The sequence below is a fragment of the Notolepis coatsorum genome (genome assembly GCF_963971535.1).
Source record: "Notolepis coatsorum genome assembly, chromosome: 1".
Classification (NCBI taxonomy): domain Eukaryota; kingdom Metazoa; phylum Chordata; class Actinopteri; order Aulopiformes; family Paralepididae; genus Notolepis; species Notolepis coatsorum.
The window spans coordinates 78,507,270-78,651,448 of record NC_140165.1 but is presented as its reverse complement, the minus strand read 5'-3'; the positions used below and the strand labels follow the sequence as shown (position 1 = coordinate 78,651,448).

The window sequence follows — 144,179 nt, the reverse complement described above, 5'->3', positions numbered from 1 at the left end:
GATACTGGTTCAGATATCGGTCCCAGACCAGGCAACAGGGTATCAGGGGTCTGCATCCCCTTAACAATTGTGTGTATTGAGCCGTACTGTATTGTACCCATTCTGCAATCTGTTAAATAAAGTTTTCATTCATTCAGTTATCAAATATCAGTAATCAAAAGGAAAAAGAATAAAAACCAAACACTACAAAATATACAATATACAAAACTATAGTACAAAATGCAAAAATGAGGTAGAGATGTAGTGAAAATATTTGAGTAATAAATAGATAAAAAAGTGTCAAGTGAATGTTAAGGTGAATGTTTGTCATTGAGCATCCTGATGTCCTGGGGAAAGAAGCTATTTTTGAGTCTCTCTGTACTGGCCACGAGACTCCAGTAGCACTTGCCTGACCGCAGCAGTTCAAAGAGGCAGTTGTTTGGGTGGCTAGAGTCTTTGACTATTCTTAGCCTTGGCCCTGCAACGCCTGGTGTAAATGTGGGAAGCCCATAGGGCTGGGCGATATGGCCTAAATATGATATCACGATATTTTCTGACCTTTTGGCGATACACGATACACATCACGATGTTTTTCTTTTTTACCCCAAACAATTCATTATGAGGCTTACCAAGACAGTATTTGATTTTGCAAGCTAACATTAAAGACAAAATAAAATACCCATGCATTTAGCATTTTTATATTATATATTAGATTTAGATTATTAGATTATATATTGCATATATTTAGCAATGAGATATTATATGATTTAGATATGAAATATGATGAATTGAAAATGGGGGACCCTGATGTAAACAAGACTAAAGTCTTTCTCTGGTCTGCATCCCCTTAACAATTGTATGTATTGAGCTGTACTGTACCCATTCTGCAATATGTTAATAAAGTTTTAAATCAATCAATCAATCAATCAATCAATAGCATTTTAATGAAACTACTGTATATATGTATGTCTCTAAATGTTTTGATGAATTGAAAATGGAGGACCCTTATGTAAAAAAGTCGAAAGTCTTTTTCTGGTCTTCATCCTCCTGTACTGTATTGTACCCATTCTGCAACCCTTTAACAAAGTCTTCACTCATTAATTCTGACGGAAACATATAATTTTGATTGACAGTCGAGTCTGCCAATTACGTCACAGCGCTTGCACCCGCCCTGCTGTTCTTAGCACCAATCGGCAAGCTCCTAGTTTTTTACTTCCTGAATGTCCTGTGGCTGAACAACGTCAACAAAGCTACTAACGTTAGCTCCCCGCGGCCGTCGAGTAGGAGACCAGTGCTCAACAGGATGACTAAATGAGGCATAATGATTTTACTACAACGAATGTTATAATAAAAGCCTTTCCATACATCTGTCTGATTGAAAACTTTATTAACAGACCGCGGAATGGGCATATCTCAGCACGGGCTGAGATATGAAAGAGTAACGTGTGGACAGATTGACGCGACACAATCCTCTTGGGCAAAACATCACGATATCCACGATACGTTGAAAAAGTGTATCGTTAATGAACTGTACCCGATATTTATATAATATCGTCATATCGCCCAGCCCTAGAAGCCCACCTCCAATTGTGCGTGTGGCTGATTGGGCCACTCTCTGCAGTCTGCATGAGTCTTCCGGCTTTCGACATGGACAGTCGCATTATTCTCAGCTCCCAACAACGACGTCAAAGTAAATCAACAACAAGGTTTACTATACACTTTCTACTCACCCTACTTTGGATTACGGATCAGTACCTTAATTCAACATGGAAATGCCACCAGACAGGAGTGGATAAGGTAAAAAAAGAGTCCCATTGCGACTTTTACCTTCTAAATGGCTCGGAGAGGAAACATCCATCCATGGGGACTGCAGCAATACACAGCGTGTTAACGTCGAATCCGGGACGAAAGAGTTTACCCCCATCGGGCAGGTTTGATAGAAGATCAATGATCTTCTTATACCTGCTTCTTTCGGGAGACATTCCGCAGAACCCAGGTCCAGTTATCACTCGGTACCAAGCGAGACAACTCGGACTACAGACGCAAACAGCGACGACCACCGTTGCGACCAATGCATCATCCAACATCAACAACCCTCCACCGCCCACTACTGGATCACCGGCGCAACTACAACGGAACGCCCGAGGGACCAGAACTAGACGGGATGAACCAGAGGCTACAACACCGGTGCAAATCACAAGAAATCCAACCGGCAACCCCACGGACAAATCGCCTGATAAATTAGCCAACCTAGCCAGGCTGGCTATGTTTACCAGCCCAGGAGAACAAAGGGTTGCCGCCAGAAAAGACAGGACAAAGGATCCCCCCTCCCCACACACCAGCACACAGACCTCACGGAGACAACAACAAAGCCCCCCCCCTCCCTCCCCCACAGCAGCACCAGAAAACCAATTACCTGGAACTTGAAGACATCAATAACACAGCTAATAAAAACGGACTACACATCTTTCACCTTAATGTGAACAGCATTAAGCATAAGCTGGACGAAATAAGAAACCTGTTTATGAGCGGTAAGGTAGACTTATTATGCTTTACTGAAACTAAACTTGATCCATCTGTAACAGACCCTGAAATAGAAATAGAGAACTATACTATAGTCCGTAATGACAGAAACCAGTATGGAGGTGGTGTTTGTATGTACATACATAAGGACACCAAATTCATTACCCGTACTGACCTTCATCATGAGACAATTGAAACCGTATGGGTGGAAATTTTATTTGAAAGGGCAAAATCTGTTCTAGTCGGCACAATATACAGACCGCCAGATCAAACTGGCTTTTATGATACTATGGATGTGTGCTTAGCTGGAGCTGAGGATGCAGAAAAAATTCTTATTGGGGATTGGAACACGGATATGCAACAAAAAGATGCACCCGTCTTCAAATCCTTCAATAGGTTTTGTGATCTGCACGGCCTCAGCCAACTAATCACCCAACCCACAAGGATATGTGAATCAACTCAGACTACCATTGACCTCATACTGACCTCTGACAAGTCCAAGATATCCAATAAAGGGGTTATAGCATGCGGGTTAAGTGATCATTATATGATATTCTGTACCCGCAAAAAGCTAAAACTAAAGGCTGGCTGTCACAAAACAGTCACATCTAGAGACCTCAAAACCTACTCTAGCGAGGCCTTTAACCTTGAACTGGAGAGTCTGGACTGGTCAGATGAACTCAATGGTACACTGGTTGAAGAAACTTGGCTTGGCTTCAAAACCAAATTTTCATCAATACTAAACAACATGGCCCCCCTAAGAACCACCAGGGTAAAAAATCGCGCTGAGCCATGGATGCACACTGAAATACTGACCGCTATGAAAGCCAGAGACAAAAAATGCTCTGAGTTTCGTAAAAGTCAGTCAAAGCTTACCAAAAGCACGAGCAGTGAACTCCAAGACCACGTGACTGAACTCAAACTAGAAAGAAACAGACTAAGAAATGACGTAAACTCCATGATCAAAACTGCTAAAAAAAATTTCATCAATGACAAAACCGAGGAAAACAAAAATAAACCACGTGAACTTTGGAAATTACTCAACAATCAACTAGGCTGCAGTAAAAAACTCAAAACCAGGTTCTCAAACATAAACATAAAGACGGACAACACGCTCATCACAGACAAGCTGGATGTAGCCAATTACTTAAACACTTTCTTCACAAACATAGCCACAACACTGGTAAACAAACTACCCTCCCACTCAGGGCAGTATGGGGTAGAACACATAGTAGCATACTACAAGAACCTAGGCGTCCACAAAGACTACTTCAAACTGGAAATAGTAACTACAGATGAGGTACTCAAAAAACTGAGCGCCCTCCAACCAAACAAGGCCACTGGCCATGACAACATCCCCTCCAAATTCCTCAGAGACTCAGCAGCAGCCATCACCCCAGTCATCACACACATAATAAACCTCTCCATAAAACAGGGACACGTCCCCAAGGACTTCAAAATTGCGAGAGTAACACCCCTGCACAAAAAGGGCAGCAAATTAGACCCGGGTAACTACCGCCCTGTTTCTATCCTTACATCCATCTCGAAAGTCATGGAAAAAATAGTATACGAACAGATCGAAAAGTACCTCGCGGAAAAAAATCTAATCTACGAATTCCAATCTGGCTTCAGAACATCCCACTCCACTGACACATGCCTTCTCTACTTGAACGGCCACATCAAACAAGAGGTGGACGCGGGCAAATACTGCGGCATGGTCATGCTGGACCTACAAAAGGCCTTCGACACTGTCAATCACCATTCTGATTGACAAGCTAAAAGCAATTGGTTTTGATAGTTTATCAGTGAGCTGGATACAATCCTACCTGGAGGGGAGGGAACAGATGGTGGAAGTAAACGGTACACTATCCCCCCCCCTCACAGTGAGCTGTGGTGTTCCACAAGGAAGCATACTAGGACCGCTACTATTCCTAATTTATGCAAATGACATGTCGTCAGCTTGTGACTGCAACTTGTTCCTGTTTGCGGACGACTCAGCCCTGCTGGTCTCTGACAAGAACAAGTTACAGGTTGAAAAAGCCCTCGGCTCGGAACTAGGCAAAATCTGCATATGGCTCGCCGACAACAAACTATCATTACACATGGGCAAAACAGAGTCCATTCTCTTCGGTTCAAATAACAAACTCAGCAAGACCGACGGCTTCTCGGTTACAGTGGGTGACAATATTATCACAAGGAAAGATGAAATTACCTACCTGGGTTCCATCCTAGAGGCTAATCTTTCCTGTGACAAAATGGCATCCAATGTAATAAAAAAAGTCAACCAACGAACGCGATTCTTGTACCGGATCTCCTCTCTGGTAAACAAGAATACCCTGAAGACTCTAGCAGGAGCACTCATTCAAGGGTACTACGACTATGCTTGCACCTCATGGTACCAAAGCACCTCAAAGGCACTAAAAAACAAATTACAAACATCTCAAAACAAGCTAGTCAGACTACTACTTGACCTGACTCCTAGAACCCACCTCACCCCTGCCCACTTTGACAACCTAGGATGGCTTAGAGTAGACGACAGAGTACAGCAACTTGCAATGGGCCTGGTCTACAAGATACACTACGCGACCAAGGTACCCATGTACATGTCAAAATACTTCCCAAAGGTCAGTGAATACCACGATCACAACACCAGAGGGAGCTCCACAAATCATGTAAAACCCAGATTCGGATCAAACAAGGGACTAAACACGTTTCGCAATTATGCCACATCAATGTGGAACGCCCTGCCTAAAGCTGTAAAGGAATGTGAATCACTACCCACCTTCAAAAACACTCTCAAAAAACACCTACGTGAGACTGCAATTCGAAACTGGCCCCTACAAATGTCCTAACCTAGTTGTACAGTAAATGACCAAGTAAGGCTTTGTCAATATTCCAATGTACAGTGTAAAATGTGTGTGTGTCCCCTTCCCAACCCCCCTTCAATTCATATTGACATTCATGACATACTCAACATACATGACATTTATGGCATAGGGACATACAGGTATTTAGTACTGATACATTTGTGACATATACGGTATTCAAATATACAGTACTGTTACCCATAGATCCTGACAGTATATACATATGATGATGGGGAGGGGACTGTACATTAGGAGGGGGTGGGTGGGTGGGTGGGAGAGAAATATACATAGGGTGGGGAGGAGACTGTACATTAGGAGGGGGTGGGAGAGAAATATACATACGGTGGGGAGGAGACTGTACATTTGGAGGGGGTGGGGGTTTCAGTTGTTCAAATCAGTCAATGTCACCAGTCAGATTGACTCTTTTATTTCTCTCTCTTAGCCAATGAGGTGTCAGGCTCCCAGCCAACAGGAAGGTCATCCAGATCTAGCCCCTCCCCCACCAGCCCTGGACCACGACACAGCCTCAAGGTGAGACGATGTCAGTGGCTGTGTTTACAATCAGATTGGAATCATCATTCAGATTTGAATGATTCAGATCGAAATCATTCAGATCGGAATCGTTCAAATTGAAATCATTCAGATTAGAATAATTCAGATCCAAATTGCAGCGTGCGTGCGCCTTTTGGAGAACTATTTCAGTACCACAACCCAGAGAACGCGCTGCTTCTTATATCTGCCTACGACTTTGGAACACAGCGTTCTGTCTAAACGCACACGCGGTGGCGGCATTGTACCGTCTCTGCTTTGTTTCGGTGTGAAGAAGCCGGCAGAAGGAAGGTTGAACATTTAAAATCAAACGTACATGTTACTAAATAAAGTGAACCATGTTTAAAGCATGTAATCAGAACCCAGAAGGGCCAGGCGGTCAGGTGGCGTAGCGGAGATTGCGCTCGTCACCAATGCAAGAGGCTGCGGTTTCGACTCCCGGAGTCAGCATTGCCTTGGCTTGGGCTGATCGCTATACTAACTCGTTTGGCTGGGTTAGGGGGAGGGAAGCCGTGGGTGGGAAATTGGCGTTGTGGACAGCGACGCCTACAGGTCAGGTCTGGGCGCCTGCTGAGCGAAAGGCAGGACTTGAGAAAGGCAGCGTGACCTCCCACGCGTTACACTTCACCAATGAGAGCCCTCGCTGCCAGGTGAGAAGAGAGCCACTGGCTGTCGCCGCACGTGTCGGAGGAAGCGTGCGGATACTTGGTTCCCTTGTACCGACCAGTAGGAGAACATGCGCACAACAAGCAGGTAGGGGAGGGGGGGGGGGGAATTGGCACAACGACTAAATTGGGACGGGGAGAAAACAGAAAAATCGGAGAAAGAGAGATACAAAAAAAATTATAATAATAACCCAGAAGGGCCCTGCCTACACTCTTCTTTAATTCATATTTAATATATATTTAATTCATAATTCACCACCTACATTTTGCTGCTTCTTAATAAGAAAGCACAGCAGAAACTAAATATAGTCTGTTTCGTTAACATTTTTGTCTTGTCTTAGTCATAGGAAAAGATGTATGATGAATCGATGATGATGATGCATATTTTTCATCAACATTTTTATTATTCGTTTGAAATGAACACTGATGTGCAACAGCTACAATGGAACATGTGATTGTGATCTAGTGAATTCATTAACTGTGTCAAGTTACTCATCTCCCCTTTCTATTTATGCTGATCACTGTTAATCCTGCTCCCCCTCTCTCTCGCTCTCGCTCTCTCTCTCTCCCCAGATCTCTCTCCACCAGTCCTCAGATGTCAACGGAGCGCCAGACAAGCCTGATGACACCAGCCCTGAAGGTAGAGAGAGAGAGACATAGTGAGAAAGAGAGAGATTTTGTTTGTGATAACAGCTGGCATGATCACACCACCCAGCATGCTGGAGGGTGTGTGTGTGTGTGTGAGAGTGAATGTCTGTCTGTCTGTCTGTCTGTCTGTGTCTGTCTGTCTGTGTATTCTTTTTTTGTCTGTCTGCTGTGTGTATGCTAGATAAGATAATATATTCCTTTAGTGATCCCCTTGGGGAAATTCAGGCATCATAGCAGCATGGTGGGGATGAATGAATGAATGAATGAATGAAAACTTTATTTAACAGATTGCAGAATGGGTACAATACAGTACGGCTCAATACACACAATTGTTAAGAGAGCTGTTCAGTGGGGTGAGTGTTGCTTAGCTGTTCAGAGGGTGAGTGTTGCTTTAAGAGAGCTGTTCAGGGGGTGAGTGTTGCTTTAAGAGAGCTGTTCAGGGGGTGAGTGTTGCTTTAAGAGAGCTGTTCAGGGGGTGAGTGTTGCTTTAAGAGAGCTGTTCAGGGGTGAGTGTTGCTTTAAGAGAGCTGTTCAGGGGGTGAGTGTTGCTTTAAGAGAGCTGTTCAGGGGGTGAGTGTTGCTTTAAGAGAGCTGTTCAGGGGGTGAGTGTTGCTTTAAGAGAGCTGTTCAGGGGGTGAGTGTTGCTTTAAGAGAGCTGTTCAGGGGGTGAGTGTTGCTTTAAGAGAGCTGTTCAGGGGGTGAGTGTTGCTTTAAGAGAGCTGTTCAGGGGGTGAGTGTTGCTTTAAGAGAGCTGTTCAGGGGGTGAGTGTTGCTTTAAGAGAGCTGTACAGGGGGGGGTGAGTGTTGCTTTAAGAGAGCTGTTCAGGGGTGAGTGTTGCTTTAAGAGAGCTGTTCAGGGGTGAGTGTTGCTTTAAGAGAGCTGTTCAGGGGGTGAGTGTTGCTTTAAGAGAGCTGTTCAGGGGGGGGGGTGAGTGTTGCTTTAAGAGAGCTGTTCAGGGGGTGAGTGTTGCTTTAAGAGAGCTGTTCAGAGGGTGAGTGTTGCTTTAAGAGAGCTGTTCAGGGGGTGAGTGTTGCTTTAAGAGAGCTGTTCAGAGGGTGAGTGTTGCTTTAAGAGAGCTGTTCAGGGGGTGAGTGTTGCTTTAAGAGAGCTGTTCAGGGGGTGAGTGTTGCTTTAAGAGAGCTGTTCAGGGGGGGGGGGTGAGTGTTGCTTTAAGAGAGCTGTTCAGGGGGTGAGTGTTGCTTTAAGAGAGCTGTTCAGGGGTGAGTGTTGCTTTAAAGAGCTGTTCAGGGGGTGAGTGTTGCTTTAAGAGAGCTGTTCAGGGGGTGAGTGTTGCTTTAAGAGAGCTGTTCAGAGGGTGAGTGTTGCTTTAAGAGAGCTGTTCAGAGGGTGAGTGTTGCTTTAAGAGAGCTGTTCAGGGGGTGAGTGTTGCTTTAAGAGAGCTGTTCAGGGGTGAGTGTTGCTTTAAGAGAGCTGTTCAGGGGGTGAGTGTTGCTTTAAGAGAGCTGTTCAGGGGGTGAGTGTTGCTTTAAGAGAGCTGTTCAGGGGGTGAGTGTTGCTTTAAGAGAGCTGTTCAAGGGTGAGTGTTGCTTTAAGAGAGCTGTTCAGGGGTGAGTGTTGCTTTAAGAGAGCTGTTCAGGGGGTGAGTGTTGCTTTAAGAGAGCTGTTCAGGGGGTGAGTGTTGCTTTAAGAGAGCTGTTCAGGGGGTGAGTGTTGCTTTAAGAGAGCTGTTCAGGGGGTGAGTGTTGCTTTAAGAGAGCTGTTCAGAGGGTGAGTGTTGCTTTAAGAGAGCTGTTCAGGGGGTGAGTGTTGTTTTAAAGAGCTGTTCAGGGGGTGAGTGTTGCTTTAAGAGAGCTGTTCAGAGGGTGAGTGTTGCTTTAAGAGAGCTGTTCAGGGGGTGAGTGTTGTTTTAAAGAGCTGTTCAGGGGTGAGTGTTGCTTTAAGAGAGCTGTTCAGGGGTGAGTGTTGCTTTAAAGAGCTGTTCAGGGGTGAGTGTTACTTTAAAGAGCTGTTCAGGGGGTGAGTGTTGCTTTAAGAGAGCTGTTCAGGGGGTGAATGTTGTTTTAAAGAGCTGTTCAGGGGTGAGTGTTGTTTTAAAGAGCTGTTCAGGGGTGAGTGTTGCTTTAAGAGAGCTGTTCAGGGGGTGAGTGTTGCTTTAAAGAGCTGTTCAGGGGTGAGTTGCTTTAAGAGAGCTGTTCAGAGGGTGAGTGTTGCTTTAAGAGAGCTGTTCAGGGGGTGAGTGTTGCTTTAAGAGAGCTGTTCAGGGGGTGAGTGTTGCTTTAAGAGAGCTGTTCAGGGGTGAGTGTTGCTTTAAGAGAGCTGTTCAGGGGTGAGTGTTGTTTTAAAGAGCTGTTCAGGGGTGAGTGTTGCTTTAAGAGAGCTGTTCAGGGGGTGAGTGTTGCTTTAATAGAGCTGTTCAGGGGTGAGTGTTGCTTTAAGAGAGCTGTTCAGGGGGTGAGTGTTGCTTTAAGAGAGCTGTTCAGGGGGTGAGTGTTGCTTTAAAGAGCTGTTCAGGGGGTGAGTGTTGCTTTAAGAGAGCTGTTCAGGGGGTGAGTGTTGCTTTAAAGGATAACTCCACTATTTTGGGAAATTAGCTTATTTAACATCTTCCCTGGAGTTAGACAAGAAGATGCATACCTTTTTTGTCTCTGTGCGTGCATTTTAGCTTTGGGAATAGATGCTCCGTTAGCATAGCTTAGCTTCATCACTGGAAGTGGGGGAGGACAGTAGCCTTACAGTGCCTTACAGTGTATTGCAAGGTCTGACATTGACCAAACTTGATATGCATGACCTTGGTGGGCTCTAGGTCAACTCCTGAAAAGGGGGTCAATGTCAGACCTTGCAATCAAAAGTTAGGGGCGCACTGAAATTATGGCAAGGGTTATTAGCCCCCTAACTTTTGATTGCAAAGTCTGACATTGACCCCCTTTTCAGGAGTTGACCTAGAGCCCACCAAGGTCATGCATATCAAGTTTGGTCAATGTCAGACCTTGCAATACACTGTAAGGCACTGTAAGGCTACTGTCCTCCCCCACTTCCAGTGATGAAGCTAAGCTATGCTAACGGAGCATCTATTCCCAAAGCTAAAATGCACGCACAGAGACAAAAAAGGTATGCATCTTCTTGTCTAACTCCAGGGAAGATGTTAAATAAGCTAATTTCCCAAAATAGTGGAGTTATCCTTTAAGAGAGCTGTTCAGGGGGTGAGTGTTGCTTTAAGAGAGCTGTTCAGGGGGTGAGTGTTGCTTTAAGAGAGCTGTTCAGGGGTGAGTGTTTGGGTCTCACACTGGAGGGTTGTTAGTTCTGGAGTAACGGGAGAGAGAAGGAGAGCTAGTTTCCTACATTGAAGTTTTGGCGTTTAAGGACATCATCACCCGGCCACTCGCAGTTGTAATCGTGCATCGCATGGAGGAATAAATACCCACAACAAAGTTCTAAAGATCTGCCTCTGGCTTTCTGTAGCTCCGCTAAGCTACTCAGGAGTAGAGAACCAGTGTGGTTACTGGTTATAGTGAGTAGAGAACCAGTGTGGTTACTGGTTATAGTGAGTAGAGAACCAGTGTGGTTACTGGTTATAGTGAGTAGAGAACCAGTGTGGTTACTGGTTATAGTGAGTAGAGAACCAGTGTGGTTACTGGTTATAGTGAGTAGAGAACCAGTGTGGTTACTGGTTATAGTGAGTAGAGAACCAGTGTGGTTACATTCAATCCAATCCAAAGGGTGCATTACCATCCGGCAGACGATAGGGGGCGGTATTTTCCCTGTTCAAACTCAGACAGAGTCCCAGTGGGTAACGTGGAGGCTAGATTGATGAAAAATGAATGGAAATCGATGGGATTTCGATGGGTGGGATAAAATATACACATACGGTGGGGAGGAGACTGTCTATTAGGAGGGGGTGGGGGGGGGGGGTTGGACATTTACGGTGGCCAGTTTCGGGGGAAATTGTTAAAGTGGGGGAGGGGAGGTACAGGTACATGTGATAGTAGAAGACATGATACAGGTCATAAAATGATAGTACAATGGATAAGTAACAATAAACATTTATTTAAAATAGGGAGTGTAAACAATATATAATATAATAATATAAAGTTTGTGTATGTGTAGGCTAGTTGTAAGAGGCAGACCTTGTTTACCCTAACCCACCGAACCACAGCAGATCTCCAGAGATTACCTTATAGCGTTCCACTTGAACCCTTACACTACCATACTACCAAATGGTTAACCCTTTTTATTTATTTATTTTTACTTACATTTTTATTGACATTTATAGACATACAACACTTAGACAATACTTAAAATGACATCAAATACATAACAATACACTGACATGGGTCCTTTGAATTCCTATGATATATGGCTACGTTCAGCAACCCAGACCCCCATAAGAGGGACCCCCCCCCCGCCATCCACCCCGAGAAATAGGACTCCCTCACATCCCAGGTCCGCCCCACGCGGGGCCGAGCACCCAGCGACACGGGTCCCTTGAATTAAATTGGGCTAGGTTCAGTAGAGGAGAGAGGGGAGGGTACTCCCCCCCCCCACCTAGCCAAGCCCGCTACCTCCCATGTCACCAAGAACCCCACCCCACGTACATCGACCCCACAACATATAAGACTCCACTCTCCCGGGCCGAGCCGCGGAAACGATGCCCCCCCACTGAGCTAAGCCCGTAGGACTCCCCCATATCCCAGGTCCGCTACGCGCGGGGCTGAGTGCCCAGCGACACGGGTCCCTTGAATTAAATTGGGCCAGGCCCAGTAGAGGAGAGGAGAGGTCACTCCTCCCCACCGAGCCAAGCCCACTACCTCCCATGTCACAGAGAACCCCACCCCACGCACACCGACCCCACAACACACAAGACCCCACTGGGCAAAGCTCAGCCACTCTGATCCCCATAAGAGAAACCCCTCTTTCCCGCCATCCTCCCCGAGAGACAGAACACCCCCATATCCCAGGTCCACCATGCGCGGAGCCGAGCACCCAGAGCCCCCACCCACCCCCGCCCAACCGCCAGGCCCCCGGGAACCCCAAGCCCAGGCCTGCAGAAGGCCAGAGCACCACGCCTCAATGGCCTCCCGCGACCCCCCAAGCCCGGTGTCCCCCCGGCCCGGCGACCAGACCGCCCAGAGGGCCTGAAGGACCCCCCCCCCCCCCCCGTACAGACCTTACAACACGCAAGGCCCCCCCCTCCCGGGTCGAACCGCCGGAGCGATGGCCCCTCCCCCCGACATTCCCCCCCACTGAACAAAGCCTGCCCACTTCTGTACGTCCCATGTCACTGATATCACCATGTACATTTATAGCAAACGCTATTCTAACATGACTTACAAAATAAAACTGAAAACAAAATAGGCCATATAATTAGCACTTCCCAGTTTTTGCCCCTGTTGGCGGGTTGGAGGGGAATCTGCTCTCCTGGGGAGAGGCCCCCCCCTAGTGACAGAGTTATCCCCAATGGAGATTCTCCCAAGTCCCTATTATTGTCTTTTTTTTTTTTTTTTTTCCTTCACAGATGATCATGTGCACATTCAAAGCAACTGCTATTCTAACATAACTCAAAGAAAAAAGACAACATTTGGTGCTCCCATGGTGTTAGAGGATCTTAATCGTATCCCTCTGTTCCCTGTTGGAAGGGTGAGGAGTAATGGCTCTCCTAGTGAGAGGGCTCCCCTTAGTGGCGAAGTGCACACTATATAAGTCCAACATTTGTTCTGTGAACGGCCTCAGAGCTCCCGGTCAATGCTCTGAATTTGTTGTGTTCATTTGTATTGTGTGTCACGTGTAATCCTGTAGTTCCTTCATACCAGTCCATCGTGTATTATTCCCCAATATGTTTCCTAATCAGCGTGTCCCTTTTTAAAAAAATTATCAAATCGTTTGTCTATAACGTGTGTATTGTAAATCATAGTGTTAATTATTCTAAATTCTGGTGCTATAGTTTTCTTATACTTCTTGGGGTAACTGTTCAATTATCTTTCCTCTGTTGCATCTATTCTCATGCCCAGGTTCCCCATGTGTATGTTTGTATTGGGTACTCTTCCACGTTGATTTTGTCTTGTATCCTTCCTTGGATCACCGTGGCCCTTCACTTCTCTTCTCCTCCATGTCCCTTTCTCGTGTCCTTTTGTCGTTCTTCATAGTTGATCTGCTTGGAATCGGTTCAGGTCCCCTCTTTTCCTCTTTCCGTCCTCCTCTCCTCATCCTCGTCTCTTGGTTCTGGTCTACCTGCACACTCTCTCCATCCTCTGCGTCAGCGTAGGCCTCTCTCCTTCCCCTCCCGGCACCTTCCATCCTCTCCGCGCCATGTCCCTCGCCGCCTCCTGCACGTTGTTCTGGTTCCTTTCTTTTTCTGAATTTTCTTTATTTCTACATAGCTTCGACGCCTCATTGCCACCCCCGTTGGATTTTCAGTGTTACATTGAATGCTCCGCATTGCTCCTAATCCAATCTGCGTGGTGGCCTGGTTAGCCTCTATGTTAGCTTGTAAGCTAGTTTGAATGTTAGCCTGTAGCTTCTCTGCACTGACATTCAGCGTCCCGCTAGCTTGTTCTACCTGTTGCATCATTGCCTCATGTTGAGTCTTTTCCGTCTGTGTATTTACTTCATCTGGGGTTGCCTTTCTTTCATTTGTCCTCGTGTTCATTCTTCCTTCTTTCTTTTGTCCTCGAATCTTCACTTTTTATTTAGTTTTGAATTGTTTTACTTCCTTTTTTTGATATTCATTGACCGGGAGCTCTTTCATGTGGCTGCTCACCAGAACGTCGCAAACCGGAAGTTCTGTTAACCCTTTCACTGTGACAATACAGAAGGTTAACCCTTTCACTGCCACATGACAAAGGGTTAACCCTTTCACAGCCACACTACAGAAGGTTAACCTTCTGTAGTGTGGTAGTGAAAGGGTGTAAAGTCTTAACAAAAACTAGACAATTCCGCAGGGGAAATTGTGAAAGTGTGGGTGACGCCTGTGCCCCGCCGGCCAAATGGGGAGGATCTTCCAGCAGAGTCCGATGACCCCTCTCGCGAATCTCTACGACAAACGGTTCAAAAGATACACAAAATGGCAGGGCCTAATAATCGTGGATGTGGCAAACATAGACCAATGAAAGAGGATATCCCCACTGAGTCCAATGGCAAGTCTCTATGACAAACGGTTCACGAGATATGCAAAGGGTTAGGGGCATGGCTTTACAATGGGGGTGTGGTTTCAGAAAAGGGGCGTGGTTATAGACCAATGAATGTAGAAGTATGTAATGAGTTGATTGACACCTGCCTTAAGTCTCTACGACAAGCGGTTCTTGAGGTATGAAAGGAGTGAGGCATATGCATTGGGGGCGTGGCTTAAGAAAGGGCGTGGTTAACATAGACCAATGAATGTAGAAGTCTGTACTGTGTTGATTGACACCTTCCATAAGCGTGTGTGTGTAGGGCTGTCGCGGTATGACATTTTCTCACCGCGGTTGTGTGTGTGGCTAATCACCAATTTTTTTTTTTAATTATTATTATAATTTTTTTTATACCTGTATATATATTTTTTTATTATTAACACATTCCCTGCCACGCAATTTGAGCATCTTATACCACTCTCTGCCAGCACTGTAAGCCTATGGAGATGTTCACCTTCTTTGCAGGGCTATAACTTTTTAAATTGTATTGCTAGATTGACATTACTATGGCCCATTCAACATCGATTATCTATCGTTCAGGATGTAGGAACGTTTTACTTTTTCATTCATAGATTCATACGAAAATACCGTCTAGAATATAAATGTTTTTATCGTTTTCTGCAGTAATTCCTAGAACGTGAGATATAGGCATAAACGCATATATAGATTATCAAATGGCGTTTGTTGGCGATACACGCTATATTAAAAATGTCAACTGTACATGATCCTAAACGTTATGACTGATTATGCGCGGATGAACGGGGGGGGGTCGTTTATAATTGCGTGATCGTGAGTAAATGCTTTATGTAGTATGGGTGATATATTGATCAGAGCAGTTTGCATGGATAATAATAAACAAACGCGCTGAAAATGACGTCAGTGTCCTCTTACCGTTCGACGCTGAGACTGGAGGAAAAAGATCCCACTTATTTGACGGCGATCTCCTAAATCCATTTCCGGTTTGTATAATCATAATAAACGGCCAAATCGTATCGATTATTGCGTTATGGCAGCGATCGCTACACACGGACGTGTGTATACAGTCCCGCAACAATATGCAAGTGCCGGACGCATTTCCCAGACGCACCGAGATTGACTCGTCCATTTCCGGTTTGGCAACTCGCCGATCATCCACCAGGCGGCAGTATTGAAGCGTTGCAGAGTTGTGCATGCTCCCACTGCATCAGACGAGGCTCCGTGAGGGAATTATGAATAACATGGCGAAAAAATGAAATATGATCTCAATAACTTCGTACGCCGTGGATTGGCAGAATTCGCATGAACTTGAAACACGTCGTAAGCCGTTTCCGGCGTGGGATGTGTTAAGACATGCGAGTTTACCCGCGATCGTGATTAGAAAAAAGTTCTAAGGTCGTAGGAGTCCCGAAACAATTTTTTATTTTAATTTTTTTAATCTTTTCCCCCCTCCTTTTTCCTCAGTTTTTCTCCCATCCCAATGTTAGTCGTTATGCCAATTCCCAATCCCCTTCCTGGTCGCTGCGCACCTACCCCCCTACAGTCGGTCTGGGAGAGTGGAGGCTATCACATGCTTCCTCCGACACATGTGTAGCCAATCAACTGCTTCTTTTCACCTGGCAGCGCGGACTCTCACTGAGAGGGTGTAACGTGTGAAAGGATCACACTAGATCCTTTCCTTGCTGAGCAGGCGCCCCGACCGAACTGTAGGAGTCGCTGTTTACAACGACCAGGACCCACCCACCGGCTTTCGCACCCTCTAACACTGCCAATTGTGTTAGTACGACGGCCGGCCAAGCCGGAAGCAACGCCGAGAGCTGGGCTCAATACCAGTATCTCCTGCGTTGGTGGCGAGCACCTTGCCCACTGCGCCACCTGGCCCCCCGTCCCGAAAGCGTCTATTCGAATACCAACCGGTTTGTGCGTTTTGCAAATCTGATTGGCCACTGACGTTTCTGGTCATGTGACATGTGCGCCCAATCGTGTGACGCGCCCATTTCCCCCCCCCGACCAGCACGCCTAGTTTATCACTGGTTAAGCTTAGGCGACTCTTTCGAAGTTGGTTAAAGTTAGAGTTTGAAATCAGGGCTGGCGTTCTATCGTCCTGCTCTAAGACAAACTCTAACCTTAACCAACTTCGAAAGAGCGCCTAAGCTTAACTGACGAAAGAACTTGCCGTCACACGATTGGTGCAATGTCACATGACCAGAAACGTCAGTGGCCAATCAGATTCGCAAAACGCACAAAACGGTTGGTATTCGAATAGATGCGTCCCGAAACTATTTTAAACATGTTTGATTAGGGCTGGGCGATATGGAAAAAAATCATATCGCGATAACGATATGATAATGTTATCATATTTCTCGATATCGATAATTATCGAAATTGTTATAAGTATAAAAAAAATTCAAAAAAACAATTTTTTTAAACTTTAATTATTATTATTAATTTTTTTTTAAACAACAGATGTATGTTTATTTTGCAGCAATTCTTTGTCGTTGCCGCCATCTTTAGTGTTACATCCCCTCACACTCCAGTTCTCAGGCTGCAGCTGGTTTAAAAGCTAAAGTAAACCGGCTTCTCTGCTGGCTGTGGCTCCAGGGGAGTTGAACAGTTCTGGCTCTACTAGTTTATTTTCTATCTTTTGGCGCTTTTTTGGTGGACAAACCACTGCACATGTCCACTGTGACTCGTGACTGGAGTCTAGTTCTGCTAGCACACATAGCCTACTGTGTACAGACGGTTTCAAACTGTATTTTAAATTAGAAAGCAAACAAAATAAATGGACAAGAGAAAAATAAATCTCAATTTGGTCAGTATTGTCATTTGGACAAGCAAAGCCATTACTTTAAGTTGCAGGCAAGAAAGACAAGTCTGTCCACTGTATCTGCCCTGTTTCAGGTCTATATGAATTGAAAATGGGGGACCCTGATGGAAACAAGACAAACGTCTTTCTCAGGTCTGCATCCCCTTAACAATTGTATGTATTGAGCCATACTGTATTGTACCCATTCTGCAATCTGTTAAATAAAGTTTTCATTCATTCATTCATTCACAAAAAAAAAAAAATATATATATATATATATATATATATATATATAAAAAAAAAAAACGATTATTAAAATATATCGCAATATTTATCGTTATCGTTATATCGCCCAGCCCTATGTTTGATAATCTATCCATTTGTCCCTCAACGTTCTGAAATGTGATACAAGTAGTAGGGTGTTGCCTGCTCCTTTAAGAGCGATGCGTTGTGGGATATATGCCCTTACTTAAAACTAACGTTATTTGAGCGAACATTTAACGTTAATATAACACTATTTTAACGTTAGTGAATGTGAATGCACATACATAGCTAGTTAAATATCACAACTTGTGTCATCATTGTTCATCATTGGGGGAAACTAAGTGCTGCCTCTCTCCGCCGTCCCCGCTACACTCGGGACAACACTAACGTTATAGATAGCTAACGTTAGCCTATAGCTAACGTCATAGATAGCTAACATTAGCCTATAGCTAACGTCATAGATGGCGAACATAAACTTACGTTTGCAAACAAAGCTAACGTTATCCAGTTGATATTACAGATCATAATAGCTATAATAACGTTAACGAAGTGAGTGTAGGGGTTATTCAGCTCAGTGCATTTCAATGAGGCGGCGCTTCTGTCACCTAGACGACAATTAATGCAAAACCATAAGAGATAAAGCTTAGATATTTTAATATGAGAACATCAGGGAGTTGATGAAGTTTTTTTTTTTTTATCCACTTTCTCTCCCATTTTCTATATTTTCTCCCATCCCAATTTCGTATCATCCAATTCAACCCTCCCCTGTCACGGACGCTGTTTCTTGCCTCCCACAAGCCGGCTGCAATGTGGACTAAGTCATACATAGCACAAGTCCCCTCCGGTACTTGAGGTAACAGCAGTCGCATCTTTTCACCTGCGCAGCTCGATCTCTCAGTGGCGAGGAGTAACGCGTGGGAGGCTCACGCTGCCCCCGACACTTCCTGATTCTACTGCGCAGGCGCACCAACCGACCTGTAGGAGTCGCTGTCCACAACGCCCGATCCCCACCCATCAGTTTCCCACCCCCTAATATGGCCAATGTGTATTAGTACGGACGACCAGCTAAACTGAAAGCAAATGTGGAGCGCTGGGCTCGAACTGACGAGCCCAGCGTCTCCAGCATTTCGTGGCGAGCGCCTTGCCCAATACGCCACGTAGCCGCCCTGGGAGTTGATGAAGGGTTATGTGCGATTACGTATAATTCAGTTGACAATTATGGCCCGTGTGGCGATCGGAAGACGAGCAAAGAAACAGTGAAATCACAAATTTCAGCAAGAGTGGAGAGTCCATTAGTGTGTATGTGGAGTGTGACTGTCAAATAAATAGCCATAAGTTGAGATAGAAATGTCCAATTCCATTTTTTTTATTGAGACCACTGTGATGGTGATGGTAAAACAGAAAAATGCAGCTTCTACACTAGTTTTGAACATTCCTCCATTCATTCCTATGGATGAAAATAGCCCGTTTAGAGTCGTAATTTGTACCCAAACTGAGGGGTGTAACTTTCCAAAAAGTAATAGCAACTCGAGTTGGACCAAGCCGGTCGTTTTGATACCTTACCCACATTGACTTTGCATTGGTTTGTGGCTAAATATCAGGAGCTAGTATGAGGAGTGTTTTTTCTCCTTTTCTGTGTTTTATTTCAAAGTAGGTCTACACATGGTATTCTTTTTTCAAAGTGGACTACTTTCTATTTTATAAATGTTCCACAAATAAGGGAAGGACTCAATTATACCTGAATAGTTCAGGGTTTTATTTCAAAGTCGGTCTACAGACACCAGTGTTTTGTCTCCTCTTCTGTGTTTTATTAAAAAATAGGTCTACACAGCCAGTATTTTTTCTCCTCTTCATAAGAGTTTGAGGTTTTCCTTTGTTATAACAGGTAGAAACAGCAATTAAAAAGTCAAAATTTTTCTTTTTGTTGCTTTATAATATAATTGTGTGTGTGTGTGTGTGTGTGTGTGTGTGTGTGTGTGTGTGTGTGTGTGTGTGTGTGTGTGTGTGTGTGTGTGTGTGTGTGTGTGTGTGTGTGTGTGTGTGTGTGTGTGTGTGTGTGTGTGTGTGTGTGTGTGTGTGTGTGTGTGTGTGTGTGTGTGTGTGTGTGTGTGTGTGTGTGTGTGTGTGTGTGTGTGTGTGTGTGTGTGTGTAGTGAATGGTAACAGATGTGTGTCATCGTCCAACATCAATGACAAGTACATGGTGGGGAAGGTGATCGGAGACGGAAACTTTGCTGTTGTCAAGGAGTGTGTGGAGAGGTAACACACAAACACACACATATATACACACACACATACACATGTCTCACTGACTTTAATAATGCACGTTTAAAATTCACACTGAAAAATTATAGATTTCAAGAAGATTTCAGTTCCACTACATTTCAGTTAAAAAAAATTATATATACAGGTATTGTAGGCATACAATTAACTTAATCTCAAAATACACTGTAAATAAAATGCTGTGTTTGATGCATATAATAAATACGTAGGCCTATCAAAAACAAATAATCTGATATGTACTCGTATTACAACGGAAATATGTAAGTCCTTTACATATATTACTGTTGCACTTTACTGTTACATTTGCACTCTGGTTGGATGCCAAATGTCTTTACGTTGTACTGTACTTGTGCTGTATAATGACAATCTAAATCTAAATTTAAATCTAAATGATTTGACTACTGATAACGAAACGAGGGGTGTTCCATTTCCTAGGTAAAGATTTCAACCCCTACCCCTTGTAGCTTTGCTTTGAAGAGCCACTACCCAGCCGAGGGCGCTCCAAAACGAGGCCAAGGGAAGGGAATTGGGCCTAACACACTTGATTGCTTCACTTAGACTTTGATTGATTGATTGAAAACTTTATTAACAGATTGCAGAACAATACAGTACGGCTCAATACAAAACTGCTAAGAGGATGCAGACCAGAAAAAGACTTTCGGTCCCCCATTTTCAATTCATCATGACATTTATGACATACACGACAAACAGATATACAGAACTGTGTAGTAAAAAGAGATCATAAAAAATATATACATCCGAAGGGGAAGAAAATGTACATTGGGGGGGGACGGGACGTTGTAAGCATAGACGATAAGAAACTAACACATGCAAAGCCACATCCTGTACTGCAATGAGTTGTGTCGGAGATGGTGATGATGGTAATGATGATGATCATCATAGTGGCTATGACTAAGACTATGATTCTACTTGATTGACAGGTCAACAGGTCAGGAGTATGCTCTGAAGATCATAGACAAGGCACGCTGCTGTGGCAAGGTATTCTACCGGCTCCTCCTCTTTCTTTCTTTCTTTCTTTTTTGGGGGGCATCTGATAAAATATAGCAATTTGATCATAACAAATGGGATACAAAAATCCTTTTTATTTAGTAGATCTTATTTTAAATCAACAAACGTTAGACACAAAAGAATGTTGTGTCAATCAACCATGAGGGCGTGGTTATTGATCATTATTATTAAAAAAAATTCAGATATATGCCTGATTTAATCGGTCTACCACTACAGTTTAATGTGACAGCTGCACCTGTTAGAGAATGAGGTTGATAAGATAAGATCAACTATTCCTTTATTGATCCCCGCTGAGGAGCGGAAGAGCTGAGGAGAGTGAACTGAATAATCCCAGTATTATTCATTATTCAACCTAGTGATTTAAAGTGTGTGTGTTTGAACAGGAACACCTGATAGAGAACGAGGTTGCGGTGCTGAGGAGAGTGAGACACCCCAGTATCATCCAGCTGATAGAGGTGGACGACACGCCCACTCAGCTGTTCCTGGTGATGGAGCTGGTCAAGGTACCGTTTCACCCTTTCACTACCACACTACCAAAGGGTTAACCCTTGCACTACCACACTACCAAAGGGTTAACCCTTTCACTACCACACTACCAAAGGGTTAACCCTTTCACTACCACATTACCAAAGGGTTAACCCTTTCACTACCAAAGTGTAACTGAGGGGTACAATTCCCTGACTGTATTGATAAGTATGGTATCATTAAACCACTACCGATTATGTACTTTAACTACTGGCCACACAGTACATGATATAGATATGATGAACACTTTCCCACCTGATGAAACGAAGTCCACACAAATGTATAAATCGAATATTTTATATAGCAAAGGGTATATACAACGTTCACTTAATGACATTTATGATTTGAATGCACTTGTAAGGCAAATGAGTATTCGTAGGCAAATCAACATTGAATGTCCAATCTCTGGTTACGCAGGGAGCAAGTATACAACCTGGTTCTTTAGGGAACTATAGCGATGGTACTTAAATGATTATAGCTGGATACACTAAAGGGGGGTCCCGCTGGTTGTAAGTCAGTAAGGGGGGGGGGTTAGGAGAGCCGCCGGCGATATCCCATCTGGCCAACGATTTCTTGGGAGAATTCAGAGTGCTGAACACGGTGCCCACAGAACCTCGGTCCACAGATGAATACAGCTGGGCCCTCTTGTAGACGGTAGCTGCCGGTCCACAACGAAGAGACGTGAGGCGACCTCACTCGGGGTAGAGCGCCGTCTCACCTGGACTCCTCTCGGGGGGTAGTTCCAACACTCAGCAGTGTTGGCTGTTATCCATGGCATAATCAAAGCACCCAAAGCAAGTAGATAATCCAAGCCGTGTAGGGCTCGCCGTCGTCCGGGTAAAGTAATCCAATGTGCAGGTCCACTCGTCCTGGCCCAGAACTCCTCGGATGAAAGCACCACACGTGGTCTGCCCAGCCTGGTTAAGACTCTAGATAAAGCCAGGAACGATGGGGGTACTGCTCACTTTATAACTCTAACCGAACGATGCACCATACATAATAGACTATTATTAACTTAATAGAAATACGTCCCACTCGACGGTATAGTGCCAAACTATGACAATTCAACTATTAATCCACACGATGTCTCAATGCCTATTCTGAGGCCAAGTAGGCCATACTGCACCACACGTGGGTCGTGGGTGAGGCTTCACGTCTGTTACTAGGTTGGAGGGTAAAGGACTAATGGACTAAAAGAAAGTTCTACTTTACTTGCGCCATATATATATATGCGCTGTGAACAAATAGTACCATTCGTATTTCGCCAGACGTATTCCTACGCGGAACCGGGCTTGTAACGACATGTTCGTCGGCACGATTGAACCTGAACCAAGGGGCCTGGCTGCTGGCGCCAGGCTCCTGTCCAATGGTAGAATGAAACTATTATGGGCTGTTAGTAGACTAAAGGGATATTCAGTGTATATGTACAAGGAATATACAAGGGATATCAAACGATATACAAATACTATTAAATATATATCCATAAATAAATATATATATTCGGTTTAATCTGATCCTTCACAACACAAAGGGTTAATCCTTTCACTACCACACTACCAAAGGGTTAACCCTTTCACTACCACACTACCAAAGGGTTAACCCTTTCACTACCACATTACCAAAGGGTTAACCCTTTCACTACCACACTACCAAAGGGTTAATCCTTTCACTGTGACAGTACAGAAGGTCAACTCTTTCACTGTCACACTACCAAAGGGTTAACCCTTTCACAACCACACTACCAAAGGGTTAACCCTTTCACTACCACACTACCAAAGGGTTAACCCTTTCACTACCACACTACCAAAGGGTTAACCCTTTCACTGTGACAATACAGAGGGTCAACTCTTTCACTGTCACACTACCAAAGGGTTAACCCTTTCACAACCACACTACCAAAGGGTTAACCCTTTCACTGTGACAATACAGAAGGTCAACTCTTTCACTGTCACACTACCAAAGGGTTAACCCTTTCACTGTGACACTACAGAAGGTCAACTCTTTCACTGTCACACGACCAAAGGGTTAACCCTTTCACAACCACACTACCAAAGGGTTAACCCTTTCACTACCACACTACCAAAGGGTTAACCCTTTCACTGTGACAATACAGAAGGTCAACTCTTTCACTGTCACACTACCAACGGATTAACCCTTTCACTGTGACAATACAGAAGGTCAACTCTTTCACTGTCACACGACCAAAGGGTTAACCCTTTCACAACCACACTACAGAAGGGTAACCTTTCACCACCACACTACAGACAGGTTACCGTCTGTAGTGTGGTAGTGAAAGGTTAACCTTTTGTAGTGTGGTAGCAAAAGGGTTAACCTCTTAAGCCCTAGCCATATTTTCAGAAGATTCGCCTAAAAGTACATACCCAAGTAAATGGAAGATTCTACAAGGTCCATTAGCATGTTCTTGGTATCTAGGGACATCTATGGACCTCAGGGAATGTATTCCTGTGTATATTGTTACTATGCTTGGGTAAATTGTCATTTCCATCTTTGACTGTGACGTGAAAAAATTGCCACTGATTTTACTCTGTCTATTCTATTCTATTCTATTCTATTCTATTCTATTCTATTCTATTTTTAACATTCTATTTTTACCCCTTTACTACTTTTATTACAGGTTTTAAACTAAAGACTGTAAACAGTCATTCAGAACTGCACTATTGCATTATTTTACTCTGTCGATTCTATTTTACTAACTGTTTTATTGCACTGCACTATTGCACTATTTTGCTCTTTTATTACTGTCTATTTTTAAATGGATCAAACCGTAAACAAAGAGGCCTATTGGGATGTTAGAACCTAATGTTCTATTTTGATGCTCGTTTTATACTTATTTTATATCTGCACTTTATGCATTGCTCTTGATCTGCCAATTTTGTGCTCATTCTATCATTCTATGTCTGTCTTTCTTTGCTACTGTAAAGCACTTTGAGCTGCAATTCTTGTATGAAAGGTGCTATACAAATAAGTGTATTATTATTATAACCTAGATTTAGTGATGCACGATATATCGGCCGCTGATATAATATCGGCCGATATGGCAGTTTTTTACACATCGGTATCGGTCCGATATCAAGATAGGGCCGATATTAAAAAAATTATAATATATATATATATATATATATATATATATATATATATATATATATATATATATATATATATATTTTTACATGTTTTGGCCTTAATAGTTTCAAAATATCAGTAATTTCTGAAAATAAGTTACAAAAGTAAAAAGAAATTGCTCTTTATTTGATTATCATAAAGTGTTTTCTATACAGAGATATCGACATCGGTAAATATCGGTATCGGCCAGAACAGCAATATTAATATCGGTTATCGGTATCGGCCACAATTTTCACATCGGTGCATCACTACCTAGATTGTTACTGTGATGCTTCAACCTCTCCTGCACAAAGTGACATACTGACTATGACCTGTAGGGGACGACAAAAACCAAGGAAACTAAGCTTTTGTGAAACAGGAATGGGCTTGAAATATTGTCTTGCATTAGCACTTCTGCCTCACAGCAAGAAGGTCCCGGGTTCGAACACCAGCAGGGGGCCTTTCTGTGTGGAGTTTGCATGTTCTCCCTGTGTCCGCCTGGGTTTCCTCTGGGTACTCCAGTTTCCTCCCACACCATAAAGACATGCAGGCAGGGACTACAGAGGGAAAGCTCAAATCTGGCACATTTACATTGATGTGGAAACTGAAGATGTTCATTAATGTGCACTGTCCCTGGGTAAAAAAATAAATAAACAAACTAAACTTAAACTTAAAGAACCGCCCCCCCCCCCTCTCTCCTCTCCTCTCTCTCACTCCTCTCTCTCTCATCTCTCTCCTCTCTCTAGGGAGGTGATCTGTTTGATGCAATAACGTTGTCTACTAAATACACAGAGAGGGATGCCAGTGCTATGGTTTACAACCTGTCTGGAGCCATTAAATACCTTCACAGGATGAACATAGTCCACAGAGACATCAAACCTGAGAATCTACTGGTATACACACACACACACACACACACACACACACACACACACACACACACACACACACACACACACACCAATAGATACCAATTTCCTCTTTGTTAACCCTTTCACTGCCACACGACAAAGGGTTAACCCTTTCACGATCACACTACAGAAGATTAACCTTTCACTACCACGTGGTATTGAAAGGGTTAACCTTCTGTAGTGTGGTTAGAATGTTCATTAGAATCTTGATTTTGGCATCAAATACCATGGCAGAAATTCAAGTTCAGCCAAAGTTCAGCTAGAGTCTTAAGCAAGGCTAGCTGGTCCGTATCCGCTTCCATTCATTTGTGCTAAGCTAGGTTACCTTGCAGCTATTTTCTACCAGTATTTTTACCACTCCAGAAATATGCCTACTTAAGCATAACAAATAACGTACAGAAATAATAATTCAGCATTCACTTTGAAACCAGTTCTTCTCAAACAAGGACATTAAGTCATGGGAACTTTCAGAAAACATGTCTACCAAATGGCTCTATTTACAGTATCTGCCACATTAAAACTTTGTGCAATGTGAGTCAGTGTGTCCATGTTGAGATCTAACAAAGACATCTTACACATTGTAGCTTTAAACTATACTATATGGTGTTTAAACTCTATGTGTGTGTTGTAGGTGTGTATACTATGTGTGTGTTGTAGGTGTGTAAACTGTGTGTGTTGTAGGTAGGGCTGGGCGATATGACGATATTATATAAATATCGGGTACAGTTCATTAACGATACACTTTTTAAACGTATCGTGGATATCGTGATGTTTTGCCCAAGAGGATTGTGTCGCGTCAATCTGGTCCACACGTTCAAACTTTTGAACAACGCTGCCCCCACACACTACTGCATCAAAGTTACTACTTATGATTAACAAATGCATTCGTTTTGTGGCATTAACGTTATATAGTTACACGTTCAATAACATCAGCGTATTTACCCGAACATATTAGCAACGTCCGAGGTCGACCTAGATAGATAGCAAAAGCATTACTCGTTCATATCTCAGCCCGTGCGCCGCTGAGTTGTGCCCATTCTGCGGTCTGTTAATAAAGTTTTCAATCAGACAGATGTATGGAAAGGCTTTTATTATAACATTCGTTGCAGTAAAATCATTATGCCTCGTTTAGTCATCCTGCGGAGCTAAAAGCTAAACGTCAACCGCGGGGAGCTACCGTTGTTGTTGTCGTTGAGCTCTCGTCAAAATCAATGGCGGATATAGCGGAAGTAAAAAAAATGCATACGCGCTTGCCGATTGGTGCTAAGAACAGCAGGGCGGGTGCAAGCGGTGTGACGTAATTGGCAGACTCGACTGTCAATCAAAATTATTCTGTTTGCCGTCTGAATGAATGAAAACTTTATTAACAGATTGCAGATTGGGTACAGTACAGTACAGCTCAATACAATAACAGTGGACTGGAGGATGAAGACCAGAAAAAGACTTTTGGCTTTTTTACATAAGGGTCCTCCATTTTCAATTCATCAAAACATTTAGAGACATACAAATATACAGTAGTTTCATAAAAATGCTAAAATGCTATTTATTGATTGATTGATTGATTGATTGATTGATTGATTGATTGATTGATTGATTGATTTAAAACTTTATTAACATATTGCAGAATGGGTACAGTACAGCTCAATACATACAATAGACCTATCTCAAACCCTGCCCTTTGAGATAGGGTTTGAGATAGGTCCATTGTTAAGGGGATACAGACCAGAGAAAGACTTTCGTCTTGTTTACATCAGGGTCCCCCATTTTCAATTCATCATATTTCATATCTAAATCATATAATATCTCATTGCTAAATATATGCAATATATAATCTAATAATCTAAATCTAATATATAATATAAAAATATTAAATGCATGGGTATTTTATTTTGTCTTTAATGTTAAATTGCAAACTCAAATACTGTCTTGGTAAGCCTCATAATGAATTGTTTGGGGAAAAAAAGAAAAACATTGTGATGTGTATCGTGTATCGCCGAAAGGTCAGAAAATATCGTGATATCATATTTAGGCCATATCGCCCAGCCCTAGTTGTAGGTGTGTATACTATGTGTGTGTTGTAGGTGTGTAAACTATGTGTGTGTGTTGTAGGTGTGTAAAATATGTGTGTGTTGTAGGTGTGTAAACTATGTGTGTGTTGTAGGTGTGTAAACTATGTGTGTGTGTTGTAGGTCTTTATACTATGTGTGTGTGTTGTAGGTGTGTATACTATATGTGTGTGTTGTAGGTGTGTAAACTATGTGTGTGTGTTCCAGGTGTGTGAGTACCCAGACGGCACCAAGTCGCTGAAGCTCGGAGACTTTGGCCTGGCCACTGTGGTGGAGGGGCCTCTGTTCACGGTGTGTGGGACTCCTACATATGTGGCACCTGAGATCATAGCTGAGACTGGGTAGGTGTACAGTATTTGTGTATCCACATATATATATATATATGTGTGTGTGTGTATGTGGAAGGAAGGGTGTGTGTGAACAGAAATAAGACGATAGAAACAGAACAACACTGCAGCATAAAGACTGATAACTATAATCATGTGTGTGTGTGTGTGTGTGTGTGTGTGTGTGTGTGTGTGTGTGTGTGTGTGTGTGTGTGTGTGTGTGTGTGTGTGTGTGTGTGTGTGTGTGTGTGTGTGTGTGTGTGTGTGTGTGTGTGTGTGTGTGTGTGTGTGTGTGTAGCTATGGTCTGAAGGTCGACATCTGGGCAGCAGGAGTCATCACCTACATTCTTCTCTGTGGATTCCCCCCCTTCAGAAGGTCAGTTGGTATGACCCCCCCCCCTTCAGAAGGTCAGTTGGTATGATTCCCCCCCCCCCCCCTTCAGAAGGTCAGTTGGTATGATCCCCCCCCCCTTCAGAAGGTCAGTTGGTATGACCCACAGTGGAAACATCTCATGACACTGTAGGGGTGCGTTTGTATAACAGACGTGGCACAGGAAGATGAAACATGTCGATATGTCAGTTACACGTTTAAGGTCCTAATCCCTCCTGTAATCATGTCAATAAAAAAGCTGTGACAAGTTGGGATCTGACAAAGACTTATTTTCACTGTTGCTGAGTGACAGCTAGCATGCTAACAAGTATAGCCAGTTAGCTTGATACTATTAACATACTGTTGTAAACATTAGAACAATCCACTGGTCCTACTGGTCGGCCAGAGTGGCTGTAGTGTCTCTGAGAGGATGATGCTCTGACTGAGAGGATGATGCTCTGAGAGGATGATGCTCTGACTGAGAGGATGATGCTCTGAGAGGATGATGCTCTGACTGAGAGGATGATGCTCTGACTGAGAGGATGATGCTCTGACTGAGAGGATGATGCTCTGACTGAGAGGATGATGCTCTGAGAGGATGATGCTCTGACTGAGAGGATGATGCTCTGACTGAGAGGATTATGCTCTGACTGAGAGGATGATGCTCTGAGAGGATGATGCTCTGACTGAGAGGATGATGCTCTGAGAGGATGATGCTCTGACTGAGAGGATGATGCTCTGAGAGGATGATGCTCTGACTGAGAGGATAATGCTCTGAGAGGATGATGCTCTGACTGAGAGGATGATGCTCTGAGAGGATGATGCTCTGAGAGGATGATGCTCTGAGAGGATGATGTTCTGAGAGGAGCAGGCTACCTGCGGATCTGAGGGTGCGGGTGAAGGATTGTGGAGTGATGAGTTCCTGAAGGTAGAGGGAGATCGTCACATCCGGACCGGGAAAGTCTGACAGCTGTCAGAGGGCGAGTGACAGTGACAGGGGCAACTTGAATTTGGAAAAATGCCTCCTAAAAAAAACATGGGGGACGACATAGAGGAACTCAAATACACTCTCGAATTCCTCGCAAAAGACATTGCCGAAATTAAGCAACAGCAGAAAGAAATCCTGGGTTTGGTCGAGGAAAAAGATAAAGTAATCGACCAGCTGGAAAACCGAGTTGCCGGCCTCGAGCAATACTCGAGAATGAATGACATCATTATCTCCGGCCTGGACATTAAACCCTGGTCGTACTCACAGGCGGTGAAAGGTAGGGAAGGAGGGGAACACAGCACTCAGGAGTACGTTTCTGCAGAGGAACAGGTGGCGGAATTCTTCCTAACTAAAGGAATCACTCTGGATACCAATAGTGTGGAGGCTTGCCACCCATTACCTCGTGTGACGGATCATATTGGTCTGCGTTGTGTTGATGTTAAATGTTAATGTCCCGAGGGGGAGTCGAACAGGGGGCTCCCGCGCCGCGGGCGACGACACAGGCTGCTGCACTAAGAAGTGAATTCACTCCTAACTACCGTACCTATGTGTCTGTTAACCCTGTTATGAGGAAGTGAGTTTAATTTACCAGCCCGCACTGCCACAGTCACTCGTCAACACACCTGTTTCCGTGACTGTGGACATACCCACGGGCTTCCCCGTTACACTCACCTCCCTAAACTCACGCCCCTCAGGACATCCGGGTCACGGCACCACTGTGACGGATCATATTGGTCTGTGTTGATGTTAAATGTTAATGTCCTGAGGGGGAGTCGAACAGGGGGCTCCCGCGCCGCGGGCGACGACACAGGCCGCTGCACTAAGAAGTGAATTCACTCCTAACTACCGTACCTATGCGTCTGTTAACCCTGTTATGAGGAAGTGAGTTTAATTTACCAGCCCGCACTGCCACAGTCACTCGTCAACACACCTGTTTCCGTGACTGTGGACATACCCACGGGCTTCCCCGTTACACTTGCAGCCTCAAAACGAATACACCTGCAGTAATGATCCGTTTCATCAACCGAAAAGCTAAAATAGCCCTGCTAAAACAAGGACGCAAACTACAGGGAACGAGCGTGTATCTAAACGAACACTTCACAAAAAAGAATGGTGACATCGCAAGAAAGGCCCGTCTACTCCGCTACCAAAAGAAGATTCAATCAACGTGGACCTCAAACTGCAAGATCTTCATCAAATTAAACGGCACGCCAGACAACGCAAAAGTTTTGGTCATCAGAAATGTGGAAGAGCTTGACAAGTTCCAATGACACCATACAACCGTGAAAATGGTAGGATCAACGTCCTTATTTTCTCTGAAATGACTAAAATGTTTCTTGCGTGCTGCAGACTTGACTTTCTCAACGTCCTTCTATTCTCTGAAATGACTAAAATGTTTCTTGCATACTGCAGACTTGATTTTCTCAACGTCCTTCTTTTCTCTGAAATAACCAAAATGTCTCTTGCGTGGAATCTTGACTTTTTTATGGAAAAGAGGAACATTATACCATCACTTGGGCACCGCGAAAGGGCGACTGGATGCGGGAGGGAGAGCATGAGTGCGCGACAGGGACGAATATTCGTGTGTTACATTTATAGAACGCCTGGTTCTTATACTGTTACATTTCTAAATACCATAGGTCATTTTTACTCAATGATATGTGAAAAGAATTTCCCTTATTATGGGCTTCTTTGGCTTGAGTGATGATGATGGAGATCATGTCCATCGCTGCTGTCTTGATGGTGGAAATATCACCTGCAAGCAATATGACCCTGAGCATCTCGATTGTTTCAATACCGAAAACACCCTTTCACTATTGCACCTCAATATTAGAAGCCTCTGTAAACACCATACTGACCTTGTATCATTACTTTCTATTTCTGGCTGTAAATTTGATATAGTTGGTTGCAGTGAAACTTGGCTAAATGACAGGTTGTTCACCGATATTCTCAATCTTGATGGCTATAATTTCTTCCATAAAAACAGAATTGGGAAAATAGGTGGAGGAGTGTGTCTTTACGTGAATACTATTAAAGACTCCAGTCACCCGAACAACTGCCTCTTTGAACTGCTGCGGTCAGGCAAGCGATACAGGAGTCTCAAGGCGAGCACAGAAAGACTCAGAAGAAGCTTCTATCCCCAGGCCATCAGGCTGCTAAACGAACAATGAATGAACACTACACAACAACAACCACCAAACGCACATAGCACACACATCCACACGCACACACTCACTTTAAACAAACACACTGTAGCACCCACTCCACACACTTATAGCACACACCCACTTTAAACAAACACACTGTAGCACCCACTCCCCACACTTTATATTTATGGATGAAGGATTGCACTACAACTCGTACACCTTACTGTAAATTGTACCTAAAATTGTACCTCATCCCATTTCTGCTTTGCACTAGATAGTACTGTACATTAGTACACTGCATAGTATTGTGTATTGTATATTATATGGTAACTCAGAACATTGTACATATGTCTATACCGAACACTGTGACCTCATTTTCTTCTTCTAAATTCATGCTATATTATGTTATTATGTTATTTGATACTATCTTGTCTAGCACAGTCTCTGGAGCGTAACAGTAAGAAGCATTTTGTATGAAAGTATTCTGTACTTCTGTATGACAACTATTAAAGAACTTGAACTTGAAGCAAATGTTTGTGACATGGTTGACTTTGATGACGGCTCTGATTCTCTCTTCATTGATATAAATGGAAAAAATGGAAAAAACTTCACCGTCTGAGTAATATATCGCCCCCCAGACACAAACTTGGATGTCTTTAGGAACAAGTTAGAGGAAACCCTTCATTCATTAAACATAAAAAACAACAACTGTATTCACATGGTAGATTTTAACATAGACATCTCCAAGGATGATTCTATAAAAAATTATTTCATTAATACACTGCACTCTTCCTCCTTCTTCACAACTATAAACATCTTCACTAGAATAACACACTCATCCAAGTCTACCATTGACAACATCATCACCAACATCCAAAACACCAAGCTGGAGTCGGGAGTGATCCTAACTGACATAACTGATCACTTCCCTGTCATGTTGTCTCTAAATCTTGCCAGTGAACTTGCACCCCCTCCTTGTAAGACAACAATTAAAGTAATAAATGACAGAACCCTGCAGCAACTATATGGAAGCCTGGAGACCAAAGGGTGGAAAAATGTATATGATGCCTGTGATCCTGATACTGCATATGATAGTCTGATATTGGAAATAACAGACTCCATCCATAACACCATTCCTGAGAAGACTGTCATGAGCAGTAAAAATGACCAGAACCCCTGGCTTACAAAGGGCATCTTAACATCCATTAAACACAAAAATAAACTCTACAAACATTATCTTAACTCTTTCAATGCCATGCCTGGTTTTCCGTTTTACCGCTTGAATGCCACCATCCGCGCCAATGTTAACGTTAATATCGCCTAATCTATGTTTTAAATTATGGCTATGTGTCTAATCTGCCCATCGCATTATCAAATACTATTTTCCAGTCAGTGCTGTGAAGGCAGATTCTTTTTTTATCGCGTCGTTTCCGTTTCAGAGCAGTTAGAAAAGCCCCCGTTTTGATATAAAAAACAGCTCATTCTGGAGCATTCTATGAAAATCGTCTTTTAGTGGAATATTCCACAACGTTGATATTCGTCTGCCTTTTTATGAATCGTTTTCAAATAAACGCTAGATGATCAATATTATACGTGCACGCACGCACATTACGGCCGCGCACTGATAATCGCCCCGTTGATTTCCTCTCGGACTTTTACAATGAAACCGAAAGAAGACATTTCACAAAACAGCTTATAACTTCATCAAACTTACTCCGATTATCCTACCACTGATAACACAGAGTCCTTACCTGACATCAGATGGTATCCAACTGGTATATTCCAATTCCTGATCACCATTCGAAAAAATCGATAAGTGTATGGATCCAACGCGACACAGTAGATCTCTATGATCCGCGGGGATCTGAGGCTCCAGAATGAACTGTGGTAACCCCGGCTGGATCAGTGAACTGGAAAATGTGGAGTACCGGATTTTTTTCCCCATTCATTTTCATTGAGTCCATTCCAAAATCACTTATGTCATCTGGGAGACGACAGGGGGCGCTTTTTTCCACAGTGATCGTCGGCTATACTCGGGTAGGCTCGGGTGATGCAATAATTTTTCAGATCGCAAAAAAAATTAAAAATCCGAGAAATCTCGTGAGTGGCTAGCAACCACCTATAAAAAAAACACGAGAAATCTCGTGAGTGGCACTGAAAGAGTTACGAAGCCTAGTATAAATAATAGAAACAAATACAATCTATATAGAAATAAACTCACTTATCTAATAAGGAAAAGCAAATGTGATCATTATACTGATCAGGTAATAGCATCTCAGGGTGATTAAAAAAGGACATGGTCAGTTCTAAATAAAGTACTAAACGGGGACAAAAAAGCATCAGTGCTCCCTGACCCTGCAAACATGTCTCAGCAGGATCTCTCTGATAAATTCAATACCTACTTTGCATCCATTGGTGAAGACCTGGCGAATAAAATTAGCCATCCCGGGGGGGTGTTTTTTAAACAGTATTTATCAGGTAACTATATTACGGTAACTCTTTTTTCATGAAACCAACTGACCATGATGAACTATTCAACATTATCATGAAGATGAAGGACACTCGCACAGCCGGTGCTGATGGAATATGCAGCAAAATCCTAATAGCCATAGCCAATATTATAGTCAGACCACTCGCTCACTGTATTAATTTGTCCTTACTACATGGTGTGGTGCCAAAAAACATCAAAATTGGGAGAATAATACCCATATATAAATCAGGTGACAAAAATAGTATTAATAATTACCGTCCAATATCCGTGTTACCAGCTCTATCCAAAGTTTATGAGTGAGTTGTGTACAATAGATTAAGCGAATACACCACCAAGCTAAATATACTCACCAATTCACAATACGGCTTCAGGAAAAAGAGAACAACAAACATGGCAATATTAGACCTCATTGAAAAAATACATGATGCCATTGATCAGGGTGATTGTGGGGTGGGCGTTTTCTTGGATTTATCAAAGGCCTTTGACACCATTGACTTCACTATTCTACTTGGGAAACTACACCATTATGGCATAAGGGGTCTGGCTCTCAACTGGTTCAGTAGCTATTTACATGGTAGGCAACAGTACGTCGATATAAACAATCACAAATCAATAAAAATGGACATCAAATATGGGGTCCCCCAGGGGTCAATTCTAGGGCCTTTACTATTTATTCTCTATATAAATGACTTTGTCAACTCATCTGAACTTCTGCACAAAGTAATATTCGCTGATGACACTAATTTGTTTCTGTCACATAAAAATCCACTCGAGCTTCAAGATCTACTCAACACAGAACTACAAAAAGTGGACACCTGGTTTAAATGCAACAAATTATCACTTAATCTCAGCAAAACAAACTTTATTGTCTTCCACTCAAATTGGATGCGCACACATCACATGTGCATACAAATAAATGGAAAAGAGCTGTCAAGAGTGGTGTCCACAAAATTCCTGGGGGTCGTCATCGATGAGTCACTCAACTTCAAATGCCACATAAAATATCTACAAACAAAACTGTCCAAATATGTTGGCTTATTCTGCAAAATACGCCATTTTCTTCCCTTGCCTGCCCTTCTCACTTTATACAAAACTTTGTATGAACCCCTCATTAATTACTGTAATGTCATATGGTGCAACACATACCCCAGCCATCTCAAGAAACTAGAAAGCTTACAAAAGAGGGTACTACGAGTGCTGTCATGGTCCGGGTATAGAGCGCCCTCAAAGCCTCTGTTCCATCGCTTTGGTCTCCTGAGGCTCGCTGAATTTAACATTCATCAAAACGCATCAATTATGTATCAAGTTGTCAACAACATGAATCACAGACTGTCTGAGCTTGTCCCAGTCTGCCAACCACTGCATATCCACAACACAAGAAATAAGCATCTTATATTTGGCAAGAGGAGAAGGCTCAATTGTGCTAGCCTAAGCATAGCATGCAGGGGTCCACAGATCTGGAACAAGCTTGACGAAAATCTGAAAATGACTAAAACCTTTAAAACATTTAAAAAATCACTGAAAGAGGAACTGCTTAAATCATATCTCTAATTAAAATTATAACTTAGGAATACAATTGTCTGTATTATTATCTCTGTTATATGTCAGTTAGTAGGTAGGTGTGTAAACCTACCCACGTTGTATTGTTTTGTTTTGTTTTTTGTTTATTGTTTTGTTGTTTATATTCTGTTTGTATCTGTGTTCAGGCTCCCTCCAAAAGCTTTAAATAGCTTCATGGGAGACCTGGCACATGCACACAATTTGCGACATTGTTATATCACATGAGGATACTTACATGTAATGTATCGTGTGTGTGTGTGTGTGTGTGTGTGTGTGTGTGAATAAATTCATTCATTCATTCATGATGTTCTGAGAGGATGATGCTCTGAGAGGATGATGCTCTGACTGAGAGGATGATGCTCTGACTGAGAGGATGATGCTCTGACTGAGAGGATGATGCTCTGACTGAGAGGATGATGCTCTGAGAGGATGATGTTCTGACTGAGAGGATGATGCTCTGACTGAGAGGATGATGTTCTGAGAGGATGATGTTCTGAGAGGATGATGCTCTGAGAGGATGATGCTCTGAGAGGATGATGTTCTGAGAGGATGATGCTCTGAGAGGATGATGCTCTGAGAGGATGATGCTCTGACTGAGAGGATGATGCTCTGAGAGGATGATGTTCTGAGAGGATGATGTTCTGAGAGGATGATGCTCTGACTGAGAGGATGATGCTCTGACTGAGGATGATGCTCTGAGAGGATGATGTTATGAGAGGATGATGCTCTGAGAGGATGATGTTCTGAGAGGATGATGCTCTGACTGAGAGGATGATGCTCTGACTGAGAGGATGATGCTCTGAGAGGATGATGCTCTGACTGAGAGGATGATGTTCTGAGAGGAAGATTTCTGATGATGCTCTGAATTTAGGGTCCAGTTTGAGTGTGTTCCGGCTCCAATTTACGGCACTCTTACTCTGTCAAAATGATTGCAAATGAAAAAATATAATTAAGTTGTTAGTTAATCGTAAAACCAGTATTTCAATATTTCATCAGTTTAAATATTTAATTGTAAATTCAATTACAAAATGTTCTCTCTTCTGTTCTCATTGTTTCTTCACTTCACTTCTCTCTTCTTTTCTTCTCTCTTCTCATCTCTTTTCTTCTCCTCATCTCTTCTCTCCCCCTCTCTTCCCTTCTCCACAGTGAGAATAATGTGCAGGAGGAGTTATTTGATCAGATATTAAGAGGGAAGTTGGAGTTTCCTTCTCCAGACTGGGACAGCATCACGCTGCCTGCTAAGGTACCATAGTTTCCTTCTCCAGACTGGGATAGCATCACGCTGCCTGCTAAGGTACCATAGTTTCCTTCTCCAGACTGGGACAGCATCACGCTGCCTGCTAAGGTACCATAGTTTCCTTCTCCAGACTGGGACAGCATCACGCTGCCTGCTAAGGTACCATTATGTGACCAGGCACAGGCATTAGGGTCTTGTTGAGCCATCTTCAAATGTATTTATTTTTACATGATATGAAAGCACAGGTTCATACCTTCAAAATAAGCCATCACTTGTACAAATCGGGATTGGATACTTTTCAATGTATGTCTTATGAACCATGATGATGCCACAATAGCTTGTGTTGAGACCTTCAAAGCTTGAAGCTGTTTCTGTTAACACTTTGAGTGCCAGCCACGAGAAATCTTGTTAGTTCATGCCATGCGTTGAGTGCCAAGAACGAGAAATCTCGTTATTTAATCGTTATTTCTTTTATTAGCGATTTCCATTCATTTTTCATCAATCTAGCCTCACGTTACCATTGGGAATGTCTCTGAGCTCGAACAGGGAAAATACCGCCCCCTATCGTCTCTCGGATGGTAATGCACGCATTGGATTGGACTGAATGAAAATGCATGGGAAAAGAAAAATCCGGAATCCACATTTTACTTCTCAGGCATGTAACCCGAGCCTACTGCAGTCATCGCCGACCCTCAGAACAGCGTGGATTATGCGTTTCGAGTACCCAGCGTTTGATCAAAAAACGCAATCGATATTTGGAATGGCGATCAGGAATTGGAAGAATCTTTTTGCAGAACATCTGATGAGTGAGTGAGTGAGGTGAGTGAGGTGAGTGAGGTGAGTGAGGTGAGTGAGGTGAGTGAGGTGAGTGAGAGAGAGAATCTAGCGTTTATTTGAAAACTATTCATACTAAATGGTATAAAACGGAAATGTACAGATGAAAAAACTATCCGTTTCGTACATGTTGACTGCAAGCAAGTCATTGATAAGCGGCGGGCGTATTAGACACATAGCCATAATATAGAATATAGAAATAGCTCCATGAAAATCATGAAATATCGGAAAATCAGTCTAAAAAGGCTGGCATTCAAGCGCTAATTCTGGCGCCCCCTGCTGGCACTCAATGTGTTAATGATACATGCATGAACTACTTTACCCAGGGGCCATTGCAATATACACAACCCCTCCCCCACCTGACACCTTCCAGGTGCACTGCAGGAGAGCAGACATTTGGCTTCATTATTATGATGTAATGATGAGAAAGATATCTCTTATTGTCATCTTATAACCAAACTACAGGATAAAGGAAAATAGAAAAGTAGTCAAGATTCAAGATTTTATTATCATTTAAAATAAAGTACAAAATAGAGCTGGCTTATATTATAACAAATGTGACTCAGCACAGACTTTAGGTGCTTTTGAGGGATCTTCCATTTTTTTGATGATATGAAAGTACAGGTTCATACCTTCAAAATAAGCCACCACTTGTACAAATCAGGTGGATACTTGAAGGAAAATACAAAAGTAAGTCAAGATTCAAGATTTTATTATCATTTAACATCAAAATAACATATAACATAAAAACAAATCTGACCTGTATTAACACATTCAGCGGCAATCACGACTATAGTCGGGTTATCGCGCCAGCAGTTGAGCGCCAGAACCCGACTATACTCGGGTTTTCATAGTTTTTTCTCGTTTTTTCTTTTATTCGCTTTTAATATTCTATACAGTCTCACGGACCTCGGTGTATCATTGGGACTCATTCTGAGACCTTGAGATTGCAATGCCGGCCGAATCCTGCTGGGTGGCAGTATCGCCTACCCTTTGAAACCTTATTTCACACTGTGTGTTACATTTTATATGGTCCGGGCGGAGAAATGGGAGTCTCTGGAACACATATAACCAAACCCAGAGTCGATCAGAGCTTCCTTCGCTGAGATATGGTCACTTTTCCGCACCTACCCCTACCGGTGAATGCCTCATGCCTCCACGGATTCCCGGAGGTATTATGCGGTACAGTAGGTGCGCAAAAGTTACCATAGCTCAGCGCAGGAAGCTCTGATCGACTCAGGGTTTGTCTCTACGTAAAATATTTGTGAGCTTTTACACCCATATTATATATTCTGAAGTAGAATGAATGAACCACATTTGGTTATAAGAAGTCATACAATGTTTACCTTTGATACTACTTGTTAACCTCCTAACCTTCTCGTTGACCCGTTTCTTAGATGCTGATTGGCCAGATGTTGCAGGTGAATGTGGACGCTCGATACACTGCCGATGAAGTCCTCGCACACCCCTGGGTGACAGTGAGTGATCACACACACACACACACAGACACACCCCTGGGTGACAGTGAGCACACACATATACACACACAAATACACACACAGACACACCCCTGGGTGACAGTGAACACACACACACACACACACACACTCTAGAATGAAAGCCTGCAAACAAACACATACTGTAACTACAGTACTGCACACAGCATATACACCAAGTCAAACAGTATGATTGTACACTAACCTACACATCAGACCAAGACAAAACATGTAAACAAAACACAACACCAAGCAGTTTGACAGAATTACACACTCTAATGTGCATGTGTGTGTGTGTGTGTGTGTGTGTGTTTGTGTGTGTCCTCGCAGGATGAGGCTCCAGTGGATGGTACCAGTACTACTGACACAGAGAACCAGCCCAGCAGAACCACCCTGGAACCTGAACCTGAACCAGAACCGGAACCGGAACCGCTTCTACTGGACACCAAACAGATCCCCTCTCCACTGGTCTGATGGGACACATCCCATTTCTACTACTGGATACCAAACAGATCCCTTGTCCACTAGTCTGATGGGACTCATCCCATGTCTACTACTGGACACCCAACAGATCCCTTGTCCACTAGTCTGAAGGACATGTTCCAATTCATCTTCTGATCACTAAACAAGTCCCCTTACTCTCTAGGACACGTTCCATTTATTGTCCTCCCACCCCTCAGAATCTCCTAATACGTGGACACCAAACTTTTTCTCTCCTCTTTAATCTGAAGGGTACGTACCATTTCACCTCATACCTATGTCCTCTTCACCTCCTTAACCCCTGTGTCCTGGTCTTTAGACACGTTGCATTTCTACTACTACAGTCTACACCAAACGGGTCCCTTCTCCCCTGGTCTCAAGGATACGTCGTTTTTTTCTTACTCGGACTCGTTCCATATCACCGTAGCGGTAAATTCAGGCCACTCACCCAGGGGACATTGTTGAAATGATACAATGTGTCAAAACTTCAACGGAGAGTCCGTTCGCTTTCCTGACACCGACGTGTCGAATCGAACGCGACTTTGAGTGAAAATAACAATTGGAATGTTTTTTAATCGAGACGTCAAGCATCCATATTTTTATTCATCACCATGGGGACAGGATCTCCTGCATGTGACCCGTCCTGACCACTCAGGAGCAGACGGCTCCAGTTTTAACCCTTTCACCACCACACTACCAAAGGGTTAACCCTTTCACTGCGACAATACAGAAAGTTAACCCTTTCACTGCCATGCGACAACGGGTTAACCCTTTCACTACCACACTACAGAAGGTTAACCCTTTCACTACCACACTACAGACGGTTAACCCTTTCACTACCACACTACAGACGGTTAACCCTTTCACTACCACACTACAGACGGTTAACCTTTCACTACCACACTACAGACGGTTAACCCTTTCACTACCACACTACAGATGGTTAACCCTTTCACTACCACACTACAGACGGTTAACCCTTTCACTACCACACTACAGACGGTTAACCGTGTGGTAGTGAAAGGTTAACCTTCTGTAGTGTGGTAGTGAAAGGGTTTTTAATGTTAGTACCTCGGTCGAGATAACGGAAGGAGACCAACACAACCACAGGGTCAAACTCCACACAGAAAGAGGCATAAGAGCACAGAGTCCCGGGGGTTCAATTCCCGGGGTGTCGGCGGTACCTCCGGCTTTGGTCAGTCGTCCCTATGAACACAGTGTACAAGCGTGGGAAGCCGGTGGGGGCGTGAATCCTGGTCGTTGCAACAGTGACTCCTACTGGTCGGTCGGGTGCCTGTTCAGCAGGGAGGGGATCTGGGGGAGATGGCATGTTGCACGTTACGCTCTCCCAGTGAAACTCCTCGCTGTCGGGTGAAAAGAAGCGGATGGCGACTCCACATACATCAGTCTACAACCTCCCCAGACCGACAGTAGGGTAGTCTACAGCCCTCCCCAGACCGACAGTAGGGTAGTCTACAACCTCCCCAGACCGACAGTAGGGTAGTCTACAACCTCCCCAGACCGACAGTAGGGTAGTCTACACCCTCCCCAGACTGACAGTAGGGTAGTCTACACCCTCCCCAGACTGACAGTAGGGTAGTCTACACCCTCCCCAGACTGACAGTAGGGTAGTCTACACCCTCCCCAGACAGACAGTAGGGTAGTCTACACCCTCCCCAGACTGACAGTAGGATAGTCTACACCCTCCCCAGACCGACAGTAGGATAGTCTACACCCTCCCCAGACCGACAGTAGGGTAGTCTACACCCTCCCCAGACCGACAGTAGGATAGTCTACACCCTCCCCAGACCGACAGTAGGGCAGCGCAACGACCAGGAAGGGAATTGGTATAACGACAAAATTGGGGGATGGGAGAAAAGGATAGAAAGGCAAAAAAAAAAACGGAAAGAAGAAAAAAGCCCCCATCAGGTTCAAACAAGACCTTGCTGCTGTGGGGCAACAGTGCTGATGACCATCATTTCTATGACTGGATAGAACTATATTGTATTGTCCTGTATATCTTATCCTGAAGGATACGTCCCAATCCACCTCTTTAGGTCCCTGTGTCTACCTGCAGTATGCCACTTTGAGCCGAGGACACATTCCAATTGGCTCCCTAGCCCCTTGAGTATCGTCTCTAATCCGCGGTATCGGTCGGCTGAACTGAGGGACGCCTGCTATTAACCCATCACATTAACCCTTTCACTACCACACTACAGAAGGTTAACCCTTTCACTAGTGTAGTGAAAGGGTTAACCTTCTGTAGTGTGGTAGTGAAAGGGTTAACCTTCTGTAGTGGTAGTGAAAGGTTAACCGTCTGTAGTGTGGTAGTGAAAGGGTTAACCTTCTGTAGTGTGGTAGTGAAAGGGTTAACCTTCTGTAGTGTGGTAGTTAAAGGGTTAACCGTCTGTAGTGTGGTAGTGTCAGGGTTAACCTTCTGTAGTGTGGTTGTGAAAGGGTTAAACCCTTGTTGCGTGGCAGTGAGCGGGTTAACCTTCTGTATTGTCGCAGTGAAAGGGTTAACCCTTTGGTGGTGTGGCAGTGAACGGGTTAAGTGTGCGTCTCCGCCCAGTCGAAGGGCACATTCCAATACATACCATGCGTCATTTTCTGAGACTTCTACCCAGTATGTCCTGAGGACACGTTCCAAACCAACTTCTCTGTCCTCGTCTCCCATCTGCAGCGCTGGGGGACACATTTCAAGCCTCCTCCTCCTAGCTCCTCGTCTCAAACTAAAGGATAGGTTCCAAACCACCACCTCCGTCCTTGCACCTACTGTATGCCTCTCCAATGAACTGTGGGACACGTTCCAATGCAAGCTACTAGTTCCCTTTATCTCCTTGAAAGGACATTATTCCAATCCACCTCCTAGGTCCTAGTTTCTATCTACAGAGCCGAGGGACATGTTCCGATCCACCTCCTACTGTAGCTCCTTGCCTCTCCTCCTGCCTAGATAAAGGGGGAAATATGTGTTGTAAATCCTGTACATATTAACTGTGTCTGTCTGTGTCCGTCTGTTGTGCAGTAGGGAAACGGTAGTAGCAGTCTGAAAATAATAAAATAAATAAAATGAAAAATAGGGATTCACCGATACTGGTATGGGATATGGGTCTGATACCAGGCCAACACTGATACTGGTATGGGATATCGGTCTGATACCAGGCCAACACTGATACTGGTATGGGATATCAGTCTGATACCAGGCTAAAACAGGGTATCGGTATCTAATAATTTCCCCGTTACTAAAATCTGATACCAAGAACCATGTATAACATGTCAGATATCAAAGCAAAGTGACTTATTTTGCTGCATTTCTGACACATAGAAGAACGTCAGATCTCTCGAATGGAGATAATTTGATTACCGGTAATATATCTCAATAATCTTTGTCCAACGACCCCAAACCAGTGGTCTCTAAGTCTCTACTGTTCAGGTCCTCTGTATCGGCCAATAACTGAAGGTTTAGTCTTCGGACTCTATCGGCTGATAACTGAAGGTTTTGTCTTCTGACTATCAGCTGATAACTGAAGGTTTAGTCTTCCGACGCTGTATCGGCTGTGAGAAAATGGTATCGGTGCGTCGCAAGTTAAAAATACAATCATCTCTTCACACTCTGACATCAAGGAAGAGTTCTGTCACTCATAACATTCAGGATTCTGTGATCACGTCTTTTTTCTACTTTAAATGAATGAATGAATGAATGAAAATGAATGAATGAATGAATGAATGAATGAATGAATGAAAACTTTATTTAACAGATTGCAGAATGGGTACAATACAGTACGGCTCAATACATACAATTGTTAAGGGGATGCAGACCTGAGAAAGACGTTTGTCTTGTTTCCATCAGGGTCCCCCAAATGGTGGTCTTTAAATGTCTTTCACGTCTTTAAATGTTGGTCTATTCCTCTATTGGTCTATTCTCTGTCTCTATTTGTGACACAACCCTCGCGTCACTTTTTCTAAATCAAAGGGATTGTTATTTTCGCCAATGACCCCAAGTTTATACAGTTAAGAGTATAAAGAAAGTATAACACTGTTTGTACCATGTGATGATAAGGCCTTGGTGTGACCTCACTCCTGCAGTGAAATATACCCACCTGGTCGTCTGAACGTGACTGTTTTCAGGTGGCGGTTTGAACTGAAAGCGCTGACAAATCTGCAAGTTGCTTCACAATGTAACCGTTTCACTGAAGAACCATATAACTCGTGTATTTGCAGTTGTAAAGTCAATCCATATCACTTGAAGTGTGAATGTGCTTTATTGCAAGAAAGTACTCAACCTCTTTAACTATGAATAAACACAACACTCTTAACTTACCATCTTTAGATAATAATGTTTGAAATCATTGTTCCTTTGAAAACTTAAAACTGAGTTATATGGTTCTTCGCCCGAGGTACCATTACATGTTTGGTTAACCCTTTCACTGCCGCACTACCAAATGGTTAACCCTTTCACTGCGACAACACAGAAGGTTGATCCTTTCACTGCCACACGACAAACTTTCACTACCACACTACAGAAGGTTAACCCTTTACTATCACACTACAGACGGGTGTGATAGTAAACTAGGGTTAACCTTCTGACGTGTGGCAGTGAAAGGGTTAAAGCAATCATAGAAAGGGGCTGATTGGGAGTGTCCAGTTCCAGGAAGTGATTGGATAGAATGCCAGAACTCTTTCCTTCTACAGTCATGTTTGTGAGATGTGTCATAGTGGGACAACCACCAATCATATCACTGCCATCTTGTCTGTTGATGTAATGGTTAGTAGAGTAGGGGGGGCAAGTGTGTGTGTGTGCACATCTGTAAATAGGTGTGTGTGTGTGTGTGAGGGCATTTGTTTCCACAATGTAATGGTTTATCATGAATGAATGTGGGGGAAACGGTGGCATATCGTGTGTTAAGTATGTTTGTTTGTTTTCTTACTTGAAAAGAAGTGTCAGCGGTCATCTAGATACGTGTTTGACCTGACCCAGTATTGTGACCTCATTGCAACCTTTTAAACTTTTCCATGGCCTTCTTTGACCTTAGCTGTAGATACATCGGGTGTGTTTCAGATGAACGCCTCATTTGTTTTGTTATCGTTACGATGTTTCTCCCGACTGGCGGCCGAACGCCAGCGTGGGTTGGATGAAAAGCGTTCAGTCTGGAGTCGGACCTGGAGAGTGTGGAAGGAGACGGTAGATGGTAGTTTGTCCGGGTCGTACTACGAGCGCCATCTTGCTGGTTCTTCTCTAGAACTAAGGGGATGATGATGATGGTGCACCGACACGTTGGGTGTCTTCAACCGAATACGACGAAGGTCAAACTCGTCTCCGTTGCAGCTCTGGGTCCGACCTCTGATCTGCTATGAACCCTCGTCTTAATTCTGTTCTTTGCTTTAAACCAAGAAGAGCCTTCTGTTCTTACCAGTAACACACCAGTAACACACGCGGCTCCACTGGTCAACCTGCAGTTTGTACCGTTTTAAACAGTGGAATATATCTATCGAGATGTGACTGGAGAGGATCAACTGTGACCGGGCGGGGCTTGTGACTTAACCGCTCCTGATTGGTCCTCCTGAATCACTTGGGAGCGTTTGCATTGGTCTGAAATGGAATGAGAAGTGGGCGGGGTTTAACACTTTTGTGACAATCCTATTGGCTCCACTGTGCCAGACAGGACCGATAGTTTCCCAGAAAATAAACTATTGATTTCAGATAGTATTTGGAACCCAGGGTGTGGTTACTAGGCCACTCGTGTGTTTTAAAATCAGTCGCTGTGTGTGTGTGTGTGTGTGTGTGTGTGTGTGTGATCATCTCCCATCATGCCTCATTGTAGACCAGAAGTTAATTCTAAGTGCAGTAGACAAAAATAGGTTTTTGAACCAAACTAGGCTGACTTTCCCAGAAACACCTTAGGCTCTAGTTACCAAGGCCAGGATCAATTCACTTCATTTCAATAAGCTCAAAATGGAAGTAGAAGTTTTAGTTAATTTGCTAATAGAATATTATTATTCAAGTTTTAAATATGTCCAATATGACGACCCTCTCATGTCAAAAGCACGAGTTGAATAAAGAGTGAATTGAACCCAAACTTGTACTAGTGAAAGATATCTTTTTACTGCTGGTTTTAAAGAGAGATTTCTATTTATACTATGAACAGGTGGCATTTGGTTTTAAATGTAGCTTTGGTCCATTACTGCAGGAGGTGCCTGATTTGTTACTTACAGATTATATATGACAGTTTCGCACATGAGTAAAATGTACAGACAATCTGCAATTATTACAAATCACTCCCCAGGAAACACTAATGAACCCAGGCCCTATTTAAACATTGTGATGGTGACTAGTACTGAACCCAGACTATTTCAACATTGTGATGGTGACTAGTACTGAACCCAGACTATTTAAACATTGTGATGGTGACTAGTACTGAACCCAGACTATTTAAACATTGTGATGGTGACTAGTACTGAACCCAGACTATTTAAACATTGTGATGTTGACTAGTACTGAACCCAGGCTCCATTTAAACATCATGATGTTGACTAGTACTGAACCCAGGCTCCATTTAAACATCATGGTGTTGACTCGTACTGAACCCAGGCTCCATTTAAACATCATGGTGTTGACTCGTACTGAACCCAGGCTCTATTTAAACATGGTATGTCATGATGGTGACTAGTACAGGCCATCATTTCACTGCTCTTTAGTATTGAGAAACTCAGAACTTTCCAACAAGTGTTTTAACTTTTGACACGATGCACAGTTTGAATCCATTCCCTCAGTAGAACATAAGACACATCTGATTATACTGTGAGGACATGTATCATGTTATTGAAGCTAAAACACTTGCCCTAACTAAGATCCACTGGGAGAAAAGTAATCAGTCTGTGCATAGATCACACATGAGGTTGACAGATAGCCAGCCTAGCAGAATTGCTGAATCTTTGCACCTCCTGGTGGCAGATAACAGAACAGCATTTCCATTATGATCAACACAGATAACACAGCAGGAACATTGTTAATGGCAGTAGAATGCTCTTAGCAATACTTTACTGCTTCTGTTTCTAAATACTAAAGCGATCAGTGAAATTATGGCCTGTATGTCAAATAGGTCCTGGATTTACAAAAAGAAAATAACAGAATAGTGAACCTGTGCTTCCAAGCATGGAGAATGTGACTCCAGACCTCTCGGGGCCGGGGTCTCCTCAAACCAGATGTGAGAGTTTTTTTCACCAGTGTAAACAGAGCCTTAGTGCAGAGATCGTTTATCTGCCGTAAATTCAACAGGCAAAGAACCCTTTCTGGACTTTTCTATCTAAACTAAGATTGTTTTGGTAAAGACAGCCTTGCGAGAAGTGATATGATGATGTAGCAAGCTCCGTGTTTTAAATGATAACGACGATGTAATGTGATTCGTGTGTTGATAATGAACATGTATGTTTGTCGAGATAACGGGGTTGGTAAGAACATGATCCCTGCTTTGTATCTGAAGAACATGCATTCAAAATAAAACGAATGCATTGTCTCAATAGCTTACTGCGTGAATCTTCACACAAAATGTATCATATCGGTATATATTCAGGTTCTATCTTTAATTTTTTTAATCTATTGCCTATATTTATTTTATTGTAATGTATATTTTAACTGATAGGCCATACAGACCAACCTTTGTTTACACTTGATTTTTTTCTCATTTTATTTTATTATTTATATTTATGTCTTTCTTCTATTAACACTTCCGGCGCCAACAGCAGAGGGCGCCGATGGCCTTTCAGCGCCAGTGCTTTATCCAATGTAGGATGGGACTTATTTGCGAGTACTTAAAATATATCAAATATAATAGCAATAGGGGCGGCTGGGTGGCACAGCGGACATTGCGCTCGTCACCAACGCAAGAGACACCGGGTTCAAATCCGCGTTGCCTCCGGCTTGGACCGGCCGTCATACTGGCTCAATTGGCAGAGTCAGCGGGTAGAAGTCGATGGGTGGTAATCTGGACGTTGTGGACAGCGACTCCTACAGGTCGGTTGGGGGACGCCTGCACAGCAGAGACAGGAAATAGCGGGGGTAGTGTGAGCCTCCCACATGTTACACCTCGCCAATTAGAGTCCGCGCTTCTTACATAACTACAGAAAAATTATCTATTAAATTGGATTATTTTGTCAAATAAATTTGGTTCAGAACACGCCCCAAAAAAGGTTCAGGTCATCGACCATAAGACTTCAAAATGACGATGAGGGACTGAAACCTTGCAGGTGATTTCCCCCCCTGATGTCTCCACCCCCCCCCCCCCCCTTTCTTCACACCTTACTTCAAAAAACCTCCTTTTTTCTCTTTCACCTTCCCCCACCCAAACCATAATTTTACCCCCCTCCCCACATAGACAAAACTAGCACTATATCTTTGTATGGTGTGGTGGTTGGGCTTTGAGTTACAAAGTGGTCAAACATCTAGTCGGTTTTATTTGGATTAAAAAGTTTATTTGGAACGTTCAGATAATGCATTAAAACATTTGTTACAAAGCTATTAAAATATCTTCCCGCAGGCCTATCTGTCTCAAATACTCTGTCAGAGACACACACAGACACACACACACCTGTCGCCCGACACGTCGGAACCACAGAGGGCTACACTAGCATCCGCCTCCCACTAGATCCGACCCATCAGGCTAATACACCTGTTACAGTCATCATTAATAAGTAGGTAACACTTTACTTTTGAGGGCATGATAATAATGATTAAGTACCTCGGAACTAATGAGGAACTATGTTAATAATGATGAAGCACTTAGGAACTAATGAGGAACTATATGTTAATAAACCATTAATTAACCATCAGTTACTCAAGTCTCAGACCCAATTTCTCAGTGCAGAGAAATCCTTCCAGAATGTCTTCCACTTCACTCCCAGCGACATATTCAGTAAAGAATTAGAACTATTACAACTACCTAACGACATATTCAGTAAAGAACTAGAACTATTAGAACTAGCCAACGACGGGCGGTTAGGTGGCCGAGCGGAGATTGCGTTCGTCACCAACCCCGGAGCTGTGAGCTGGATTCGCCTGTTCGAATCCAGCTCACAGCTCCGGGGGTTGTCACCAGCTTGGCTGGCCGTCCGCACTAATACAATTGGCTGTATTAGAGGGTGGGAGAAGCTGGCGGGGTGGGTCCGGGTCGTTGTAAACAGCGACTCCTACAGTTCGGTCGGGGCGCCTGCTAAGCGCGGATAGGACTTGAGGGGGATAGTGTGATCCTCCCACACGCTACGCCCTCTCAATGAGAATCCGCGCTGCCAGGTGAAAAGAAGCGGTGATTGGCTGGACGTGTGTCGGAGGAAGCACGTGGTAGCCTCCACTCTCCCAGATGATCTGACTGTGGGGGGTAAGTGCGCAGCGACCAGGAAGGGACTGGGAATTGGCATACGACTAACATTGGGATGGGAGAAAATCTGAGGAAAATGGAGGGGGAAAAAGATCAAAAAAAAAAGAACTACCCAACGACACATTCAGTAAAGAATTAGAACTATCCCCATTACCCCTTGCTTACCTAATTCCAAAGGTTAACCATCAGTTTAACATCTTCCTACACTTTATTAACGTTTTTCATTAGTTCCTCGGTATGTAATCATTATTCAAATATAGTTCATTAATTCCTAGGTACTTGATCATTATTTGTGCCCCTTTTAAGTAAAGCGATACCTGTAAGTACATGTCATATAACTAGCATATTAACATACAGAAAAGCACTTGGGGTGAGTAATGAGTATAACTCATATTTCCTGGTGTCGAGTCCTAGGAGGTGAGAGAGAATCTCTCCCGAGATGAAACTAGTGTTTTAACACAAAAAGATAACGCGACATTAGAAAGTAGAAAGTAGTCATTTCAGGAGGGTTAATGTGTCGACCATAAACGCAATCGGTCGTGGCTAGACAGCGTACACACACTTCGTAGATTTTTCATCTTGAGAAGTTATATATAAACTTAACCATTACCTTAACATAACCCTTACCTTAACCTCACACGAGGCACCATAAAGAATTACGTGCGATCAATCGATTATAACGCATTTCAGTGAAACACGGATACCTTCTAGCCACGACCTTCAATCCGTTGACCGACACTTGTCATACGAGGCTGCGTTGACGAGACTGTCTCCATTTTCTGAAACGGCTTTTGGAATGTGTAAAAATAAGGACCAAACTGGGTCATTTAGCAGTTTTAGTACAACTGGTTACGACTGGCAGACATATTCTTCTCTCTTTCTCTCAAACCTTTCAAGACAAGATGGTCTAAGTTGGTCACTCACTTCCTATCTCTAGGCACTCATCTCTAAAGGCATTCTGGGTGGTGTAGTTTAGTTTAAGAGATTCCAACTCTAACCTAGAAAGACTGCTTTTAAAAAAATGTTTTGTTTCAAGCAAACTCAGGGGGCATAACTGTTGAGTCCTTAGAGGCTGAATAATGCATTATCAAATTATCCTTTAGGAAGGTAGGATGTTACGAAGTCGACAGCAATGGGTTTGGAACTCAACAGCAATGGGTTTGGAACTCAACAGCAAAGGGTTTGGAACCATTTCATTGATACAGATACAAATAGGTCTAGAAGGATTCAGAAACAAGACAATGGACTTAAAAGCCTATTTTCAGTCGTCACTGAGATAGTGTCGTCTGTAACCAAGGCGACCCTTGTGTTCAGTGTTCTCAAGTCGTCAAAGCATCGCTGGTAAATAGTGTTCTGTTCTGTTAGTGTTGTCGTGGTGACAGTAATCCCATCTGCTAGGTCTCAATCTCCAAGAAAATGGCGGGCAAGATTGTCCGTTGCCATGGCAATGGCGGTTTAGAGTCCTCCTTCGTCAAGGTAACCTCCTGTGAAAGGTGTTATCAAACAATCGCCAAGGCAACGCCGGAGGGCAGTGTTCCTGTCATCAAGGCTAATCAGGTTGGTCGTGTTCTCGTCGTTATGGCGACAGCCGTCCGCTGGTAATGTCCTTGGTTGCCACGGCAATGTTGGTGCGGAGCCGTCGATCACTAGATCGAACCGATCCCAAATGTTTTCTGTGTGGAGTCCTCAAGATTAGCTCGATTAGTTTCCGACCAAAAGCACCAGCTCACTCCTCAAACTCTCAGGACGTCGTTATCACTGGAATGTTTATAGAAATACACTGAAATACTCTCACTTGAAATGTAACGGTTGGTTTGGTAGCACGTCGCTTTGAAACAAAAGCACCCACTGAATGTTCCTTTAAAAACATTATTTATGATCCAAGTTGCAGACATTTTGCAGCGGCCATATGGAACCCAACCTGAGCATCTGGGAGCAGGAAGTCCATGGCGTATAGCTAAAAGGCTAAAATAATGTACTAGCAAGCATTGTTGTGATGAAGAGGAGCAGTGTTACATCATGGATGATGATTGGTTGTAACTACAGTGTATGTTGTGATGGTGGATGATGTAGCTTGTGTTGTGTGGGTGTCTGGCAGATGGATTTGTATTATTCCCACTATCCGCTGGGTGCATACTATGACCTTTATCGTGTTTTGCAACAGAGTACAGAAATTCAAGAAGCCTATTGGAACGTGAGGTTCCGATATGATTTGATTCATATATCTGCATTATTTTATCCCACTTTATGCTTTGCTCTTGCTGCTCGTTTTACACTGATTTTATGTCTTATTTCTTACTGATGTGAAGCACTTTGAACTGCAATCCCCTGTATGAAAGGTGCTATACAAATAAAGTTATTATTATGCAGAGAGCGAGAGAAAGAGAGGAGGGGGAGGAGCTACTAAGTTGTGCATCAAGCATTTATATTAATACAACAGTCTGATTATGAGACTAGACAGCTTTTAGACTGTCTGCTATCAGACCCTTTATATTAATACAACAGTCTGGCTGTGAGACTATGTCCCTCCTAGTGGGTAATGGAGTCGTGTCATTTCGAAGATGCCAAAGGAATGAAAAGAGATCCGATCAGAGACCATGCTTCCTGGTCGCCATGTTGTGGTCATCGTGTCCGGCCTGGATCACCAGGCTCTTCGTCTGGGCGTCTCTGGTTCAGGTGGATGACATTCAACTGGATTTCCTCCTATATATGGGAAATGTAGTTCTTAGGGATGATCCCACGCTTCCCGCCTACGACTCCCATAATCCACTGCTCGTCCACAGGCTCCACCTCTGTTACCGTGTCCCCAACCTGAGAGAGAGAGAGATTAACCCTTTCACTTCCACACAACAAATGGTTAACCCTTTCACTACCACACTACAGAAGGTTAACCCTTTCACTACCAACTACAGACAAAAGGTTAACATTTTGTAGTATGGTAGTGAAAGGGTTAAGAGAAAAAAAAGTATTAACTCATTGGCCACCAAGAACGAGAATACTCGTTTTTCGTTGCCAACGGTTGAGCGCCAAAAACAAGTTCTCGTTTTTAGACCCTGATATTTTTCCTTTGATCCCTATTCTAAATACCCGCGCGGACCTCCCTGTGTCTCCCTGGCAACGCTGCCTACGTTAAAATTGCAATGGCGATCGAATCCCGCCAGGTGGCAGTATCGCCTACCTTTTGAACTGGGTATCTGGTCTCTGGGTCTTTCTCTCTCTGTGAATCTGGCTGCAGGAACTCCTCCCCCTCAGAGGGAATCAGGACACAGCAATCAGTCAGAGATTTGATCGCCTCAAACCTATTGTTTCCCGTATGATAGCCATGCCCAATATACACGAGTAATTGCGATCGCGATGGGACGACTGGGATTATTAATTTTGGAGTACCTTCTGACTAAGGTACGGTCTATTTTAGGTGTATTTGACCGAACCTAAAACATGCTTTTGTATCGATCAGTGTCGTGTTTTACCAAACCTAAAACTTTTTGGTAACGATCGCAGCTTCGAGGTAAAACGACCCCCCCCCCCCCCCCTTGATGATTTTGTGAAGAAACAAATATATATGGTATATACCTTTGATTTGGAAATATTTGGAGTTTCAGGCGAGCAACCCGAACGATTTGGGCATATGCATATAACACGTCATATCTCGCAATCTAGAAAAAAAAATACTAGATTATTTTGGAAAGGGGCTATGTTTAGCTTGGAATAGCACACAAACTACAGTATGTAGAAATTAACTGGTTCGTCAGTGTTGGACTATAAACAATGCCTGTCAAATGAGCCATACTATTGTCTCCATAGCTATAATACAGAACACACGATGGGTCCGCAAACATCGCTAAAATGGTCAATACACACTCTTCAAAACACTGAACAACTGGAAAAGCATAATATTACTGTTCCACTGTGACTTGATCCAGTAACATTATAATCCAATTTATAATGTTTTTGTTGATATTTCTCACATATCAGCAACTGTTTTTCCATTACCATGTACACAACGGTTGCTATGGTTACAGCAAGCCGTGCTGGAAGAAAAAGCACACAAACAAATATTCTGTGCGAGGCCTCTCGTCGTACCTTCAGTGTCAGTTCATTCTCACTCTCTGCTGTGAAGTCAAACAGTGCCGTGGCCACACCCCTAACATCCGACGTCTGCCCTGGGATTGGCCGAGCTGGAACCAGAAAGAGGAAGAGGTTACACAGCCACTAAGTGCGTGTGTGTGTGCGCATGTGTGTGTGCGTGTGTGTACTCACCACAGGTCTGTGTGAAGGCAGCAGGGTAGGTACCCTCTCGTCCATCAAACCTCCCTCTCCTCCATTCAGTGTCTATGTGTTGAATCACTCTGATCAGCGCCCCCTTGTGGAATGTCAGGTCCTCTGCGGTCTGGCCTAGGAAGTCAAACAGAGCTAGAGCCCACTCTTCGGCCTGGAGGGACAGAGAGACAAGCATTTCTACACATGAAGAAGACATTATCTACACACGAAGACATTCTCTACACACGAAGACATTCTCTACACACGAAGACAAGACATTCTCTACACACAAAGACATTCTCTACACACGAAGACATTCTCTACACACGAAGACATTCTCTACACACGAAGACATTCTCTACACACGAAGGCAAGACATTCTCTACACACAAAGACATTCTCTACACATGGAGACATTCTCTCTACACACAAAGACATTCTCTACACATGGAGACATTCTCTCTACACACAGACATTCTCTACACATGAAGACATTCTCTACACATGAAGACATTCCTAAATGAAGACATTCTCTACACATGAAGACATTCTCTACACATGAAGACATTCTCTCTCTACACATGAAGACATTCTCTCTCTACACATGAAGACATTCCTAAATGAAGACATTCATACACATGAACATTCCAAAATGAAGACATTTCTACACAAAGAAATTCTTACACATGAAGACATTCCTACACACACCCACACACGCATACAGAGACATAGACTGTGAATCACACACAAACCAAATGAGCACAAAAAAAAAAACCACACATTATCATCGTCAAAGATGGATACACTGCTGTTCACCACAATCTCTCTGCTAACACAATGAGGCATATTAAAGGTGCTATAGCTAAGATGCAGCCACTAGAGCACCAACATGTCATTTATCCAATCAGGTGCATTCCACGCACGCAACATAAATTTTGGACCTGCCAAAATAATTTATATTAATCAATATATATATTTTTTTTTCTAAAAGTACTGTGGACGTTTTTTTTTGTTATTTTTAATGATTACTCCACATAAATGTTTTATCTATAGCACCTTTAAAGGACTGAAGGGTAAACAGGTTGTAGCTCACCTGTATTTCTGGGTTCTGGGAGCTCTTTGGTCCGACTGAAAGAATACAAGCAACACATTTTAAGATGTAAATATTAACTTTGGCAACACAACCATATATTCACCATTGTCATTTAACACTTTAACTGCCGGAAGACGCTTTTAGGCGTCCTTCCCCGCCATGCTCAAGTTGCCGAGGACGCCGTAACTCGTCTTTGATATCAATATTTCAAAAATCTGTGATCGAAATCATATTTTCTTTCCGGAGCCCTGAGATGTACTGGTGAGCTCCCATCAACTGTTTAACGGTTCGAGAGCGCCATCTGGTGGCCGATCGGCCAAGAGGGAGGGGCTCGCCAAACAGGAAGTGCTCATCCTATGTGCTCCGGGCACTCGCGATCGGTAGCCGGACTCCATCTCAACACACTGGATGATCAATCGCTCGCCCTAACTCAATAAACAACGTTATTTGGACGTATATAGTATTATACAACCTGGAAATGGTTCATCCGGATAAACATCCCATAATCGAAAACGGTCTACACCACGCTGATCGTCCAACGGCGCGAGGAAGATACGGTAAGATTCAGCGTTATTTTTGAACGTGTTCGATATAAACTGCTCTGATGAACATATGACCCACACTAGATGAATGATATAACGCTGCCCACGGAATTATAAACGATCCCCCGCCCATCCGGTCATCATCAGATGATACGTAGAAACTTCTAGAAGTACGTCCAATTGAAATTTTTTATATCGCGCCGATTGCCATCAAACTGTATTTCATCATCAATATAATGCATTTGGGGCTATAGATCACGTTCTGAAGAAAGCTGCAGAAAGAGATGAAAACATACTTATACATTAGACCATATTTTACTATGAATATGTGAATGAAAAAGTTTAACGTTGCTACACAATGAACAATACATATAGGACTTTGAATGGGCCCTAATAATGGCAATTTAGCAATAGAATTTAAAAAGTTATAGCCCTGCAAAGAAGGGGTACTTATCCATAGACAAATAGAGCTGGCAACCTATGGTATATCATGAATTTAGCCTTAGGCAATCAAAGTGTTAACATGTAAATATGAACCCTTTCACTACCACACTACAGAAGGTTAACCTTTCACTACCACACTACAAGCAGTTAACCGTCTGTAGTGTGGTAGTGAAAGGGTTAACCTTCTGTAGTGTGGTAGTGAAAGGGTTAACCTTCTGTGGTAGTGGACGGGTTAACCCTTTGTCATGTGGCAGTGAAAAGGTTAACCTTCTGTATTGTCGCAGTGAAAAGGTTAACCGTTTTGGTAGTGTGGTAGTGAAAGGGTTAAAGATGGAAGCGCCATTTACAGCAGCGCAAGGGCGGGAGGTTGATTTGATTGAAAAAAGTTGTAGAACGCGCTCACCTCACTAGACTCGACACTGGGTGTTGTAACCTCTGATACTATACATAAAAAATAGGGAAACAAGTCCAGACACGCACTCCAGGTTTTTCACATTTATTGGCAGCCTGAAATCATATGACGTTTCAGTGTGAACAGAAGGTGCGTGAACAGAAGGTGTTTTCACACCGAAACGTCATGATTTCAGGGTGCCAATAAATGTGAAAAACCTGGAGCGCGTGCCTGGACTTGTTTTTCCCCTATTTTTAGGTTGATTTGATTGACATCCTAAAGTACCTGCTCACTGGACGGCGCAGGTCAAAATCTTGTTCTATTGGCCTATTTTGTTTTGAGGTTCGCCCTCAGAGTGCAGAGTGACGCAGGTCACGCAGTCGGTACGTTTGGCGCTCACCAGAAATCTCACCAGAACCCTCACCAGAACTCGCCACCACCGCCTCTGTGGCTGCCGGGTCGGCCTTGGTCTCCCCCGGTGGCGGCAACGTCGATGGGAGGGCCTCCACTATTTTGACGAAGTTGAGAGGGAAGATTCCTATTCGCCCGTGGAGTTGGCCCCGCCCCCACTCCTCTCCAATGATCTCCTCGAGAGCGATGACATCACCTTGGGAGAAAGTGAGTTCGTCCTCCTCTTCTCCTTCATAGTCGAACACGCCCACACACCTAGGACCACTACACACACACACATAGAAACAGGTATATACACACACAGACACATATTGGCTGGTACAGGTGTGTGTGTGTGTGTGTGTGTGTGTGTGTGTGTGTGTGTGTGTGTGTGTGTGTGTGTGTGTCTCTCACTTGGCTGCTACAGGTGTGTGTGTATCTCACCTAGCTGGTACAGGTGTGTGTGTGTGTGTGTGTGTGTATCTCACCTGGCTGCAACAGGTGTGTGTGTGTGTGTGTGTGTGTCTCACCTAGCTGGTACAGGTGTGTGTGTGTGTGTGTGTATCTCACCTGGCTGCAACAGGTAAGTGTGTGTGTGTGTGTGTGTGTGTGTGTGTGTGTGTGTGTGTGTGTGTGTGTGTGTGTGTGTGTGTGTGTGTGTGTGTGTGTGTGTGTGTGTGTGTGTCTCTAACCTGGTTGCCTCAGGCTCTGGCAGGCCTTTGTGCTCAGCAGGTTGTAGAGGCAGGATGGACTGGATCACAAAACAGACAGGGGGCTTAATGTAGAAGAGTTGTCGAGAGACAGAACATGTTGGTAGGTTTTCTGTCAGATGATCACGTATCCTCCTCCCAACACGTCAATGGGATTCAGGGTTAAAAATCAGTAAAATGCCTGTTTAACCCTTTCACTACCACTACAGAAGGTTAACCCTTTACTAGCACACCACAGACGGTTAAACGTCTGTAGTGTGCTAGTAAAGGGTTAACCTGCTGTAGTGTGGTAGTGAAAGGGTTAACCCTTTGTTGTATGGCAGTGAAAGGGTTAACCTTCTGTAGTGTGGTAGTGAAAGGGTTAACCCTTTGTCGTATGGCAGTGAAAGGGTTAACCTTCTGTATTGTCGCAGTGAAAGGGTTAACCATTTGGCAGTGAAAGGGTTAAAGGGACATTTCACCTATAATTCACGAACGTTCTGAGACCTCTTAACGTAGCCTGAGAATACCTAGCGGGAGCGTTAGATGGAGAGTTCTTGAGTCAGGAATAGCCAGAAATTCGTATATTAGGTAAGAGGTGTTGACCGCGTCGCTAGGTGTGTTGTTGGAATACCTCAGCGTGCCTGATGAATGGTGCGTTCAGTCGATCCTTGTTAAGTCAGAAACATACTATTGGACACCACTAAGACCAAATATAATGGCTTTAATAAATAACAATTTGTGTTGGAAATATCAGACAGAAACAGGCACTTTATTACATTGCATTTGGGAACGCCCGATTATTCAACCCCTTTGGAGAACAATTCTGGAATATCTGGGCAACTGAGTGGGAAGAAAATGACTAATATCTCTAAGATTATGCCTTCTAGGGGACAGACGTCAAATACACAATATGTTAAGTGGAGAAAGTTCAGTAATTATGGTAGGTATGACAGTGGCTACTAGGACAATACTTAAGACACTAGAAAACCCCATCTCCAGTGAAAGTAGAAGAGTGGGCCAATTGTGACTATAAATGTATCACATTGACTAATAAGCCTGTAATATGAATGTTAGCTGTGTTGTAATTAACGTTATATTCATTTCGGTTGCATGGATAATCTTCCTGGTCATTATGTCATTATTAGTATGTCCCTTATGCTACCGATTTATTTGTATTACTGATATCAAGCAAAGTCACATAACATGACTAGTAAAATATCATGTACCAAAAGTAAAAGCAATAAAAACTAATTATAAAAAAAAAGAAAAATGTATCGCGTGACCAAGTCATATTTATAATAATAATAATAATAACTTCGTTTTATATAGCGCCTTTCAGAGGACTCGCTTTACATAGGGAGGGGGGGGGGGGGGGGGGGGGAGATGACAAATTAACAACATAGTGGACAGACACAACATATACATATAGAGTGAGAAAGTTAGGGGTTGAAGGCCAAGTTGAAGAGGTGGGTTTTGAGCAGTTTTTTATGAGGGAGGGGATAGCTTTCAGCTGCTACAAAGTCAGGACCAATCAGATCCAAGGTAGCAGATTCAGTCCGATGATTCAACCTCTCTCTCTTGATGCAGATGGTTTGATCAACCTGCATGAATCCCAATATCAGTCATATTTCTGATAATGTCATGATTACTCCATGTGCAGAATATGTTTGCCCCACACCAGGTGAAAGGTCACTGAAGTGATGTCACGACTCGCAACAGGAGTATTGTTAATCTCTATGATACTTTACCTGAGATTCTGACAGGCCCTCAGAAACTGGTTTTGATTGGCTGTCTAGATCGAGGATAGGATCTGGTTGGACGTCCAGGTCTAGGAGACATTTTGATTGGTTGACGAGAGGGGTGATGACCGTTTGACCCCTCCCCTCCTCTAGTAAACACTCTGAGGGGGCGGGGCTTGGGTCATCCAGGACAACCAGAACTTCCTGTTTCTGAAACATGACCAAATAAGGTGTTAGCAGGAGAGGAGAGCAGTGTTAATTCAGTGGTATACACTTAGTTGATGTTCTTGTTCCAGGGTCAAATCCGTTCCCATCCTTTAAACTAACATGATAAAGCTAGCAATATATAAAGGTCATATTTGCGGGCATCTGTCATCGGATGTACAATCAGTTCATATTATATACAACCATTTCCACCGTATATCGTTTCAGTTTGTCAGCTTAATATGATGGTAGCTTAGCATCGTACATGGCTAGCTAGCCAAGATGGCCAACAGCTAGCTAACATTAGCTCCTCTATGAAGGCTGTATTTCTGTATTTCCAAATACGGTGGAAGGTATTGTTTTTTTTTTTTAAATGCAAATATGAACATTTCAAACCAGAAGTGTCGTAAAACGTTCCCAATCTTCAAAATACTGTCAGAAGTCTTCAATATGGTAATTCAGCCTATGCCGGCTATTTTTGGTATAAGAGAAGAAAACAATGAGAATCCATCTGAGCCTAAACTCCAGATAATAAGATTACTTATCTATGCGTGAGCAGATGGATGAAGCTAGATCTGTGGGCAATCTGCGCGTGCGGAGTTCAGGAGGAGGTGCGGAGAAGTGATTATAGCTCGGCCGAGAAAGTGCCGATCGACTTGGGATTGGTCGCTCCGTGTTCAGGAGACTCATGTCTACCGATATTATCAACCGATATTGGAATTAAAATGTAATATCGGAAATGATCGGTATCGGTTTAAAAAAATAAATAATATTTTTTCCCCCATTTATTTACCCAGGCAAAAATACATTTTATTGTGAAAAGTATGCATAATGTTGTGTTAATTCCATGACAAGAGATATGTAATGTTAATTACCTGAAATTAATCGGTTGATATCGGTATCGGAAATTAAGAGTTGGACAATATCGGTATATCGGATATCGGTAAAAAAGCCAACATCGAACATCCCTACTTTTAGTTCCTTGAAAAGTAGTTCCTGGGAATAAAAGTAGTTCCTGGGGAAGTAGTTCCTGGGACTGAAAGTAGTTCCTGGGGGGACTAAAAGTAGTTCATGCGGGAACTACAAGTAGTTCCTGTGGGAACTAAAAGTAGTTCATGGGGGGACTAAAAGTAGTTCCTTGGAGTAAAAGTAGTTCCTGGGGGGACTAAAAGTAGTTCCTGGGGGGACTAAAAGTAGTTCCTGGGACTAAAAGCAGGCGGTACTTTGGGTGGAACCCGTGCGTGTGTTCTTACCACATAAAGAGGGTGTCCAGGTGTCGGGCGGGGGGGGCAGCGGGGGGGGGCCTCTCTTTGGGGCCTTTTCACCCTGTGTCTGATTGGCTGGTAGAGGCGAGGGGGTGGGACCATTGTTGGAAGCAGGATGCTGAATGGCCGGAGGAGGGGGTGAAGGGGCGGGGCCCGTCTTGGCAGGAGGGAGCTGGTTCGCCGAAGATGAGGAAGTGGAGTTGACAGTGGGAGGGGGCGGTCGGCCGGGGCTGTTTTTCATTGGCGGAGGACGGAGGGGGAGGAGCTTCACCGCTGATGGCCTAGAGAGAGGCCTAGAGAGAGAGAGAGAGAGAGATGCAGGGGGGAGGAGAGGAAGAGGGGGAGAATTTGTAGAAGACGGGGAGATAGAGAGAGGGGGAAGAGAATTTTTCAAATTATTATTATCATTTTAAACTATTTTTATTATTTGTATTACTGAATGAAACTGTAAACAGAGAGCCTATTGGGATGCTAGATCTTAGGAGGGAGGGAGGGAGGGAGGGAGGGGGTTAGAACCTCATCTCTTAGGAGGGAGGGAGGGAGGGAGGGGGGGCGGGTTAGAACCTCATCTCTTAGGAGGGAGGGAGGGAGGGAGGGAGGGGGGGCGGGTTAGAACCTCATCTCTTAGGAGGGAGGGAGGGAGGGAGGGAGGGGGGGCGGGTTAGAACCTCATCTCTTAGGAGGGAGGGAGGGAGGGGGGGCGAGTTAGAACCTCATCTCTTAGGAGGGAGGGAGGGAGGGAGGGGGTTAGAACCTCATCTCTTAGGAAGGAGGGAGGGAGGGGGGTTAGAACCTCATCTCTTAGGAGGGAGGTAGGGAGGGGGGGTTAGAACCTCATCTCTTAGGAGGGAGGGAGGGAGGGGGGTTAGAACCTCATCTCTTAGGAGGGAGGGAGGGGGGGCGGGTTAGAACCTCATCTCTTAGGAAGGAGGGAGGGAGGGGGGTTAGAACCTCATCTCTTAGGAGGGAGGGAGGGGGGAGGGTTAGAACCTCATCTCTTAGGAAGGAGGGAGGGAGGGGGGGTTAGAACCTCATCTCTTAGGAGGGAGGGAGGGTGGGGGGTTAGAACCTCATCTCTTAGGGAGGGGGGAGGGGGGGGGGTTAGAACCTCATCTCTTAGGAGGGAGGGGGGAGGGGGGTTAGAACCTCATCTCTTAGGAGGGAGGGAGGGTGGGGGGTTAGAACCTCATCTCTTAGGAGGGAGGGGGGAGGGGGGGTTAGAACCTCATATCTTAGGAGGGAGGGGGGTTAGAACCTCATCTCTTAGGAGGGAGGGGGGAGGGGGGTTAGAACCTCATCTCTTAGGAGGGAGGGGGGGGTTAGAACCTCATCTCTTAGGGAGGGAGGGAGGGGGGGGGGTTAGAACCTCATATCGTAGGGAGGGAGGGAGGGGGGGGGGTTAGAACCTCATATCTTAGGAAGGAGGGAGGGAGGGGGTTAGAACCTCATATCTTAGGAGGGAGGGAGGGGGGGTTAGAACTAGGGATGTCCGATATTATCGGCCGATATCGGCATTAAAATGTGATATCGGAAAATATCGGTATCGGTTTTCAAATTTTCTTTTATTTTTATTTTTTACATTTCTATAGAAATTATGTCCAATATTATCGGCCTACCGATATTATCGGCCGATATCGGCATTAAAATGTGATATCGGAAAATATCGGCATTAAAATGTGATATCGGTTGATATCGGTAAAAAAGCCAATATCGAGCATCCCTAGTTAGAACCTCATCTCTTAGGAAGGAGGGAGGGAGGGGGGGGGGGTTAGAAGCTCATCTCTTAGGAAGGAGGGAGGGGGGGGGGGGGGGTTAGAACCTCATCTCTTAGGAAGGAGGGAGGGGGGGGGTTAGAACCTCATCTCTTAGGAAGGAGGGAGGGGGGGTTAGAACCTCATCTCTTAGGAAGGAGGGAGGGGGGGGGTTAGAACCTCATCTCTTAGGAAGGAGGGAGGGGGGGTTAGAACCTCATCTCTTAGGAAGGAGGGAGGGGGGGTTAGAACCTCATCTCTTAGGAAGGAGGGAGGGGGGGTTAGGACCTCATCTCTTACCGTGGAGGGATGGATGGAGGGAGGGAGGGAGGGTTAGGACCTCATCTCTTATCGTGGAGGGAGGGATGGCGGGAGGGAGAGAGGGAGGGAGGGAGGGAGGGTTAGGACCTCATCTCTTATCGTGGAGGGAGGGATGGAGGGAGGGAGGGAGGGAAGGCGGGAGGGAGGGAGGGTTCGAACCTCATCTCTTATCGTGGAGGGATGGATGGAGGGAGGGTTAGAAGCTCATCTCTTACCGTGGAGGGATGGATGGAAGGAGGAGGGAGGGAGGGTTAGGACCTCATCTCTTACCGTGGAGGGATGGATGGATGGAGGGAGGGAGGGAGGGAGGGTTAGGACCTCATCTCTTACCGTGGAGGGATGGATGGATGGAGGGAGGGAGGGAGGGAGGGTTAGGACCTCATCTCTTACCGTGGAGGGATGGATGGATGGATGGAGGGAGGGAGGGAGGGAGGGAGGGTTAGGACCTCATCTCTTACCGTGGAGGGATGGATGGATGGATGGAGGGAGGGAGGGAGGGAGGGAGGGAGGGTTAGGACCTCATCTCTTACCGTGGAGGGAGGGAGGGTGGGAGGGAGCGAGGGAGGGTTAGGACCTCATCTCTTACCGTGGAGGGAGGGTCTCTGAGGAGGTTGGAGTCACACGGTCTGCTCTGGTCTGAGGCTGAGGGCTCCTCCTTTGAGCTGGAGCAGGGGCTGGAGATTTTGGGGCTAAGGCCGGGACAGGGGTTGGGACGGTAGGCTTTGGGCCCGGGGCTAGGGTAGGGGCTGAGATGGGGCCTTGGGGTTTAGCTGGGACAGAAGCACGGCTAGGGGTTGGGGTTGGAGGTTTGGGTAGGGCTGGGGCTGTGGCGGCTGGGGGTATTGGGGAGGGTCCTGTGAGCTTGGAGACCAGAGATGGAGCTGGGGAGATGGGGTTGGAAGGCAGAGAAGAATCAATTATAACCACAGTCATGTCAACAACATTCTAATACAGGGTGGCAACATCATCTCTCTTTCTCTCCCTCTATCTCCCCCTCTCCCTCTCCATCCCCCTCTCCCCCTCGCCCTCTCTCCCTCTCTCCCTCTCATAAAACAGTGGTGGCTATGTTGTTCTTGCACAATCATGGCATTTATTCTTTCACGTGGGGTGTGTTGCATAATAAAGTACTGCTGTGCTCATTAACACACACACACACACACACAGGCACACACACACACACGCACACACACACACGTTGCTAAATGCAACCACATGTATTTCCAAATAACAACAGATCCTAGTTTGCAGCGTTAAGCTCTCCAAACACTCCATTGTATTGCAACTATAGCCAGCTTAAATCTTATACACACACACACATCCGCTCTAACATGCATGCACACACACACAGAAAGCCCCCGCCTCTCTCTCTCTCCGTCTTACCGCTGCCTCTGCGCGGAGCGTTGAGTGTAGGTGGTTTGGTGGGCAGGCTGGGGCGACTGCTTCCTGCTTTCACTACAACAACACAAGGATGGCTATTATTCAACCAACAATAACTGTCTGGGCGACGTTGTTTAGTACAAGTGGACGTCTCAACATATTTGTACTGATCGCACTGGACCCTCTGGTTGTCCAGATAAATGAGACAGACATGTCCCTTCTGTCTCACTTCATTTCCCGTTGACAACATTGCCCTCTCATGTTGTCTAAAAAACAGAAAGAAGCATTTCATATAAAAGTATTCTGTATTTTTGTATGACAACTAATAAAGAAACTTGAACTAAAAGCCTGCCCAATATATTGCCAGTCAACTAAAGGGTCCTAGTAGACTTAACACTATGATCGCCGGGGACGAGTTAAGACGTCATTCCTAGCCATGCTCATTCTGCCGAAGACGCCGTAACTCGTCTTTGATGTCAATATTTCAAAAATCTGTCATCGAAATCATATTTCCTTTCCGGAGCCCTGAGATGTACTGGTGAGCTCCACTCAACTGTCTAACGGTTCGAGACCGCCATCTGGTGGCCGATCGGCAGATCGGCCAAGAGGGAGGGGCGCGCCAAACAGGAAGTGCTCATCCATATGTGCTCCGGGCACTCGCGATCGGTAGCCGGACTCCATCTCAACACACTGGATGATCAATCGCTCGCTCTAACTCAATAAACAACGTTATTTGGACGTATATAGTATTATACAACCTGGAAATGGTTCATCAGGATCAACATCCCATAATCGAAAACGGTCTACTCCACGCTGATCGTCCAACGGCGCGAGGAACATACGCTAAGATTCAGCGTTATTTTCGAACTTATTCCATATAAACTGCTATGATGAACATATGACCCACTCTGGATGAATCATCTAACGCTGCCCACGGAATTATAAACGATCCCCCGCCCATCCGGTTATCATCAGATCATACGTAGATCATTCTAGAAGTACGTCCAGTTGAAATTTTTCATCTCGCACAGATTCCTACCAAACTGTATTTGATCATCAATATAATGCATTTGGGGCTATAAATCACGTTCTGAAGAAAGCTGCAGAAAACGATAAAAACATACTTATACTTTAGACCATATTTTAGTATGAATATGTGAATGAAAAAGTTTAACGTTGCTACACCCTGAACAATACATATAGGACATTGAATGGGCCATAATAATGGCAGTTTAGCAATAGAATTTAAAAAGTTATAGCCCTGCAAAGAAGGGGAACTTCTCCATAGACAAATAGAGCTGGCGAGGGATGGTAAATTATGAATTTAACCCATGGCGATTAAAGTGTTAACTTAACTATTTAAAAAAAATTAAAGCAGCTATAGGGAGGTGTAGTCCGACGTCACTTTAGTTTCCCGCGCGGTCCACCCGTATAGGGAGGTGTAGTCTGACGTCACTTTAGTTTCCCGTGCGGTCCACCCGTATAGGGAGGTGTAGTCCGACGTCACTTTAGTTTCCCGCACGGTCCACCCGTATAGGGAGGTGTAGTCCGACGTCACTTTAGTTTCCCGCGCGGTCCACCCGTATAGGGAGGTGTAGTCCGACGTCACTTTAGTTTCCCGTGCGGTCCACCCGTATAGGGAGGTGTAGTCCGACGTCACTTTAGTTTCCTGTGCGGTCCACCCGTATAGGGAGGTGTAGTCCGACATCACTTTAGTTTCACGTGTGGTCCACCCGTATAGGGAGGTGTAGTCCGACATCACTTTAGTTTCACGTGTGGTCCACCCGTATAGGGAGGTGTAGTCCGACGTCACTTTAGTTTCACGTGTGGTCCACCCGTATAGGGAGGTGTAGTCCAATGTCACTTTAGTTTCCCGCGCGGTCCACCCGTATAGGGAGGTGTAGTCCGACGTCACTTTAGTTTCCTGTGCGGTCCACCCGTATAGGGAGGTGTAGTCCGACGTCACTTTAGTTTCCTGTGCGGTCCACCCGTATAGGGAGGTGTAGTCCGACGTCACTTCAGTTTCCTGTGCGGTCCACCCGTATAGGGAGGTGTAGTCCGACGTCACTTTAGTTTCCTGTGCGGTCCACCCGTATAGGGAGGTGTAGTCCGACGTCACTTTAGTTTCCTGTGCGGTCCACCCGTATAGGGAGGTGTAGTCCGACGTCACTTCAGTTTCCTGTGCGGTCCACCCGTATAGGGAGGTGTAGTCCGACGTCACTTTAGTTTCCTGTGCGGTCCACCCGTATAGGGAGGTGTAGTCCGACGTCACTTTAGTTTCCTGTGCGGTCCACCCGTATAGGGATTTATCATTGGGAAAATGTATTATCGGCTATTGTAATAATTCTGCCTCATGAACATTGGCAAGCTTTCCATGTTTGCACAAAATTAGTTCCGTTCTATCACAAATTTTTGGTTGAAATAAAATGATAGGTAATTATTTCACAGATTAATTGCGAATTGTTTCATGTTGAGCAATAGATTGTGGATGAATACACACAGAAAGGTACACCATGCCAATGTTCATGCTTTATTTGTTTTAAACGAGACGATTTAGAAATGTGTCCATTGAAAATACATTGCAATTTCAAGCGAGGTGGACCGGCCGGAAACAACACCACATAACCACTACACCTCCCTATACGAGCATTTAACTGGTCAATACGGATGCCTCTCTACAGATGCATCATAGTGTGGCCTTAAAGGCAGTGGCCAGATCCGCTACCGGTTTACGCGCACAATAACAATACTCAACCAGTAGGGGCGACTTTTCGTCTCTCCCGTCTGGATTTTCGCAAAAGTTTTCATTTATCAACAAGAAGAGGACTTCAATATATATCTATTTCAGTGGATCTTAGTTAGAAGATGATTATAAGTATAATGTTGTTGTGTTTACTGTATGTGAAGTAGACTTGTGGGGACTGTAATTGGTCGTTGTTGATGTGATTAGGAAAGATGACGACAGATTGAGGTGAGGTGAATAAATTAGTGCGGTGAAACGTTGTGCCTTAACACATTGGACGCCAGACCAGAGTATAGTCGGGTTAACTCGCCGACGCTTGAGCGCCAATCACGAGTATAGTCGGGTTTTAATCGTTATTTCTTTTATTAGCGATATCCATTCATTTTCATCCATCCAACCTGATGTTATCGTTGGGAATGGGTCTGAGCTCGCAAAAGGACAAATACCGCCGCCTATCGTCTCCCGGATGGTATTGCACATCATTGGATTGGATTGGCTGGGACTGTGCGTAAAAAAAATAAAGTCCGGTCCAGGTTTTCCTTCTCGGGCATGCAGTATCGTTATACCACATTGACTGGGGACACTGAGCAGCGTGGATTATGTGTTTTGGATATATAATGTTGGATCAATAAATGCGATCAATATTTGGAATGGCGATCAGGAATTGGATTAATCTTTTTGCAGAACATCTAATGTGAGGTAAGGACTCTATGTTACCAATCTTGGGTTAATCAGATGTTTCTTTCACAGCGATCACAACGTGTGTGTGTGTGTGTGTGTGCGTGTGCGTGTGTGCGTGCCGTTGGCGCCGACCAATGCACGGATAATCGATTTTTCAGCCCGCTTCTGTATCGTGCATGAGGACACATATACTATCGATAATCTAACGTTTATTTTAAAACGATTCATAAATCAGCCGAAAAATGACAACGTGTTTTGTAGGGCTGACCCCTATTAGTCGATTAGTCGACTAATTGGTCGAAAGGAGCCGTAGTCGACTGCCAACCTCTTAGTCGAATACAAAAAAATATATATATATATATAAATTATAAAAGTTTTTTATTTTTTTTATCATTCTTTCCAAAAGAAAAGAGGCCTAGAAGCGTGGCTAACGCTAATGGCATGCATACCAGAGGCTAACTGCCTAAGAAAACAGGCACAGAGGCACTGAAAAGAGGATTTCACCTGTCTAATGAACACACTAGACCAGACAAATATCAAGATGTATCCATCAGTGGACCAATTGCATGCTTTTGCAGAGGACAAGAAGCCTTCAGTCGACTCCTTCAGACATTAAGCACCCCCACAGCCCAAATGGAATGATAATAATCATTTAAAAAAATAATATATATATTATATATATATATTATTATAAATTTTTTTTAGTCGACTAATAATAATAATAATAATAACTTTATTTGTATAGCACTTTTCATACAGAGGTTGCAGTTCAAAGTGCTTCACAACAGTAAAAAATACAGGCATAAGCAAGCATAAAAAGATAGACAGGTAGCAAGGTATGGCAAATCACAGTGTTTCACATTAGGATCTAGCATCCCAATAGGCTCTCCGCTTACAGTTTTCAGTAACACAAATAGTAAAAATAGTTTAAAATGATTCAGTTTAAAAATAGTCAAAATTATAAAATAGAACGGACATAAAAAATACAGGCATGAGCGATAATAGTCGACTAACGTCAAATTTTGGCCAATCATAGTCGACTATCCAAATGCTTAGTCGGGGAAAGCCCTAGTGTTTTGTGTATTCCACTAAAGGGCTATTATCGCGTCTTTCTCTGGAATTACTAGAAATCACCAAAACTATACTCGTATTCAAAACGGTATAAAGCGGAAATGTACAGATGAAAAAACAATCCGTTTTGTACATGTTGACTGCAAGCAACTCACGAATTGTGCTGAATGTGTTAATGTATCTAATAATTTATACAATCTTGTTTGTAGAATTTATCTGTACATATCAGCTCTACCTGTGATTATAAAAGAACAGCGATTCGCTGCACCAGTCTACTCCACTGCTCTTTTATAATCACATGTAGAACTGATATTTATCATGAGTTAAATTAAGAATCTTCTTGGACATTTTAAATCCATGATTTTAAACCATTTTATCCGTGTATCATCTGTGTATGTATTTAATATCGGATTTAAAAACCAATAACGGGATGTTTTTCCTTGTTTTGATTTTGTTCTGAAGTCGAAAATAGAACAGGAGAAAATGGGATATTTTATTGTTTTTGATTTTGTCATTTAACATTTGCGATTTGTTGTGTAGTTGAATGACTAATTCAATCAGAAAGCAGTAACACAACAGTTGCAATGTTGTGTTACTGCTGTTCTCGGCATAAGCCCCAATAAGACCGTCACCAGAGCTCAGCGATGCCGCTCGCGTGAGCATATTCTCCCCGCTGGTGATCGCAGCACGGAGGGTCGCGGACCAGCCTGGCAGCATTCATTTGTAGCTATAAAGACATATTCATAATCCAACATATGTGTAAAGAAACAACATATTCCGATTGGAAGGACTCCCAGCTCCTTCCTGCTCGTGTCTCACAGGGCTGAGCTGTGCACGGCTTTAGTCTCACTCGAGTGAGGAGGAGCGGAACTTCGGAAGACCGCTGGTTCTCCAACATACAGCGGTGTGCTCTTCAGAATGTACCGGGAGAAACGTTTACTGTACCCCGCAGACATAATAAGCATATAAGCAGTGCTTACTAACGTTATTAGTTACGTTATTTCTGACCGAATTAGTCATTCATTTGTCTAGCACAGTCTCTAACAGTGTAACAGTAAGAAGCATTTTGGGTAAAAGCAGGGAGCGAAATTAAGTTTTTGACTCACCGGCCAGTGGCGGGTAGATGGGAAGAGTCTACCCGCCAAGCATATTTCTTACCTGCCAATATATATTTTATATATACAATTTTTTTTTTAAATAAAATATATATTATATAATCATACTTGTAGTTGTATTATCTGCGAGACATCGCCACCACGCAATAAGTCAAAATGCTTGCTATCTGCAAACAGCTCCACTGTCTGTTTTGGCTGTGTTGCTCTTCTAGAAAAATAATCCTTTCAGGGTTGCCTATTGAAATACTGTACACTTTCCTACTGTACACTTTCCTGATTAATTGAAATGGGGGACCCTGATGTAAACAAGACGAAAGTCTTTCTCTGGTCTGCATCCCCTTAACAATTGTGTGTATTGAGCTGTACTGTATTGTACCGATTCTGCAATCTGTTAATAAAGTTTTCAATCAATCAATCAATCACACCTCCAGTACAGAAACATTGTTTGAGTTTGCGTGTCAGGTAACCATTGATTGACAGTCGAGTCTGCCAATTACATCACATCGCTTGCACTCCGGTGCTGCAGCTGGACCCATTGCCCACCTCTGCTGTTGATAACGCTAGCCAAGTTATTATACACACAGATACACAGTGGGCCAGTGACTTTGGTGTAGGGGTGTAACAATGCATCGATCCTAAGGGGGAAATTCAACTGCATCGATTTGAAAATGTTAGAATAGATTATCGCAATTTTAATGTGTACACGTTATGTTATTGTCATGTCCGTTACAGCCAACACACCGACATACGCTACTGCATCAACGTTATGATTAACAAAGCAAGGCATTCGTTTTGTTGCATTAACGTTATATTACTATTGCTATCGATAAATCTAGGTGTTCTAAAATCTATTGCTATTGGTAAGAGAGACTATAATAAGTTGGTGTCTCGGAAAACGAGAGCCCTGATCGCGGAGTTTCAGGAAGTAAACAAGAAAAATGAGAGCTTCCGATTGGTCATTTGCTTTATTTCCCATGAAACCAGTCACTTCACTCTACTGTGATTGGACCGTTGGCTTGAGTGCAATGTGGGACTTGTAGTTTTTTAACGATCTCGCAGCGGAGGAAAAAAAAGACGAGAGAGGCTATAATCTGTATTCGCACAGCGTGCGCGTAATTGATTTTTACCGTTCGCATACAAATATTTTTAGGGGCCTGCTTATGAACTACACGTCTACACGCCACACGGCGGGCAGCCCTCTAAGTGTCATGCGCCAAAGGTAAAAACAGACCGCCCCTGGCGGGCGGAGGGCTTTAGTTTCGGTCCCTGGGTAAAAGTATTCTGTACTTCTGTATGACAACAATGTATGCCTTTCAAATGTTAAATGATTAAATGATACACAGCGAAATCTACGCTCTCGCCTCTCATCCTGCTTTCGCCAACGGCAGCGATGTGAAAGACGAAGCGAACTCCAGCAGTAGCGCGCTTGCCGCTGGGGCTGCCGCGGGGCGTGGCCGCGGCGGGTCACGTGCCTGTCGGGGCCAATCCGGCCTACCCCGGAAATAGGAACGGTTGCGGAACTGATACAGGCCACCAGGTAAGGTAGGTGAGATAGGGTGTGTGTTAGGTGAGTTACTCACCAGGTAAGGTAGGTGAGATAGGGTGTGTGTTAGGTGAGTTACTCACCAGGTAAGGTAGGTGAGATAGGGTGTGTGTTAGCTGAGTTACTCACCAGGTAAGGTAGGTGAGATAGGGTGTGTGTTAGCTGAGTTACTCACCAGGTAAGGTAGGCGAGTCCGTCTCAGTCAGTATGTCGGCTGGTGTTTCCGTTCCACTGGTGTCACTTCCAACACTGCTGACCTCCACGGAGGGTCTACGGGGCAGAACAGGGGCGGCGTGCCCAGCCACGGCGCTCTTCTCCTGGGGTGCGGCGCTGGCCCTGCGAGCCACCGGAGGTCTGGGTGGAAGTCTGGGGTTAGCAGGGGCAGCGGTCTCACCCTTGACCCCATGTGAGGAGCTCGGGGAAGGGGTAATTTTGGGTGGAGGGGGGCGGGGTGCTGGGACTGGATTGGGGGCTGCAGATTGAACCTGTGGTCGGGGCGTAGGGGTTCCTGAAACAGGGGGCTCAGTAGATTTGGGTGGTGGAGGTTTGGGGTGAATTAACAAAGGCTTTTCACTAGTTTTGGGGGGTCGCGTTGGTGGAACTGTATCGTCTGTACTAGAAGTGAGTGATTCTGTAGGTTCAGCTTTAGGAAGACTTATAGAGATGGTTTCGGTTGTGTTGGGGTCATCAACACCACCCGGTTCCGTTAACGTTATCTCCGTCAAGCCGGTGTCTTCCCAGATTCCTTTGGAGGAGGCTTTGTGGTGTGGGGGGGTATTGGGCTTGGGGGCAACAGTGGGCGGGGCTAGTTTGGGTTGCCCCTGGAGACGGGGGCGTGGCCGGGGTTCAGGTCTCTTAGGAACAGTCTCATCTAAGCTTCCATGGTCTCCACAGCTACTCTCGCCCTGCTGCTGCTGTTCAAAGGCCTGTATTCTGGCCTTCAATGTCCCCATGTCCTCTTCTTCTACTTCCTCTTCCTGGTTTACTGGAGGAGCAGAAAAAAACGAAGTATTTAACTTCCTGATGACAAATCTTTAACACAGTGTACACATTCACCCTATATAAAAAAGAATATAATAATATCCACAATATGCGAATGAACCATTATGAATATCCCGTTCATTTGAAATAAGTGGTTAGCTGGAAAACTGGTTAGCTGTGCACACAGATAAGATGGATAGAGCGAGCAAGAGATAGAGCGATAGAGAGATAGAGATAGAGAGAGATAACCTTGTTTCTCTAGTTCCTCCTCTCCGTCTGATTGGCTGCTTCCAGTCCCGTCGCTATAGTGATCGGGGAAACCCCAGTCGTCAGAGCTGAAGGCTTCTAGAAGCTCCTGTAGGTACCTCCCCTGACCCACTTCCGGGTGCGTGATGTCACTTCCTTTCCGGGCGGCTAGTGTCGCCAAACCGTCCTCGCGTAGTTTCACCAACGTCTGAACTTTAACCTTGTGGTCGATTGGCTGAAGGTCAGACCTGGAGCGCGGGCGCGGCCTGGGACGACTCAGCGGGGCATCGGGAGAGGGGTGAGAGGGGGTTTCCACGGTAACACTGGTAGAGGAAGGCTCCCATTGGTCCGTTTGGACGTCAGAGGTCGAGGTCAGAAGTGAGAAAGCGTTGCAGAGGAAATCGCAGGAACGTGATCGCGTGACGGACCACGCGTGTGTGTCAGAGTGTGTGCGTGTGCTGGTCTCAGTGTGTGTGTCGGAGTGTGTGCTGGTCTCAGTGTGTGCGTTGGAGTGTGTGCTTGTCTCAGTGTGTGTGTCGGAGTGTGTGCTGGTCTCAGTGTGTGCGTTTGGTCCCGGGCTGTCGAACACCGCAGAGGAGGTGATGTCATCAACGTGAGACGGTCTGGGACCACAGGGCAAAGACGGTCGGCGAGGTTTCTCCGGCCTCCTGGCTACGCGCACAAAGCAGAAGCAAAACAAATACAGATATCAACTGTCAAAGGTCTCTAAATCTGTTATACACAGGGTTTACTGTGACAGACAGACAGACAGACAGACAGACAGACAGACAGACAGACAGACAGACAGACAGACAGACAGACAGACAGACAGACAGACAGACAGACAGACAGACAGACAGACAGACAGACAGACAGACAGACAGACAGACAGACAGACAGACAGACAGACAGACAGACAGACAGACAGACAGACAGACAGACAGACAGACAGACAGACAGACAGACAGACAGACAGACAGACAGACAGACAGACAGACAGACAGACAGACAGACAGACAGACAGACAGACAGACAGACAGACAGACAGACAGACAGACAGACAGACAGACAGACAGACAGACAGACAGACAGACAGACAGACAGACAGACAGACAGACAGACAGACAGACAGACAGACAGACAGACAGACAGACAGACAGACAGACAGACAGACAGACAGACAGACAGACAGACAGACAGACAGACAGACAGACAGACAGACAGACAGACAGACAGACAGACAGACAGACAGACAGACAGACAGACAGACAGACAGACAGACAGACAGACAGACAGACAGACAGACAGACAGACAGACAGACAGACAGACAGACAGACAGACAGACAGACAGACAGACAGACAGACAGACAGACAGACAGACAGACAGACAGACAGACAGACAGACAGACAGACAGACAGACAGACAGACAGACAGACAGACAGACAGACAGACAGACAGACAGACAGACAGACAGACAGACAGACAGACAGACAGACAGACAGACAGACAGACAGACAGACAGACAGACAGACAGACAGACAGACAGACAGACAGACAGACAGACAGACAGACAGACAGACAGACAGACAGACAGACAGACAGACAGACAGACAGACAGACAGACAGACAGACAGACAGACAGACAGACAGACAGACAGACAGACAGACAGACAGACAGACAGACAGACAGACAGACAGACAGACAGACAGACAGACAGACAGACAGACAGACAGACAGACAGACAGACAGACAGACAGACAGACAGACAGACAGACAGACAGACAGACAGACAGACAGACAGACAGACAGACAGACAGACAGACAGACAGACAGACAGACAGACAGACAGACAGACAGACAGACAGACAGACAGACAGACAGACAGACAGACAGACAGACAGACAGACAGACAGACAGACAGACAGACAGACAGACAGACAGACAGACAGACAGACAGACAGACAGACAGACAGACAGACAGACAGACAGACAGACAGACAGACAGACAGACAGACAGACAGACAGACAGACAGACAGACAGACAGACAGACAGACAGACAGACAGACAGACAGACAGACAGACAGACAGACAGACAGACAGACAGACAGACAGACAGACAGACAGACAGACAGACAGACAGACAGACAGACAGACAGACAGACAGACAGACAGACAGACAGACAGAAAAGGGGATCTTACCCACAGGGTCTTTGGGAGCGGGGCCTTGTTCCGTCTGTGTAGCGATGGTCGTTGTAGAAACAGAACGTTGTGAAGAAGAAGAGGAGGAGGAAGAAGAGGAAGAGGGAGGGCGGAGAACCTGCTCCTGAGTTTTCTCCCTGATCACCTCCTCATAGGTGGGGGGAGGCTGAGAGAAAGATGGATAGGGAGAGAAAGGGAGAGGGGGGAGATAGAGGAAGTGAGAGAGAGGAGGAGAGAGAGAGAAAGAGAGGGGGAGAATTGTAGAGAGAGACAGAGAGTCACAGCTATATACTCTCAATCTCAATAGATTTTGTCCAATGACTTCCATCAAAATGATGCTCCAAGTCTAAACTGTTCATTAAAAGTAATGGATCGGAACTCTGTATTGGCCGATACCCAAAGCCTGGGTATTAGGACTGAACATTTTGGATCACTGCATCTCTAGTTATGGCTGTGTAAACAGGTCTTCTATAATGCCTTGAAATAACGGGCAGTCAACAGTTTAATCAGTTTCATCCATCAGGTCCACACGTCATCAAGTCCACACTTCCAGGAGTTGTGGAAATGTTTCACACCATGCGTGCGTGCGTATGGATGGATGGATGGATGGATGGATATATGGATGGATGGATGGATGGATAGTTTACCTGTATGGATGGATGGATGGATAGTTTACCTGTATGGATGGAGGGATGGTTGGTCCCCAGATCTGTGCAGCAGGGGGAGGAGCAGGAGGAAATCCCCCAGAAGCCCCTGGGAACCAGGGAGCAGTAGATGCCAGCGGCTCTGCTGATAGGATGGTGATCTCCGGTCGCCTAGCAACACAACACGGAAACAAGTTTTATCGACTGTCTTGTTTCTAGGGCTATCAATATTAACACATTCATTTTCCCCATTAATTACAAAACCTCCATGCGTAAAATACAAGACTAGACAATTAAAGGTGCTATAGATAACATGCACTAGAGCACCAGCATGTAATTGATCCAATCAGGCGCACTCCTCGTGGGGAAATGGGAAGGAGGGAGGGGATACATCAACATGTAAACAACATTATTAATTTGGAGCAGACAAAACTGCACTACAGTTTGTGGGCTACTGGCTAGCAAAGGCTAAGCCACTAAAGCACCAAAACCCTGCATGCTTTGCTAACTAACATGCTAACATACAAAAGAAAACCAAGCTATAAAATCGACAATGAATCACATTACAGAATTTCACAGCCTGCTGGGGTAACATTAGCAGCTAGCATCCATCACCATCACTAACCTTAAGCTAAGCTAAAGCTAGAGGTGACTGGTACTAATAGGAAGTAGGGCTGCAACGATTAGTCGACATAATCGACAACGTCGATTATAAAAAATCGTCGACGAGGAATTGTTGCGTCGATTAGTCGTTTAAAAAAAAATATTATTATTATTATTATTATATATATTTTTTTGCACTACCTATCTTTGTGAAAGTGGCTTCTCAGCTCTGGTCCAGCTGAAGACTTCTTAGCTTAACATAACAGACCGACAGTAAGTTTGGGGGAACTAATGGGATAACTGGGGATGTTGTTTGGTCCTGACAAGAGTCTCAAAGTCTGGGGTGATGGTAGACAAAGCAACTCTGAGGTCATGCTCAATGTCCAATCTGTTCCTCTGCTCTGTCTTCAGCTGGACCAGAGCTGAGAAGCCACTTTCACAAAGATATAAAATATATATATATATTTTTTAATATAATTTCTTTTCGATTAGTCGACTAATCGAAAAAATAATCAACAGATTAGTCGACTACCAAAATAGTCATTAGTTGCAGCCCTACTAGGAAGCTAAAGCTAACCCCCAGACCATATCTTTGCGAGTAAATAGCTTTGCTAGTTTTCAAGGGGACAGTGGAGAGGCAACTGAACTGAAAAGTCAAAATTCTATAAAGTAAAAGGTAAAATGTCCTCAGTTGTGCTATTATGTGCTATATATATATTAGTGCTGTCAGGTGATTAAAAATATGAATCTAATTAATTACAGGATTTGTAATTAATTCATCTAATTAATAGCATTTTAATCGCATAACCATTTTATGCCTGATATTCTATATTCTATAATCATATTTCAAATTGCATGTGTCCGGATGACAGAATTCAGTACTGTATCTACAAAACCTTCTGTTTAATCATCTTCCATCTATTAATTTGCTTAGATTTTTCAGGTCTGGTCAATTTGAGCATGGTGTTATTCACAGTCAAAGAATTTAATTTTTTTATTGATATTCTCATTTGGTTCATTACAATTTACTCAAGCCTAGTAACAGACACAGTATTTCTGACACTGGGAATACATTCCCTGAGATCCATAGATGTCCCTAGAATCAGATACCAAGAACATGCAAATGGAGGACAATATTAAAATAATGTCTGTAAATGTGTATTCTACGTTCTTATGGAATGAATAAGATTAAAAAAAAATAAATAAAAAAATGTTTTTTATTAATTTTGAATTTCATAACACGATAATTTGCTGTGTAATTAATTAATCTAATTGACGCGATAAACTGACAGCCCTAATATATATCAATGTGTTCTCTGTATATATTATGAGTGCAGTAATGTTGTTGTAACACTATGGGGCACTCTAACTAAAGGTAGAGGCGCACATCTGTTTCACCGTGCTGAGCCTATAAAAGGGGTGTGTCCACCTGCTCAGCTCTCTCTCTCTCTTCCTCTCTCAGCTGCACCTTGAAGTAGCAGGTGCACGCTACAACAATGTTTATGCCAACGTGAAATAAACCTAGCCAAAAAGGCTTAAGAGTGCATCGTCTCTCATCGATTCCTTTCCTTTCCTCCGAATGCAACGCAAAGATAAGCTGCAGTCATTATCTTAACATTCTCGTATCATAGAATTGTGATGCATTTTATTCTTGCCAATTGGCGACCCAATAAAAACCCATTTTGGGTTGCGATCCTAAGTTTGGGAAATGCCGCTGTGTGATGAAGGAAGATGACGCATTAAAAGCTGCACCAATGGGATGGAAATCGAACAGTTCCTATCTCGGGACATTTACACAGGCGCCGTCGTTATCAGTGTGATAACACTGGACAAGTCTTGAACAAACTTGTTTTGCTCTGGATCTACACATCAGAGAAACATCGATTAGTGTCATAATGTTCAAAACACCTTCAGCTTGTAAGATGCAGTATAATATTTTGCTTTATTTGTATGGTAAAGACAAAAACAGCCACATTCTAGCAAAGCCGTTGGGGCGAACGGAGCCGGTGCCTGCTCTATTCTCATTGGGCAGCAAGCCAGCCAATGGCGTGCCGTGTGTAGCTCACGTGACACATTACAGGAAGTGAGAAGGACTTGGTTAGATCTCTGATCAAACCGTTGGTATCTTCTCAGCCCAGCGATAAACACAGAGGAAGAACCCGTGTGATGTTGACTATAAACACAGAGCAGGCTGACCTTGTAGCTTTTTTAATGTTCCATGTTATGGACCACAATGAAAACAAGCCATGGCTTTATTGTGTTTTATCCATTTGACCTGATGACTCTTGTTATTGTTTTTCAAATGTTGTCCTACTGTTGTGTCAATAAAGTATTCAATCAATCAAAAAAAAAGAGACATTAGGAAAGTCCCCCTGATGTCAGCAATACAAACAGCTGAGTCAAGACATGCTTCCTTTTGAAGGTGGATTGTTGTTGACCGGTCTTGTCTTGGTCTTGTCAAGTCACCCTGACTTGTAAGAATGATTCTGATAACTATTAACCCTTTCACTACCACACTACAGAAGGTTAACCCTTTACTATCACACTACAGACGGTTATGCTGATTTGAAGTCTGAAACTTTAAAAAGGTGCCATAGACAACATTTGTATGTCAAATAATCATTTTTAAACAATAATGTATCCACAGAGCATTTAGAAAGGTGTGTAATAAAAAGTTATTGCTTTTCTTGCAAAAAGATTATTGATGAATGAATTTATCATTCATTTATCAAGATTGTGGCGGGTCCAAAATGAATGTTGTTTACATAATGCGCGGATGTTACCGGGTTCTGATCCGATCCATGACTTTTAATTCAGGCCGTTCGTGTGGGGTCACTAGACAAAAACGACTGAGATATAATTCTATTCTATAATTCTATTCACCAAATAGAGAGATCCAACATCTTTCCATGTGTCCAAAATCGCTGTTATTTCTTACATACTACTTCTCTTAGTATTTGTGAAAACAGAAGATGATTCCTCTGGGAAACAGAAGGGAACTGATCAGTGAATGTGTGGTGCCAAATTTATTCCGGTGTAAAAAAGGGTAAAGAATGGTTCGTACAGACGCCATGCCATCACTACTACTCAACACCACCCCCACTCCTCCGCAGTCCTCCGCAGTTAAATATGACTTAAAAATTTGCAACTAAATAACTTAGATCAGAGCCAGCATTACTCATGATGGAAATAAAGCTGATTACAGCAAACTGCACAATGTAACCATGAGAAGATTCACAAGCATCACATTAGATGAGCCTTGCAAAACTGTCTCAGAATGTAACTCCTCCACCTCAGACATTGATCCTGTACCTACAGGTTTACTACTAAACAGTGTTTAACCCTTTAATCGCCAAGGACGACTTTAGACATCATTGCTCGCCATGCTTAATCTGCCAATGACGTCTTACAGCGTCTTTGAGATCAATATTTCAAAAATCTGTCATGGCAATCATATTTCACCCACGGAGACTTGAGACTTGCTGTTGATCTCCTCTCAACTCTCCAACGGTTCAAGACCGCCATCTGGTGGCCGATCGGCGAATGGCCAAAACCGGAAGTGACTGGCAGGAAGTGGTGCTCATCCATATTTCGTCCGGCCACTCGCTATCGCTAGCGGGACTCCAGCTTGATACACTGGATAGCGATCCGTTGCCAATAACTCGATAAACAACATGATTTGGACGTATATAGTATTATAAAACCTGGAACTGGACCAACTAGATCGACATCCCATAATAGCGAACTTTCTGCTCCACGCTGATCGCCCAACGCTACGAGGAAGCTGCGGTGAGTTTCAGCGTGTTTGATTATTATTATACATACACACTGCTCAGATCAACATATCACCCATACTAAATAAATGATTTAACGTCGGCCACGGACTTATAAACCCCCCCCCCCCCCCGTATCAAACTACATTTGATGATCATATGTATTTAGGGCTATAACTCACGTTCTGCAGAATGCTGCAGAAAACGATAAAAACATATTTATACTTTAGACCATATTTTAGTATGAATATGTGAATGAAAAAGTAGAACGTTGCTACATCCTAAACGATAGATACTTGACGTTGAATGGGCCATAGTAATGTCAATTTAGCAATACAATTTAAAAAGTTATAGCCCTGCAAAGAAGGGGAACATCTCCATAGACAAATAGAGCTGGCAGAGGATGGTATAAGGATGGATATAAGCGTGGCAGAGAAAGGGTTAATAGTGTTTCAAGTAGGGATGCACGATATCAGCTATTATGACGTCATCCCGATAAAATTATTGATAGCTCCGATAATTAAAAAAAAATCTTAATTTATTATTATTATTATTATTTTTTTACACTTATTTCTTTTTCTTTACTTTTTTCTTTTCATGTCAACGTTCACACGCACAATATATGCTTACTTAGGATTTGACTTGATTCAACAACAAAGCAGTCGGGGCAATGGCAAGCCGAAAACGGTCGAAAATGTGGTTATTTGAAGTTTGGATATTTATTTATTTTTACAACTGAGGTAGGTAGATTTCTTAGAGACTAAAGTGCCGAAAAAAGGTACCGTTGGGTACCGGTATCGATTCACAGGTACCGGTACCCATCCCTACTGACAAAGCACAATACCTGTTGGTTAGTTAGTTTAGTTTAGTTCACTCATTGTTCAGGGAAACATTGTTAATGACATTGACGGATTGTGAATTTTGTGATTGACTCAAATTATATTTATTTGGACAAATAAATATAGTCACTTTATTTGAAGAGTTAAAACTGTTCTCTTGGCTTTGTTTTGTTCATAGTAGTAACGCTCATGTCATGATAAATCTGGTTAGGTCAAAAGTAAACTACAGGAATATACATTAAAAAAAAATATTATAATACAATAAATATATATATATCGGTTATCGGTATCGACCTTGAGGAGCAGAAAGTTATCGATATCGGGGTAAAAAAAGCTATATCGTGCACCCCTAGTTTCAAGCCCTGTGCTAGATATCATCAACACTTCCCTTATAACTGGTATTTTCACAGATGCCTTTAAAACAGCAGTTGTAAAACCCTTATTAAAAAAACCTAACTTAGATAGTAATGCACTGGCAAATTATAGACTCATATCCAACCTCCCATTCATTAGTAAAGTACTTGAAAAGATACCGTAATTCCTCTAATAGTAACCTGTATTCTATTAAAATCCGGGTCTCTATTAATATCCGGGTGCGCTGTTGAGCTAAGCAATTATAAGCCGGCCTCCTAATACAATACTATTAGAGGAATTACGGTAGTTTCAGTTCAAATAAATTCCTTTCTTGAAGAAAACAACATATTAGAAGAATTTCAGTCGGGGTTCAGAAAATATCATAGCACTGCCCTCACCAAAATAATCAGTGACCTCAGACTGAACTCTGATGAGAATAAGGTCTCCATCCTTATCCTGCTAGATCTCAGTGCAGCATTTGATACAATCGATCACGATATTCTAATCGATCGCCTTGAAAACTTTGTCGGTTTCTCAGAACATGTGCTAAGCTGGTTTAAAACATACATCAGAGGGAGGTAGCTCCATGTTAAACTAGGAAGCCATATGTCTGAGATATATGACAACAACTATGGGGTTGCACAAGGGAGTTGCCTAGGTCCTTTACTCTTCTCCCTTTACATGTTACCACTGGGTGATATCATCAGACAACATAATGTAGGTTTACACAGCTATGCGGAAACGCTCTTCTTTGTAGTACAACGTTTTATATATTTTTCTTTTTTCTTTTTAGGTAGGTGCATCTGTCAGTCTTACCTCCTGTCTCTGTCTCTGTCTCTGGGTGGAGCCTCGCTCAGAGAGTTGGACCTGGTGGAGGCTGAAACACACAAACAACAACGGCACAATGGACCTCATTCTCAAACATTCTCCTACGTTTCCTCAACCTGCCTGCCTGTCTGTCTTCAAACTGTCTGCCTGTCTGTCTTCAACCTGCATGTCTGTCTGTCTGCCTGTCTGTCTGTCTTCAACCTGTATGTCTGTCTGTCTTCTACATGTCTGTCTGTCTGCCTGTCTGTCTGTCTTCTACCTGCCTGTCTGTCTTCTACCTGCCCGTCTGTCTGTTTTCTACCTGTCAGTCTGTCTGTCTGTCTGTCTTATACCTGCCCGTCTGTCTTCTACCTGCCTGTCTGCCTGTCTTATAACTGCCTGTCTGTCTTCTACCTGCCTGTCTGTCTGTTTTCTACCTGTCAGTCTGTCTGTCTGTCTGTCTGTCTCCTACCTGCCTGTCTGTCTTCTGTCTGTCTGTCTGTCTGTCTTCTACCTGTCTGTCTGCCTGTCTGTCTGCCTGCCTGTCTTCTACCTGCCTGTCTGTCTTCTACCTACCTGCCTGTGTGTCTTCTACCTGTATGTCTGTCTGTCTCCTACCTGCCTGTCTGTCTTCTACCTGTCTGTCTGTCTGTCTTCTACCTGCCTGCCTGTCTGTCTGTCTGATGTCTGTCTCTTCTACCCGTCTATCTGTATGTATGTCTGTTTTCTACCTGTCTGTCTGTCTTCTACCTGCCTGTCTGTCTTCTGTCTGTCTGTCTTATACCTGTCTGTCTGTCTTCTACCTGCCTGTCTGTCTTCTACCTGTCTGTCTGTCTGTCTTCTACCTGTCTGTCTGTCTCCTACCTGCCTGTCTGTCTTCTGCCTGTCTGTCTCCTACCTGTCTGTCTGTCTTCTGCCTGTCTGTCTTCTACCTGTATGTCTGTCTTCTACCCGTCTGTCTTCTACCTGTCTGTCTGTCTGTCTGTCTGGCTGGCTGTCTCTTCTACCTGTCTGTCTGTATGTCCTCTACCTGCCTGTCTGGCTGTCTTCTACCCGTCTGTCTGTCTTCTACCTGTCTGTCTGTCTGTCTTCTACCTGCCTGCCTGCCTGTCTGTCTGCTGTCTGTCTCTTCTACCCGTCTATCTGTCTGTATGTCTGTTTTCTACCTGCCAGTCTGTCTGTCTGTCTGTCTGTCTGTCTTCTACCTGCCTGTCTGTCTTCTGTCTGTCTGTCTGTCTGTCTCTTCTAGCTGTCTGTCTGTCTTCTACCTGCCGGTCTGTCTGTCTCCCTGTCTGTCTTCTACCTGCCTGTCTGCCTGTCTGTCTGTCTTCTACCTGCCTGTCTGTCTGTCTGTCTTCTACCTGCCTGTCTGTCTTCTACCTGCCTGTCTGTCTTCTACCTGCCTGTCTGTCTTCTACCTGCCTGTCTGTCTTCTACCTGTCTGTCTTCTACCTGCCTGCCTGTCTGTCTTCTACCTGTATGTCTGGCTGTCTTCTACCTGTATGTCTGTCTTCTACCTGTCTGTCTGTCTTCTACCTGTATGTCTGTCTTCTACCTGTCTGTCTTCTACCTGCCTGCCTGTCTGCTGTCTGTCTCTTTTACCCTCTCTTCTACCCGTCTATCTGTCTGTCTGTCTGTCTCTTCTACCCGTCTGTCTGTCTTCTACCTGTCTGTCTGTCTGTCTTCTACCTGCCGGTCTGTCTGTCTGCCTGTCTGTCTTCTACCTGCCTGCCTGTCTGTCTGTCTTCTACCTGCCTGTCTGTCTGTCTTCTACCTGCCTGTCTGTCTTCTACCTGCCTGCCTGTCTTCTACCTGCCTGCCTGTCTTATCAATGCACCCATGTTTGGTCAGCTGCATGCAGCTTCTGTTCTGCACTTGGGTCTTCCTACTACAAACTGTTACACATGTACTAATATGAGTACGACTAGTGTAGTAATAGGAGCTGCCACTAGGGGTAGAGTGGTTAACCATGGGTGAGTGAGGTCTGGTCTAAGAGGTGCTTTGTATCTAAAGAACTACATACTGTAGATACAGAACTGTACTGCGATGGTATTAACAGTTCCATAGAAAGTTAGAAACACATCAAATAGCACGACAGAAGGAAGTAGATTAATTTCTTCCACAGAGAAACGTTACAGGGAAGCAAGGGATGAAAGACTCACTTCTCTTGATGGCGGCACGGATGGATGACAGAGGGCCCTGGCTGGAGAGAGAGAGAGAGAGGAGGGAAGAAAAGGGAAAGAGTGAGTCACAAACTCGTTCACCTCCTCTGGTTACAACCCTTGGTTAAGTCAAACACAACACACTGGTTCTTTCTGCTGCCGTCACTGTTTTAACATAGAGGCCAATGAACATTGAAGACCCAGAATCGAACACCGACATATTCATCTAATGATGTGAAACAATATTACACTGTAGAGGAGTCAATAGCAATACTTCAATTCAGCCTAAAAAAGTCCAGCTTTAGCTAACCGTCTCAAAACTTTAGACTTTATAAAGACCAACCGTAGCTAACTGTCGATACTTACTTTATAAAGACCAACCTTAGCCAACTGTCAATACTTGTAGCCTACTTTATAAAGACCAACCTTAGCTAACTGTCAATTAGGGATGCTCGATATTGGCTTTTTTACTGATACCGATATACCGATATTGTCCAACTCTTAATTTCCGATACCGATATCAACCGATACCGATATATGCAGGGTTTCCCCCCCCAAAAAACGTAATAATTTCAGGTAATTAACATTACATATATCTTGTCATGGAATTAACACAACATTATGCATACTTTTGACAATAAATAAAATCTGAATTTGTTCTTACTTGCTTGCCTAGGTAAATAAAGGTGAAAGAAATGAAAAAAAAAAAATATATATATATTTTCTTTTAAACCGATACCGATAATTTCCGATATCACATTTTAATGCCAATATCGTCCGATAATATCGGTAGGCCGATAATATCGGACATCCCTACTGTCAATACTTAGACTTTATAAAGACCAGCTTTAGCTCACTGTCTCAAAACTTTAGACTTTATAAAGACCAACCTTAGCTAACCGTCTCAAAATGTTATAAAGACCAACCTTAGCTAACTGTCGATACTTACTTTATAAAGACCAACCTTAGCCAACTGTCAATACTTGTAGCCTACTTTATAAAGACCAACCTTAGCCAACTGTCAATACTTAGACTTTATAAAGACCAGCTTTAGCTCACTGTCTCAATACTTAGACTCTATAAAGACCAGCTTTAGCTCAGACATCATTATAAAGACGTCAGTGTTTTAGGAGAAACACATGGAGACAAACTGATAGACAGATGGGTTATATTAGCCAGGCATTCTCACTAACCACACACACACAATGTTGATGTTGCACCAGGCCAGATGTGTCCCGACACGACCAAACCAGGTTTAAACAGGATTTCCTTACTAAGTCAAACATGAGAACAGTAGGTTTGTGTATATTGGAATGTTTTATTATTTTATCTGTCACCTCATTTTCAAAACTGAATTAGATTTGTAAATATGAAATATATATATATATATGTGTGTATATATGTGACTGCGACCAGCGATTGTGACCTATCTGTTTCACTACTTAAATATGCTCTCATTGTGATAATTATTGGTAAAAACAACATGTGTGTATATACCAGCAGATCACAGGAAGAAAATGCCAACTTGGGTTTAGGGTAAAATAAATCACTCGATTCTAGAATAAATCACTGACTAGAGTCTAGAATTGACTAACTATAATTACAAGTTATTTTGTGTCATTCTCACTTTGGCACAGGCCTTATTTCCTATATACATTATTTCTATGCATTATTTCCTATACATTATTTCTATGCATTATTTCCTATAATGCATAAAACACCTTCTTGTCACCCCCAGAGGAAACAGTAAATAGTTGGAGACAGATAACACAGGAAATGTCCCCGCTCACTTCCTGTCCTGTGTGTGTGCATGTACTAAAAACACACAGCACCCTTTCCTAGATGTGTTGTTGTGGACAGCCAACCAACCTTGAACCCGATTTAAAACCAAATGTAGTGAGACAACAGATTCCCGTCTCTTTGTCTACCAGAGCCATACAGACAGAGTTTGTCCAGGTTGGCATATGGACATGTTGCTGTCTCTTCTATAGAACTAAGTAGAACTTGATTGTAACTAAGCCACAATAGCGTTTTATGAATATCATAACATTTTTTAAAAGACCATCCTCTACTCCAGACATCCTCTGGGCTACGTTGACCATGACGACACACAAAACTCACCATTAGTTACTACTGCCCTCTACTACACCCCCCCCCCCCCCCACAATCCTAACTCAGCACTTTAGAGCAAAGTCTCTCTCTCTCTCTCTCTCTCTCTCTCTCTCTCTCTCTCTCTCTCTCTCTCTCTCTCTCTCTCTCTCTCTCTCTCTCTCTCTCTCTCTCTCTCTCTCTCTCTCTCTCTCTCTCTCTCTCTCTCTCTCTCTCTCTCTCTCTCTCTCTCTCTCTCTCTCTCTCTCTCTTAAAAGCTACAGTCGTACTAAAGTTCAACATACCAAAATATAGGAAACTAAATCCTACTGCTAATTAATATAGGATAGCTACTGCTAATTAATATAGAAAACTAAATCCTACTGCTAATTAATATAGGAAACTAAATAGCTACTGCCAATTAACCCTTTGATTGCCAAAAACGTAGATCTACGTTTCTGTGGCCCAGCGGTTTGAGTGCCGGTATCATTCTGATACCGCCGCCTAGCGCATTGCAGCCGCTATTGCACTCCATTTGAAACAATGTGTTTTTTTTCTTGGCCGAGCTGCGGCGTGGGGACGGGGTCTGAACACTCCGGCAAGACAAGCGGTCACCACAGTTGCCTCGACGAGGGTCCGCGCCCGCCCCCGTTCATCTGCAATGCTGGATAACGTTGGACAAACGATCGTGATGAGTATTTGGAATGGCGATCAGATAATTGGTTTATTCTTTTTGCAGTACATCAGAGACAAGGTAAGGACTATATGTTATCAATCTTGCGTTGATCCGATATTTTTTCCCCGCGATCGCAGCGTGTCTGTAATGTACTGTGTAATGTATGCCGTTGGTGGCACTCGAAGCATAGAAAAACTACCCCCCCCCCACCCTTTCGTGCATGCATGATGAAACATAATACCGATAATCTAGCGTTGATTTCAGTAATTGATCGATTCAATAATCAGGCGAGAAATGGCACGATTTATAATGAAATGCAGTAAAGCGCTGTTTGCTGGAGTTTCCTGGGATTACACAGGATCACTCTAAAACTATACTCATATTCACCACGGTATAAAACGGAAATGTATGGATGAAGAAATTATCTGTTTTTTGCATGTTGACTGGAAGACACTCACTGACAATCGACGTTGTTATTGGATCCATAGCTATAATATTTAATATAGGTTAAAAAAACAGCATTTATCCCCATTGAACAGAGCGCTGGCACTCATGGCCCACAGCGCCCCCTGCTGAACGGCACTTGATGTGTTAATATAGAAAATTAAATCCTACTGCTCATTAATATAGGAGTTTTTCCAAAGAGTTTAAAATACAGTTTAAAATACATATACTCACGTACAATATGTATACTCAAATTAAGTGTACATGAGGATACTTTTTACACCGGGTATATATGAAAAATATATTTTATATGTACATGTTTTTCTTCTATACCTCAACACTTAATTAATAACAAATAATTTATTTGTATTGTACAACTTCTTCCCAGGCTACTTCCAGGGCCTCGGTGGAGCTCACCTAAAGCTCATGTTGGCTCCTTGCTACAGTACGTTGGTGACAGAAAAATCTTAGATCATTCTACTGTGCTGACCTTGTGTGACCTTGTCCTAAGTCTGTCAATTAAAAGGTTTTTATATCTTCCCTGCATCAACCAGGCGTTTCATTCGTCTCCACTTTTATGAGAAAATAAAGTCAGGCCAAGACTCTTCCTAAGCCAGATACACAATTTAACAGTCTGACTCCTCCCGGCATGTTTCCGTGGCAACCGACTGGTGGCAAAAACATTTCCAGGAGTGTGTCGGAGAGAAAGTAGTCCCGGCTATACCGGGCCTCAGTGCTGCACCAGGATACTGCAAGACATTCATTCATTCAATCTTTATTTATACTCGATAATAGTATAGTACCATGCTGAAAATAGTAAATGCTACAGCTTTCGTATATTAATCGTGGTAAATGCGTTCCCTTATCACGTCAAGGAAAGGATATCGTTCCACGTTCATCACACCTTGCTCGGAGGTGCGTTGCTGTGTATGAATGTCTATTCTATATACTAGGGCTGTCTTAAATACTTCAAAACTTCGTCCGATGGGCATGGGATTCAAATATGAAAAAAGAAAGAAAGAAAAATATGAATAATTTTTTTTATTTTCAATTTTTTTGCTAAATCAACTCTGCCTCTCTTTGTTAATTACAACAAGCATAGCAATGCTGTTTGTTATTTAAGATGAGGTCAGACTCGGCACTGACAGATTTGTGTTCATTGTGCTGCTTTTATAAAGCCTCAAATGACGGCTTACAATATTTCATGAAAAGCAAAGTGTTTAGTTTGTCTAAGATTTAAAAAGGTTTAAACTTTACAGCACTGACAATTTTTTATTTTTTTTATTTCGAAGCTTCGAATTAAAATCGAATCTCGGCCCCGAAGCAAATGTCATTTTTGGCCAATTGTGACAGCCCTGATTCACTCCGTTTATCTCGTTCTAACTTTAGTGACCGTGCAAGGTCACCAGCACTAGCTTAACCTAGCTAACTCCACACAACCTAGCTAACTTGGAGCACCATCAGGGTTGGGGGTTCCATTCCCTGTGTAGCTCAATGGTTAAGAGTAGGGCTGCAACGATTAGTCGACATAATCGACGACGTCGATCATAAAAACTCGTTGACGCCGAATTTTTGCGTTGATGCGTCGTATTAAAAACAAATATATATACAGGTATATACTTTTTTTTTTTTGCACTACCTATCTTTGTGAAAGTGGCTTCTCAGCTCTGGTCCAGCTGAAGACAAAGCAGAGGTACAGATTGGACATTGAGCATGACCTCAGAGTTGCTTTGTTTACCATCACCCCAGACTTTGAGACTCTTGTCAGGAGCAAACAACATCCCCAGTTATCCCATTAGTTCCCTGGGATGTTAAGCTAAGAAGTCTGCTAAGAGGGGGAGCTCCCGTAGCTCACCGCATATCTCGGCGCTATTTCTGCGTCGGGGAAAACCATGCTCGTCACGGATCTGGGGGACACGAGCTCGATTCCCGGACCCGCCGTCATTTCTCAGAATGTCTTCCCCTGCTCTACATCCCATTTCAACCTGTTTCTGTCGGTCATGCTTGACCAGAAAAGCGATAAACGCTAAAAAATAAAGTTTTAAAAAATAAAATAAAAAGAAGTCTGCTAAGAAGGATATATTATTTATTATTATTATTATTATTATTATTATTATTATTATTTTTATTATTATTATTATTATTATTATTATTATTATTATTATTATTATTATTATTATTATTATCATTATTATTATTATTATTATTATTATTATTATTATTATTATTATTATTATTATTATATTTCATTGTGTTTTTAGCCCTAGTTGCACTTTTGTTGCAACCCCAGTTATCCCATTAGTTCCCCCAAACGTACTCAGGGATTAAAGCTAAAAAAATTCTCCTGACTGAACTTTTTTTCTGGCCAAGTCATATTCTTATTTTAACCTCCACTGTATTTTTCTTTTAATAGCGTTAGCGTTTTAAGGGAGCCTACTTGTAGAGCCTACTGTCCTGACTGACTATAGACCCTACTGTTGTGGTTGTTGTGCCAGGCAGGGAGGCTGTGTGCTGGACAGTCTCCTCCCCACCGTTTGTATATATTTTTTTACCACCCACTCACCCCCTCCTCATCATATGTATAGGATCTCTGGGTAACAGTACTGTATATTTGCATATCGTATATGTGACAAATGTAACAGTACTATTACTATATACCTGTAAGGCATGTATGTCCCTATGTCATAATGTCACTATGAATTGAAAATGGGGGACCCTGCTGTAAACAAGACAAACGCCTTTCTCTGGTCTGCATCCCCTTAACAATTGTGTGTATTGCTACTGGATTTACAAGATCCAGAGTGAATGAATGAATGAAAACTTTATTTAATACACGAGACCCTCTTCTTGGGACCAAGTAAGGTTGTCGATAATCCATCCCACCCACCTCCAATGTACAGTTTCTTCGTCAAATGTATATACTCTTTTTAGACTATTTTTGTATCACAAACAATAGGCTACTGTATTTGTAAATCTGGTATGTCATAAATGTATAGATGTAGCAGGATTGTCTATCTGTATGTCATGTGTGTCATATGTTATGATGAATTGAAAATGGGGGACCCTGATGTAAACAAGACAAAAGTCTCTCTGGTCTGCATCCCCTTAACAATTGTGTGTATTGAGCTGTACTGTATTGTACCCATTCTGCAATCTGTTAATAACAATCAATCAATATTTAACAGATTGAAAAATGGGTACAATACAGTACAGCTCAATAAACACAATTGTTAAGGGAATGCAGACCAGAGAAAGATGTTCGTCTTGTTTACATCAGGGTCCCCCGTTTTCAATTCATAGTGACATACATGACATACTACATATAGTAATGTTACATTTGTGACATATATGATATGCAAACAACAACAAAGACAACACACTGCTTGTCGCGTAAATAACGTTCTGATTAACAAAAGGCATTCGTTTTGTGGCATTCACGTTACCTAGATTTATCAATAGCAATAGTAATATATATGTTTCTTTAGACTAGAATAAGTCAAATGAACTTACGGTCTCGTAAAAGTTGCCGCATGTTGTTGATGAGTCAAGTTTACTCGCGAGTAGAGCTAGACGCTAGAGAGCAATGGCGGAGTTTCAGAAAATCTAAAGAAAATGGGCGCTTCCCATTGGTGCTGAGCACAGCGGAGGCGGGTGAAAGGGCTGTAAACTCAGAACAATCTCGCATTCTGGTTGGTTGCATTTGCCTGAGAATTTGCCAATTGCTCGCAAATGACTGCTTGGTGCGGCCGCGGTAGGGGGAAAAAAGGATATTTGACGCCTCTGATTGGCTCAGGTTAAAATCCGTCATGACTCCGAATCAAATGACGGAATCTCCAAATCAAATGGACGGATATCCGTCCCAAGACGGAACGCTTTAATGCCTGCGTACTGTCTGTTAACACTTTGATCGCCATGGTTAAATTCATAATTGACCATCCCTAGCCAGCTCTATTTGTCTATGGAGAAGTTCCCCTTCTTTGCAGGGCTATAACTTTTTAAATTCTATTGCTAAATTGACATTATTATGGCCCATTCAATGTCCTATATCCATTGTTCAGGGTGTAGCAACGTTATACTTTTTCATTCACATATTCATACTAAAATATGGTCTAAACTTAAAGTATAAGTATGTTTTTATCGTTTTCTGCAGCTTTCTCCAGAACTTGATTTATAGCCCCAAATGCATTATATTGATGATCAAATACAGTTTGGTAGCGATCGGTGCCAGATGAAAAATTTCAACTGGAGGTACTTCTAGAAGTTACTACGTATCATCTGATATTGACCGGATGGGCGGGGGGTCGTTTATAATTCCGTGGGCAACGTTATATCATTCGTCTAGTGTGGGTCATATGGTCAGAGCAGTTTATATGGAACACGTTAGAAAATAATGCTGGATCTTACCATATCTTCCTCGCGCCGTTGGACGATCAGCTTGGAGTAGACAGTTTTCGATTATGGGATGTTGATATAGATGAACCATTTCCAGGTTGTATAATACTATATACATCCAAATAACGTTGTTTATTGAGTTAGGGCGAGCGATTGATTATCCAGTGTGTTGAGATGGAGTCCGGCTAACGATCGCGAGTGCCCGGACGATATATGGATGAGCACTTCCTGTTTGGCGCGTCACGTCCTGTTGGCCGATCTGCAGATCGGCCACCAGATGGCGCTCTTGAACCGTTAGACAGTTGAGTGGAGCTCACCAGTACATCTCATGTCTCCGGAGGAGAAATATGATTTCGATCACAGATTTTTGAAATATTGATATCAAAGACGAGTTACGGCGTCTTCGGCAGAATGAGCATGGCGAGCAAAGACGAGTTACGGCGTTCCCGGCAATTAAAGTGTTAAGCTAAGAAGTCTGCTAAGAGCCCGGAAAAGGAGCCACGTCCACAGGAAGCAGAGATGGAGGGTGTGACAGAAATAATCGTTAGATTAGTCGACTAATCGAAACAATTCGACTACCAAAATAATCGTTAGTTACAGCCCTACTAACGACAAAGAAGAAGAAAGCAGAAGCGAGCACCCTGGAACCGTGATTAGAGCTACTCGGATTAGTGCACTGCAACCTTGCCCAGGCCCGACGGGGCCCGGCGGGTTCGGGCTGGGTAGGGCTTTTTTTTTAATAAATAATTCGGGCTCGGCCGGGCCCGGGCACCGCCGTTTTTAATTTTTTTTTTTAATTTTTTTATAGCGTTTTTTTTTTTTTTTATATATATAACTAGGGTTATAGGATAACCTTTGTTTTCCCTAACATTCGTTTTCTCTTTTGCGCCAGAGAAACATTTGGATGTAATTACCGCAGCGCGCAGAGAGAACTCAGGGGACAAGTTCAACTCGATTGGTTGTGTTGGAATATAGCCAGTTGGCGAACGTTTTAATTTGTTCTTGGGATGTATGTAGCCGGTTGGCGTAGTTTTGTTAACGGTGTTCAACGCATTGCTGACGTTGTGGTGAGTGATGTTTATTATTTGCTGGGTCGCGACTCGCTACCTGTTTTGTTGTGCTTTTCATTACGATGCTCTGCTCGAAATCTGATTTCTGTACTGAGTAGGCTATTGTGTGTCGTGTGTGTGTGTGTGTCAAAGAAGATTCTATAGCCTTCAATACGTTTTACGAGGCTGATGTGTGAGTCAGTCTATATAAGCGAGCACTGGGAGAGACGGCATTCTAATAAGAGCGAAACAGGCTATGTAAATGCTTCTTAGTTTTGTTTATTTATTACGTTCATATAAAACCGTGTTTCGAATATTTAAAACAAATACAAAAAAAAATATTTTAATAATAATAATAATTTTTTTCTGGTTTTCACGCGGGCTAGGGCTTAAAATATTATTTACAGTCAGGCTTATTTTCGGGCAGGGCCTGAAGTTCACGGGCTCGGGCAGGGCTCGGGCTTTATTTCAAGGCCCTTGCAGACCACTAACTCGGATCATGGGTAAGTTTTAGCTTACATGTTGGAAAACAGAATGTCTCATGGATAATGCTTGCTAAGCTAACGCTATTTCAGTTAAAGGGGACATGTACTGCTATTCCTAGCACTATTTGGGCAACTTTACACAATTCCTGTTAGTCTATTGAAGACATCTGTAAGGTTTTTTTCAAAAAAATGCATTGTTTTATATTTCTAATCAAGTACTCAAAACCATCATTTTCCAGCTTCAAGATTTCAGGCTGTTATGGCCTGGCTCCGCCCATAAGCACTCTGAGTGACAGTCAGTCCACACAGTCTGCGACTGGTAGATGGAGAGAGATAGAGAGAGAGATAGAGAGAGAGAGAGAGAGAGAGGGGGGGTGCGAGAGAGAGAAAAAAAAGACAGGCCGTCTCTTCCTTTCGTTTTTTCTCTCCCTGCGGCAGCTTGTGTGGGGGGGGGGGGGTGCGAGAGAGAGAGAAAAAAAAGACAGGCCGTCTCTTCCTTTCGTTTTTTTTCTCCCTGCGGCAGCTTGTGTGGGGGGGGGGGGGGTGCGAGAGAGAGAGAGAGAGAAAAAAAAGACAGGCCGTCTCTTCCTTTCGTTTTTTCTCTCCCTGCGGCAGCTTGTGTGGGGGGGGGGGGCCTCCCTTCCTCCCCTCTCCCGTGTGGCGCGGCAGGTCCCCCCCGCCCCCCCCCCCAAGTGCTCCCTCCCTCTCTCTCTGTCTCCCTCTCTCTCTCTCTCTCTCTCTGTCTCTCCCTCTCTCTCTCTCTCCCTCTCTATCTCTCTCTCTCTCTCTCTCCCTCCAGAGTATGCAGAGGTGTCGGGTTTCACTGCCTCGCAGTATGAGGAAGTGCGCTGTCTAGTCTATGTAGATTGTGGGCGGGCATTAGCTACAACCACAGAGCCAATCACATCACTGTCTTCTACCCAGAGCCTGAATAACGTGACTCAGGCCTTCAAATCAGGATGGACTAATTTACTGGAGCAGGAAATTATCTGAGCTGAATCAGAGCAATCCGCCAATATGGTATTTAGACACTAAAACACATTGATACTAACTCCTATTACTATAATACAATGCTAGAGACTGAAAAATGACATTTATAGTACATGTCCCCTTTAATATGTTGAGGCTGCGTGTCGACCAACTACTATGTAACGTTAGCTAACGTTAAACGGCGCCAAGCTTACAGGCTACTAGAGCTTGGCTAGGCTACCGGTGTTTACAGCTCCGTGAATTACCACCGAGTGTCGTATTTTTGCAGACTGGAGTATTAATTAGGTAAGTTAAGATCGCTAGTGCTAACATCCACTGTCTATATAGCGCCATGGTCTAGACTAGGCTGCTTTCTTTTCTCAGTTGAAAAAAGTTTAACTTTTTGGGCTAAGACTGCAGAGACAGGGAACGTTAGTGCTAGCTATCTTATATCTGATGATTTATAAGTTTGCTATAGCAATGCAATCACAGGTTCCTTTATGGACGCTGTCATTTGTAAATAGTGTGTTCCTCTGCAGGCGATCAGAGTAAGACACACACAAAATACCTAGAAGTCTGTCTGATCTGACTCATCCACCTCCTCTCCTCTCCCCTTACAGCTGTTGGAGATGGTGGAGCCTAGTGAGTGGATCCACGTCACCCTCTTGGACCAGGTTTACAGCCCCATCAGAACCACAGTGCTGGGGCAGAGGCTGCTACTTTTAAAACATTATCTTTACATTTAAACTTGCACTTTAATTTGATTATTTAATGTGTTTATTATGATTGATTATTGTATTTGTTATTCAAATACATTTGATTAAGCAAGTAGCTTAATTAAGATCCAAATTCAAATGTTTCATGAGTCCTTATTTAAATTTGCTATGGGATCATGTTAAGGCAGAGGGAGGGTGACATTCACAGGTGTGCAGACTTGAGCATGTGAGGTAAAACATGCACTGGAGCCCTGAAACTGAAGCAGAGAGGGAGGGTGTGACAGAAATAATCGTTAGATTAGTCGACTAATCGAAAAAATTATCGACAGATTAGTCGACTACGAAAATAATCGTTAGTTGCAGCCCTAGTTAAGAGCATGGCATTAACACTGCCAGGGTTAGGGGTTGCATTCCCTGTGTCGCTCAATGGTTAAGAGCATGGCATTAACACTGCCAGGGTTAGGGGTTGCATTCCCTGTGTCGCTCAATGGTTAAGAGCATGGCATTAACACTGCCAGGGTTAGGGGTTGCATTCCCTGTGTCGCTCAATGGTTAAGAGCATGGCACGAACACTGCCAGGGTCAGGGGTTGCATTCCCTGTGTCGCTCAATAGGTAGAGCAAGACACTACCAACAGTCTTCATATCCTAATTCTACGGTAGAAAGAAACCCTCACCTGTGACGATGCTCTGGCTTGCGTCTGTCTGGACGATCTAGAGAGAGACGGGAGAGACGGAGAACAAAATCACATCCATCCGTCCAGCGTTTTAAGAGTGCTGAGACAGTGCTGCATATCAGTTCTTCAAATCCGCAGCATAGAAACACACAAAACCAAGTGCTTTTCACATCAAAGCAGCACAGCATAGAAACACACAAACCCAAGTTCTTTTCAATTCAGAGCAGCACAGCATAGAAACACACAAACCCAAGTGCTTTTCACATCAAAGCAGCACAGCATAGAAACACACAAAACCAAGTGCTTTTCACATCAAAGCAGCACAACATAGAAACACACAAACCCAAGTGCTTTTCACATCAAAGCAGCACAGCATAGAAACACACAAAACCAAGTGCTTTTCACATCAAAGCCTGTCTCCTACCTTTAATGAGTGTACGTGTGTACGTGTGTGTGTGTGTGTGTGTGTGTGTGTGTGTGTCCTGTCCTCACCTCCCCTCGTCTCCTCCTCAGAACCTCACAAGCACAAACTAACAGCTACTGTAGAGCAGAGACAGACGCAGCCTCCAGAATGTAGCACACACAAGCTAACTGACCACTACTGGGGGAAAACTTCTGCAACAGCCAACGGAATTCTCTCTCGCTCATCTTTTCTTGCCATCCCCTTTCCTCTCGCTGCATTAGTTGTCTCTCTTCCCTTCCTTCCTATTCCTTTCCTTTTAATCCCTTTCCTTTTTAAACATCGTCTTATTTTTAAATGTTTGCCTCTCTCTCTCTCTCTCTCTCTCTTGCACTCTCTCTCAGATCTAGAAACTCTAAAGTGCACCACTGTTCTGTGTTGGCCTGGCCCGTGATTGGTAGGTTAGACTAGAGCATCCAGGAAGTGAGCTGTGATTGGCTGCAGTAGGGTTCTGCTCGAGTCGTCAGTGTTTTACCACTTCCAGATGTTTCTGTTCTCCAGTCGACAGCTGTCTGGCCTCAAACTGCGTCTAACCTGACCGATACCAGCTGACAATAATACTGATACTGGTATGGGATATAATATTGATACTGATACTGGTATGGGATATAATATTGATACTAGTGCTGTCAGGCGATTAAAAAAATTAATCTAATTAATTACAGGATTTGTAATTAATTAATCTAATTAATCGCATTTTAATCGCATAACCATTTTACGCCTGATATTCTATATTCTATAATCATATTTCAAATTGCATGTGTCCAGATGGCAGAATTCAGTACTGTATCTACAAAACCTTCTGTTTAATCATCTTCCATCTATTAAGTTGCTTAGATTTTTCAGGTCTGGTCAATTAGAGCATGGTGTTATTCACAGTCAAAGATAAAAAAAAATGTATTGATATTCTCATTTGGTTCATTACAATTGACTCAAAATAAATTTTTCATTCAATCAATCACCGTGCAGATTGATTGATTGAATGAAAATGTTATTAACAGATTGCAGAATGGGTACAATGCAGTATGGCTCAATACACACAATTGTTAAGGGGATGCAGACCAGAGAAAGACTTTCGTCTTGTTTACATCAGGGTCCCCCATTTTCAATTCATAATGAATTGTAAGTAAGGGTGCACCTTGCACCGTGCAATCCATTCTTTGTGGATCTTGGGGTGACTGGTGTTGAGTTGGAGGTGGTTGCTGTCGCTCCACCCCACAAAGCTCTCCACCAGGGCTCTGTACTCCTCCTCATCATCGTCGGTGATGTAGCTTACGATGGAGGAGTCGTCTGAGAACTTCTGCAGGTGGCACCCGCTTGAGTTGCGGCAGAAGTCTGAGGTATAGAGGGTGAAGAGGAAGGGTGACAGCACAGTTCCTGCTCACCAGTACGTCAGACTGATTGTCCTTTAGTCCGACGTACTGCTGTCTCTCAGTGAGGTATAATATTGATATTGATAATGGTATGGGATATAATATTGATACTGATACTGGTATGGGATATAATATTGATACAGATACTGGTATTGTATATAATATTGATAATGGTATGGGATATAATATTGTAGGGATGCCCCGATCACGTTTTTTGCCACCGATACCGATCACCGATCGTCTTGAGCCATATCGGCCGATACCGATCCGACATCGATTATTTTTTTATATATATATTATATAATCATACTTGTAGTTGTATTATCTGCGAGACATCGCCACCATGCAACAAGTCAAAATGCTCGCTATCTCCACTGTCTGTGTGTATACTCTGCTTTGGTCAAATCACATTCAGCATGCCCTCAGCAGGGTATATCTGCGGCTCTGCAGATATACCCTACTCCCTCAGCTAGCCCCGTTTGTGACTGCGATAATGCGGTAATTTTGTAACGGTAGCTAATGTTAGCTCACGGAGGTCCCAGTGTCCCACTAGACTAGTGTTTACACACGGGTGCGGGAGGGGCTGGAGGAGGAGCAAACGCAGCAGCTCTCTCCGTGAGTCTGAGACAGAACTCAGCGAGTGAGATCTCTGCTCAGAATTGGATCATGTTTTTCGATCGGTTTTGACGATCGGCGAAAATAAAGCATTATCACCAGGGATGCCCCGATCACGTTTTTTGCCACCGATACCGATCACCGATCGTCTTGAGCCATATCGGCCGATACCGATCCGATATCGATCGTTTTTGATAAAAAAATTATATATTTTATATACATTATATATATACATATATTTTTTTTATTAAATATATATATTATATTGTGGAAGTGAATCAATGAGACGAGCAGACGGAGTATCGAGTCTCTGAACTTTACTTCCAAACAAATCCAACAGAACCAAGGTACAGCCACACCCTTAAGTCAACTCCCTCCTGTCACTCAATCAGTGTCCATTCTGAAGTGAGACACCTCCATCTAGTGTCCACCACACAGGCCCCCCCCGAACATTCAGAATTGACATTCAGTACCACACCAAATAAACGGAACTGAACACAATAAACCCCCAAAAAAGTGCACCCAGTGTCTTCAGTCTCTTTTAGGAGGTCTGACCACACGGCCATAACGACTGTATTTAACAGTCACAGGGAACGTGGAAGGGGAAAGGGTAAGGGTAGGGGCAGGGGGCCGTCCCCGCCGCCGCCGAGGCTTCGTCGGTGGAAAGGTAGGGATAACAACGGCCGGAGGGCATGGGACAGGGGAAGACTTGGGTGGCCGGCCCCGGCGCCGGGGCTGAGCCAGCTCCACTGGCCCGTTTGGGACCACATGAGCAGGCTTAAGACGATCGACTGAGATCTGCTCCTTATTCCCCCCCATGTCCACCACAAAGTACTTGGGGCCCGGCTCGAGGACGCGGAAGGGCCCTTCATAGGGAGCCTGCAGTGGAGAACGGTGGGCATCATGACGGATGAACACATACCTCGCAGTCATCAGGTCCTTAGGAATGTAGGACTGGGGAAGGCAGTGATGTGTGGGAACTGGGGCAAACACCCTCGCTGCGTCCTGGAAGGCAGATCGGTGAGCTGTAGTGGACCAAGGGGCAGAGGAACCAGGAAGGAACTCCCCTGGGACCCTCAGCGGTTGACCAAAAACCAATTCGGCTGAAGAGGCCTGCAGGTCTTCCTTAGGGGCAGTATGCAGGCCCAACATGACCCACGGAAGACGGTCGACCCAGTTGCCGTCTGTGAGCGTGGCCCGGAGAGCGGCCTTCATGGATCTGTGAAAACACTCACACATGCCGTTGGCCTTTGGGTTGTATGCTGTGGTACGATGGAGTTTCACCCCAAGTCTCTCAGCCACGGTGCTCCACAGCTCAGAAGTGAACTGGGATCCCCTGTCCGATGTCAGGTCCAATGGCGTGCCAAACCGAGTGACCCAGCCGAAAATAAACGCCCGAGCCACCTCCGCAGCCGTTGTTGATGACAGGGGAACAACCTCCGGCCACCTGGTGGTCCTGTCCACCATAGTGACAGGGCAGTACAGTGCGATATATATGTCGCACGTGCGACACTGACGTCAGTCTGTGCGATGAAAGGATTGACTTCAATAGCACTGGTGCGATGGCCCGCTATCCACTTGGTACTTGTAGTCTTGTGCGATTAAATACAATGTCCCTTCTGCGTAAAACTCCATATATCAAACACCAAATCCCATAATCCCTAGCGAACAATATCCCCGCGAGTTGCGAGCAGTGACCGCTCGGCTCAGCTCACAACACAGCAGGTGACTGCAGGACTCGTCTCAGCAGCGTTTGGAACGCGGACATTGAAACAGAGCTAGTAGATAGTGTTGTCGCGACCGAAAACAAATCCCTGCTGTTTTATTCGGCAACGGGTCAAATGCATATAACATGCTTTGCAATCCTCGCGTCATAAAGTCCGAAATGAACGTTACCCAGACCGTGCTTCTGCCTTCTGCTCTCAGCCGAGCGGGGCTGCACAGCAGTGCAGCTATTTTGCGATCCGAAATAAGTCTGTGGTGTTTTTTTTCTCTCACAACGGGTCAAATGCATCTAACACGCTTTGCATCATCGCCATTCCTTTATGCCCACATCGCCCGAAATGAACGTTACATTAGCATAAGCTAACAAGCTAATCCTGATCAGAGGCAGAGCCATAGAGACAGTGTGGACTGGGGAAAGGGTGTGTGTGTGTCGAGAGGAGTGGAAGTTTGAAGACTAGATGATGCGGGGGTGGTGAGTTGAAACAGTGTGAATGAATGAAAACTTTATTTAACAGATTGCAGAATGGGTACAATACAGTACGGCTCAATACACACAATTGTTAAGGGGATGCAGACCATAGAAAGACTTTCGTCTTGTTTACATCAACAGTCCAATCAACAGTCATCTCCCGCCTCGACTACTGCAACGCACTGCTCGCTGGCCTCCCGGCCACTGCCACTAAGCCTCTTCAACTCATTCAGAACGCAGCGGCCCGCCTGATCTCAAACCTACCGAAGTCGGCCCATGTCACCCCACTTCTTAGGGACCTGCACTGGCTCCCCATTGCTGCACGAATCCGCTTCAAGGCCCTTGACCTAGCATACCGTGCGGCAAAGGGAACTGCTCCCGCCTACCTCCGGTCAATGGTCTCTAACTACACACCCTCAAGACCCCTACGCTCTGCATCTTCTGGCCGCCTCAGACCTACTCCTATCCAAGCTCCGGGAGGGTCATCAAAGAGAAGTCGCCTATTCTCAGTCCTTGCCCCACAATGGTGGAATGAACTACCCACCCCAGTTAGGACAGCCGAAACACGTCCAATCTTTCGCCGTCGACTAAAGACTCACTTCTTCAACCATTATCTGAATTAAAAAAAAAAAAAAAAAAAAATCTAACCCTAACTAACCATACTGTCATGCACTTGTCCTAATAAACTAACCTACACTGTAGCACTCAACACTTTGATGAACATTGTTACTCAGCTGATAGAGTTGTGCTCTTCCTGATGGCTTGTCGTACAGAACTTGTAAGTCGCTTTGGATAAAAGCGTCAGCTAAATGACTAAATGTAAATGTAAATGTAAATGTACATCAGGGTCCCCCATTGTGTGTGTGTGTGTGTGTGTGTCCCAACCGACCCCACTTCTATGTTTCAATAAATTATTTGCATTTAAAACTATTAACGCTGACTCATTCCTTCAGTCCACTCAAAATTATGCTAATATTCCTTGTTGTTTATGATATTAATTGAAAATAGCATATGAGAGTATTATAGTAATAATAACACATGGCGATATACTAAAAAGCAATTTATAATTTTTGGCTGGTAAAAAATCTGCCTTTTTTTAAATCTACCAGCCAAATGGCTGGTAAGTCAAAAGGTTAAGTTTGTTCCCTGACTGCAACTAAATAACACAAATACAATGGGCACATTTGTGACTGTTACAAATATAACACGTTTTATACTTGTGCTACAAGATTTTGGCCAGTGCTACAAAACTATCAACCTCTGTAGCACCAGTGCTATGTGCAAAAAAAGTTAACGTACAGCCCTGCATAGTGAGGAGGTGTGTGAAACCCTGAGACGGGGGAAGTGGGCCCACCAGGTCCACGTGGACATGGTCAAACCGCCTCCCTGGAATGAGAAACGGCTCCAGGGGGGCCTTAGTGTGACGATGTACCTTGGCACGCTGGCACGCCACACAGGAGGCCGCCCATACTTTGACGTCCTTCCTAAGGCCCGGCCAGACGAACTTGGGCCCTACCAACTTGACCGACGCCTTTACCCCAGGGTGTGAAAGGGCATGAATGGTGTCAAATACCCGGTGGCGCCAGTCAGTTGGAACCATGGGGCGGGGCTGGCCAGTGGAGACGTCACAGGAGCGTGGCGCCGCTGTCGTGAAACACCACATCCTCAAGTCGAAGTCCTGTCACAGCCGTCCTGAACGCCTGAAGGTCTGAGTCGGTGAGCTGGTCAGCAGCCATGGCAGCATAGTCGATGCCCAGGTGCACAGGGCTGACGCGCGCCCGGGAGAGGCAGTCTGCCACCTGGTTGTCTTTACCGGCTACATGCTGGATGTCGGTAGTGAACTCCGATATGGCTGAAAGTTGGCGCTGCTGACGCCCCGACCATGGCTCTGTGGTCTTGGCCATGGCAAACGTTAGGGGCTTGTGGTCGACAAAAACTGTGAACTCTCGGCTCTCCAGCAAGAACCTGAAGTGACGTATGGCGAGGAAGAGGGCCAGGAGCTCCCTGTCGAATGTACTATACTTCCTCTCGTTGTCGCGCAGCTTCCTACTGAAGAAGGCCAGAGGCTGCCAGGCGCCAGCCACCCACTGCTCGCACACCGCACCTACTGCATAATCGGAGGCATCGGTGGTGAGGGCTATAGGAGCAGCAGGAGATGGGTGTGCCAGCATGGCGGCGTTGGCAAGGGCAGCCTTAGAGCCCTCGAATGCCTGGACCCGCTCCGGGGACCAGCCCACGTCATCGTTGGCTCTCTTCCCCTTCAGCGCCTCGTACAGAGGTCTCATCAGGTGAGCCGCATGGGCTATAAACCTATTGTAAAAATTAACCATCCCCAGGAACTCCTGGAGAGGTTTGATGGTGAGGGGGCGGGGGAAAGCAGCAATTGCCTCCACCTTGGTGGGTAGAGGAACAGCCCCCTGGGAAGAGACATGGTGGCCCAGGAAATCCATGGCCGGCAGGCCAAACTGACATTTGGCCGGGTTCACGATCAGCCCATGCTCGTTGAGCCGCTCGAACAATTGACGGAGATGTCCCCGATGCTCCTCCACCGATGCACTGGCTACCAGGATGTCATCCAGATAAATAAACAAAAATGACAGGCCTCGCAGCACAGAGTCCATCAGCCTCTGGAATGTTTGCGCTGCCCCTTTAAGGCCGAATGGCATGCGCAGGAATTCAAACAGTCCAAACGGGGTGATAATGGCAGTCTTGGGCACGTCGAGTGGATGGACCGGCACCTGGTGGTAGCCACGCACCAAATCTATTTTAGAAAAAATGGTGGCGCCCGCCAGATGGGCAGAGAAATCCTGGATATGTGGCACTGGGTACCGGTCATGAGTGGTGATGTTATTTAGGCGACGGAAATCACCACACGGACACCACTTCCCGTCCGCCTTGGGGACCATGTGTAGTGGGGAGGCCCAAGGACTGTTGGACCGGCGCACAATGCCGAGCCGTTCCATTGTGGCAAACTCCTCCCTGGCTATTGCCAGTTTAGCAGCATCCAGGCGGCGTGCCCGTGCATAAACTGGCGGGCCCACCGTTGGGATGTAATGTTCCACCCCATGCTTGGCGACAGAGAAAGTGGGGACAGTCAGAGCAGGAAACTCAGCGAGGAGGCGCTGGTACATATCGCCTGTGGCGAGCATATTGGCCAGGGCAGGCGGCCCCCGGCCCCCCCAGTGTGCAGGGGTATGTGTCAAAGGACACAGAGCCAATCAGCCTACGGTTCGCAACGTCCACTAACAGTCTGTGAGCACACAAAAAATCTGCGCCCAGTATAGGCACCGACACTGAAGCAATAATAAAATCCCAGCTAAACTGCTGTCCATGTAAACACATTGTCACGTACCTGGTACCAAACGTACGGATGGAAGTCCCATTAGCCGCGTCCAGGGGTGGTCCATGTCCGTTTCCCAAGGCGTCCGTGGCCGACGCAGGCAGGATGCTCGTCTGGGCGCCAGAATCCACCAACAGACGCCTTCCAGACAACGTGTCCTCGATAAACAACAGCTCGTTGATATTGACGCCAGTGCTCATAGCCGCTAACGAGCGCCGGCTCTCGCATTTCCCTGGTTACCAAAGGTGCATGGTGGAACACAGCTCTTCGCTTTGTTGCCAAAATGGCGATGATAATAACAAAGCCCTCTATCATCCCTCTGTGTCTGATCCCTGCGATCAGCCACCCGATCAGACACAGCAGCCACACAGTACTGACGGGAGGCCAGTAGAATTCTGTCCGCCTCCTCTGCCAATCCGTGGTAATCCTTGGTGCGCACAAGAGAGGCGAGCTGGCCAGAACCGTGCGCACCGGAGTTGGGAGTTGACGCAGGAACAGCTGCACAAAAATAAATGTAGCGTCACCTGAACCGAGCAGTGCTAGCATGTTCTCCATCAGTTCTGTTGGTTTACTGTCCCCCAATCCGTTGAGGGACAATAGGCGCTCCGCGCGCTCTGCATCTGACAGCTGGAACAGACGCAACAGCTGTTCTCTGAGCGCGTTGTATTTGCCGGCTGCTGGCGGCTCTCTCAGGAATCCCATCACCCGGCGTGTAGTGGAGGAATCCAATGCCGCGACAACATGATAATATTTCGTCTCATCCGACGTTATTCCGCGGAGGTGAAATTGTGCCTTGATGTGCTGAAACCACGGGGCCGGGTCATGCTGCCAAAACTCTGGCAACTTGACTGTAGTGGCATACACTGCGGGAACCACAGCCGGTGGATTCTCGTTATTGCTCATATTTCACACGTCAGGGTCACCACTGTGGAAGTGAATCAATGAGACGAGCAGACGGAGTATCGAGTCTCTGAACTTTACTTCCAAACAAATCCAACAGAACCAAGGTACAGCCACACCCTTAAGTCAACTCCCTCCTGTCACTCAATCAGTGTCCATTCTGAAGTGAGACACCTCCATCTAGTGTCCACCACAATATAATCATACTTGTAGTTGTATTATCTGCTAGACATCGCCACCACGCAACAAGTCAAAATGCTCGCTATCTGCAAACAGCTCCACTGTCTGTGTACTCGAGTAGCCTCCAGCTACGGCCAGGATTCTCCGGAGCTGCAGCTGGACCCTATTGATCACATTCAACATGCCCTCAGCTCGAATACGCATCGAATCAGTGTTATAAGACATTGATACCAGGAGCTATCTGTAGCTACTGCTAGCCGGCTAGATAACGTTAAGACAACGCCTCAGTGAACTATTTAGTTTAATGGGATGTTTCGTTTTGAACAGTGAGCTAACGTGAGCTAACGTGAGCTATCATGCACTACTAGACTTGCTGGAGCATTTGTTGATATCAGGAGCTATCAGTAGCTAGCCGGCTAGATACCGTTAACAATACCTCATGTATTAAACTAAAAGTGAATAGATGACTGGGTCATTTTGTAACGGTAGCTAACGTTAGCTCACGGAGGTTCTAGACTAGACGCGTGAATACCAAACCAAGCCGCATTTCTCGGAGACGCTCTCTGATTGGCCGACGCCTGTTTCTACACTGGTTAAGCTTAGGCACTCTTCGAAGTTGGTTAAGGTTAGAGTTTGTCTTAGAGCATGGCGATAGAACGCCAGGTAGTTTGCAGGCTGTTTGGCGTGGAAATGGGCAAAGACACAGCTCGTCACGGATTGGGCAAACGCGTCAGTGGCCAATCAGAGAGCGTCAGTCAGTGCCAATCAGAGAGCGTCTCCGAGAAATGCGGCTTGGTTTGGTATACACGCAGACTAGACTAGACCTGTGTTTACATGGGTGCAGGAGGGGCTGGAGGAGGAGGAGGAGCAGACGCCGCAGTTCCGTGTGTCTGAGACAGAACATAAGTAATATATTAATGTATTGTACCAGCAAAAGTCCAAAACAAGCGCCGCAACCAGGAGTTGAACCAACAATCATTGCAGTCGCGGGCGAGTGCTCTCACCACTATCTCACTCTGATTATAGTTAGAGTTAAAGGAACACGCCAACTTTTTGGGAAATTAGCTTATTTGCCATCTACCCTAGAGTTAGACAAGCAGATACATACCCTTTTCTTCTCTGTGCATGCATTAGGCTTAGGGAACAGCCGCACTGTTAGCCTAGCTTAGCGTCATTCACTGGAAGTAGGTGTGCCAGTGTACTGAGTATAGCCTAGTTCCCAACAGTCAAGAAATACACTTTTACCATGTGGATAAATAAATAAAAAAAAATACATTTTCTAAGCAGATATATACTCTGAACTATTTTTTGCCGAACCACTGCTGCCTGGACGCGTGAATATTTTTTTTTGATCCACTTTTTCTCCCATTTTCTATATTTTCTCCCATCCCAATTTCGTATCATCCAATTTCAACCCTCCCCTGTCACGAACGCTGTTTCTTGCCTCCCACAAGCCGGCTGCAATGTGGACTAAGTCATACATAGCACAAGTCCCCTCCGGTACTTGAGGTAACAGCAGTCGCATCTTTTCACCTGCGCAGCTCGATCTCTCAGTGGCGAGGAGTAACGCGTGGGAGGCTCACGCTGCCCCCGACACTTCCTGATTCTACTGCGCAGGCGCACCAACCGACCTGTAGGAGTCGCTGTCCACAAAGCCCGATCCGCACCCATCAGTTTCCCACCCCCTAATACGGCCAATGTGTATTAGTACGGACGACCAGCTAAACTGAAAGCAATGTGGAGCGCTGGGATCGAACAGGCGATCCCAGCGTCTCCGCATTTGTGGCGAGCGCCTTGCCCACTACGCCACGTAGCCGCCCCTGGACGCGTGAATATTAAAGGCAACCAACTTGTGTTCAGCTTTTCGTTCAGCGTTTCTCTGATTGGCCACACGGCCACGTGACCGCGCTGCCGCGCGGCAGAGTTGCACCGCCTGCGGCAGCGGCCGTCTTCCGTTGGCCGTCGCAATGACTTGTTTTGTTTACATCAGGGTGAACGCTGTTGTATTCGCAAATATGAGAGCCAGCAATACGCAGCTCCAGTTAACCTAATTTATACCGTAATGAATCATTAAAAAAATATACCGTTAACTGGAATATGTTGTTTCTTTACACATATGTTGGATTATGTAATTGGTTTGTCATGACAAAACAATAAAAATCGCTACTTTACATCAGGGTGAACGCTGTTACGCTGCCACCACCCACTTCAATGACAGAGCTCTCATATTTGCGAATGCATAAACTATATCTTAAATTATGGCTATGTGTCTAATATGGCTGTCGCGAAGTCATTGATAAGCGACAGCCATATTAGACACATAGCCATCATTTGCGATATAGTTTATGCATTTGCAAAATATGAGAGCTCTGTCCACACTGATGTACAGTGACTGACGTTAAAAACGCGAAATAACATAACGTTACAGCGTAGTTTCTAGTTAATCAGTCAGGCGTCAGCCTCCACTGATGTACAGTGACGCGTGACGCAAAATAACATTATATAACGTTACAATGTACAGTTTCTAGTTACAGTAGTGACGCGTGAATCGAGATAGTCCTAACAGTGTTTATTATTAAGAGTCAGATAGTCCTAACAGTGTTTATTATTAAGAGTCCTAACAGTGTTTATTATTAATTAACGTCATAAACGAACTACCAGATTTATTTTGCACCAGGGAACTTGAAGGTTCCTGCCGCGCTCGCGGCAAAAGGGGGCGGGCTAGCGGCGTGGGGTCGTGGCCAATCAGAGAAAAGCTGAACACAAGTTGGTTGCCTTTAATATTCACGCTGCCTGGACGCAGTGATTTCATCACCTCAAAAGCCCTGTTGCATTTTGAAAAAAATGGGGCTTTTGAGGTCACAACATGTTTACAGGAAAGTTTTGGCGTTGTATTTGGAGTGTATTTCGTGACTGTTGGGAACTAGGCTACACTGGCACACCTACTTCCAGTGAATGATGCTAAGCTAGGCTAACGGTGCGGCTGTTCCCTAAGCCTAATGCATGCACAGAGAAGAAAAGGGTATGCATCTGCTTGTCTAACTCCAGGGTAGATGGCAAATAAGATAATTTCCCAAAAAGTTGGCGTGTTCCTTTAACACTTTGAGTGCCAACAACGAGATTTCTCGTTAGTTCATGCCAACCGTTCAGTGCCAACGACGAGAGATCTCGTTTTTTATTTTTTATTAGAGATTTCCATTCATATTTCATCAATCTAGCCTCACATTACCACTGGAACTCTCTGAGCTCCATTGGGAAAATACCGCCCCCTATCGTCTCTCCATATGGTACTGCACTCCTTTGGATTGGATTGAATGAAAATGAAAGAAAATCCTGCTTTCACATTTTACTTCTCAGGCATGTAACTCGAGCCGATCGGATTCATTGTGGACCATCAGAACAGCGTGGAATCGGTGTTTCGACCACCCAGCGTTGGATAAATAAACGTAATCGATATTTGGAATGGCGATCAGGAATTGGAATAATCTTTTTGGAGAACATCTGATCTGAGGTAAGGAACCTATTTTACCGGTCTTGGGATAATCAGAGCTATTTTCACCTATATATCAACGGGAGCCATATGTGTGTGTGTGTGTGTGTGTGTTTGTGTGCTGATTAGGAAAAGGATAATCGATTTTTCAGCCCGCTTCTCTAGCGTGCATAAGTACACATATACTATCGATAATCTAGCGTTTATTTGAAAACAATTCATAAATAGGCCGAAAAATTACAAAGTTTTTTGTGTATTCCAGTGTATTCCACTAAAGGGTGATTATCACATAATCTTTATATTTTCCTGAAACTTTCAAAAAACGGGTTTTTCAAAATGGTATAAAACTGAAATGAACAGATTAAAAAATAATCTGTTTCGACAATGTTGACTGCAAACAAGTCATTGATAAGCGACGGCCATATTATAATAATAATAATAATAATAATAATACATCTATTTTATATAGCGCTTTTCCAGGTGCTCAAAGACGCTTTACATGGGCAGGAGAGACAAACTATGGCAAAACAAAAAACAGAACAAAACAGAACAAAATAATACATGACAAAATAAAATAAAATAAAACCGACAGAATTAGAGGTCAAAAGCAAGATTGAAAAGGTGAGTTTTAAGGGCTGATTTAAAAGATGTCAGGGTGTTTGCATCACGGATATGGCTGGGGAGGGCATTCCAGAGGGAGGGGGCAGCAGCAGCAAAGGCCCTGTCGCCCCAGGTCCGGAGCTTGGTCGTGGGAGGTGTTAGGAGGTTGGCATCTGCAGACCTAAGGCGACGGGTGGGCGTGTGACGGTGGAGGAGGTCGGACAGGTAGGGAGGGGCAAGGTTGTTGAGGGCTTTAAATGTGATGAGTAGTACACATAGCCATAATTTAAAATATAGTTTATGCGTTCGCAAATATGAGAGCTCTATCATTGAAGTGGGCGTTGGCACGCAACAGGGTTCCGGGGCACCGGACCCGTGGCACTGAAAGTGTTAAGGTTAGTTTTAACACCACTCACATCACTTAATCATAAAATTAGGGTTAAGGTTAGGGTTCCATCCCCAGCAGTTTTCTGAAAACATAAACATTTTGATAATTGTTCATATGTAATATTATGTACTTATTTGTAATATATACACATGTTACATGGTCAATTAGTACTTTATTTACATATTTCAGAGCCGGATGGCTGGCTGTGCTGCCAGGAGAACTAACGGCGTGAGAACTCGAGACGTGAGAACTCGAGACTCATATCCACGTGCACTGCACTCATTGTACTATTTTGTACTTTTTATATTGCATCTATAGTATATCGGACTGTGAAGCTCTGTACCCCCCCCCCCCCCCCCCCCCCATGCTGCTTTGACACGTGAATTTCCCCAAGGGGATTAATAAAGGATCATCTTATCTTATGCGAGATTGGGCTGACAGACTGGTACCGTTACTGGTATGAGACTGAGATATCAGTAGTATGGTGCAATACTTTTCCTAGATATCTTGAGAAACTACAGATCTTACAGCAGACAGTTTGAATGTCAGGACTTTCCCCAAACAATGGTATATTACGGGCGCAGCACCACTGTGACAACGCGCCAGCGCCAGTATGTGTTTAATATATATATATATATATTTTTTTTTGTAGAATAGATAGATCTTTATTTGTCATTGTTGGTACAACGAAATTTGTTAGGAACATCACCACTGGCATACAACATAAGATATAACATGTGCAAAATAATAATGTCAATAATAATAGTAATATAGTAATAAAGTAATAAAGTATCAATGTCCCAATATATAACATACCATCATTGTCCCAAGTGCATTTAGTGCTTGTGCAAATAAATTAATAAATATAAATATTTCAGTCCAGTGAGTTGATGGAAGGAGGGGGAGGGGGGGGGGGGGGGGGGGGCGTTGACTTGCAAAGGATGAAGTATTGTATAGTGCAGCAATGCAAGTCCGGTTCACAGTTATTGTTGTGGGAGTGGGAGTTATGTCACCGGGGGTGGGATGCGGGGGGGGGCAAGTTGATGTTCGTCGTTGAGCAGCCTGACAGCCCGTGGGTAGAGGCTGTTGGTCAGTCTGCTGGTTCCGGACTGGATGGATCTGTACCTTCGACCAGAGGGCAGCAGTTGAAAGAGATGGTTTGCTGGGTGGTACTGGTCTTGTAAGATGTTATTTATACGCCGTAGGCAGCGGGAGGTAAAGACTGTGGAGATATCTGGGAGGCTAGCTCCAGTGATCCTCCTCGCAGCCTTGACCACTCTGTGGAGGGCCTCCTTCTCTGCCCTGGTGCAGCCAGTAAACCACACCAGTAGTCCGTACGTGAGTACACTCTCTACTGCGCAGTGGTAGAAGTTGGCCATCAGTCCCTGTGGGAGTTTAGCCCATTTAAGCTTCCTAAGATAGAAAAGGCGCTGCTGTGCTTTGCCCACAGCAGAGGCAATGCTGACCCCCCAGGACAGGTCATCAGACATTGTCACGCCCAGAAACTAAAATTTTGAAACCCTCTCCACCTCCTCATTCCCAATGAGGAGTGGAGAGTGGCTGAGGTCACCAGTCCTGCGGAAATCGATGATCATCTCCTTGGTCTTCGTGGGGTTGAGAGCAAGGTTATGACCATCGCACCACTCCACTAGTTGCTCAACCTCCCTCCTGTATGAGGTCTCATCATTCCCTCTGATGAGGCCAAGCACTGTTGTGTCGTCTGCAAATTTTACTATGAGGTTAGATGGAGAGGAGGAACAACAGTCGTGTGTGAAAAGTGTGTAGAGAAGTGGGCTGAGTACACACCCCTGAGGGGCCCCGGTGCTAATGGGCAGGGTGGGGGATGTGTGCTTGCCAATCCTGACATGTTGTGTGCGATTTGTGAGAAAGTCCAAGATCCAGTCAAGATACTACTTTTTCTCCCCATTTTTGTGCCATCCCAATTTCGTATTGTCCAATTCTACCCTCCCCTGTCTCGAACGCTGTTAGGTCATGCCTCCCACTGGTCGGCTGCAATGTGGACAAAGCCTTGCATCACGTGTCCCCTCCGGTACACGAGGAGGCAGCCGTTGCATCTTTTCACCAGACAGCGCGATCTCTCAGTGGCGAGGAGTAACGCGTGGGAGGCTCACGCTGCCCCCGTCGCTTCCTGAATCTATTGTACAGGCGCACCAACCGACCTGTAGGAGTCGCTGTCCACAACATCCGATCCCCACCCACCGGCTTTCCCACCCCCTAATACTGCCAATTGTATTAGTATGAACGACCAGCCAAGCCAGAAGCAACGCAGAGAGCTGGGCTCGAACCCAGCATCTCCTGCGTTAGTGGCGAGCGCCTTGCCCACTGCGCCACTTGGCCGCCCATGTGTTTAAAATGTTAAAGTGTTTTTTTACAGTGAAAGCTGTGACTGCTATATGTGATTGCTCTGTCCTCTGTGTGTGTGTGTGTGTGTGCGCGTGTGCGTGTGTTTTCGTGTTTAACGTTAAAACTAAATAAATAACTTGCGTTTGCTAATTTATTGAAATTATGTTTTTAAATTGCAGGAAATTACAGCAAATAGTTCTCTTTATTGTAAATCTTTGTGACCGCCCCCCACTCAGCACCATGTTGTCTGAAGGATCCTGGGAAAAGAAAGCCCAGGATGTCATATCCTGGTTCAACGCTCCGACCCACTCTCTCTACCACAGTCTTAGAGCTGCCACGGTTACTGCATTATTTACCACGGTAACACAATCACTCTCTCTTTCACAATCACTCAAGTCTTTAACCCCTTAACAGTTCTGCACATTTTGCATAAAACGACTGTCGATTGCATACCCAAAGTAATTTGCGATTTATTATACTTTATACTTATAGCACATGTATGAGTCTGGTCTGTTTTGAAAGATAACATTTTGAAGTTTCTTACACACTAAAGACAAATCACTTTGAGTGCTAATGTAATAGAGAAACACAACAGGTTTTAACACACTGAAATAAAATATATGTATAAGTTTATAAAAGTCCCACAGAAAATGAGTGTTTAACAAAGATTTTTGTAACGTGTGTACCGCAATAATTCAGCGTGATTATCCCAAATCCATTTCCATTCATTCAGACGCTCGAGTCAAAACAAAGAACTTGTTGGTCTTCTTCTGCCCCCTTCTCGTTGCAATCAGCGCTCGTCTGGGAGCGCTTTCGGAGCAGACGCTCCTTGGCTACAACGGTGGCCAATCATTTTCGCCATGAGCAGCGGTGACTGGTCAGTTCAGGTACGTTTACAACCGGACGTGGTCACTCGTTGAAACGGCTTGTCAAATGACACTCATCTTGTAACTCGAGACCCGAAGGACGCAATAGGTTGAGTGTGGTGCCGATCGAAAGGCGCCAAAGTCAACTTTCCAACAATGTATTGAATGATCGGGAGAAACGCAGCCCAGAGCCGACAGACAAGAGCAAATTGCGGCGACGTGCGCGCGTCCCGCATATATATGCAATAAAAAAAAATATATATATAATAGAATTAATATATTATAATTAGGGATGTCCGATATTATCAGCCGATCGGCATTAAAATGCGATATCGGAAAATATCGGTTTAATAAATAACCGTATGCTTCCAATCAGGAATTGGAATAATATTTTTGGAGAACATCTGATCTAAGGTAAAGAACTATATTTTTTGGCGTTTTATCGCTTTATTTCTATTGGGCAGTCCAGTAGATAGAGACAGAGGAGGAATGGGAGACAGAGTGGGGGGAAGACATTCGGCAAATAACGACGGGTTCGGGAATCAAACCCGGGTCGGCCGTGTCGCGGATGAGCGCGCTGTGGTTCGCCACTGGGGCGCCCCAGATTATGTGTTTTTAACGCTATCATTGAAGTGGATGCTGGCATCCAATGACATTAATCAACGTTAATCAAAGGCACTGAAAGTGTTAGTGACTTTTATATTCCTCATTCCTTTCAAGTGGCTTTTCCATTTTGTTTAAAGTGACATTTTGTTTAAAGTGATTGTTTAAAGCGGTTGCAGCATGTGTGTTGTGTGTGTGTGTGTGTGTGTGTGTGTGTGTGTGCTCATGTGTACTTGTGAGTGGAGAGTTCAGTGTTCTGATGGCCTGGGGGAAGAAGCTGAGCCGGAGTCTCTCTGTTCTCGTAGCGTGTGTCCGTAGGTGCTTGCCTGACCGCAGCAGCTTGAACAGGCTGTTGTTGGGGTGGTGGAGGTCTTTCATTATTCTGCAGGCTCTGGATTTGCACCTCCTGTTATATAAGTCCTGCAGTAAGTCATTGGGACAACTGCCTGGGCTTAGTGACAGGTTGAAGATGTCACTTCGGTCCACGTACGAGCACAAGGTGGCGCGCTACAACCAACAGTGATAGAGGCAAAGGGGTGGTACAGGGATAGAGGGGAACTTCAGTTTGAACAGGCTAATTCCAGAGGTATGTGGCAGGGCCTCAGAACGATGACTAAGCAAATTTAACGATGGCTACATTTGCATACTGCCCCAACAGGTCCACGGAGGACGCCATAGCCCATGTGCGGCACATGGCAGCATCACACCTGGAGGCAGGGGAACTATGTGAGAAATATTATTCATTGACTACAGCTCACAGGATTCAATACCATAGTCCCCTCCAAGCTCGTTGTCAAGCTCAGAGACCTGGGCTTGAACTACGACTTCTGCCAGTGGGTCTTGGACTTTCTGACAGGAAGACCCCAAGTGGTGAAAGCAAGTAACTGCACCTCCTCATCCATTACTCTCAACACGGGTGGCCCCCAGGGCTGTGGTCTGAGCCCCCTCCTCTACTCGCTTTACACGCATGACTGTGTGACTGGCAAAGCATAAAAGCAGCACAATCAGGAAGTTTGCCGACGACACAGCTGTGGCGACGAGAGGGCCTACCTGGGAGAGGTGGAGAACCTGGCGCTGTGGTGCCAGGAGAACGGCCACTCCCTGAACGTCAGCAAAACCAAAGAGATGATTGTGGATTTTAGGAGGTCGGGGGTCAGGGACTACAGCCCCCTCAGCATCGACGGGGCACCGGTCGAGAGAGTGAACAATTTCAACTACCACGTAGGACTCGACATGGACCACACACACACAGACAGTAAATTGTACAGTGTAGTGAAGAAGGCACGCAGCGCCTCTACTTCTTTAGGCGTCTAAGGTCGCTTTCACATATAGTTTTGGTGGACTCGGTGCGGTTCTGGGGGTGAAGTTGCAACATTGTTGCATTCTTCATTTGGTTCGCCTGCTTTCACACAGATATCTGTGAGGCGGACCGAGACCTTCTGAACAATGTCACGCGGTCGAAAAGGGCGCTTGTCTATTGGACAGTGAAAATGTGTGTGTGGCTGCGATCCCGTGTGTGCGCGCGCGCGCGTGTGTGTGTGTCTGTGTGTGTACTGCGGAGCCCTCCAGATCAGCGGAGCCGAGTTTTGACATGGCATTGATCCATTGTTCTATTGAAGCACATTACCACCATCCTCTCGCTAAACAACTTGTAGACCACAGTGTTTTTATGAGTGCCCACAAGTAGCTGTTTTAATAATATAATAAGCCGCGCGCCTCGGTAATAATAATAAGCCGCGTTTTTTCTTCCTTCTTCCCAAGATGCACAGACATATATAGATAGATAGATAGAGAGATTAGATGCAGTGTGCTTGTTTTGCAGTGAGTGCTGCGAGCAGTGGTAATAATAATCACTTCCTATATTTGGTTCGCGTTTGGTTCGATGAAGCCGAACCGAGACCTACGTTTTCAGGCGGACTAGAGTTCGCCTGCTTGGTCCGCGGACCGAGTTCGACGCGCATTCACACAGACCCGAAAAACCGGACTATCGAATTCTGGTCCGAAAGTCCGGACCAAACAGCCCCTGTGTGAAAGCGACCTAAGGAAGTTCAAAGTGAGTCAGAAGATCTTATAGAACTTGTACTCATGCACAATAGAGAGCATCCTGACTGGTAACATCACCTCCTGGTTTGGGAATAGCACCGCACACGACCGCAGCAGACTGCAGAGTGGCTCGATCAGCCAAACGCACAATTGGAGGTGGGCTTCCCGCTCTCCAGGACATTTACACCAGGCGTTGCAGGGCCAAGGCTAAGAGAACAGTCAAAGACTCCAGCCACCCAAACAACTGCCTCTTTGCACTGTTGCAGTCAGGCAAGCGCTACCGGGGCCTCATGGCCGGTACAGAGAGACTCCGAAGGAGCTTCTATCCCCAGGCCATCAGGATGCTCAATGTGGATTCTATGCAACACTAACCCATCCATTCTACATTCATTGCACACACATCCACATGCACACACTCACTTTAGACACTTTAAAACACTACACCATATTTGATCTATTTATTACTAAAAGATTTGCACTACCTCTCAATTTGTTTTGAATTTTGTACTTTCGTTTTGTATATTTAGTATAGTGTTTGGTCTTTATTCTTTTTTTACCTTTGTACTGTATGAAGCACAATCTCAGTAGGCCCATGCAGAACCAAGCATTTCACTGTAATGTACCTTATATCTGTGACAAATAAAACAACTTGAAACTTGAAGACTGTGAACAGCTGCTCAGTGCAGTTCCTGAGCAATGGCCAGGGATGCCATCAGGGCCAGCCGCCTTACGTGAATTAGCCCTGCTCAGTGTGGTAGACGAGTTAGTGGGGGAGAGTGAGGGGTTGGAGGTTAGCAGGGAGAGCAGCCTTGATGGGCGCCTTGTTGTCGTTGTCCCTGTCAAAGCAGGCATAAAAGTTATTGAGCTGATCAGGGAGGGAGGGGTCAGTGGTTGGGGGAGAGTTTGTTTATTTGTTTATTTTATGGAACCCCATTAGTCTACACCCATAGGTGAAAGACTATTCTTCCTGGGGTCCGAAAACATAACTTACAACATTATAGTACAGTAATAAAAAATAAAAATAAAAAAAACATAAGAAACACTTTAGCCTAAGTACATTCTCAATATCTTTAAAATTTTAATAAAATTAAAAAATCACACAAAGGCTCTAGCCACAAATACAATACTAACTAAACTAACAATACTAACTAAATAAATCAGTAACTCAACTGTATTTCATTATTCATAACAGCATCAAGTTTTTCTCAAAAGTAAATTTGTTGAGGGTGGCTGGGTGGCGCAGCGGACTAAGCACTCGTCACCAACGCGAGAGACACTGGTATCGAATCCGGCTGTCAGCGTTGGCCGGCCGTCATACTGGCTCAATTGGCAGAGTCAGCGGGAGGGAAGCCGGTGGGGTGGTATTCGTTGTAAACAGTGACTCCTACAGGTCGGTCAGGGCGCCTGGGAGGGAGGGAGATGGTGAGGGTAGTGTGACCTCCCACGCGTTACACCTCACCAATGAGAGTCCGCGCTGGCAGGTGAAAAGATGCTGCTGGCTGTCTCCTATGTCTCGGAGGAAGCATCTGATAGACTTCAGGGCTCCCTAGACCAACCAGTGGGGGGCACATGCAAGCAACGACCAGGAAGGGGAGGGGGGAATTGGCATGAACGACCACATCAAACAAGAGGTGGACGCGGGCAAATACTGCGGCATGGTCATGCTGGACCTACAAAAGGCCTTCGACACTGTCAATCACACCATTCTGATTGACAAGCTAAAAGCAATTGGTTTTGATAGTTTATCAGTGAGCTGGATACAATCCTACCTGGAGGGGAGGGAACAGATGGTGGAAGTAAACGGTACACTATCCCCCCCCCTCACAGTGAGCTGTGGTGTTCCACAAGGAAGCATACTAGGACCGCTACTATTCCTAATTTATGCAAATGACATGTCGTCAGCTTGTGACTGCAACTTGTTCCTGTTTGCAGACGACTCAGCCCTGCTGGTCTCTGACAAGAACAAGTTACAGGTTGAAAAAGCCCTCAGCTCGGAACTAGGCAAAATCTGCATATGGCTCGCCGACAACAAACTATCATTACACATGGGCAAAACAGAGTCCATTCTCTTCGGTTCAAATAACAAACTCAGCAAGACCGACGGCTTCTCGGTTACAGTGGGTGACAATATTATCACAAGGAAAGATGAAATTACCTACCTGGGTTCCATCCTAGAGGCTAATCTTTCCTGTGACAAAATGGCATCCAATGTAATAAAAAAAGTCAACCAACGAACGCGATTCTTGTACCGGATCTCCTCTCTGGTAAACAAGAATACCCTGAAGACTCTAGCAGGAGCACTCATTCAAGGGTACTACGACTATGCTTGCACCTCATGGTACCAAAGCACCTCAAAGGCACTAAAAAACAAATTACAAACATCTCAAAACAAGCTAGTCAGACTACTACTTGACCTGACTCCTAGAACCCACCTCACCCCTGCCCACTTTGACAACCTAGGATGGCTTAGAGTAGACGACAGAGTACAGCAACTTGCAATGGGCCTGGTCTACAAGATACACTACGCGACCAAGGTACCCATGTACATGTCAAAATACTTCCCAAAGGTCAGTGAATACCACGATCACAACACCAGAGGGAGCTCCACAAATCATGTAAAACCCAGATTCGGATCAAACAAGGGACTAAACACGTTTCGCAATTATGCCACATCAATGTGGAACGCCCTGCCTAAAGCTGTAAAGGAATGTGAATCACTACCCACCTTCAAAAACACTCTCAAAAAACACCTACGTGAGACTGCAATTCGAAACTGGCCCCTACAAATGTCCTAACCTAGTTGTACAGTAAATGACCAAGTAAGGCTTTGTCAATATTCCAATGTACAGTGTAAAATGTGTGTGTGTCCCCTTCCCAACCCCCCCCCCCCCCCCACCTCCAATGTACAGCCCTCACCCAACCCACCCAACCCCACCCCACCCAACCAACCTCCTCCAATGTACAGTTTCTATGCCAAATGTATATACACTCCTTTTCTGGACACTTTTGTATCACAAACAGTACTGTATTTGCAAATCTGATATGTCATAAATGTATAGATGTAGCAGTACTGTCTATCTGTATGTCATGTATGTCATATATGTTATGATGAATTGAAAATGGGGGACCCTGATGTAAACAAGTCGAAAGTCTTTCTCTGGTCTGCATCCCCTTAACAATTGTATGTATTGAGCTGTACTGTACTGTACCCATTCTGCAATCTGTTAATAAACTTTTCAATCAATCAATCAATCAATCAATCAATCAATCAATCAATCAATCAATCAAGCATAACGACTAAAATGGGAGAAAAACACAGAAAAACAGGAGGAGAAAAAGTTAAAAAAAATTATAAAAAAAAAATGAAATTTGTTGCTGATCATCTTTATCTTCACAGGTATACAATTCCAGTTTGCAGCAGCTCTATACATTACGGTTCTCTTAAGTGCATTTGTTCTTGGTAGAGGTAGAATAAAATGAAGACCCACAGCGTGTCTATGTCTAATATTGCTGGGTTGTAGTTCTGACCACAAAGACTTAGGTTTACCAATTTTATAAATAAAATTGTTAGTCGTTAGTGGGTTTATAGTCTGTGATGGCCTGGGTGCCATTCTGTGCGCCAGGGACCACACGTTGGCCAGAAATATTCTAGGGAGCGATGGGCAATGAGGAGCTAGCTTTAGCCTAGCCCTCAGTCCTCCACGTGTACCACTCTTCTGCTTGTGATCACGGCGGGGGCGAGGATAGCCGTTAGGGCTGTACCGAATGTCATTCTTTAACATTCAAAGCTTCTATTGAAGTATTCGAACGTATCTTCGAATGTCTGTCGTCATATTTTATGACGTAATCCCAGTTTTTTTTAAGTATTTTCTTTAAACTAAATCCTCAATTTGAATAAAGTGATTAATCTGATTAAATGGGTCTTTTTTTATTAAATCAACTTTCTTTAATGAATATAACTCATCAGTTTCATCAACATAAAGAATCCAAAAGGTTAGTACGAAAGTGATGGTGACGTCTTGATGGAGCGCCGAGTGCCAAGCAGATGCAGATAGGCTACATCATTTATGATAAATGTTTTATCAAAAATTTTATGATGAGTAATCTACTATAATAGTATAATTCAATAATATTAGTGTAGCCTCATTTCTATCTGCAACTGTGAAGAAAAACCCCATTGGTTTAAACAGAATGAATAAATATATTAAAATGTATATATATAATTTTTTTTATCATTTTTATTACTAATAAAAAATTCTAATGTTGATTTAGAATTTGAATGTCAACATTATGAACGAAGCTTCGAACTATTTGGTACAGCCCTAATAGATGTGATGATATTTGCCTGCTCTGCTGTGAATTCTGCGGTGAGTTGAACTGTTTTGGGCCAGCTTAGTATGTTAGTGGGTTAAAGGAAAACTCCAACATTTTGGGAAATTTGCTTATTTAACATCTTCCCTGGAGTTAGACAAGAAGATATACCTTTTTTGTCTCTGTGCATGCATTAGGCTTAGGGAACGCCTGCACCGTTAGCGTAGCTTAGCTTCATCACTGGAAGTGGGTCAGACTTTTACCCTGAAGTTCCCTACAGTCCCCTACAGTCACGAAATACACTCCAAAACTTTCCTGTAAACATGTTGTGACCTGTGTATTTACCACGTGGAGAAATAAAAAATTATTGAATTCGACATTTACGTTTTGTAAGCAAATATACTCTGACATTTTTTTTGCCGAACCACTCCTCTCTGGGCGCAGTGATTTCACGCAACGCAGTGCTACTTTCTAACGCTAACGCCAGTGTTTGTTTACATTTTCATTTCATTCAAAGGATCCGAACCGATTGAAGTTTATGGATACCATGACTGTGGTAAGTTTTAATTTATGTTTTTAGATGGAAGGCTGTATTCCATCCGTCTAACGTTAGCGAATATTGTGAGATTGATGAATAGGACATAACTAGGGCTGACCTTCGAAGCTTTTTTTGGCAATCGAAGCTTCGGGGCCGAGCTTCGATTTAAATTCGAAGCTTCTGGGATTTTTTTTTCTTTTATCTTATGTTGTGGGACTTGTGCAGCAAAGTAAACTTTGTTGTTTTTAAATGTGCTCTATAAATAAAGTGGATTGGATTAATTAATTAAGTAGCCCCTTTCGTGACTGTGATGCAGCCAACAAGGTTTCACTCGGCTGTGTGATTTAATTCAAGGTGGATCGCTTCAGATTTCATGGCAACTACCAATCCCCCAAATCAAGAATGTTTAAGATGAATGAAGTAATATTTAGATTATTTGAAATATGGCCTGTGTAGACTAAACTATGCACAGAATTATGTCAGTCTACAAGGTCCGGATTCTACATGGTCCGGCAATGTAGACCTTGTAGACTCCACTACAGACCAATTATCAGTGAATGTTCATGCATTTTTAAGAAGGGCTACTTCCACAAAAAAACAAAGAACTCACCAAAACATCTCAGTAGCACCTTATCTAAATGTTCTATTTCATATATGGAGATTCATATTTATTTATGTATTGCATGCATTTCCACATTTTATTTCCTATTTTGTTTATTCATCCCAGTATCTTTCTTTCTTATGTGTGGAATTCTACAAGGCATGTAGGTGTATATGTGTTTGAGGATGATATGCTTCAAACAGGGAATAGTGATGATATAATTTGGGCAGTGCTGAGCTGGGTTACTTTCCTCCAGTGTATTTGTAAAACTCTGGTTTTAATCGTTATTTCTTTTATTAGCTATATCCATTCGTTTTCATCCATCCAGCCTGATATTATCATTGGGAATGGGTCTGAGCTTGCAAAAGGGCAAATACCGCCGTGCGGGCAGGGTTTAAATACTCCGGCAGGACTCGCGTTTACAACGATGGCATGGAACAGTAACCCCACCCGCCCATTCATGTGTAACGCTCGGTAATGTGGGACGGACCTCCACAAGCAGTATTTGGAATGGCGATCAGATAATTGGATTATTTCTTTTGCATTACATCAGATACCAGGTAAGGACGCTCTATATATAAAATCTTGCGTTGATCTGATATTTCTTTCTACCCCGATTGCAGCTGTCTGTGTGTGTGGCTGTGTGCCGTTGGGTGCAGGAGGGGACTGGGGGAGCCTCGCACTACGAGGCCCTTTTCATTCTTGCATGAGGAAGGATAATAACGATAATCTAGCGTTGGTTTCAGGATGATTAGATAATCAGGTGAAATTAATCAGGCTATTATCGCGTCTTTTCCTGGGATTACTAAGAATCACCAAAACTATATTCATATTCAAAACGGTATAAAACGGAAATGTACGGATGAAAAAACAATCCGTTTTGTACATGTTGACTGGAAGCAACTCACTGACAATCGACGGGTGTATTAGACCCATAGCTATAATATAAGATATATTTTAAGCACTCGCAAATCTCGCAGTCCCCCCATTGATTAAAGCGATGGCGTAATAGCGCCCTCTGGCGCATTAACACTTTGATGACCGCTCAGCGCCGTCTAATATGGTGCTAGAGGACCAAGGTTTGTTGACAAACTGATGTGTCTTTGTAGAGCTATATCTATACTTTATAGTATTACTATCTGTCCATTCTCATTGTCACTTGAGTTCATAAAGAGTCCCTTCAAAATGGCTTAAAGAAAAAAAAATCCATCAATAGGTTGTCATTTTATAGCGCCGTGAATATAAGCTTTTCGTCTCATATATTTTCTGGAAAGCTACTTATAGAGCTAAAGGCTACTAACGTTATATTCAACGGCATTTCTGTTGTATATATTCTAATGAAATAACACAAACTGCTTATGAACTGGACTATCCCATAGCATCTATGGATGAAAGGGGGGCGGCGGGGAACGTCGATTAGTATTATTGATTAACAATAGAGTGTCCGTGGTAGTAGCCACATTCACTGATCGAATGCTTGCGTCTCACAACAATGTCTAATCCGGCTGTAATTTAGGTGAATAAGGTCTTACCGTCAGCCCGTGGGATACCCTACAGCATTTCCCCGTTATCGACCGGCATCTGGTAGATCGATATGTCCATTGGTTGATGATAAATCCCCTTATTCCATGGTGAGATCTGCGATTCGAAACGTGATACACGGTTCATGATGTTCGCTTGGGATTAGAGTAATATGATACCATTCGCCCACAATGATACTGCAGTGGAGCGATGGCGCCCCTAAGAGGATCTGGCCGGTATTGCATGTTGCCGATTCCACAGAGTCGTGTAGATCTGCAGAGTCGATCGGCGATCTTGATCCGGTTATTAATATGGAATAAAACAATAACAACTTGCCACGGCTATATACGTGGCTCTGGTCCACAACGCATGGATTCTAAACACGTATTAATAACTTGTGGCTGGTCCCCATTGTGTTAAGCGATGGCGCAGAATGAGTTAAAGTGCATAATTTGGCTCGATTTCAGTGTGCGTTTTAAGAAAAAAAACAGGGCTTTTGAGGTGATTAAATCACTGCACCCAGGCAGCAGTGGTTCTGCAAAAATAAAATCCAAATATATATCCGCTTAGAAAACGAAAATGTCAAAATATATATATATATATATATATATATATATATATATATATATTTCTCCACATGGTAAATACACAGGTCACAACACGTTTACAGGAAAGTTTTGGAGTTGTATTTGGAGTGTATTTCGTGACTGTTGGGAACTAGGCTACACTGGCACACCTACTTCCAGTGAATGACGCTAAGCTAGGCTAACGTTGCGGCTGTTCCCTAAGCCTAATGCATGCACAGAGAAGAAAAGGACATGTATCTGCTTGTCTAACTCCAGGGTAGATGGCAAATAAGCGAATTTCCCAAAATGTTGGCGTGTTCCTTTAAATGTAATTGTTAGATTAGATAAGATAGTCTTTTCTTAATGAAAATGCATAGTTTAGAAGCTTCCTGTTTAAAGGTTAAGTGGTCCAGAGTTCCAGTCCAGTAATGAAGTGATGTAGGGCGGAAGATCATCAATAATGGTTTTAGACAGAAACAGATGCCAGTGCAAGTCACTTCTCTACCAGAGAGGACCACCCAACCTCACCATACAGGATATAATGATGGGTACCATAACCGTCACCGGTGATAAACCTAATGGCAAAATGATGTACTGATGTACTTTAGAGTGGAAGAAGCAGCAACATGTCTCTACCTTGAATGAGGTCTTCCAATTAGGGCTGTCGGTTTATCGCATTATTAGATTAATTAATTAGACAGCAAATTATCGCGTTATAAAAATTAACTCAAAATTAATTAAAAAAAAATACATATATATATTTTTTTTAAATAAATTTAAATATTCTTTAATCTCATTCATTCCATAAGAATGTAGAATACACATTTACAGACTTTTTTTTAATATGGTCCATTTGCATGTTCTTGGCATCTGATTCTAGGGACATCTATGGCAGGGTTTCCGTTAGAAAATATTGGTGCCGGTCTCAGTGTCCTGGAAGATTTCAATCTCCCGGACAAATGGGAGAAATTCCGGTCAGAGTTTATTGAGCTTAAAAACAATTGATAGGCAGGCTATATAAAGAATGACATCCTCAAGGTATGTAGATTTATAATATTTTACCTTAAAACTAGGCTACTTTTGCGTATACATTATATTCCAAATAAAATAAGTCCTGTGATAGACTCACGTGCTGCTGCTGACTTGAAATCAAATAGGCGAATTTACGTCTGTGGCCAGTCGGCCCGACATTAAACAGCAGTCTGTTATAATCACATTTTTATGAGCTAACGAATTCAGTTATATTAGACATTTGTATTAATTATATCAAGCGAAGAACTGAGAAATTTGGCACTACTGAGACGGCAACATTATCATGTGGGGTTCACTGAAATCTAAACGTTGCGTGATTTGCCGAATCCAATGACTATCTCCGCCTCCCAACGAAGCGATACGCTAATCCAGCATCAAGCTCCCGCCCCGCCATTCTCATCAGCAAACCACAGGTCGCGCTGCAGCAGCTGTCGCACTCCAAATGAATCTCGACATCTCTTCACCAATAATCGTTGTATCAGAACACTACACACATATCATAATGTTCACAGCAAACTGTAGTTGATCACCAGGTATGTTTTATTAACGTAGGTTGAATCATTCATATAAGAAAAACGATCTCTTACCTTTCTCCACTGGTTCAAATGAACTGGTGAAACTTGCTGTGCGCGTGAACATATCCCTTGGACATGAACTGACAGTACGTTTTTATTGATATATCATTGGGATCCCCCTCCGAAATTGGTCACCACGTCACCACGCATTTTGTCCGGAGCTTAAAAAAAGTGTTATAGAATTTGACGTTCTGAGCGCGGTGGACACCTTACGTCTGTGTTTATAATGAATGAATGGTAAAACGGATTATATTGAAACATAGTGCGAGTACTCAACAATTATTCACACAATTTAAAACAGCCCATATTTATTTTGTCATACACAATGTTTGTATCTATTGGTTTATCTTATCTAATGAAGACCGTTGTGTAGAAGAGAATTCTCATCCAGCAGACAGCTTTTAGAGTGTTGCCCAACTCCCTACATATAGAAACACACACCGTTTGTCACCGTCATTATTAGACCTGCTTGGTTTCATAAAATATTTGTTAAGGTTAGCTGTTTGGCCATCTCTCTCTCGCTCGTATAATAGCCGTTTGCCGTTATGGTGGCCAGTAGGGCTGCAACGATTAGTCGACATAATCGACGACGTCGATCATAAAAACTCGTCGACGCAGACTTCTTGCGTCGATTAGTTGTAAAATAAAAATATATATATTATTATTATTATTATTATTATTATTATTATATATTTTTTTGCACTACCTATCTTTGTGAAAGTGGCTTCTCAGCTCTGGTCCAGCTGAAGACTTCTTAGCTTAACATAAGAGACCGACAGTAAGTTTGGGGGAACTAATGGGATAACTGGGGTTGCAACAAAAGTGCAACTAGTGCTAAAAACACAATGAAATGAAATAAAATAATAATAATAATAAATAATAATATATCCTTCTAAGCAGACTTCTTAGCTTAACATCCCAGGGAACTAATGGGATAACTGGGGATGTTGTTTGGTCCTGACAAGAGTCTCAAAGTCTGGGGTGATGGTAGACAAAGCAACTCTGAGGTCATGCTCAATGTCCAATCTGTTCCTCTGCTCTGTCTTCAGCTGGACCAGAGCTGAGAAGCCACTTTCACAAAGATAGGTAGTGCAAAAATATATATAATAATAATTATTATTGAAAAAAAGTTATTTTCTTTATATATAAATTTTTTTTTCAATTAGTCGACTAATCGAAAAAATAATCATTAGTTGCAGCCCTAGTGGCCAGGCAGGCTCCGCTCAATACAAAAGAAAGAAAAAAAACATTCAATCCGAGCGCGCTCTAGCCGCGCTTTATCAGAGTGAAGCAACAATGAAACAAATGTAACGATTGTTTCGTTCATCGCATAGGCTATTTAATTTTAGCCTATTTTAATACAATTCAAATTGTGCTTAGAGGGAATTATTTTAACAGGACATTATGACCGGAGATATTTAAATATGTCGGACTTCAACATATTTTCCCGGTAAAAAAAACTGTAATTACCGGACAACGGAAACCCTGATCTATGGATCTCAGGGAATGTATTCCCAGTGTCAGAAATACTGTGTCTGTTACTAGGCTTGAGTAAATAGTAATGAACCAAATGAGAATATCAATAAAAAAAATTATCTTTGACTGTGAATAACACCATGCTAGAATTGACCAGACCTGAAAAATCTAAGCAAATGAATAAATGGAAGATGATTAAACAGAAGGTTTTGTAGATACAGTACTGAATTCCGGACATCCGGACGCGTGAATGCCTTCTACAACGCTGTTCCAGTTCCGCGTTGCCGTTTTGCGCTCTGATTGGCCGAGCGCGCGCATGAGCCGCGACACGGCCCTCAGCCAGGCAGCAATACTACGCTCCAGTTAACCTAATTTATACAAATGGAGTATTGATTTCGCCGTAACGAATAACGCCGTGAACACATAGTTAAGTACGACTGACAGATGCATGTTGTGTTACTGCTTCTCGGCATAAGCCCCATAATACGCCCGTCTCTGGCTTCGTCCAGCGGACACCAGAGCTCAGCAATGCCGCTCACGGCAGCATATTCTCCCCGCTGGTGATCGGAGCACGGAGGGTCGTGGACCAGCCCGAGTCGCGCGATTTTTTATTGGTTTGTCATAGGGCTGGGCGATATGGCCAAAAACGTTATCGCGATAAAATTATAAAATTATTTTCATATAACTCGATATCGATAATTATCGTCGATATAATGTCCGTCAAGTTTAATTAACTTCTTATGCCCGGCGCCGATGGACGGGCTATTAATAGACTTGTTTTGCTGATGCGAATGTCTCAAGTTGATGTCGTCATCAGTCCGCGCACTTTAGCAGTTAGCCAGAGCAAGCGGTGTATCCCATGACAATGTACTAAATATGATCCTAAAATACTCTGTTCCGCCCCAATACATTGCAACGACGTCCACCGCATACCCCACACTACTCTAACCGTGGCCTCAGAATTCACGCCACACACCCACTCGGCACGTAAACTAAAATAGCGCTGTGCAAGCTAATTATCCTAGCCAGCCTTGTTTCCAATGTACTAAATATCACCCTAAAATACTCTGGTCCGCCCCAATACATTGCAACGACGTCCACCGTATACCCCACACTACTATAACCGTGGCCTCAGAATTCACGCCACACACCCACTCGGCACGTAAACTATAAAATAGCGCCGTGCAAGCTAATTATCCTAGCCAGCCTTATTTCCAATGTACTAAATATCACCCTAAAATACTCTGTTCCGCCCCAATACATTGCAACGACGTCCACCGTATACCCCACACTACTATAACCGTGGCCTCAGAATTCACGCCACACACCCACTCGGCACGTAAACTATAAAATAGCGCCGTGGAAGCTAATTATCCTAGCCAGCCTTGTTTACTACTTGAGTCCTACCTCTCTACCCAGAGGTGCAGCGCGGGTCTCCTTCCGCTGTCGGCCATCTCCTTCACTGATTGGTTGTTAGTGCGTGTGCTAATATCCAAGCTTGGAAAATCGATATATCGAAACTTTGCGACCACGTTTCATGTTTATTTCGAGGAAATAATTTATCGCGATAGTTATCGTTATCGTTTTATCGCCCAGCCCTAGTTTGTCATGACAAACCAATTACATAATCCAACATATGTGTAAAGGAACAACATATTCCAGTTAACGGTATATTTTTTTTAATGATTCGTTACGGCGAAATCAATACTCCATTTGTATAAATTAGGTTAACTGGAGCGTAGTATTGCTGCCTGGCTGAGGGCCGCGTCGTGGCTCATGCGCGCGCTCGGCCAATCAGAGCGCAAAACGGCAACACGGAACTGGAACAGCGTTGTAGAAGGCATTCACGCGTCCGGACACATGCCATTTGAAATATGATTATAGAATATAGAATATCAGGCCTAAAATGGTTATGCGATTAATTAGATTAATTAATTACAAATCCTGTAAGATACATTTTTTTAATCGCCTGACGGCACTACTTCTAATATGAAGTTCTGACGTTTTGAAGTGGCAAAGGACATAATTGCTGGTAAATGGGAGCGGAAAACCCTGTTTACCCCCCCCCCCCCCCCACACCCCAAAAAGGAGGAGCCATGATGACAACACTGCAGAGGTCAATACCACACACACTCAAAAGTAGCTCCATAGAAATACTTCCACAGTTGAACCGGGATAACCATCGGGATGAAGAAGACAGTTCAACTGTTGAGACATTAGTCATTAAAAAGGTAGAATCAAACAGCGACCTCCGGTCAAAAGAGCGCCGCTTGGTTGGTATTGCAATTTCTTAAAATTAGGGATGCTCGATATTGGCTTTTTTACCGATATATATATAATTAACACAACATTATTCATACTTTTGACAATAAATAAAATCAGAAATTGTTCTTACTTGCTTGCCTGGGTAAATAAAGGTGAAATAAATGTTTAAAAAAAATAAAAAAAAAATAATATCCCTACTTAAAATGTTTTGTTTTGGTCTGATGTGTGGGTTGGGGAGAGGTTGCTCCGGCTGGACACACATGGTACTGCAGGCTCTGCCAAGAGAGGTCTGGAGACATTACATCAGGCTCTGCCAAGAGAGGTCTGGAGACATTACATCAGGCTCTGCCAAGAGAGGTCTGGAGACATTACATCAGGCTCTGCCAAGAGAGGTCTGGAGACATTACATCAGGCTCTGCCAAGAGAGGTCTGGAGACATTACATCAGGCTCTGCCAAGAGAGGTCTGGAGACATTACATCAGGCTCTGCCAAGAGAGGTCTGGAGACATTACATCAGGCTCTGCCAAGAGAGGTCTGGAGACATTACATCAGGCTCTGCCAAGAGAGGTCTGGAGACATTACATCAGGCTCTGCCAAGAGAGGTCTGGAGTGGACTAGACATTGCATACTGCATCATACAATATATATCACGTAATAATATTCTCCAGTCTGCTGTTTGGGCGCATTACCGATTTCGTTTAGTCTACGATAGCGATGGATTAAACAGCAACAACGTCATGGGCCAGTTGGCATGGCCTCTGTCTGTTGCCAGCGCAAGGAGAGATACAGGAAGGCAAACGCAACTCCTTCACCTAGATTTATTTACACAAAACAACCTCCGTCTTTAGATTCTGACAGGGCAAAATCCATAATCAAATCCTTAATGTTGTTATTTATAGTGAACTACAGTATACTATATAGTATGCAGCGCAATACAGTCGCTGTTCGTTTGTCAGTGCATAACGTTAAGCCACAATGTTAATATTTTCTCTCATAGTCACTTCAGCAACAGGTAATTTCCAAACTTGGAACAGACAAATCAATCAAATGTATTTATATAGCACATTTAAACATGACACTTGTCAACCAAAGTGGTTCACATAGGATGCTTGGTTCATGTATACAGCTCATTATACTAATATTCCACAATTATTACATTTAGATAGTAATAATGGCACACATAAATTCACCGACATGCGCATTGTTGATACATGCAGGATAGCCTTGAGACAAACGTATGCGTATCACCGCCGCCATGGGGGGGGGGGGGCAGAATTGTCAAAGTTATCCAACAGGTCCACTATAGGCTACTAGTCTAGACAGAGGCATGGACCTCCAGAGTTATCCAACAGGTCCACTATAGGCTACTAGGTCGACACAGAGGCATGGACCTCCAGAGTTATCCAACAGGTCCACTATAGGCTACTAGTCTAGACAGAGGCATGGACCTCCAGAGTTATCCAACAGGTCCACTATAGGCTACTAGGTCGATACAGAGGCATGGACCTCCAGAGTTATCCAACAGGTCCACTATAGGCTACTAGTCTAGACAGAGGCATGGACCTCCAGAGTTATCCAACAGGTCCACTATAGGCTACTAGTCTAGACAGAGGCATGGACCTCCAGAGTTATCCAACAGGTCCACTATAGGCTACTAGTCTAGACAGAGGCATGGACCTCCAGAGTTATCCAACAGGTCCACTATATGCTACTAGGTCTAGACAGAGGCATGGACATCCAGAGCAAAGTTACCCACAGCCCTTTCATTACACTGGAGTGAGAGAAAAGCACACCCCCTTCTGAGAGCCACATTATAGCTCATGTTTTACAAAAGAGAGGGAATGAAACTATAGAGAGAAGGGAGAGAGACAGAGAGAGAGAGATAGGAGAAAGAAGAGAGGGGATAAAGGAGAGAGACAGAGAGAGCGGAGAGAGACAGACGGAGAGAAAGAGAGAGACACTCCCAGGCAATAACTAATGGTTGAAAAGTCTTGGCACTACCTTGAACCATTACTGTAAGCTTGGAATGCGTGTGTGTGTGGTTGTGTGTGTGTGTGTGTATGTCATGTGTATGTGTGTGTGTGAGACCCAGAGGATGACGTCACATCTTAACATCGGAGTGGAAGAATGTAGGCCTATGTCTTTGGGTGGTGCACACAGGCAGGCCCGGACTGGCCATCGGGAGCACCGGGAGTTTTCCCGGTGGCCTGCACAAATCTTTTTTTTATTATTATTATTTTTTATTTTTTTTTTGCCAGGCGATTGTTTCTAGTTGTGGCGGCGGCGCGGCGCGATAGTTAGATAACCTAGATGGGTGGGGAACAACCAGGATTTCACTGTCTGCCACAGAGTTGGAGAACTATCCGACTCTCTCTCTCACGGGCCGGCGGATCACACACACACAATGGAGCCGTGCTGCCGCTTGTGATTGGTGGAGGCAGGACCAGGCGATACAACTGATTGACAGCGGAGGCGGCGAATGGAATGGCAGACGGCACTCAGATGCAGAATAACAGCCAGGCAATGAGCCAGGTAGTGAGGGACTCGGGAGCAGGGGCGGACCTTCCTACAGGCGATATAGGCGGTCGCCTAGAGCACCACCCAGAGGGGGGCGCCAAAAAAATAAAAAATAATTTTTTTTTATGTGCAGTTTTGGCGCCCCCCTCTATATCTGCAACCATTATTTTTACATAAAAAAAATTCTAACAAGGGAAAATGAGCCAAAAATCTAAAACGGTCGGTCGGTCTGAGCCTCAGCTTTAGGTGTTCACAGTCAGAACATGCTAGAGCGCTGTGCATTGATGGGTATCGGTCAAGTGTTTATAGAATTGAACGTTGAGGAAAGAAAGACTAACGTTAGAGAACTATGAAAAAAAAAAAAAAAAAAACATTTTTTGGGGTGTGGGGGGGGCGGCGCAGTGGTGAATCTCGCCTAGGGCGCCAAATGGGCTAGGTCCGCCCCTGCTCGGGAGAGATACAGTAGAGCGAAAGTCAATTAACGTTGATGTCAAGATGGACAGTGGAAGAAAGAGAAAGGGTGGAGGAGAGAGGGATAAAACAAAGAAAAAGAAAGGCCCTTACAGGAGAGAGTGGTTAACTGTATTATAATAGTAAATAGAAAAATATGTTGTGCTCTTGCTTTTTTCTTTTTGAAGGTGGAGAGAGTAGCATTGCTAGTGCCACAACTGTTTTATTTGAGGTCCATAACAGTACATTGTACTAAGCAATTGTTGGCTCATTAGTTTGTGATTCACATGCACTAAAATTCACCAGAATGCAGGAAATTAAGTCTTTGTAACAAAAGATTTCCTGGTGGGGGACCCCCAGACCCCCGCTTAAAAAGTGGCCTGACTGGAGCTATATTTCGCGCTATATCTCCCGGTATGAATTATTTCCCCAGTCCGGCCCTGCACACAGGTGTGTGTGTGTGTGTGTGATGCTTGCTGGAGAATCAGGAAATATAAAACCATTTACAAAGTTCTCTATAACACAACAACATAGGGCCGTTTCCTCCAATAAAGTTAGTTTGTATCAAACCTCAGATGTTGGAAGACAACGGACCATCAACACAACTCAAGCACACGCCAGACACACGTGTCTAATTCAGGACCATCAACACAACTCAAACACACGCCAGACACACACGTGTCTAATTCAGGACCATCAACACAACTCAAACACACGCCAGACACACGTGTCTAATTCAGGACCATCAACACAACTCAAACACATGCCAGACACACGTGTCTAATTCAGGACCATCAACACAACACAAACACACGCCGGACACACGTGTCTAAAGGCCTCTACATGCTACAGCAACTTCAAAGCAACTTCAACACAACATCAGCGCGATTTCAGCGCGGTTGTTGTTTAGGGTCTTGTAGACTGTGTTGCGAGGATGCTGCGTACATGTCTCCAAAATCTAACCTAAACAACCGTTGCGTTGATATTGCGTAGCAGTGATTGGTTGGTTAGCGAATGGGGGCGGGGCTGTCATAGAATAATATTGGTCTCGCAGAGAATACCATCCGCCATTGTTGTAGCCAGCCAGCGTTGATGCTAAATAATTAGCGTCACATAGCTGGCCTTTTTCTGAAAACCCAAGCACATATTGTTCCATAGCATACGCCTTCAGTTGATCATGACAAATCCTCTCTTACCTTGACGATTAAAAAGCCTCCATAATTTAGTAAATAAAGCTGTAGCCAGCCAGCTAGCATTGGTGCTATACAAAATGCTATCCACATTAGCTACATAGCTAACCAACTAAATACAATGGTATCCTGAGGTAACTTTAACGTTAAATACAACGTTTGCTAGTCGAAATGACTGGACACACACAGGGACAAGTTAAACATCAATCAATTCATTTATTCCAATAGGTAGTTTGAGCTGCATGTGAGCCGAGGTCCTCTCCATTGGAAACTAATGACGTTACGGTAACGTTAGCTCGAAAAGCACAGAAAGTTAAGCTGCTAGCAACAGACACTATAACACTTCCGGTCGGGGGATTTCAAAATAAAAGAGCGACGTCTAAAATCACCGGAAATACGTTTATTTTGTACATTATCTAACGTTAACACAAACCTAAACTAACTTTAGTTAAACTAACTTTGCGCGTCGATGTTGCAGAAGCATAAAGGCAGAGTGTCTAAAACACCGTTGCTTTGTCGATGTTGTGTTGCAGTTGCTTTGAAGTTTCTGTAGCATGTAGAGGCCTTAATTCAGGACCATCCAACAACACAACTCAAGCACACGCCAGACACACACGTGTCTAATTCAGGACCATCAACACAACTCAAACACACGCCAGACACATGTGTCTAATTCAGGACCATCAACACAACTCAAACACACGCCAGACACATGTGTCTAATTCAGGACCATCAACACAACTCAAACACACGCCAGACACATGTGTCTAATTCAGGACCATCCAACAACACAACTCAAACACACGCCAGACACACGTGTCATCACGGTCTAATTCGAGACACATGTATGCTAATTAACATGAAATCACAGGGGATGACAGTGGCTCAGGAGGTAGAGTGGTTGTCTGGTAATCGGAAGGTTCCTGGTTAAATTCTGGCTCCTCCCAGGAAGTGTCCTTGAGCAAGATGTTTAACCCCTTGCTGCTCCCGATGAGCAGGTTGGCACCTTGCACGGTCGCCTCCGCAGTCAGTGTGTGAATGTGAGGCATAAGTTAAACGCCACATGAATGCATCCACTAAATCCATTTACCGTTCAAAGATCAGCTATAGATATGATACTCACACACACCTGTCTATCTACTGTGTTCATGTTTCTGATTTCAGATATTTTGGACCATCTCTTTGATTTGAGTTTATTCTTTACACACATACAGGTGCAGCTCAATACATTAGAATATCGTGAAAAAGTCTATATATTTTGCTGTATTGATGCAGTCATTTGTGCAAAAGGAGCCCCAACCAAGTACTGAGTGAACATATACAAAAGAAAAATACATCTATTTTTTATTGGTGATACAGAATTTTGGGCTTTCATGAGCTGTAAGACAATCATACAAATTTAACGATCCACGATATTCTAATTTATCGAGCTGCACCTGTATATATATATATATATATTCTATATCTAGCCTATGCACATTTATATTCTATTATAGAGTACTTTTATCTAGTATTGCATTGTGATACTAATGCCCCTCGTGCTAAGGCCATTCTTATCTTAAACATTCAATACAGTGTACAGTTCAAAGCCTAAAGAGAGCTGTTGACTCATCATTAATATAGACGTCATATTAAAAGAGGAATATGTGGCAACAGAACAAACTGTTAGCGTTTGATTATGTCTTTATTGGCCTCAATGTTCAACCTGTTAAAAGGGGCACTTTGCCAAAAAACAACACCGATTTATTTTGCACATAATCTCACACACGTCCAAAAACTCAAGAGAAACAGTTTTGCTTCCACACTGACTGTATGTCATGTGTGCTTAGGCTTTGATTGAAAACTTTATTAACAGATTGCAGAATGGGTACAGTACAGTACAGCTCAATACATACAATTGTTAAGGGGATGCAGACCAGAGAAAGACATTCGTCTTGTTTACATCAGGGTCCCCCATTTTCAATTCATCATAACATATATGACATACAGATAGACAGTACTGCTACATCTATACATTTATGACATATCAGATTTGCAAATACAGTACTGTTTGTGATACCAAAAGAGTCCAGAAAAGAGAGTACCGGTATATACATTTGGTAGAAACTGTACATTGGAGGGTAGGTGGGGGGGCTGTACATTGGAGGAGGTTGGGTGGGTGGGGTGGGACACTGTACACCTGTACAAGCAAAACTGTACATTGGAATATTGACAAAACCATACTTGGTCATTTAATGTACATTGGGTTGGGTTAGGACATTTACAGGGGCCAGTTTCGAATTGCAGTCTCCCGTAGGAAGTACCATGGTAAATTAATACAAAGTAGTACAAACTAAAATGACCATCTAACTCCCTTTTCTTTTTTATATATATATATATATATATATATATATAAGGGAACTCAAATATTTAAACAAAGCCAAAGCAAATTAGCACCAAAGAGTGTTGTCAACTAAACAATCGCCACACTGTCATTTCCTAAAACAATGTTACTTTGTGTCGAACTGTCGTCATCAACAACACACACACAATGCAATGCAGAGCCTGTAGACTGTAGTATATACATGTAAATAGCTAAATATATGCATTTAATCATAATAATAATTTATGGGGCTGGCTGACACACATATGCATAACAGCAACAGGTGTGTGAGAGAGAGAGAGAGAGAGAGAGAGAGAGAGAGAGAGAGAGAGAGAGAGAGAGAGAGAGAGAGAGAGAGAGAGAGAGAGAGAGAGAGAGAGAGAGAGAGAGAAACACACACACACACAGAGATTCTTTACCTCCACCGCCGTGTTGTCTCGGCTGTCTCCTCACCACTTGTTCTCTCGGTTCTCTCATTGTGTTGTTGTTGTCTTCTTCGTCCTCCGTCCTCGCCTCGGCCATCTCTATCTCTCTCTTTCTTTTTCTCTCCCCGGGGAAAATGGAGCTGCTGGGTGGTCAAAACAATAGTGCCAACAACATGTCCCTATAATCTACCGACAGAGAGAGGGAGAGAGAGAGGGAGAGGGAGAGGGGGAGACATCGCAACCAAAACAAACTCCGGAGAAGTTTACAAAAAACACAACAACAACAACAACAACAACAGACGCGAAACTGGAACTCACAAACAGACTATCTCGACACTAGATCAGCCGCCGGTGTCGCCGGTAAATACGGTAAATACGGAGTTTCTAGCGATAGTTCATCTGACCCCTCTGTGTTTCTCCGGGTGAGAGAGAGAGAGCGCGTTCCTCTGGCTGCCTCCTCCCGACGACGTCACTAGGAAGAGGAGAAGACGCGTAGAGCTAGGACGGATAGAACGAGGATTCACATTCAAATTAAGGGTTTGATTGATTGATTGATTGATTGATTGATTGATTGATTGATTGATTGATTGAAAACTTTATTTAATACACACAATTGTTAAGGGGATGCAGACCAGATAAAGACTTTCGTCTTGTTTACATCAGGATGATCAGGGTCCCCCCATTTTCAATTCATCATAACATGGGGGGGGGGCCTGTTATGAAAATGGCATTTCCCTTCATTTAAAGGGGCTACATTTCCCTCTGTGTTCGTTGTATTTTTTATTTAATTTTTTACAGAATGAGCGGTTGTCCAAACACTGAGAACATGTTAAATGTGTGCATTGTGCCTTTTCTGCAGTTCAGCTGTGACAAGAACCCTCCCATCTTATCTTGAAATCACTATGAATTTAAAATGGGGGACCCTGATGTATTGATTGATTGATTGAAAACTTTATTAACAGATTGCAGAATGGGTACAGTACAGTACAGCTCAATACATACAATAACTGTACACTGTACATTGGAATACTGACAAAGCCATACTTGGTAATTTACTGTACAACTGGGTTAGGACATTTGTGGGGGCGAGTTTCGAATTTCAGTCTCCCGTAGGTGTTCTTTGAGAGTGTTTTTGAAAGTGGGTAATGATTCACATTTCTTTACAGCTTTGGGTAGGGCGTTCCACATTGATGTGGCATAATTGCTAAACGTGTTTAGTCCCTTGTTTGAGCCGAATCTGGGTTTAACATGATTTGTGGAGCTCCCTCTGGTGTTGTGATCGTGGTATTCACTGACCTTTGGGAAGTATTTTGACATGTACATGGGTGTCTTAGTGGTGTAGTGTATCTTGTAGACCAGGCCCATTGCAAGTTGCTGTACTCTGTCGTCTACTCTAAGCCATCCTAGGTTGTCAAAGTGGGCAGGGGTGAGGTGGGTTCTAGGAGTCAGGTCAAGCAGTAGTCTGACTAGTTTGTTTTGAGATGTTTGTAATTTGGTTTTTAGGGCCTTTGAGGTGCTTTGGTACCATGAGGTGCAAGCATAGTCGTAGTACCCTTGAATGAGTGCTCCTGCCAGAGTCTTCAGGGTATTCTTGTTTACCAGAGAGGAGATCCGGTACAAGAATCGAGTTTGTTGGTTGACTTTTTTTTATTACGCCATTTTGTCACAGGAAAGATTAGCCTCTAGGATGGAACCCAGGTAGGACATTTCATCTTTCCTTGTGACAATATTGTCACCCACTGTAACTGAGAAGCCGTCGGTCTTGCTGAGTTTGTTATTTGAACCGAAGAGAATGGACTCTGTTTTACCCAGGTGTAATGATAGTTTGTTATCGGCGAGCCATATGCAGATTTTTCCTAGTTCCGAGCTGAGGGTTTTTTCAACCTGTAACTTGTTTTTGTCAGAGACCAGCAGGGCTGAGTCGTCCGCAAACAGGAACAAGTTGCAGTCACAAGCTGACGACATGTCATTTGCATAAATTAGGAACAGTAGCGGTCCTAGTATGCTTCCTTGTGGAACACCACAGCTCACTGGGAGGGGGGGGGATAGGGTACCGTTTACCTCCACCATCTGTTCTCTCCCCTCCAGGTAGGATTGTATCCAGCTCACTGATAAAACTGATCAAAACCAATTGCTTTTAGCTTGTCAATCAGAATGGTGTGATTGACAGTGTCGAAGGCCTTTTGTAGGTCCAGCAGTTCTGTATGTAAACAAGATGAAAGTCTTTCTCTGGTCTGCATCCCCTTAACAATTGTGTGTATTGAGCCATACTGTATAGTACCCATTCTGCAATCTGTTAATAATGTTTTCATTCATGCATTCATTCATTCATTTATTCAGAATCGCAGCCACAATCGCATATGTCTTGATAAAATGCGCATGTATGGCTCGCGTCGCGTGTAAATCTTATCTTTTCTACCTAAACACGTGAACCTAAAATAATCAGACAACATTTTTTTATGACAAGATTGCTATGCTATCGCTGGATCTTGAGTAATATTTGACCTGCAACGTCTAGTCTGAAAGTTGTACCAAAGGAGATTATTATTAGAACACCTAAACACACTTTATATTTATTGGTAAAGAATTTGCACTACAACCCATACCTCATTACACCTTTCTGTAAATTGTACCTAAATTGTACCTCATCCCATTTCTGCTTTGCACTATAGTATATTAGTATATTGTATAGTATATTGTATGGTAACTCAGTTACTTCTACTCTGCATTGAACATTGTACATATGTTTGTACATAGGCCTACTGAACACTTGTGTCTACGTACGTGACTTCTATTTTATACTTGCTATACTTATTTTATTTTATATCTATTTTTGTCTAGCACAGTCTCTGGAGCGTAACAGAAAGAAGCATTTTGTATAAAAGTATTCTGTACTTCTGTATGACAACTAATAAAGAAACGAACTAACTATTACCACCACGATAACTTGAAGTTGTGTCTTGTCTATGTGTTCCAGTTCTACGATCAGAAGACAGGCTGGAGAGACTGGGACAACGCTCTGAGAACAGAGCTCTATATTTTCCCACCAAAGGGTGTAACACAGACTCTGAGAGGCAATACTGATTATAGATCGGTTGGTCTAAAATCAAAACATGTGAGCGAGAGAAAGCGGGACGGTTTAAGTGTTTTTGGAATGTAAACACGCTTTACAGCGTCTGTGGAGTGACTAACATTAGTATAGCGGTTGGCAGAACCTCACAGTCTGACCCCTGACCACTCAGTATGTCTGACTCTTAACGGACTGTACCTATAATAATGTCAGTTAGGGTACAGACCCTCACCTGCACCTTGTGTACTTACTGTTTACTTAGTATATTCAGGTTAAATTATTTTTATGTATTGCCTATATTTATTGTAACATATACTATAACTGACGGTTTATACAGACCATCATCTGCACCTTTGTTTACACTGTTTATTAGTAAAAATAAATAAAAAAAAATTAAGTATATTCACATGTAATTGTATTATTTTTTGTATCCTTGACACATACTGTTTGCTTCCATCTAACCACCGGCACAGTACAACCCATCTATGATTATACTGACACTTAGACATTTTCTTAAGTAAATTTTTTGATAAACCTTTTCACTGTTACTTTATCTATTGTATAGTAGCGACAATCATTTCACTGCACATTGTACTTGTACGACGGAGTATGTGACAAATAAACCTTGATTTGAATTGATTGGATTTTACTTTTGGTATGGTTTTGAATTTGTAATACTTCCAACCAACAAAATATGACACATACATGCATCTCTCTCACACATATACACACACTCACCCTCTCTCTCTCTCTCTCTCTCTCTCTCTCTCTCTCTCTCTCTCTCTCTCTCTCTCTCTCTCTCTCTCTCTCTCTCTCTCTCTCTCTCTCTCTCTCTCACACACACACACACTCACCATCTCTCTCTCTCAATTTCAATTCAAAAGGGCTTTATTGACATGGGAAACATACATTTACATTGCCAAAGCAAAGCAAAACAATCAAACAGAGAAATCAGAAGAAATCAGTACAGTACAGAATTAATCTTTTATGTGCTTGACAGTCTTTATGGTGGTTGTATTCTGTTGGATGTCCTTTCCTTGTCACAGCAGATCACAAATATTGCTGCTGTGTTTGCACATTCTTATATTTCTCCCAGTAGGTATGGGAGTTTTGAGTTATTGTCCATGTTTTCAAAGTCTCTTTGGGTGTTTGCAATTTGTGGGAAGTATATGTCTCTGATGTCTTGGTATAGTGGGCAGGTTGTTACAGTTTGTCACGATTGCTAAAACACATTCCATGAAACTGCCCTCCCTTTTCACAAAACTCTAAACACAAAACACTTTTCTCAAGCTATATACACAAAACCTAACATTTACGTTTCAAAACCAAACTAACACCAAAACAGTTGCCCATATCTGCTCAAAAGCAAACTTTGACACCAAAATTCCTCTCACGGCCTGCAAAAATGTAAACAGTACTAAGCATCATTACACAAAACAACAAATAATTGAAAACACAATCTTCAGAGTGTGAGAATGTTCTTTTTACAGTTTCACGACTGCCAGGACACATTTTCAGAAACCTTCTTATCTGTTCTCAAAATATATGTATTGGACATTTATAGATTTGTGTGTTTCATAGGAATAGTATGTAAATTAAGAAAATACAGTTACAGTAAGCACTATAAAAATGCAGCAGGTGAGTTCACCTGTCTTCAACCAAAATGGAAGGAGAGTGAAGTACACAGAGAATGTGCAAATATAGAATAGTACACTGGACACAAGACCAATGATGCAGACTGACTGTCAGTGCCCAGGTCTGGGAGAATTTGTGCAGAATACCAAGGTGCTGCTGTAGCCCTTCTTTTGTTGGAGACAGCAGCACCAGGTCATCTGCAAACAGTAGGCATTTGACCTCTGTGTTTGCTAGGGGGATGCCAGGTGCTGCAGCTTGTTCCAATGTTTTTGCCAGTTCATTGATGTATATGTTGAAGAGGGCTGGACTCAAACTGCACCACTGTCTAACCCCACGGCTTTGAGGAAAGAAGTCTGTGTGTTTTTCCTCAATCTCTCTCTCTCTCTCACATACACACACATACACACACACACATACACATTCACTCACACTCTCACATACACACACGCACGCACGCACGCACGCACGCACGCACGCACGCACACACACACACACACACACACTATCTCTCTCTCACACACACACACACACACACACACACACACACACACACACACACACACACACACACACACACACACACTCTTACATACACACACACTCTCTCTCTCTCTCTCTCTCTCTCTCTCTCTCTCTCTCTCTCTCTCTCTCTCTCTCTCTCGCTCTCTCTCTCACACACACACACTCTCTCTCTCAGACACACACAGGGAGTGACGCCCCCTGTCTCTTACCTCATTCTCTGGGAATGGAATGAAATAATAGTGACCCACCCAGCCGGCGTAATGTAGGCCATGATAACTAAATGATGAGATTCATATGGAGGGTTATACTGTACCATGTTGCTGCCTCTTCTCTACGACTAAGAAGGTTTGCTCCAAGAAGGTTGCTTATTGGAACTATTGGAACACTCACTACTAGAGAATCTCAGACTAGCAAGATCATTGTCCTCTTTTAAAGGTAGAACCTGTAATGCAGCTGTGGTAAATTCCAACAGAACTTCTACAATAATTTGAGGTTATTGTAGTACAATACAATGAGATTGATTATCTGGAAGGAGGAGGAAGGGATCATACTTGATAGAATTGACTTAAGCAGATGAGGAATAAACGTGTACGCCAGACAAACCAGAACTGTAGTTCAACTCAACTGATTTATTTGAGCCAGGGCCAAGAGTGAATAGAAGGTTGCCTTTCACATACAAAAGATTTATCAGAGAACATTAACAGGGCTGTACAGAAATTGTGTACAGAAATTACAATCAGGTTTGCATCTTCAAACCCCAACACGTACATAAAACAGTCACTCGTTAACATAATTTGAACATACATAGTTTACTGTAGGCCCCTTTTTTATATGAGTAAGCCTGGTGTCTAAGATAAGTATCTTTACATTCTATTTTAACCAACCAAGGGTCCATGAGTTACTCACATAAATAGCAGCACAGTCTCTCTGGTGGAAGGAGCGGTGGAGCCCAACAGACCCCCTGGGGTCGTGTCTGGTCTGAGGGCTCCCGAACTACCAATCTGTCTCCTCCTATATACTATAATTTCTAGCCAATAATAGAATCCAGTTGGTCCGTGGGCGTCTTCTGTGAGCGGTCTTCTGTGGGGGCTGGCAGCCCCCCCCCCTGGGTTGTGGCGACGTGATGGGACAGAGACAGAGGGGGCCCGTCGGTGGCCCACGTCCGTGTGGTCCCCCGCTGAGCACAGAGGGGTTCTGCTGGGGGCCCCTGTCCGTGTGGTCGCTGTGTTGGGTCTTGTCTCACGAGGGGGGGCGGGCATGATGTCCTCTGGTGGGGGGGTGTGAATACGCTTTGACCCTTTGGGCCTTATTACCATACAGTACTAATCTAGTCACATTAGGTGTGACCTTTATCTATTTAGCCCTGCAACCACTTCTGCTAACCAGTATACAAGGTTATTTATGAAATTCAACTCAATATTTACCACACAGCCAAACAACGACCTCTAGACAAAATAGCTACCACTTGGTACTGCATTTAGTTTACATTTTCTGTTGTGGTCTGATATGTGGGTTGGAGTTGAGTGGGGATAGGTGGGAGGGGTTGCTACTGCTGGCCACACCTCAGGTTCTGCCAAGAGAGGCCTGGATAAATTCACACTATAATAACCCTTTCACTACCACACTACAGAAGGTTATATAATCGTACTTGGCATCGCGTCCCGCTCTTAAGCCATACCGAGATATACCTCATCTCATGTACCTACTGTACACCATCAACGAAAAACAAATACACCCACCACCTGCTAGGCCCCGCCCCTATAGAGGCGTACTATAAAGTACTAGGCGTGGTCACCACTCACTCTTCCTCTATTTCGTTTCCATCATAGCGGTCGCAAGTCGCCCTATGTAACTATAGTGCTATGAAAAGATTAGAGAAATTGCGTAATGTTGAATGCTTACCGGAGGTTTGCTTACCCCTGGAATCTTCGGGGCATGTTTCAGCGACACGTCGGGCCTATTCTGATGTTTCCTCGTCTGGTGGCAGCAGATCAAAGAGCAGCGTGCAAGGTTTGGCTATCGAGCCGGCTTGTACACAGGTAGGCCCTGTGTCATCAGGCATTGATGTTGGTGTTAGTAATGCTGTGGAGTGTGTGTCGGCGCCAGGGGCGGGATGGCTTGGTGAACGTTCCACTGCAGTGGACGATTTCCGAGCGATCCTGGAGCATGCTGCTAACACTAATGCTACTAATGCTACTGCTAATGCTAATGTTAATGCTGAAATGGGTCGTTGTTCTAATATTCCCCGCCGTGGGACGTTGCCGCTTTTCCCTCCTCTTGCCTGGTTCATTAATGAAGGTCAGTCGGTAGCTAATGTGGGGGGTTTCGCTGAGTCTTATTACCTTTTTTACGGGTAAAAGGCCTGACAACAGGGTGCAGGCCGGGTGTACCGTGGCTAAGTAGCCAGGTAGCTTTGATCCTGTGCCCCGGCGGGGATGAACGATGTCCCACCCGGCCGATGCTTGAGAGCGAATCGGCTCGGAGGGTGGCAGTATGGACGGATGAGTGGTATACTGCTGCAGGATGGTTTTTAGCGGCGGCCAGTGTTATGGCTCAGCTGGCTATTTTCCTATCCACATTGTCGTCGGGTAGTGGGGCTATGGGTCCAGCCGACATTATAAACATGTTGCATGTTTGTGGTGTTATAGAGATCTTGACTCAGTCGCAAGCTATAACTGTGGGGAGGATTAGGATGCTATCAACGTTTGTTAATAGGCATGTCTGGTTGAAGCACTCTCCTCTTGGGGAAGAGGATAGGTTTTCTCTCCTCACGACTCCTTTTTCCACGGAAGGACTTTTTGGTCGTTCTGTGGAGGTGCAGGCGGTTGTTGATCTGGGTCCCACACCGCCTCACGCTGTGCAGCCAGAGGTTGGAGCACGGCCTCGTCAACGACTGTGGCGAGGCCCTCGACAGGCGGCCATGTTTCCCCCGCCAGTGGTACCCTGGGCGGAGAGTCAACATGGATCCACAAGGCCGACAGCCTTGGCGGCCGAGGGATCGGCCATTTTGGGTGTATTCGGCTTGGATCAAACAAGCCGTCGTCATTCTGCCGCGAGCAGCCCGCTCCCCGTTCAATCTTCTCTCCGTCACCAACGGAAGGGGGGCTCTGATCGTTTTCCTTTGGCTGCGGGCCGCGAACCTTCTTTGAAGCGCATGCGGCCCCACTTTTCACTTCTCATGGGGACAGGGGCTGACACCCAGTTGATGGCTGAGCCTGGGTCTGTCCGTGAGAATGTTGTGCTGTCGCGTGGCTTCTGCACCACACGTTGTGTGATGGGTGAGCCTGGTGTTACGGCTGCCACTAGTTACAGTGGTCAGCAGGGGGACTCGAGGCCTCTTCAGTTGAATGCACAGTAAGGGTTACCCCGGCCTTGCCTTCGCCAGGCGGGGTGTCACGCTGATGCCTCCCACTCCCGTGAGAGCGGCAGTGGTCTGCAAAGAAGAGGTGAGCGTGATTTGGGTGATAGCAATATCACTGCAGGGCTACGGCGTGTAGGAGCCTATGGGGTCCTCACGCCTTGCGTGTCTAGCTGTAGAACAACTCCTCAGCATGCGCTAGAGGGGTGTTCAGGGGGGGGGGTGTGTGTCAACCAGTTTGATGGCAGCTTCTCCCTTATCAAACCTGCCCTTTCTGTCGGGGTCCCCCCTTGGGTGCGTCGCACAGCGGGAGGGACCGGGCCAACTATCTACTGTTCCTTGCGGCCCAGCGTCAGTTGACGGCGGGTGCGCTGTGGGATTATTTTCACATATGGCGACAAGAATGCCGTTTGGAGGGGTGGATAGAGAGAACGTTGAGGGAGGGGCTTGTTTTGCAGTTCGCACAACCCCACCCTCCGTTCTCAGGTTTGGTGCCGACCATATTGTCAGGGTCAGAAGCAGTGACAGCCCTGGCCGACGAGATTCAATCTCTGTTGGCGAAGCAGGCCGTAGTCGTGGTCTCGAGAGAGGACGCGATGTCAGGCGTCTACTCCCGTTATTTTCTGGTGCCCAAAAAAACGGGAGGGGTCAGACCTATACTGGATCTGTCCGCGTTCAATCGTCTGATTGTAGCGAGACCATTCAGAATGTTGACCGTCAAACTCCTGCTGCTTGCTGTCAGAAGGGGAGACTGGTTCACCTCCATAGACCTGAAGGATGCGTATTTTCACATCCCGATTTCCCTCCTCACAGGAAGTTCCTGCAGTTCCTGTTTCAGGGCGTAGCGTACGAGTACCAGAGGTTGCCGTTCGGCTATTCTCTGGCTCCCCGCACATTCACCAAGTGCGTAGCGACTGCACTGGAGCCTCTACGTCGTCTGGGAATACGGGTTGTATTCTATCTCGACGACATTCTACTCCTCAGCCGGTCGGAGGAGGTTGCCAGGTCTCATACCAGGCTGGTGGTGGAATTCCTCACCAGGCTGGGTTTTGCTGTGAACTGGAAGAAGAGTACGCCTCTTCCCAGTCAACAGGTGGAGTACTTGGGCTTGACGTTGAGGTCAAGGCCCATGATTGTAACCCTCTCGGAGCAGCGGAGGGTGTCTATCCTACACGCGCTCGGGGGTTTCCGTCTGGGAGGGACGGTCACGGCGCTGCAAGTGATGCGTCTGCTCGGTATGATGGCATCTGCTCACACGGTGGTTCCTCTTGGCCTCCTCTTCATGAGGAGGATACAGAGGTGGTTCTTCTCTATGGGAATAGATCCGGTGAGGGGCAAATGGAAACGGTTGACGGTTCCTTTGTCGATATGGGGAGATCTCGCCCATTGGAGGAGGCTGGGTATCCTCACCATTGGAGTCCCCATGGGCAGCAGGCGCTCACACGTCACGGTCTTCACCGACGCCTCTCTCACGGGTTGGGGAGGGACGTGTCGGACCAACGCAGTGGGGGGCAGCTGGACGAAGGTCCATGCTGGCCCGTCTACCCTGCACATCAATGTGTTGGAATTGAAAGCGGTCCTCCTGGTCCTCAAACGGTTCGACCACCTGGTGGTAGGCGAGCACGTTCTGGTCAGAACGGACAGTATGACGCAGCGGCGTATATCAACAGGCAGGGTGGGACTTGTTCCATCCGCCTGCACCGGGCGGCGGTCGAACTCTGGCTATGGGCATCTCGCAGGCTGCGCAGTCTGAGGGCGCTCCACATCCCTGATGTAGAGAATGTGGGCGCAGATATGATGCCTCGGGCGGTCCTCGTTACGATGAGTGGGAACTCCGCCACGATATAGTCAGGCAGATCTGGGATCGCTTCGGGGAGGCCTCGGTGGATCTGTTTGCGAGCCGACGTTCTCACAAGTGCCCCTTGTGGTTCTCGGTCAGTCGGGCAGATCATCTCCCCTTGGGGGTGGATGCCTTCTCGATCT

At 44.1% G+C, this 144,179-nt stretch overlaps 2 protein-coding genes across 2 annotated transcripts in view; one reads left to right on the top strand and one right to left on the bottom strand.

Moving 5' to 3' along the window:
• The window catches only part of LOC311234450 (serine/threonine-protein kinase DCLK2-like), a 90,602-nt gene extending 50,887 nt beyond the window's left edge, over positions 1–39,715 (top strand). Inside the window, exons 5-15 of the mRNA XM_084321629.1 lie at positions 5,812–5,900; positions 7,157–7,223; positions 19,555–19,660; positions 20,626–20,683; positions 21,097–21,216; positions 25,108–25,254; positions 27,546–27,679; positions 27,963–28,040; positions 36,367–36,463; positions 38,689–38,769; positions 39,118–39,715. Coding sequence (XP_084177755.1) covers positions 5,812–5,900; positions 7,157–7,223; positions 19,555–19,660; positions 20,626–20,683; positions 21,097–21,216; positions 25,108–25,254; positions 27,546–27,679; positions 27,963–28,040; positions 36,367–36,463; positions 38,689–38,769; positions 39,118–39,261 — 1,121 coding nt within the window. The 3' untranslated portion in view covers positions 39,262–39,715. The remainder of the gene's footprint in view (positions 1–5,811; positions 5,901–7,156; positions 7,224–19,554; positions 19,661–20,625; positions 20,684–21,096; positions 21,217–25,107; positions 25,255–27,545; positions 27,680–27,962; positions 28,041–36,366; positions 36,464–38,688; positions 38,770–39,117) is intronic.
• Positions 39,716–47,720: 8,005 nt separating this feature from the next.
• On the bottom strand, positions 47,721–134,002 carry LOC311235886 (uncharacterized protein). Its single transcript, XM_084323413.1, is given in 19 exon segments — positions 47,721–51,449; positions 52,722–52,816; positions 52,899–53,070; positions 53,992–54,026; positions 55,769–56,043; positions 56,451–56,509; positions 58,199–58,399; positions 59,647–59,682; positions 59,684–59,951; positions 62,317–62,611; positions 63,111–63,182; positions 70,436–71,245; positions 71,491–72,159; positions 73,691–73,856; positions 74,367–74,505; positions 80,720–80,780; positions 82,873–82,913; positions 94,367–94,403; positions 133,606–134,002. Coding segments are annotated over 19 exon segments (3,642 nt in total). The 5' UTR covers positions 133,709–134,002; the 3' UTR covers positions 47,721–51,341.
• Between the last annotated feature and the right edge of the window lie 10,177 nt (positions 134,003–144,179).